At 41.6% G+C, this 121,896-nt stretch overlaps 4 protein-coding genes across 9 annotated transcripts in view; 2 read left to right on the top strand and 2 right to left on the bottom strand.

Annotated features, from left to right (window-relative positions):
- The first annotated feature begins 598 nt into the window (after positions 1 to 598).
- On the top strand, positions 599 to 81,144 carry itpr2 (inositol 1,4,5-trisphosphate receptor, type 2). Its single transcript, XM_044035660.1, has 57 exons — positions 599 to 1,024; positions 12,219 to 12,289; positions 13,298 to 13,413; positions 13,506 to 13,592; positions 14,956 to 15,114; positions 16,962 to 17,060; positions 18,381 to 18,464; positions 18,638 to 18,784; positions 20,472 to 20,567; positions 21,140 to 21,184; positions 22,742 to 22,893; positions 24,712 to 24,811; positions 24,980 to 25,140; positions 25,243 to 25,384; positions 25,496 to 25,654; positions 27,565 to 27,737; positions 28,751 to 28,870; positions 29,144 to 29,326; positions 30,322 to 30,573; positions 30,657 to 30,804; positions 31,024 to 31,171; positions 31,849 to 32,036; positions 32,117 to 32,240; positions 32,348 to 32,405; positions 34,036 to 34,201; positions 34,415 to 34,582; positions 36,434 to 36,520; positions 36,630 to 36,755; positions 36,894 to 37,016; positions 38,808 to 39,008; positions 39,902 to 40,153; positions 41,038 to 41,163; positions 41,281 to 41,409; positions 41,535 to 41,655; positions 41,757 to 41,938; positions 42,088 to 42,230; positions 43,230 to 43,338; positions 54,148 to 54,268; positions 54,532 to 54,719; positions 55,209 to 55,389; positions 56,114 to 56,367; positions 57,029 to 57,229; positions 57,325 to 57,435; positions 57,878 to 57,973; positions 58,059 to 58,178; positions 60,237 to 60,371; positions 60,464 to 60,656; positions 60,856 to 60,981; positions 62,283 to 62,458; positions 62,577 to 62,741; positions 62,827 to 63,010; positions 64,558 to 64,644; positions 66,529 to 66,650; positions 66,763 to 66,928; positions 67,396 to 67,556; positions 74,883 to 75,044; positions 79,810 to 81,144. Exons 1-57 carry the CDS (start codon positions 933 to 935, stop codon positions 79,888 to 79,890), a joined length of 8,067 nt encoding a protein of 2,688 aa, XP_043891595.1. The 5' UTR covers positions 599 to 932; the 3' UTR covers positions 79,891 to 81,144.
- A 3,939-nt stretch (positions 81,145 to 85,083) lies between these two features.
- On the bottom strand, positions 85,084 to 93,664 carry sspn (sarcospan (Kras oncogene-associated gene)). Of its 2 annotated transcripts, XR_006361099.1 has the most exons (4): positions 93,191 to 93,664; positions 90,902 to 90,988; positions 86,211 to 86,842; positions 85,084 to 86,157 (listed from the first exon to the last, which is right to left on the bottom strand). XR_006361099.1 is itself a non-coding variant. In XM_044035183.1 (3 exons), the coding sequence occupies exons 1-3, from the start codon at positions 93,410 to 93,412 to the stop codon at positions 86,483 to 86,485; spliced, it is 669 nt and encodes a 222-aa protein (XP_043891118.1). In that variant the 5' UTR covers positions 93,413 to 93,664; the 3' UTR covers positions 85,084 to 86,482. The 2 variants fall into 2 exon arrangements, 1 of the variants encoding a protein (XP_043891118.1); XM_044035183.1 differs by having other exon boundaries at positions 85,084 to 86,842.
- A 2,953-nt stretch (positions 93,665 to 96,617) lies between these two features.
- bhlhe41 (basic helix-loop-helix family, member e41) lies at positions 96,618 to 100,516 on the top strand. The gene is made up of 5 exons (XM_044037119.1): positions 96,618 to 97,045; positions 97,131 to 97,197; positions 97,288 to 97,395; positions 97,488 to 97,599; positions 97,981 to 100,516. The coding sequence occupies exons 1-5, from the start codon at positions 96,984 to 96,986 to the stop codon at positions 98,961 to 98,963; spliced, it is 1,332 nt and encodes a 443-aa protein (XP_043893054.1). The 5' UTR covers positions 96,618 to 96,983; the 3' UTR covers positions 98,964 to 100,516.
- A 3,751-nt stretch (positions 100,517 to 104,267) lies between these two features.
- The window catches only part of LOC122775981 (ras association domain-containing protein 8), an 18,798-nt gene continuing 1,169 nt past the window's right edge, over positions 104,268 to 121,896 (bottom strand). For 2 of the 5 annotated variants that reach the window (XM_044036265.1, XM_044036267.1), the window contains exons 2-6: positions 114,400 to 114,599; positions 112,293 to 113,089; positions 111,939 to 112,136; positions 109,908 to 110,046; positions 104,268 to 106,297 (exon numbers count right to left, since the gene is read on the bottom strand). In XM_044036265.1, coding sequence (XP_043892200.1) covers positions 106,182 to 106,297; positions 109,908 to 110,046; positions 111,939 to 112,136; positions 112,293 to 113,089; positions 114,400 to 114,502 — 1,353 coding nt within the window. In that variant the 5' untranslated portion in view covers positions 114,503 to 114,599 and the 3' untranslated portion in view covers positions 104,268 to 106,181. Of the gene's footprint in view, positions 106,298 to 107,741; positions 109,469 to 109,907; positions 110,047 to 111,938; positions 112,137 to 112,292; positions 113,090 to 114,399; positions 114,600 to 121,306; positions 121,537 to 121,896 lie in introns of those variants that run through there. The other 3 variants (XM_044036266.1, XM_044036269.1, XM_044036268.1) reach the window with 3 other exon arrangements.

The following is a 121,896-nucleotide window of genomic DNA, read 5'->3' as shown; positions in this document are numbered from 1 at the left end:
GTGTTATATGTTTGCATAAAACAAAACAAAAAACTCAAGACCAACAGGATTTGATGCAGCTCCATGTTTGTGCTCTTGTATGACAGAAACAGAATTTGCCGTGCATTAACCAATAGTTGAGCTATCTTCCATCTTTTGGTCTTCTCCTTTAGTAATTCTTGATTTAGCGCCGCATCAGGCGTCAGGTTTGGTTCAGAGTCCCCAATCCTACCAGTCTGGCGGACTATTAGGTGTGAAAATTACCTAAGACCAGCTGGATTTTGTTGGACTAACATGTTTACATGACATTAAGAAAACTAAATGATTGTCTTAGTCCGACTAAGACTAGCTCTATAAGACTTTTACCATGTATGTAAACACACTGATTGTTATGGTAATTATGGTGAGGTGGAGGTGCCCTTTTTTCATTTGAGCCCCTGCTTCCCCAAAACGCCTGTGCACGCCAATGACAATGATCACCTTTGAAGTTGCGAGTTTCGGTGCAGCTTTTAAATGAGTCCAGACCTGAGAGCAGTTTTGTGTTGATGAATAAAAACAAAAGCATGACAGTGAAGTGAATTAGCTCTCAGCTCTGACAGCGGCAGCAGTCTCCGCCCCCTGGCGTGGATGTTAAGAGGAGCACTCTCGCTTCTGTCTGACATACAGGAAGAAGTTGAATATTAAGTCTGAAAAAGCCCGAGCAGTTTCTCCAACAGCGCCAGCAGCTCTTTTTAATCTTATTTACTGCTTTGCACTGTCTTCCTCTCTGTCTGTGTCGACGTGTTGAAGCGCCGAAGTGGAAGAATGGAGGTGAACGTGAGGACTGAAGTGGAGCCGCTGTAACGTGTGGATTATTGACTGGAGCCGAAGAGAAGTGGCACTGGTTTATAAATGGAAGACCAGGACACATCTTTAAACGCATCTCGAGTTGATTAAGAAAAAGAAGGGAAAACATGTCAGAGCACAGATCCAGTTTCCTCCACATCGGAGACATTGTGTCTCTTTACGCGGAAGGCTCGGTGAATGGCTTCATCAGTACTTTGGGGTATGTATGTTCCTCCTCCTCCTCCTTCTATTTCTTCTTCTTCTACTCCTTCTACTTCTTCTCTTTTATTTACACCCTGCAGAGTCCAAAATGTCTTTATTGCACCGTGTTTCAAACACTTTGGGACTTAAAGGTTGACACTTTAAACGATGCAGGGAAAAGTTATTGCGGGACTGTTGAGGGCAGTAAATAAGTAAGTAAGGCCTGTCAGTGTGTGTCTGTCAGTGCTCACACACTCTGCTGCTGCTGCTCAGGAAATTCTTCACGTTTACGCAAATGTAACAGGAATGCAAAGCAGCAGCCGAGAGTTACTCAGCCACAATGAGCTAATGGTGACAAGCGGAACACTGAGGTCCAGTGATCTAACTTTTAATACAAACTCAGCAACAACAGCAATTTGTTTTTGCAAAATATAACATTTCTGTTACACCTGCTCTTATTTTGAAGAGACAAATCAGCCATTTTGAAATTATTTCTGTCTCACAAATCAATCACAACTTCTATTTAACCATCTATGCTATTTAATGAATACTAAATAAGAAATATGCTATTGTCTTTGGTGACTCAAAATATATATCAGTATTTGATTTCAGGGGGTGGAAATCACAGGGTGCCTCATGAGATGATGCGTGGTCAACCAATAATAGCTCAATGCAACGATTCTGTGATAATCAATATATTGCAAGGCAATGATATAGCGATACATCAAGACATCGGTCAAACTGAAGAAAACAAAACGCCTCAAGTGCTTTTTATTCACAATAAAAGAGAACAAAGTTCGTAAAGTCTATGTAGCTTTCTTCACCATTATCCCACTGTAAACTCCCTCTTCTTCATCCAGGTAATTTCCACCCAAATTTCCCTTATTTATGTTTGTATCGATTATCATATTGCACAAGGAAGGACGGACAACAAATCTAATGTCGATCTGTGATATTTTGATTAGGAATGAGCCGAAATGATACTCAGTATCTGTCCATTACTGACCAGACTCACACTGGATCAGATATTAGTAAAGGAATAAAGTCAAATCTGCTACGATAAACCCTAAATATGATGTCAATGCTTCACTAAACACTGGCAACATGCTATAAAGACAGATATTCACCACCGCCGTTATGTGACAAGGATGTGAGTGAGGGATGCTAATATCTGCCACTCAGCCGGAACATGGGATTTCTGAAATGGCTGATTATACAGTAGATGAGTGGTGAATATGTCAGCACATTCAGACTGATATTGGTATCAGTAAATAATCAGTGGTGTGATAAATGTATCCGATCAGAAACATCACACTTCTCTCTTTAGAACATCCTGCAGATGATGGGACATCACAAATAACATCTGAACTTTTGTTTTGAAGCCTCCAGAATTGCAAATTAGCAGGTGCTATGTTGAGGGTTTATACCAGTTCCACTGTAGTCCACTCATTGTTTTGTTTCACAACATGTTTTACTTTGTTGTCTATTTTTCACCAAAAGTGCGACCAAAATTCACAAAAGTGACATCAAAACTAGAACTACTACTAGAAATGACATTCTTAAACAAGTGAGAAGTAGGTCATTGGCTCAAAGACTTCCATTCAAACTGACTTCTTTTTGCAGCCAGTGTAGTTGCGTCAGGTGGCTCCTCAGTATACAGCTACTTCCAGGAAGGAAACTGGTACACTTAGACCATCTTTTTATATATATGGTCTATTATGTTTACACCTTGTTTTACACCTTGTTTTAGTGTCTGATACTCATGCTGATACCACAAACTTGATGTCAGTCCAATACTAAACTGTTAACAACACATTTGTGCTGGTGCGTTACCATATAGTAAGCCTGGGCGATACGGCCAAAAATGTTACCATGCTAATAACTTTCAAATATTAATACATAGATAAAATGTCAGGTAAATTAAGATGAACTTTTGCTCCTGAGGGAAAGGAGAAGAAACCGAGAACAAGAAACAGTTGTTAAACAGAGAAACCTTTCACAAATGTGGGGCATGTTGTGTCTGTGTGTTTGGACAGTGGAGGAAAATTATATTATAATATATATGATGTTATTGAAATATTTCCAAGTTGAGCCACTAGTTACTGCAAAGTAGTGTAGGGCAATATAATTATATTCATTGACCAAACACTTGGAGAAATAACACATTCTTCCTTTGAATGTTTTTACATGAAAACGTGTGAAACGTCTGTCAGTTTTTGTTGTTTTCTGTCCATAAAGAAGTTTAAAACCACCGTTAACTTCAACTTAACAGCAAAACAAACATGATTGTTAGGTATAATTATTGAAATTGACTATCTGAAAATATTTTATTGGGATAACCCTAACTTTTGGGGCTTCCATGTTATATAATAGCAAGATGTTGATGTTTCAGCAGCCATTATGGGTATTTGGGTGATGGGGAGACCCAGCTTTTTCCACAGGATAAATCTCACTGATGATGGGGGAAACATATTAAAGGTTGTACTAAATGTTACCATTGTGTATTTGTACTTTGACTTAGAGCTTGGTTGTGTATGCAAAAAGGTTTCCCAACTCAATATCTGCAGGAGAGCACTGTACTGAAAAACTATTGTAAAAGTCTGTGGCTGTGCATAAGAAAGCAGCTCACACAGGCAGGGGTGGACAAAAACACAAATGTTCAGCATGGCAGTTACACATACACCTCCTGACTGTTGTTGTAATGCAGTTCAGGCTCATATGTTTGAAACTTTTCAGCCAAAGTTTACCTGCACCAGGAGGCAACTCGGCGAATAGCTTACAACCGGTTGTGATTTTACCCATAAGAATGTGAAATGGTGACATAATTCATCATGCTCTGTTGATGAAGACTTGAAATTAGTGGTTGTTTTGCATCCTGAGGACTAAGTCCATTTCTTCTGTGTAAGAAGTTGTCACTAATAATAATCAAGTAAAATGATCTAGCAGCATAACTCAAAAAGGTAAAGGACGGATTTTGAGGAAATTGTCCTAAGATGTAGGTTATGGCTCAAAGAAGAAAGGATTATAGAAGTGCTTAAAATACTAGTTTGCTTTTGTCATACACATTGACATTGAAACTGAGCAGCCGTTGTGAAAGTTTGCACTATAAATGCTTTCTCTAGTTCCCTTTAAGGCTCACTGATAAGTAAAAATAGGTTTGGGCTCCGCTACTTGACAGCAGTTTCTTTGTTCTCATGACATGTACTATAGCTCATGATGTCGCCCATATCAGTCTGATTTCACATGTAAGGCTTTGAGTTGGTGTGATGGAGACAATAACTTTTCACTGTGTCATTCTCCACTCAGCAGTGCAAAAACAAAACACCAAAGTGCTTTGCTGTAGTACCTGCTGTGCAGAAAGCCTCAGTGGTTCCAGATAAACTCTGACCTCGAAACCTACAGAACAAGTGTGAAAGGATCATCTGGCCCTGAAGAACGAGTCTGCCCCACCCACCTCACTTGCAGCTTCCTACTTTGTCTCTCACGTTCTCGTTCACTCCTCAAATTCCTCCTGCATGAGGTAACTAATCAGAGGTTGTAGAATTTTCACGTAAACGCCTCTTCATGAATGAAAGAGTATTTAGATTGAATGACAACTTAACGGTCCAGTTTTATTTCGAGAGTATGCAATCACCTGAAAGTATGGATTTTTGTAATTGTCATTGCCACAGAATGAGCCCTTTATATTTATACCACCGTGTTTTTAATGGGCAAACTTAAGGCTACCGTAGGTTCTCCTCCACGCTTGAAAGGGAAGAGTGAGGTGAGAGGTTACGTATATCTGCACCTTGACTTGCGGCCTACTCGTGTATGCAGAAATGTTCCCCGACCCACTATCTGCCGGAGAGCTCAGAGACAACCCACTTTCTTTAGCTGAAAAACTCCCTTTACTGGAAAAGTAAGCGGCTCACACAGGGGCGGACAAAAGACAGAAGTTCATCGTGGCAATTGTTCATACCACCCGCCCCGTTGTTGTTGTTGTAAAGCAGCAAAGTAGTGAAATTCTTATCAGCCCTCAATAACTCATGTGGTTTGACAGGAGCACGTAGTGTTTTATCAGGGCTTGTGCTGTGCCAGGAATCACCAAGGTCCAGAGAAGGCACTAAAGCAAAGAGTTTGCTCCGTCTGCAGCAACCTTCCTGAGGCTGAGCACAATGTAACCTCAGCTCCACAAGGCTGTTCATGCCCATGTTTACTCAGGATTAAACAAGAATCTCAGAGTTCCTCGCACACCTTGGATTGTAAACACTCAAAAACCACATGACCATATAAGGAACGTAAAGGTCACGCAGGCAAAACACACATATCCACCGGCGACCTTGACCTTTGGGATGTTGTGCTTGCCCACATGGTAGGTCAAAGAGATTAGGTTTTTGGCTGCGTTTGTCTGCCTCTCTCTGAGCAGCATCATTTTTGGTGGTGATCTGGATGCGGTTCAAGATTTAAACAATTAGTTAGCCTCACAAGATAAGGGAGTTATTGCAGTTTTTCGTTAACTTAGCTCAAAATGCTAGTATTGCTTCTTTTCTTTTTTTTAAATCCTATGAATGTAACGTATCTAAGTCTATGTTACTGTGTCGTCTGGATCTGTTGTGTACTGACACTGTAGGAAACTGAGAGGCCTTAGCGAAGGTTTGTGCTCTCCAAGTGCTTTCCCTTGTTAATCAGTTCATTTTAGCGCCTAACAATGAAACACAGAAACAGGTCTGGCAGCCTGTCCAGGTTGTATCCCGCCTTTAGCCCTATGTCAGCATGGATTGGCACCAGCAGCTCTGCAACCCTCATGTGGAGGGTACAGGGGTATAGGCAATGGATGGATGGGTTATTGTTCATTTAAAGCTGCAGTGCACAACTTCCGCTGGTGTTGTATGCTGGGTAAAACGGACTCTGTGCAGCAATACTATCATACCTGTCATGAGGGAGTGTCTATGTGTACACAGCAGCAGGAAAGAGAGGCGGTTATCCCATCAAACTGCCGAATGACTGGCCGTTTTTAAGCAGCAGAATTGTGAAACTTTTCGTGGGTGCCTCTTTGTTTCTTTTCACACATACTCCAACTCCTGTTTGCAGTCATCTTGCCTTTTTAGTGCAAGTGTTGCTGTTGCCTCCTTGTGCCGTGACATGAAATGAATCACAGGATTTTCACAGGGGCAAAACGATATCTTAACCCCGCTATGCCGAGAAACTCAAGAGAGAAATAATATGTGTGAAGCAGGTCAGGCTTCATCAGCGCTGTGTGAACTCATTTAACAATGGTTTGAATGTAACAGACGTTTGTTTATATTTAACAGTCGCACACTGGGAAATGCATGGCTTCATACTCATTTAGTGTATACCTCACAGGATATGTTAATAAGGAAGTGTATGACTCAGACAAGTGGGCTGTTTGTCAGCTGTTTGAAACTTGTTGTATAAATGTTTTCACACATATATACATTTTAAAAACACCTATTCCTGATTCATTTTGTTTTTGGGGCTGCACTGAAACATCGCTGACCTGTTTCTCCTCACGCTGCCCCCGTTTCTGCTTTGTTGTTGTCTCAGTCCACTCCACACGAGCAACGGTGCTATAATTAGCCTGTCGGTGTCCAGCCTGGTAGATTTATCTTTGGTTCATGTTTAACTCAGTTCCACAGAAAACTCTTGCACTCGCTGTGTGATTGTCAGGCGCCGTCAAAGCTGTCCTGTTTGAACCAGTCTGTCTCCGGCATTGAGATGACTTATTTATGAGGGCCTTTTCCAGCGGGCCTTCCTGTTCAGCCATTTAACACTTGATAATGTTTCCTGCTCGATCCAATTGTTTCTCATTTAGATGTGACTCTGATACAGAGTAGGAAATAATACACATACCCCATGTACTGATCGAGTGAGGTTGAATAAATAGGAAATGGCTGCGCTGACTTAAGCATGGCTGCCAGCTTTGTATGAATTGGAGGAATTGTGCGTGACATTATCTTTCTCTTCTGAGGATGGAATGAATGGATGCACTTGTGTATCTCAACCTTTGGTGAAAATAGGACAGAGGGAGTGGGAGAGAGTCTTTTTTTTTTTCGTACAGCGATTCAAAGCGAGTGAGACAATAATACCATCATGCGATTAGATAAAAAGCAATCACCTTAAGTATTTTCATCATCGATTCATTGAGTCTGTAAAAGGCTGAAAAATGTTGAACTGTGTTTACTGTGACGATGTTCGTGAATGTTTCTTTTTGTCCACAAACAGAAATTATTCACTTTTAATGATTTATTTGTTATATTGAGCAAAGAAACCAGAACATCTTTACATTTACGATTAAAATTTGTTTTAATTGATTTCCATGATCTGAATAATTGTGGATGGTATTTTACATTAGCGACTTCAAAATGCTGTTTAACCCATCGACACTAGTGCAGTACTGTTCAGTATGTGCCTGTTCTGTGGACATGTTTGTGTTTTAAGGGTGATTAATAAAGTTGGCCACTGAAAACAGTTGAGCACATTCAACATGAAGGTATAGGCAGGCAAATAAAATCTAAAACATTTTAGCACTGACATCGGTTTAGAAAGGCTGGTACTGCAGAACATACTGTAGCAATTTTTTAATTTTTCTTATATGATGCAATGTAAATGTTAGTACTGATATCATAATCAGGCTATGTTTGAGTTATTTAAATAGGCTCAAATATTACTACCCTGCAGTGAACCTATATAATGCCATGATAAAACAATACAGGACACAATAATGAGTAAAAGTTATAAGTGTGAGGTCACATTAACAGCCAATATGGTTCAGTGACTAACTCTGAGAGTTGCCTATGCTTTAGTAAAGTACTGTAGGATACACAGGGATGAATAGGCTAGCACGTTTATTGATACAGTCATAATGAATAGAAGTGATTCATTTTGATGTACCACAAGGGCCAGTCTGCGTATTTACGGTCATTCTTGGGCCTCATTTTTTATTCTCTGCTAATTTAAGGATATAATATGTGATATGTATAATGTTTAACCAATGTAATGCCAGCTGACACAGGGCAGAAGGCGGGGTTCACCCTGCACAGGTCACCAGTCACAGAGACAAAACAGCCATTCACACTCACATTCACACCTACGTTCAATTTAGAGTGTCCACGTAACCTCTGCATGTCCTCCGTGTGAGGAAAACTGGACTATGCAAAGAAAACACACACACACACACACACAACACACACACACAGGGAGAACGTGCAAACTCCATGTCACAAACCCAGGTCCTTTTGCTGTAAGGCAACAGTGCTAGCTTACATTAGCCAACAGTCTTAAGTCGATAGAAATCTGTATTTATACTAAAGACCATAACAGACCATTTCATTAATTTCAGTCATCTTTTATTGGCGTTGTCTGCTTGGCTGTGCTGCTGCTGTTTAACAGAGTGTGGCTTCCATAATAGCTATGAATTAAAAGTAAAATATAAATAAAAAGCTCTAAATGCTCCTCCGTTCCCAGTAAAATGCCAAATGACTCCTCAGCTGGTCTTGTAAATATTTCACAATAAAAGCCTGATAAAAATTAATGGACTCTGCTGAAATGCTAGAGTGTTTTTACAATGAAATGGGAACAGGACGCGCCGTGTTTGTGACATATGCGGCAGATAAAGACATTTATCTACTGTTCAGTGGTGCTGAGATTCACCAGCTGTGGCGAGGCGACCGTTCATACTCGTCAGTAGCAACTGGAGGGAGAGTCAGGGGAGGGAGGGTGAGTCGGTGGGCTGGTGTCACACTTTTATAAACTGATTATTGTTTGGCATATGCAACTTAAAAACAAAGCTGGAATACTAAGTGACTTTGGGAACAAGACTTGAGTGGATCAGTGACATCATCAAACTAGGTGTAGGAGTTTTGTTAGTGTTTAGTGTGAGAGACAGAGAGACAGATGATGATTTTACATTTATACGATAATCTCTGTCAATAAAACCTCCTTAATGTTACAACCTAATCTTTAATATCCGTAAATCTCCCCATTGTGGGACTAAGAAAAGATAATCTTATTTTAAAGGATTATGTTGTCTTATCATTTAAAACATTATATGTTGTAATGTAAGTATGCATTCTTATTTATTTGAAATATTGATATTTTGCAACATTTCTTTGGCAACATAAGTAAAACTATTTAGAACAAGGCTCCACCTGTTTACCTACCATTATGTTGGCATAATCATGACAGGATTTTTTTTTGCTTGTTGTTCGATGCCGGTGACAAGCAGGTGACACGAAATAACTTTGAGCAGGTTGCAATTATCCGTGATTATAAAGCAATTACTCTCCTGACGGTAACAAACATGACCTTTGTCCATAACTGGTTTTCCATCTATGAACTGAACCAAGCAGTAGATTGAAATGTCCCTTTAGAGCAGATTATATTTTTATATAATTAATATTTTATATATTTATTACACAAACAGTGTCATAGTTCATCAATGGTCTAAAATGAAACTCAAAGTTTGTGATATCTGTATCCCTATTCTGATTTAACAAATTGATCTCTTGAAGGAGGATAAAATAAAGTTTTGAATAAGTCTTTAATGGCAGGTATAACTTGATGACAAGATAAATGGATTATTAGATATTTTTCAATGCCGAGCAATAAGCAGCTCCTAAATAAGCACCAAACTAAATGATCTTACGTTTTCTCTGTTAGTTGGGGATTCACAACATAATGAGTTGCACGATCACTTCAGTCGTCTTTCTTTTGTTGGATAGACATTCCACAGTTACTTCAGTTGTTATTTTCTATTCTCCGTTCCGTCTATCAGGGGGAAAACTGGGAAAACCTACTGATAGCTAGTGGGGAAAAAACACCGCTATCTTCTTTCTTCTTCCTGTTTTGGTTGCATAGTAGCAGACTTGTGCCCTAACTAAGCATGCAGACCGAATGACAGAGTGAAAGTCAACTCAGACCCAGATGATGTCATTACTCTGCAGTCACTACATTGCGCAATCAAGATTTTGCTCACAAGTTAGAGACACCTTTCTCTTTGCTATTAGACTCACTCACTCACTTAGCTGTGTTGCATGATTTATCATCACCTGTCAACTCCAATAAAATAAAGCAGTTACTCTAGTTGTTTGTAATCACCAGGTTTTTGACACTCAGCTGTGTAGATTTCGTACATGTGAGATTTATTGACCTGCTGTGCTTCCACGAAAAACTCTCTGCCAATGAAGCGCTGTGTAAGATACTGAGCAACAGGAAGAGAAAAAAACAAACTAGGATGTGGGTAATAAGACGGTTAATAACTCGAACGACTTGGAAGCGACACCCTTCCAATTCCCTCTAATCAAGCCTGTGCAGAAACCACATGGCTTCCTCTGGTTGCAGCAGCCCACTGCACTCAGTGCTCACTCCAGGAACATACAGTTGACTTTGTCCCAGTGACCAAAACAATATTGTTTCTAAAAGCCTCATCTTTTGTTTCACACACATGTAATGACCTCTGCTATGTTTGTGGCCATGACTGTGCGTTTGCTTGTCTTACTGTGAGCAGCATGTGGGGATGTAGGTTACCGCTCCAGGAAGAAATGATCACATTTTAGTGTAATACTACGGAGCCCCAGACATGACGTGGGGAAAAAACTGCTAATTTGTGGCCACAAAATACTAATTTGTTCCCAAGAAGTAGGGAAAACATGTGCACAAAATACTAATTAGTGTGACATGGGAAAAAAACTCTACAACATACTAATTAATTCCCACGAAATAGGTAAAACATGCGCATAAAATACTAATTTGTGGCCACAAAATACTAATTTGTTCCCACGAAATAGGTAAAACGTGCACAAAATAGTATTTCGTGGACACAAAATACTGATATGTTACCACAAAATACATACAAATTAATATTTCATGGCAATAAATTAGTATATATATATATGTTTTACCTATTTTTTTTCTGGCCGTGGCAGATTCGTTAACTATAATAGTTACTACAATGCTACAATAACTTATATTGTAGCATCATTTTTATTTATTTTTCTTTAAATGTTATGCATGTTGTATGTCTGTATTGGTTATATGGGTTATGAAAGAAATGTTAGAGTTTATAAATGTTGCATCTTTTTATGATTACCTCCACCAAGGAGGTTACGTTGTCAGCCTTGTTTGTCTGTATGTGTGCATTTCATACTTTGATATTTTTTCATTTCTACGAAAAAATTCAAATAATAATCTGTCAACAAAAAACTTTTTTTTTTCTCTTATCTGAAGAGCAAATTGTTTGGTGAATTCCCACGGCTGTGTAGAATTTCGTCGCAATGCTGATTTATAACTCAAATAATTGCAGTTTCACTTTCACTAGTGAGAGCAGCATAACTTGAAAAGTAAGGGACAGATTTTGATGGATTTTTTGGGAGGGCAGAGTCCAGAGAAAAATAATAGGATTTTTTTTTTAAAGAATTATCAACTTGCGAGATAGGGGAGTGAACTGACACAGTGAGAAACAGTAACCTTGCCGGAGCGTTGCACCCTCTGAGTGCTTTCTCTGGTATTTGATATATTTTCCAATTATTTTCTGTGGCAGCCATTTTGTGGCCATTTTCTAATGGGGGAAACCACAGAAAGTCAAATGCCATGTTAGCCTGTTTAATGTAGACAGTCATATGTAAAGATATTATAGATACATATGTATGTATATGTTCTACAAATCAATGGAGACGTGGGTTTAAAGCGACCTATGCTAGATTATACCCCAGGTGTATTGTGGCCTAGGCTGTAAATAGAGACTATGACTTCTATATCTTACATGTTGTTAGGTCGCCGATGAAAAAAAGCTAATTTCAGGAACAATTTCGGCTAAAATATAGATTTTTCCAGGGTAAATACATGTTCCTGTTTATAAATATTAGTGAGTGAATATATTGTGTAATTACAATGAAAATCTCTTTACACAAGAGAGGTACAGTATACTCTGGCCTCAGGTATAGTTTGGCCTAGGGCAGTTTATTCCTTGAGTATACTCTAAACTATACCTGGGTTTATTCTGGGCAGGGGTTCATTTGGCCTGTTACACCGTAATGTAATGCATATAATAATAATTCATTTCAAGATTCTGTGAGGTGAAAACATTTAGTACTAAATAATGGTTTACAAGTTAATAAAAAGTTGATGGAGAATTATTACACCCATATCTAAAATTCATATATGTAAGTGATTGTATTTTAATTCATATTTTCTGTATTTCTTTTTCTTTTCTACAGGCTTGTTGATGACAGGTGTGTGGTTCAGCCTGATACTGGAGACCTGACCAATCCACCTAAGAAATTCAGAGGTGTGTAAGAATATAATAATCAATAAATTAACATTCAGACATGCTGACGGCTGTGGATCAGTGGTAGAACAGGTTGTCTTCCAGCCAGAAGGTCATTGATCTGATGGCTGTGCTGGTAGCGTGTGATAGGGTATGATAAAATGAAAGAATAGAATACGACTGTAAAGACCATTTACTGAAGGCCTGACATTTGCATGTGTAGAGAGGGACTTTATGTCTGCAGGATATTCTCCTGAAAATCCCCCCGTCTAATCTCTGGATACTTTCTGAGTGAGGTTATGAGAGAACTCAGCTGGAGAAACAGTGTCAACCTCCACACCCTAATCTACAGATGTTATCTGGAGTTCATATCTGAAAGTGATATCACTTTCCCATTCAAACAGGTTTGCACTCAGAACATGTCATTAACTGCAAGGGATGCAGATTATATATATATGAAGAGCTGGGAAATGGTAACATCCAGTGTTTCCGTTTCGATATAAACAAACAAGGAAAAAAAATGCTCAGACTCCAATTTTCTGACTTTGGTTATTAGAATTTTCCCATCATCACTAAAACTGATGTCCACTGTTTTTAAACGATCATTTATAGACATTTTAATGTCATTATGATGGTCTCTGTAGTTCTTACTTCCCTCCGCTCTGCTTTACTGTTGCTGTAACAGAACTACACTTTTTGCACAGAAGATCTGTCGTTTGACACATTAGACATTAGAAAAGAAAACTGGAACACACGCAGGTAATGTGATTGGGATTCAAGCTCGAACAGCATGTATACCTTCCATTGGACTTCCATCAAGCCGCCCTGGAGTGTTATTTGACATTTGACTCAGTACGTTTCTGGGTTTAACTGGCTCCAAAGACTCCAGGTGGTTAAACAACTTTTAACCTCAAAAATGTGCAGTTTCACCACATTAAGACCCTTGATTGGCGCTTAACCTGACTCACTCTCGGAGAGTGACTCCTGCCATGTGTGAATGTCTCCCTCTTTCTACCTCTCCCACTGCAGATTGCCTCTTCAAGGTGTGTCCCATGAACAGATATTCAGCCCAGAAGCAGTTCTGGAAAGCCAAACAAGGAAAACAAGGAAATAACACACAGGGCGATCTGTTCAAGAAACTACAGGTCGGTCCTTTGTTTTCATCATCGCAGTCTGCATCTAGACCTGCATTTCTTTTTTGTTTGCATCTTGTACTAATCTCTCTTTAATTCCTCAGCATGCAGCGGAGCTGGAGCAGAAACAGAATGAGTCAGAGAACAAGAAGCTCCTGGGGGAGATTGTCAAGTACAGCAGTGTCATCCAGGTACAGGCCTCGTCTTCAGCAAACACCTGTGGCGTCGCTGCTTTGTTTGTGTTCTTCTGTGTAACCAAGGTTGTGTTACTGTGATTCAATCCCTCGTACCTCAGGCAGTTTGTGGAAACGTCTGCAATGAGCTCCAGTTTTTAGGGGATGAAGCAGATATTTCACTGCTGTCTCTATCATGTTGTTGCTGCCAGTAAATACACCCCTCAGTAAACAGTCTGTCAGGGTATAATTTACCCCTTGTTAAAGGAAATCAGGAAATGTGACACGTGCTGAGACACACTTCCTCTGAGTGAAATAGTAACCCAGTCATTTTGAATCCATTCCACTTGACAAGATAAACAACCTGTCCTTGTTTGGTTCCATACATTACTCTTGTGAAGTGGTGAGAGGAACTATAAATCTGAGCTACATTTACAAATATATACCACAAGTCAGAGAGAAGTCTTGTACATTTTTAGTGTAACAGCTTCAGACTCGAAATCCTGTCAAATATGAGGTGAACTACTCAAAATATACAAGTAGATTTGAAAACAATTGATTGATTAGTGGAGTATCAGAAGATTAACGTTATTATTTTTTGTAAAATTAACAAAAATGGGACGATACCACTTTTTGTGTGCGATACCGATACAGATCTCACAAAATCCAGTATCTACCGATAACGATATCAGTCCCATACAATAATTTTAGAACATTTATGAAAGTCTGAAGCTGTTAACGACACATAAACAGCCCAAACATGACTCAGCTAAAATGGTTTTGCAGATTTTTGTACATACATTTCTCTCTGTCCGGTATCTAATCCGGTCATTTCGACCAGTATTAGACCGATTCCTATCCCTAGTTCCAACTTCCAGCTTTTCTAATCTAAACCAGTTTAAATAAAAAATGAACTGGTTGCCCAGGTGACAACCAAAGTGCAAAAAGGATTATCTGTATAGTGCTCTTGGGGAAAAAAGTGCAAACAACGTGCTTCAAAGGGAGAAGGTGATTCAGAAACAAAACAGCCAAACATGAGCTAGGTACTTTATTCTCATGACTTAATCATCTTAAGAAGAAGCTACATTGAAATCACAAACATTTGTAACTTCCAGTTTGAATTCAGCCATTAGAATAAATGCTTTTTAAGTACTTATTCCTTGTTTTTTGGTATAACAATTGTTTCAGTAATTGAAAAAATAATTGGCACATAATTGATCCTGTGTAAACTATTAGTCTCATGTTTGTGCTGGCTCCCCTCAGGATGTAGGTTATGGCCCAAGGAACAAATTATTAGATATTTACACTTCACTGAACTACATCATATAATGTATGTATAATTACAACTGCCTGATTTTTTTATTTATTTTTAATCTCCCAGCTTCTGCACATTAAAAGTAATAAGTACCTGACAGTGAACAAGCGTCTTCCTGCTTTGCTGGAGAAGAACGCCATGCGGGTTTCTTTGGACCCGGCCGGCAATGAGGGCTCCTGGTTCTACATTCAGCCGTTCTGGAAGCTCCGCAGCGAAGGAGATAACGTAGGTTCCCCTCCTTCACCTGGAATCACGTTCAGACAGATTTTTATTTGTACTGAAGCGGACGTTTCTCTGTTTACACTGTCATTTGTTCATTGTTTGTCCACTTCCAGTAACATTTCTGATTTTGTCCTTCCCCTTTGGCTTCAGCATCCTATGGTTAAAGGTATTGCTCTTGATTGTGCATGGTGTTTGTGCATCAGTAGGTCAGACACAGAACACTGTGTGAACGCATGGATGCACCGGTTTTCCTGTTGCATGTAGATTTTCAGGTTGAGCCTAGAAACCGAGTTAGTTGTTTCTTCCTGTCGACTGTGTTGCATTGTTGTTGTTTTTTTTTATTTCATATTCAGGTAACACTTTACATCAGAGTCCAGTAACAGCATGGTGACAGTACAGTAATCATTTTGTTGTAGAAAGGTCATTTTATGGTAACGTCATCTTATTTATTATGCACTTAAGGAGACAATATTACTGTAATAGAGGGGTCACTAATAGGTGGGCCGCGGTCCGAGTCCCGACTGAGTCCCGACAGTCGTGTCACTGAGTTTCAATCACTTTTGGCAGAGATTACATTTTGACCGGCGACTCTTTTCTGACGGTGTTTCTACACGCTATTCAGTGAAAGGGACATCCTGCCTCTCTCTGATTGGCCAGTAAGTCAGCCAATCACAGGCAGAGTAGGGCGGGCCCTCATTGCGTAGAAACGAGGAAAACAGCGGCGCTCTTGACAGCGGCAGTAACTGTGACAGGGAGAAATATGAAGGATTGAGAAGCGGCGAACGTGAGTCAGTGTAGAAAACTGGGCTTTTAATCCAGAATGGGCCGAGGCGTTCATGTTTATCCTTTCTTTCCTCGAAAGCTCGAAACTGCTCTGTCTCATCTGCTCTGAGATGGTTGTTAAAAGCATAAAAATACATTTGATAAAAGGCTCCAGAAAACAAGTGATCTTAGAGCCGACTATGACCAGTCAAAGAGGATTTTAACATTCATTTACTGGCCAACAATTACTGAGTGTTCCCTCAGACGCCACCAAAGCCTGTAGTCTTGTATCGTTGATTTTTATATTTTACAATGACAATGGCAATTCAATATATAAATGAATTGTAATTTATAACTAAATGATAATGCATCTTAAACCTGATGATGCTGCGGACCTGTACATGAGGACATTTTCATTATCCGGACCTCCTAAAATCATAAATGACAACCCCTGCTGTGTCTTCCAAAGTAATATTCATGTACAGCTTGTAATACCTTCACATTCATCCTCTCTTCTGTCACCTAAGCATTTTTAATTGTTATTACCAAGCTATTACTTGATAACTACCACATGAATAAGATGGTACTACCATAATATTACTTACCTATTACAAAATGATTGCCCCACTGACCATATAGTGACTGTGCTCTAATGTAGAGTGTTACCCAAATATAGCATTTTTCCAGCACCAAACCTCACCCACATCAAAAACAGCGGCTCAGTGACTGTTTAAAGTCTTAATTATACATAGAATGAGCATGTATTATGACAGCATTGATGCAATATCGGGTTGTTTACTTTTCAGTCACCATGTCTAAATGTCCTGCATTCATTTCCGCTCACTATGGTATGAATAAACAGCTCAACGACTCTCTATCGTGAATCTCTGCTGCTGCTGCTGCTGCTGCTGCTGCTGCTACACATAAAACAGTGGATGTTTGCAGACATGAGAAAAGCCTCTTGCATGGAAACACTCTTCATGTTTGTGTTGGTTTTTTTTTTGGTTTAATCCATCTGGACATTAGTGGAAGATTTACAAAGGTGTGTCCCCTGCTGGGATTTAACTGTCACTGTAATTTGGTTTAAGGTTGTGGTCGGAGACAAGGTGGTGCTGATGCCGGTGAACGCAGGGCAGCCTCTTCACGCCAGTAACATCGAGCTGCTCGACAACCCGGGCTGTAAAGAGGTGGGAGGAGCGTTTTCACACATGACTTTGTTCAGAACATGTTTTTCCTCAGTGATCCGGCAGCTTTAAGTAAGACTGTTCACACGTGTGATGGGGTCTGGTGTCCACCGCCCTTCACTCAAACACACATTGGTGTCATCACTGTGTGTGTCAAAGGTCTCAAGGCTGCACATAAATTAACATTGGAGTGCTGATTAGTGCAAAAAACACTACTGTGGGTTAGAGGATGTCGGCTGAGGAGGCAGTGGTCTCTAATCCATCCTGAGGACGGATTGCTTTCATGCGGCCACACGCGTCTTCACACCGACATCCGGATGGGATTTCTGTAATCAGATCTGAGGATACATTCAGGAAAAAATGGGCCGTTTTCATAATAAACTACAGCTTGTGTCCAAGCTTGTAGTTTATTTAATAGTTTCAGAAGCTTGTAATAATGTAATAATATACATATATATATATATATATAATTATTTTCATGTGAACATGAAGACACCTGTTCAGAAAAAACTATTTCAACACCACATATTGATTTTGGTCATATATGGTCCTTTTAATGAACAAATTAAAAGTAAACTGTTGGTCTCCCTCACTGGAGTTTGTGAGTTTGTGATGTTGTGAATAAATGGAGAAATCTACTGGTATTGTAATATATTGATTTATCACAGAATTGTTGTATTGTGATATTATTGGTTTTGTGGCGTTTTCCACTTTCCTTGGTGAAGTCAGTCATGCGTGAAGTAAAAATATATTGAATAACCACCAGGGCGCGACTTCAGGGGTTGAACAAAGAAGTCCCCTTGGATGAAAAATGAGTCTGCATCTTGCATCTGGATCTACAATTTCAATATAATAGAAATATAATATTTTAAATACAACTGCTGTGTCTCTCCATCAAATAGTTAAATTATGAGTGTTATTGGGAGAAAATAAAGAAAAGAGTTTTTGACCAAACAAAACTAGCTAAAGGAACAATCTACATTTATTGCAGCTCAAGCAGTTTTTGTGATATCTGTTTAGATTAGATTAGATTCAACATTATTGTCATTGTGCTGAGTACAGGTACAACAAAGAGACAACAGAGTGCAGATAGCATCTAACCACAAGTGCAACACACTACTGTGGTTCATTAAAATGCAAATGTATAGAAGTAGCTAGTTTGTGATATTCTAAACAGTCCTATAATGTAGTGGTGTACTATATCTACTGTATATAATATAATATTAATGGTATAGCACATTTATCACAACATATGACTTACGCAGGATAGAAAACATGTTTTTATTTGTGTGTCTGTCAGTGACACTCTGCTCTATCCTGCAGGTTAATGCTGTCAACTGTAACACCAGCTGGAAGGTGACCTTGTTCATGAAGTTCAGCGACTACAAGGAAGATATTCTCAAGGGGGTATTTTTTGTTTTATTCCTTTTATCAGTTGTTTTGTTTTTTTTGGCAGTATTCTTGCAAAAGTTCCTCTCTTTTTTTTTCTTCTCCTTTTCACAGTCAAACAAACAACGTGCAGATATTGTGCAGCAGCAGCAGCAGCAGGCTCATGTTTGTGTATGTGTGTGCTCTGTCAGGGAGACGTGGTGAGGCTGTTTCATGCTGAGCAGGAGAAGTTTCTCACCTGTGATGAGTACAGGAAGCAGCAGCATGTTTTTCTCAGGACCACACTGAGGCAGTCTGCCACCTCCGCCACCAGCTCCAAGGCTCTGTGGGAGGTCGAGGTAAACAACAGGCAAATGATGATAATAATAATAATAATAATAATAATAACAACAATAATAACGTTGCTCAATTTGGAAACACCTTTGGTGTTAATTTTAGCTAGTTGCTTACAATCTGTATTTTTTTTGAAAGATGGAAAGAAATAACGTTGACGTCACGTTGTGATGACTCGCATGTATTTCCCTTCTGTAACACGTTCCAATTTCCTGAACATGGTAACACTGAGCGCATCGCAGACGTCACGTTTGTACAGGCGCACTTAAAACTGAGAAGGTCTCTGAAAACTGAGAAGTTGCACTTCGTCTGTACATAGTTTCCATTGTTTGGCCTGTTTTTGGACAATGAGAGAAAAACTCATACAAGTGTTATTTAAAATATGTTTTATATCAAATATAACATGCAAAATCTGGTGTTCATGTGCAGCTGCAGTGGTTCTTTTGTTTTTGTTGTTTTTTTAAACTTTTTGTTTTTCTTCATTTTAAATTTTACATTTTTTTGCTCTAAGTCCTTTTATTTATTTATATATTTATACATAGAGAGATAGTGTAAGAAGTACATACATTCAGAAGCGAACAGAAATAATACAAGTATTAACATCATACCCCCTCCCCACCCAGCCCTGCAACTATATTACTGTACAATTCCATTTGAAATTGTTAATACACTATATTTTAACATGCAGTAAACTGTGAATATCTGCCAGATATTGAAAGTTATTCTGGAAAAATGAGCAAAAGCACTGACTCGCAGGACATTTCCTGGTCCCTTTATGGTTAAAATAAGCAAAAAAAAAATGTTTTGAGGCTTAGGTGTTAAAGAGTTAAATTGACCTGATTAGAACTGGAATCTTTTTAATCACCAACTAGGTTTGAAACATACAAGGTGTTTTTCTGCATAACAAACCATGTAAGATAAGATTAAGGAAGTATCTGGTTCAATACACATTAGGGCAGATTAAGTAAAGAAAAACAAAAACGGTAAAACTTAAACTTAACTTTTGTCATATTAATATACAGTATATGTGTGTTAGTCCTGTATAGATGAACAGCGGTGTGAGCGTAACTGTGCTGTGCAGATGGTTGATGCATTGTTATGATGTTGTAATAATGTTATTTAATTAATTCAACACTTTTCATCATAATTGAGGGATAATTACACGCAAATTAAGGCCCTAGTTTGCCCTTTAATTTGACATATTTTCGAATGCCGGTCTGTTCGACTTCACAGCGCAAGTGATTTATCTGTGCAATCCACAGTCCATTGTAGCGTGTCTTCCTCTTTATCAGCTCGTACTAAATTGAATTTCCCCTTGTCCCTCTGCAGCGTGTGCCAGAATGTACTTCATTTATCAGCTGTTGACATGTTGCTCCTCCAGCATGACAAACGCGCACAGAGACGATGACTCTCGCTCTGACTCAGTCTGACACTGCAGTGATTGAGCCGACGTCAGTGCGTCTTTAAGTGCTGCCGAAAAGGCTTTGTTCAATGGTTTCATGAATTAATAGTGACACTGAAGGAGCATGGAACAACAGAGAAATCATATGTATTGTAATGCCAGAATAATAATAATAGTAATACATCAGAAAAATGAATAGACTCTTTTCATTCCATACTCTTGCCTTACAGCATGTGCAAAACCTGATGCTTTCTCTGTGCATCGTTTAACCTTTTGTGTTGTCGTGGCAGGTCGTGCACTATGACCCCTGTAGAGGCGGAGCCGGCCAGTGGAACAGCCTCTTCCGCTTTAAACACCTTGCGACTGGGAATTACCTCGCAGCTGAGGTGAGTGTCACTCTCCAGCTTCAGTCACTGCTTTCATTGAATTGAATTGTGTTGGTGCCTCTGCCTGATTCTCCTTTATAAACACCTGAGGAGAGTACATGTTTCCCAGTGTGTGAACAGGCATTGTTGAACGGGGGACTGTGGGAGATGTGCTGTAGGTGGCAGTGTTCCCATTGATATGACCACTGTCACACATCCTACCAAACCACTGATGAATAGTTTGGTTTTTAGTTGATGGGAATGATGATGAGAGGATGATCATCCTCATCAAGGCTCTTTATGATCACTCAGTTGAATCCAAAGCCAAAGGCAAAGATTAAAGTTCTACAAAGGGGCTTTTGTCTGAAATGCAGTAACTGTGATAAATCCACGACACTTGATTACATTTTAGAGTGGAGGCTGGACACTGTTGACTCTGTTGGTATGAATGCACTGATGATTCCTGAAAGACATTTTTCTTATTATTCTTATTGCTCTTAATCATCTTTATGTGTGTATTTTACGATGAGCCCACAGAAAAATGTCCTGCTCCGGCTGCACAATAAAGTTCTATTCTATTCTATTCTATTCAGGTGAATCCTGAATTCAAAGAGAACACCATGGAGACCAAAGGAGAGGTGAGTCACTCAAACAAGCACATTTTAACTGCAAAATCACACATACAGCTGACTTCAGACCGCGGGGTCTCGCTCACTTCTACTGACAGATCTATACATCATTATCTAAACCGCGTAAGACATGAACATTACATCATAAATGAATCAGATTGCACTTGATTAAAAGATAAAAAAGTTAAATTAAAATTGAGCGTTTTAGTGGAAAGGGCTATTATGGCAGTCGCTGTACGTTTTTTAATCAATTCCAGACACTCCTCCCCGTCTCGCCATCCTTAGGTTACGCAAGATCACTAGTTCTCTCACACACACACACACACGTGCACACACACACACACACACACAGGCACACAAACTCTGCCAAACTCTGAATCTATATCTAGATACTTCCCTCAGCTCTTAGCTGCCTCGCACATTTGTATTCTGGCAATGCTGGGAACACACACACACACACACACAAACTCTCTCCCTGCCTCACACTCTTCTCTATGCACACGCTGAAATGCAGACACACAGGGGGCTCCTTACATAACATCTGGGTGTGGGGGTGCCCTGCGAGAGAGGGCTGGAGGGGAGGCAGACGTGCTGTCTGCTCTGCTCTACTCGCCTCTGCTAAGCTGGTGGGGTGAGTCACCAGTGGAGCGGCGGGGAGGGAGTGGGAGGACAGAGAGGCTGAGGCGTGTAGAGGCGGAAGCAGCAGCAGCAGCAGCTCTGGGGACCTTCCCATTGACTTGCACATAACAGCGTGGGGATATTAGCCCGTCTACATTATCGGCAGCATCTGCACTGCACACACTGTACCTAGGTGCCTACGTACGGCAGCTTCGAACGCGCCACACAGAGAAGTTATGGCTCTCTGGCGCCATTTCTGTGTAATCTGGTGCCTCATTAGTGTAAGAATCTGTGACAGTAGAGTTTTGGCTCACACGTGTCTGCGCTCACTGATGGATTTTTATCAGCAGCTGAGCTCGTCTGTCAGTGTTAACGGAGAAATATGTCAACCTGGCACAAAACCTGACCATGCTGGTTTTTAGGGTCACAGAGACTCACTCACACAGATTTAATTAAAGCTGCAGTGTGTAACCTGTGGTGATGTTTGGTCGTTTCAGGTGTTTTTTTTAGTCGTCTTCAAACAGAACTGATGTAACATTATTTGTTATTTGCGACAATACAGGCTCTGCCAAGCATTACTATCAGACCTGACTGAGGGAGCTTTTGTGTGCATACAGCAGCAGCGTAGATCCGCTCAAACTGCTGAATAGATTTCATAGACATTCGCGTAGTGCAGTGTTGCTGTTGCCTCTGTCTGTCTTGACGAGTCGCAGGGCGGCGTGGAATCTGAACACAGCTCCACTGAGAAACACAGAGAGCGTAACGTGAAGCTGTGGAGGCTTAATTGTCATTGCGTGGATTCGTTTGAATGTGACAGACATTTGTTTATAATTAAAAGTTATGCATTTCAACTTTAACGTAGGATAAGTATCTGCACTATAGCATATCATCATCTACTGCTTCTGTGTGTGTGTGTGTGTGTGTGTGTGTGTGTGCGTGCTGCCGCAGAATGAGACAGACACCGTGTTCTCCAAGAGGAAGCATCAAGCAGCAGAGAAGATTGCTTTCACCCTGGTTTCTGTTCCCCACGGGAACGACATCGCCTCCCTGTTTGAGCTGGACGCCACCACTCTGCAGCGAGCCGACTGCCTCGTGCCCAGGTCAGTGACTCACACTGGGGCAGCACTGACAATAACACGTTGCATCTGCTGTGATTGTAACCACGGGGGGCACTTTGCGCTCGAGTTCACAACAACAAAATCTGCCTCTCGGGGGAGATAATGACACTTGATGTGCTTCTGCGTGAATATCTGCAATACGTGACAATCGAATCAAAATGATTTTTGAAGTTCCTTATCCAAATGGCAGGGTATGTCACGTGTTTTCTAACAACAGAGAGAGCTGGAATAACAGATATATGAAACAAACAGCACATCACATGTTTCATTCTAAACGAAGCCTTCCTTATTTGCAACATGCTTAGAGCGAGAATGAACCTGTGACTTTATACAAGAATCATCCTGAACAAAACAAACATGATGTACGGTCAGCAGTGGTGGACAGTCACTTTTTTTGACATTTTTACTTTTTTTTTGTTTTAGCCGTATTTGCTAATCTCTAAACTACACTGACAACTTCAAAAGTAAAGTTAAGCTTTGTTGAACCAGTTAAATGTGAAGACGCAGCGATGTGAACTGAAACTTTCAGTCTGCATTTGTTACTGCGCGTCATCTCATCCTTTGCCCAGTGTAACTGGTCAAGCAATTTTCTCACATGTGTCCAAAGCCCCTTTTAGGTTTAGGTTGGTTTTCCACTAGTACCTTCTCCATGTGAGTGGAGACATCGCTGCACAGCTGCATGAAACTGCCGTGATTTCGTTTTACATGCCAGCTAAATACACCAGAGACTCCTCTGTTAATTATTGAGATTTTAGACAACTTCTCACGGAATTGTTGGCGATTAACCCCAAATTTGAGGATCGTTTTTAACTGATCTATAGTTCGGCACTGTTCGGCTTGATTCTGGTGTCTGACGTCGGCGCTCATGACGTCACACATAGTGTCGCCTCAGCTCGATTGGAACCTCACCAGAGAAGGTACTAAAAAAAAAAAGTTCCAGGTACTTTTTATGAGCTGGTGGAAACACAACATAAGATACCTTGGCTTTGTTATACAATATTTTTTATTGATTTTTGTGTTGCCCATGTGTGGTCCACAGGTGGGATTAACACTTAGTTAATCCCACCCAAAATACTTGGATGGAAATATTCAGCAGGGATAATGTTTTAGTGTTTACTTTATCTGTAATCTTAACATTATTTTAAAATCTTATAGTGCAAAAATGTGTGAATTCATAATGAACACCAAGCAGAATTGAGACTGATGGGAATGTCACATGGTTTGCGGTCATGCGGTTATTAATTATAGGCATTACATTAAAAATCAGAGTTATAATTCCTCTGGAGGGCAACATGAATGTCCGTACCAGAGGAATGTGTCCCGTAGTTGATGAGAAATTCTACTTAAATCTAATTAAAAACCAATCAAAGAAAATATAAACCTCATGTCAGCGTGAGAGGAAGCAGCTATCAGATATTCTCAGAGCAACCACGACGAGGTTTGTGTCAATTTATCAAGTAGTTTCACCAACATATTGAACCAGTTCACTGGAGAAGTGGATGCTTTAATTTCATGATAGATTATATTTATCAGTCAGAGTCATCCTGCTAACGTTGATAAAACATTATATATTAATACAAGGATCATTTATTCAAATCAAATTAAATATACTCGCTCCCACAGGGAAATGTGTCACAGGCAGACGTGCTCCAACATCTGCATGATGAAACGGCTAGGACATACACATATTGTATTGTGTTTTATTATTATTAGTAGTAGTAGTAGTAGTAGTAGTAGCAGAGTCTTGTATAATCAACTATCATTTATCTGTTGTCAATGATTTGTTTTGTCCTTCTTCAGGAACTCGTACGTGAGGCTCAGGCATCTGTGCACCAACACCTGGGTAACCAGCACCAACGTCTCCATTGATGCAGAAGAGGAGCGACCTGTTATGCTAAAGGTCTGAACACACACAAACTTGTTTTATATCTTCGTGAGGACACATTATAGACATAATCGAGAAAACACTCGACAGATTAATCTCTTATGAATATAATCCTCAGCTGCAGTTCTTGTCTGTTATGATTTCAATACATTATTGTAAAATGGATTTTGACTGTCACATCAGATTGGTACCTGTCCCACGAAAGAGGACAAAGAGGCTTTTGCTATCGTGTCCGTTCCACTCTCGGAGGTCCGGGACTTGGACTTCGCCAATGACGCCAGCAAGGTTCTGGAGTCCACCGTGAGAAAGCTTCAGTACGGCAACATCACTCAGAATGAGAGGAGGTACAGAGACGTGAGCGTGACACAGGCCTTACAGGGTGGCGTGCATTCTCTAGGATTTCACGTGTTGTTGTTTTTTGCTTTTTATATATATATATATAATAGGTTTGTGACTAAGCTCCTGGAGGACCTGGCTTTCTTTGTGTGCGTGGTACCAAACAACGGGCAGGATGTTTTATCTGTCGTCACCGCTACACCCAACCGAGAGAGGCAGAAACTCATGAGGGAGCAGAACATCCTCGCTCAGGTCGGCACAACTGCAAATACTGTCCTTTTAAGATTGTTTTATGTTTGCATTTGTGATTCACATGTCTTACCGCAGACCTTCATTACTGTGTTTGGGTGTCTGCTCTCTTAGATCTTTGGCATCTTGAAAGCACCGTTCACGGATCAGGGTGACGGTGCGATGCTGAGACTGGAGGATTTGGGAGACCAGCGCTACGCTCACTTCAAGTACATGTTGAGACTCTGCTACAGGGTGCTGCGGCATTCCCAACAGGACTATCGCAAGAACCAGGCAAGTCTTAAAACAGAGCTTTGTCTAGCCGCTTTTATGCTACTTACTCTGTGGAGCTCCCCCTACAGTTTTGGAGTAAATATTTTTATTTTATTTTATTTTTACTTTAAAAACCTACTTTAAATAACAGTTTTCAATGCTTTTATCATCCTCTCTCATTGATCTGGACCAGGGGTCACCAACCTTCTTGAGACAGAGAGTTACCTGAATGGTAGAGATGGAGGGCTACCATATTAACATTTTATGACCACTTTAATGATGAATATGCACACACATTCATTCCAGTGCTTACTCCTAACGGTTATCACGATATCAATGATATTTGAGTGATCATATGGATGCATGCAAGTGAAGTGAAGTTGATGACCACGGATCTGGACACTAGTATTTGTATACAAGTCTAGTGTTTACTCGTGTGGGGCCCCTCGCTCGGTCAGAGAGCTGTTTCCTCTTCCTTGCTTCCGTTTTCTCGGCTCCTTTTTTCAAATATAACAATATCGCCGACCTTGATCCTGGCGAGAGGAGTGTATGTGCAGTGCCGCAATTTGTGTGTTTCCAGTGAGACTTCACAAGACCTTCTGATTCTGAGGACTCCGGGTTAGCGGCTCTTATCTTGCAAGGCTGATTTTCCACTAACAGACACTAGGGGGAGTGGAGACAGCCGCCAGTCTCCCCGCAACAAGCCATTTAACCATTGCAGTGACTCCAAAGTTGTTAAATGAGTGTAGAAATCCTGCGTAGTTCTGGTTTAACTCTTTTGCCACAGGTGCCATGAGGTTCATTTATATCGTCATTATCAGCAGGATGCTGATGCTTGTTTTCAAGGGATCAGGAGGTGGATTATAAATACAGATTCTGTCAAAGCGACTTGGAAAATCTATGCAGGGATCGCAGCTGTTGTAGTTTTGTAATGAAGAAACTTAAGCAGTGCTCAAACAGTCTTTTGATACATCAGTGGATGGACAGGAATAATTTACAACAAGATAAATAATGAGCACAGCAAAGTTTCTCTCGCACAAGGTCATTGGTATTAGTGCTATAGTTTTCCTTGGGCAAGGACAACCTGTGGGTAATGCTGTTTGCTGGCTCCATAATAAAGCAATTTTCTACTACTTGTGTTATATAAAACCTGATCAACAGTCAGTAAACTCGCATTCAAACAACTTCACTGCTCTTAAGCTGCCTTTTTGTTGCATCACAGATTCAAAATGTGTGGATTTATTAGAAGAAGTCAACGTAATGTAATTTACCAGAATAATACATTTTTAAAAGTCCAGTGTGTAGGAATTAGTGGCATCTAATGGTGAGACTGTGGATTGCAACAAACATAAGAGTCCTCTACTCATCCCTGTCAAGTAAACCTCTGCCAAAAGACTTTTTCATATGGTTACGAAAACCATAGCGTTATTATTTTTTAAAGGATTATACACTTAATACAAACACACTTATGGTTAGTATACATCTCTGCCAATACATCTGTCTAAATGCTTCACACTGTTGAAGTTCTTTCACAACAAATGTCACTATGAAAAATATGAGAAATGTAAATCTGATATGAAACTATAAAAACACTGGTATAAATAGCATAATCAATGATAACTGGCTGTCAAGCCAAAGGACCATGAAAAAGGCCATGAAAAGCCAACTAATTGTATGGCAACATTCTGTATTCTGTAATAACTTAATGTTAATGTCACCTTTTAAAATATGAAAATGTGTTCATGCTTTTGATACTAAATGACATATTTCTGTCAACTCACTTGGGCATTTCAGACATGTTAAGGGTGCTTGTCATTGTTTTTGTCATTTCATGATCAAAATAATTCTCCTTTATCTAACAGTGTGCTCTCAGATGAACCTGTGAGTTCATTAAATTCTAAATAAAACCATGTGTATCTTGTTCCACATAGGAATACATAGCCAAAAAGTTCTCAATCATGCAGTCCCAGATTGGGTATGAGATCCTGGCTGAGGACACCATCACCGCCCTGCTGCACAACAACCGCAAGCTCCTGGAGAAACACATCACAGCCAAAGAGATCGAGACGTTTGTGAATCTGCTGAGGCGCAACAGGGAACCCCGGTCAGTCACGCAAGGGAACACTTTAATGAGGGCAAAATACTGAATAATCCTGACATCATACACAATTACTGGCTGTGCATCAGATGCCTTTGAGACTGGTTTTAAATGCACTAATCAGCTGCTTTATTAGGTACACGTGTAATTACAGTAAGTGGCAGGAGTGGCACGGAGTGTCGCCTGTGTCTGCTTTAAAGAGATTCTTCTCCTCACACATTGTACATATTAGAGAGTGGTGAGTGAGAACATGGACAGTAGCCATAGCTAGCATAACTCTGCTGTAGTGATATAAAAACACAGTCAAAAAGTTCTGCCTCTTTATTTAAAACACCTAAAGAAGACGTAATGAAAAAGAGAAGAAAGGCAGCAGTACCATTGATAGAAGAGCGAGCAGGTTAGCACTAGCTAAACCAAGCCCCCTGTGTTTATGCACAATTTGTCGTTAAACTGCAAACAAAATGATGAAAATGTATGTAAAGGTATGTATGTTTGTAAAACAAATGGTTTGATGAGTGTTTATGTTAATATTCTGTATGAACGCTGACGGACAGCGGCGTTCAGGTGCTGCACACACTTCAATTATCGCTCATTACAAACAAAAGCACAAACACATCAAGTCACTTTTGAATTTCTATCATTGAGAACCAGCTCGGTTGTTCTCCTCTAACCTCAGGCATCAACGAGGCCTTTTCTCCCGGAGAACTGCTGCTCACTGGATATTCTCTCTTTTTCGACCGTTCTCTGTAAACCCCAGAGATGGTTGTCCAGGAAAATTCTAGTAGATCAGCGGTTTCTGAACCACTCTGACCAGCAATTAAGTGGCCAGTGAGAGTACAGTGACTGCGCGTTATCACGTAAAACGCGTGGATCTAATCTATCAAACTTTATTTCCATGCTGTCGTACAAGGTGTTCCTTTTAATGTGTATGTTACACACACAGAACACACACAATCGGTGTGCGTGCGTGTCTCTGTGCTGAAGCGTTTGTTAAGCGTGGCATTTCTCTGCTCCTCCAGATTCCTGGATTATCTCTCTGATCTCTGTGTGTCCAACAAGACCGCCATCCCCGTCACACAGGAGCTTATCTGCAAATTCATGCTCAACCCCACCAATGCAGACATCCTCATCCAGACCAAGTGAGTCACACTCCGGCTGCAATCTCTGCATTGAAAATCACTCTGGCCGCTCCTGTCACATTTCACACGCTTTTTTTTTTACAGCGTGTTTAAACATGCTCATATTCTCCACGGCATGTCAGATTGCTGCCGCCTCCTCCTCCTCCTCTAGCGTGGCTCTCGTGAAATAGATATTTCCAGCAGCGGCTCTACACCAGGACATACTGTGATGTGTGCAGTTTTGCCTTGTTACAGCTTTATGTCACACTCTTGGCCTCCTTCCTCATCCCCCAGACTCATCTCTAACACTGAGAACACCCTGGAGACCTCTCTGATGCAGGAGGAGGTGGAGGAGGAGGAGGTTTGGCTCTACTGGATCGACAGCAATAAGGAGCCCCATGGCAAATCCATCCGTCACCTGGCCCAGGACGCTAAGGGCAACCACAAGATGGATGTAGACATCATCACTTACTACAGGTGACAGTGGAACTCGTGCTTTCAGTTCCACCAGTGTGATAAACCTACTTTCCCAATGCGGGCACCCATGTGCACTTACTGTGGTTTTGTCCAGCTGTTAAAAGGTAATTCATGGCTTTTGAACCTGGGATCTATGTGTGTTAGTGTGTCAGAGAATCTTACTCACAAAAGCCCTTTAGAAGTGGTTCAATGGAACTGGAGGCGATGGCTATAATGTAATCTTATGAGGCAACTTTGACATCCTATGTTTTATTCACTAAAAGTGCTTTTTGTTTTTGCCAATTACCAATAAAGGACTCAAATTGTCAAAAGAGTCTGGCAACTGTACTGAAGCATTAGTGACACTCAGCTCTCACTCTGAATTCTCACAGACACCTGCGACTTGTTGAAGGAAGACTAAGTAGCAAACGTGAGTGAGAGTGAGAGTGAGAGTGAGGAGGGAGGGTGAAATCCTCCTAATGTCTGAAGTTTTATCCACGGACACATCACAACCAAAACCAGAACATGGCCATTTTTTAAACACTTCTTCCAGAATCACGTCACATGAGCTACACATGGCGTGGCATTGGTTCTCTTCTTCTTCTTCTTCTTCTTCTTTTACGGCGGTCGGCGTCCTGCTTCATGGGGCTTAGTGCCTCACATTAGTGGGTAGCAACTGTACGTGTAATAACGTAGACCCAACTATTCCTATTCTAAATTAGTTGCCAACTATTTTAATAATCGATTTGAATCGGTTTCATTGTTGCAGCCCTAATATAAATACGGACACTACAGATTACACTGTAGCCATTGCTGAACAGAACCACTGGACCACCTCTAAAAATATGATTCACTTACACACCCTTTAGAGCCCAGGTTGAAAGAATCTGCCTTCAAAGGCCTCTGGGGTACAGTTAAACAGCTTAGAAAAACAGTATTATTAACATACCTCACAACGTAAATGTGTTTTTTTTTTTTTTTTAACATTCTTCTCATGTCTTTCACCTCCTCTGCAGATACCAGCTGAACCTGTTTGCTAAAATGTGTCTGGACCGTCAGTACCTGGCCATCAATCAGATCTCCTGTCAGCTTCCTGTGGATCTTATCCTGCGCTGCATGTTCGACGACTGCTTGCCCTTCAACCTCAGAGCCTCCTTCTGCCGCCTCATGCTGCACATGCATGTGGACCGCGACCCGCAGGAGGCCGTGGTGCCCGTGCGCTACGCTCGCCTCTGGACCGAGATCCCCTCCAAAATCACTAAACATGAGTGAGTGTCTACATGTTGTGTCTGTGGCGTTTGTGGTACGTTTGGAGTGACCTAACGCAGGACGCCGCTGTCTGTGTGTGCAGTTTTGAGTACGAGTCCACCGACAGCTCAAGGGAGGAGATGAAGAGGAAGTTTGCTCCCACCATGGAGTTTGTGGAAGAATACCTCAAAGACGTCGTCAGCCAACATTTTCCATTTGGAGATAAGGACAAGAATGAACTGACACTCGAGGTAAAAAGTCAACATGGTTCGTCTGTACAGTTTATCTTTTTCAAATATGCAGAACACATACAGAGTTACGTAGGAAACGAGCCACAATAGAGGAGGACATGAATAAAAAACAAACTGACATTGACAGGACGGTAACAGCAGAAAGGTACTTCACTTGTCCGTGTTTATGTGCCACTCTAAAGTTCCTCATCGTGAGCTTGATTCACTTCTCTCTTCCAGGTGGTGAATCTGGCTCGTAACCTGGTTTACTTTGGTTTCTACAGCTTCAGTGAGCTGCTCCGTCTAACGCGCACCCTGCTGGCCATTCTGGATATTGTCCAGCACCCACTCACCTTCATGAACAAGCTCAACAAGAGTCCGGAGGCTGGTCAGTGCAGTGACGCTGTGAAAGTGAATCATTACCTTGCTGCGGTCGAACTTGGACTTACCTTTTAAATGCAGCTGTTAAAACAAAAAAACAAGTACAAATATGTTGTGCTAAAAGTACAAAATCAAGACTTTGCAGAAACACTGTGTTGGACTATATAAAACAGCTGTTATCACTTTAACATGATAATGTGTTTGTTTAAACTTGTGTTTTACATGTCGTAAAACTTTATGTATGACTTTATGATCACACTTTCATGCGCAAAGCAAAAATAATAACAATGCATTTTATGTTTACACCTCTTTTAAATATTCTCCTTAACACTTCACAATGTCTCATTTGTGTTTTCACATTATCTTCACTGCAGGTAAGTGTTAGAGAAGCATTTAACTATTTCCTGCGTTGAACATAATGTGAACAACACAAATGAGACATTGTAAAGTGTTAAGAAGAATATTTAAAAGAGAGGTAAACAAAATGAAGAGTGTGTGAGATGTGTGTGTGTGTGTGTGTGTGTGTAATATGTGACTTAGAAAGAAGGTCAGTGAAGTGGGAGTGGGGGTCTGGTGATGGACTTTGAAGTGTGGAGCTCCAGGTCCTGGGGGACACAGGTGATGCGGTCTCCGCAGTGGGCGTAGGTGAAGCAAAAATAATGCAATACAAATGTTTCCTTTCAGGCAACAATGTCCTGCGAACAATCCACGGCGTCGGAGAAATGATGACTCAGATGGTGATGAGTCGCGGTGTGCCACACAGCCTCCCCGACACCCCTCCCTCTCTGCGCTACAGTAAAGGCCACTTCCTGCTGGATAATGAGGATGTCATGGTGATGGACACCAAGTTAAAGATCATTGAGATCCTGCAGGTGGACGTCACTTTCTGCATGTATACAGTGCTGTTTAACATAAATCCTGGATTCATTTTTTTTTCCCCTTCCTGTTTTAGTTCATCCTGAGCGTGAGGTTAGATTACAGGATCACATACTTGTTGTCCATCTACAAGAAAGAGTTTGGGGATAAAAGCGTCACCGACAGCTCTGTGTCAGTGGCTGATCTGCCTCTAGTGACACGTAAGACACGGATCTTCCCTCACATTCTGAATCAGACGCTCGAGCTTCTGCTGAGTGCTTCTGTCAAACTAAACTGACGTGTTGTTGAATTTATTTTGTCTTTTTAGCGCCCGAGCCAGACATAGACGAGATTGCAGCCAAAGCAGAGAGCATGTTTGCTGGAAGGTAGGTGACGCTTCACTGAGTCTCAAACTCTCACCAAAGGAACTTTGGAAATGTGCCACATGCCGTCATCGCAACTCCTTTGGACGTCTGTAAAATGTTTCTCGATTCGTCTCAATTTTTCCTTGAAAAAAAGGTGCAATAATCCATAATGTATTGTGGACGTTAGCTCAGTGGTAGAGCGAGACGTCTTTCAACTCGAAGGTTGTGGGTTTGCCGATGTGTCCTTGGGCAAGACACTTAACCCCACCTTGCTCCTGACAGCTGTGCCTGCAGCATGTGAATGGGTATGAAAGATGGACTGATGAGAGTCGAGACTCGAGACTAGAACGGTGCTATATAAATACAGACATTTACCTACAGCTCTTTGAAATGCACCCAATAAATAAGCCGTATAATTATTATTATTATTTTTGTTATTATCCTGATTACATTAAGTAGGGATAAGAATAAAATCACTGTAGTGGATACAAATGAACACCAGAAAAACAGCGTGTCATTCGTGCAGCAGTAATCACGTACATCCCACTTGTGTGGAGAACAAAACAAAAAATTGGCCGAGACAGAGCCACGCTGTCTGAAACGGAGAGAGATGTGCTGCAGCAACCATCTGTCCGTGCCTCCAGCTGATTTATTTTTTATTTAAACAATGTTTACAGCTCGGGTTTATGCAGCTATAGGAAATGATCATGACAACATGGAGATGACTGGCTGAGACAGACAGCTGTGGCTATGGAGACCCTGTAGCACTGTCTCGCTTAAAGAAGCAGCGAGACAGACAGAGAGAGAGAGAGCGACAGATGCTGCAACAATCAGCTGATGCATGTCCACAAGTCCGCCCCTTGATTATAACAGAAAGGCGCTAATAAATGATTAAATAAAGCTGTATTTACCACCAGTTTATTTTCCTTTATTGAAGTGGTTTAATTATGGGATGTAATTCAGACCATTGTCGACGCAGGCGAACAGAGGCAGAGTGCAGACAGCTGAGATTTTTCTCTTTTTTTTTTGCCTCCACTGTAGAATTGTTCAAGAGAGGAAAACATTGCATCCCAACCTTGACTGCACTTTATTCTGGTGCTTCCACCAGAAACCTCTTGATGGTGTCGCTTTACCTGATCTATTTGACCTGCTTTAACACCTGTTGATGTAAACTTATAACTTATAACTTCTAGGGTATCTGGCTTTTGCAGTTTTGCAATGTTACTGCAGGGCACAAAATGAGTGTCTTTTAATATAAATAGTTAACCTTTGCAACGCTTGTGTTAAAAATGGCCAGCCAGGCACCTGTAGCACACATAAGTCGCACCCTGTACTGTATGATATGTTTTTTTTTGTCTTTTGTAGGCCCTTTTATTGCAAACACTTTTGCTTGTTACATGCCAGACAATCAAGCAGGATTACAGATTATATAAATGTTACATTTCTAAAAGTGATTCTTTAGTATGATTTTGAAGAAATAAAATATTGTAATGGTCAGGGAAGTTTTGTCTGTCATGCAGCATAACTTGGTTAATAATCATTATTGAGGGCATAGATTCAGTGTTGCTTTTTTTTTTAAAAAGAAAACTGGCTTATAAATACATTTTGATTGGAAGTGCAAATAAAAATGTGCATATTTGTATGATTCCAGCACAGAGTCGGGCGCAGTGGAGCTGGACGATGAGGGTGGCCGGACGTTCTTGAGGGTTCTGATCCATCTCATCATGCAAGACTATCCTCCGCTGGTGTCCGGCTCACTGCAACTCAACTTCAAACACTTCAGCCAGAGAGCTGATTTGCTGCAGGCCTTCAAACAGGTTAGAACGAAGCAGTTCCTCACAGACACTTGAGTGTTTACTGTTTGTAAACTGCTGCATTAGACACTTCCTGAGTCAAGGGATATTTTGGATGAGGAGGGCCAAACAGCTGAGAGGCTGTCTCTCCACTTGCTTTTCACACATATGTTTGTTCTTTCAATAGCTTCTGTGTGTGGTCTATTTCACGTTTGTGTGCGTCTGTGCTATTTCCAGGTCCAGCTGCTGGTGTCAGAGCAGGATGTGGAGAACTACAAGCAGATCAAGACGGACCTGGACCAGCTGCGTCTGACTGTGGAGAAGTCAGAGCTGTGGGTGGAGAAGAGTGGCGTCTACAGTAGTGAAGACCTGGTGGCCAGGCAGGGCAAAGAACAGAACATTGAGGTGCTGTCTGATCGTTTTCTAAAAGCAAAGTTTGACTGTGACATTTAAGATCCACAGGAAGTTACTTTACCGCCATCAGTCATTCAGCTGCTGCTTCGTTTGTTAGTGACAATCAAAGTTGTCGCGAAGCAAAGTGCATATGCTTCTGTTATGTAGCAGCAGTGTGTTTATGACCGCTGCCACGGAGGTTCTGTGAAGGGGCGTATGATGATAATGCCTGATACATTTGAGGATCCTGGGCTGCACTGTTGATGATCTGAAATGTAGATAATTTAGCCAATAAATGACTAAATTACTAATTATTAATAAAAAAATAATAATAATAATGATGATGATGAAATATTGTAACACTTTCTATGAAACTTGCATCTATAATGCATTATAAGCTGTGTAATTCTATACTATATACACAGTAATGATTATTTATATTTATCAAAACACCATGTCACTATGATGCCAGTGTCTAATGTGCATATATTTATAATCATTCATAAGCGATTCATTTATCGCAATAATAATCACAGCATGGGGCACTGACGCACTGTTGATCCCTCACTCTCTTTGCAAAGTAGAATTCTCAGTGTTTTACATCACAGTCACTAGTATAATGTGATTTTAAGTGTCCATTTGGTGCTTTATGTAAAGTGATGAATCCCCTGCTGTAATCGGACGTAATTCATTACAAGTCACTAGAAGCACTCGATGTTTTTTGGAGTAAAATGAAAAAGTCAAAGTCAGAAATGTATTGAAGAAGGAAAAATGCCTGAATTATAGTCACCGTCAGATCTAAAGAAATGGGCCCAGTGTTGTGGTTCCTCTGCCGGCACATGCTTCACATCCACTGATCAGGTTTTAACAGTTCCAACCTACATGTGATCTAGTGTGGAGAAGCTTCTAGGGACATTTAATATCTTGTCCATAAGGTGTTTATTTTTTTGTCTGCTTTTGTTTGTTTTTGAATCTGAATCAGAAACAGTTTATTGATCCCCGGGGTGAAGTTTTCCTTCGTTACAGTGACTCCAACTAAGATCAGACACTAACAGAGGTTCCCAGCCTATATTCAGATACATATACTAAAGTCCATGGTTCTCAAACTGTGGTACGTTTAGGACCAGTGGTACGTGAGCTTCCTCACAGAAAGAAGATACAGAAATACGTGTGAGGAAGAGGAGGATGATGAGAGAGCAAATGATACCAATACACAGTACAAAAAACAATATAAGATAAGTAATTCAACTAAAATAAGAGAACTGTGTTAAAGTTATGTAGAAAATGTAATTTAACCTAAATAAATACCCTAATAACCTCACATAAACGTTTTTCAAGTTTGAAATATGCCACTTAATTGGTACAGATATTAAATATGAACAGTGCATCTCAAAAAAAAAGTACATGGATTTTAATGGACATTTTCTTCTCAAGGAAGGATTTTTTTTTAGATATTGTTGTTGATCTGGACATGGATATGGATTAAGGATCTTATTTAAAAAAAGTTATTAACCTTGTGAGATGGGGGAGTGTATTGACGCTGCTGGAATATGAGTGGACTTGGCACAAGTTTACCGTCTCCGAGTGTGTTCTCTACTATAATGAATAGCGGTTTCAGAACAGGAAGCTACTTCTAAATCCATTTTAACAGTCAAGCCTGTGACTGGAATTGCCTCAAGAACATTAGTTTTACTTTTGTTGTGAGAGAAAAGTAATGGCTCAGATCAATGCAGAGATTTTCCACTTGACAGTGTGACAAATGTGCATTAATTAGAAACAGGATACAGATGCCGCTCCGTCTCAAAGATTAGGCGAATGTTCCGAAAGCTAAAGTGTTTTTCTTTGTTTGTGTGTTTTTTCCAGGAGGTCGTCCTGAGCCCAGTACAGGATGGTGATATTAAACCTCAGATTGACAGTAATAAGGCAAACAACTATAACATTGTCAAAGAGGTGAGGCCCATGTCCCTGGTTATTCTTGTGAGATGTATTTATTTATTTATTTATTTTTTTGTCCTGCTGTGGTCCCACTTTTTAAAATATCCCTCTGTTTCATATGCAGATCCTGCTGCGGCTCAGTAAGCTGTGTTTTCCCAGTAAGAAGAGCCGTGTGCAGCAGCAGAGGCTGCTGAAGAACATGGGCGCCCACACTGTGGTGCTGGACCTGCTGCAGATCCCCTATGAGCAGGTGAGCATCCACCAAAATAACAGCCAGCAAAGTTGGCTCCTCCCACATGATGTTGGTGGAAAAATCTGAATGTGACAGCTTGTATGTTTCTTGATGATATTTAATCACCTTTGTGGGTTTGGTTCTGCTTTTGAACAGAGCGATGAGAAGATGAATGAGATCATGACCCTGGCACATACGTTTCTGCAGAACTTCTGCAGAGGAAATCCTCAGAACCAAGTTCTGCTGCACAAACACCTTAACCTTTTCCTCACTCCAGGGGTATGTCACTCACTATCCTCTCACTGTCCTTTCTTTTGATATTATATATATATTTTTCTTCTTTTTCTTCTTCTTCCTCCAAATGAATCACATTTCTGAGGGCCTGAACATCCCCCCAAAACTCACGGATCTCTCCGGCCGCATCAATCCTGGTTTAATTTACGTGGGAAAGTCGCTCGGTGAAAAATTTGAAGTGGGAGGGGCTAAAAAACTAATAGCGTTACAGACGGACAAAATGAAAAATTACAGTCAGATTTACAGAACCATAAAATGCCAAAACCCACACAAGGGTTCTCCAAAACCTTGTGTGTATGAGTTGAGACATCTATCGTCAGTAGAGCTGAAACAATTAATCAATGAATCGATTACTAAATTAATCGACAACTATTTTGATAATTTGAAGCTTTTTTCATGATTAAAACAAGATTTCCGATGTTTTAAGCTTCTTAAATGTGAATATTTTTTTAATGTCTTTGCTCTGGTTTGTGTGCTGTTTTGAGAACATCGTCATATCCAGGTTTGACGAACACCGATCAACATTTTTTTAAGATGAATCAATTAATCGAGAAAATAATCGACAGATTAATCGATTATGAAAATAATCATTAGTTGCAGCTCTAAACGTCAGTGTTCATTTAAAAGCATCCAGTAAGATCATTCATTACAAATGATTCCAAGCCCATGGAACAGCAAAGTGGAACTCCGTTTTTCCTTATTTAGTCCAAAGTTGAGGAACATGTAAAAAAAAAAAAAATCCTGCCAGTGAAGGCATTAATGTCCACCATTCATAAGAAGAATGTAGGAGCCTAGTTAGGAGGTAATAAGCCCAAATGGCTACGCAGATACAAATATAGACAGATGAAAGTGGCTGTAACAAAAGGCAGTTGTGAATAAGGAGTTTGAAATTTGTGATGAACATTAGTTCACCATGATAGACAGATAGTGTGCAGCAGGTGTAAACACATAATATACGTACGTTTTTCTGAATATACACTTAGATTGAAGGTATTTGTTTGAATTTACTTGGCCAGGGATTGAAAGTGTACGTGTGTCTAGATTTAGAGCAGCAGCGGAGAATTATCACACAATGAGAGGAAATTACAACGTGGCAATAATGGCTTATAACAATATTGTATATGTTAAATGTCCACTGAAAATGTGAGTGTTAGCTAATCTTTTCTGAATCGCCCTGTTATAATTCTCTGTCTGTGAGAGACGGATCCACACTGGCATGTCTGTGGTCTACTTCCTGTCCACTTTCAGCCCTCTATAACCCCCATACTTTCACCTCAGACCCTCGTTTTTCGTCTCCTCTTGTTGATGTGCTATTGATATCAGTAAAGCCAGTTTTTCAGTGCAACATATTTCTTTAATCTCTAGTGATGCATCATGGTCAACATGTCTTAATTTAATAAATAGTTAATGAGGTATAATTTCACTCTCAGAGCTCTGGAAGGTTCAGTGGCCTTGATTTTCCATTCAGTGTCCAGAATCAGTTTTATGTCACACTAAGCACTAAAAGTTAGTTACAGCGGACTTGTCCTACTTTAAAAAAAAAAAAAAAGCCCTCTTCTCTTGTGCAGTGTACAGACGTATCTGCAGAATTATCAATAATGAAAAATACAGAGTCCAGAACAACAACAGCCTGTCAGTAGAGAAAGTAATATGACGTCTGAGACGGTTTTCTTTGTTGTCTTTTCTCGGTCACACAAAGGAATCAATATTCTGTGAAAATGAAACCAATCTTCTGTCTGTCTGAATTCTGGCCTCTGTTTTCTTCCCCCTCACCAGTTGCTGGAAGCTGAGACGATGCGTCACATCTTTATGAACAACTACCAGCTGTGCAATGAAATCAGCGACCGAGTGGTTCATCACTTTGTCCACTGCATAGAAACGCACGGGCGACACGTTCAGTACCTCAAGTTCTTGCAGACCATTGTGAAAGCTGACGGGAAGTATGTGAAGAAATGTCAGGACAAAGTAATGACTGAGGTGAGAATTTACTCAAGTTTAGGTTTATTTGTATATTAACCACATTTAATCCTACACTACGTGGATTTTGGTCACAGTTTATTTATGGTGAAACGGTGGAGACACACAGAGAATATCTTTTCATGGGAAGCCTTGATGGGATAGAATCTTTCCCGGTTATACTCAACCTGGCCAATCTGTGGATTTCCATCAGCATGCGTTTATGCTCGTTTTCCATTTGCGCATAAATAAACCTGAATGGAAACACAGAACATTTGGAAATAGTTTTTATGCACAAGTTGGCGTATCAATGAAACAAAAATACAAATAAGTGCACATTCTACTGCACAAAAAAGCAAATATTACCACAATAATGCTGCTCTTTATTTACATCATCCACCTTCTGCCTTGTTGCCCTTTTGTGATGACTTTACATTTTTCTCCACCTGCTGCGCGTCTCGGTGAAGTAACTTTCAATATTTGCTGAACAGTGGTGGATAGAAGCACACATACAGTACAGTACAGTACAGTACATGCATATTGTGCAATATTAAAAAAATGTGATAATGCACTTAAAATGTAAAATGTATCACGTGGGTAAAGTTGGAAAGATATTCACCGTCTGCAATCAATAATCTAATTTTGATTTTTTTTTAAATCCTTATCCTTATTTTAAGGAAAATTATTGTGTTAATTCAGAAAAGAACAGCTTATTTCCAGGTGATTGCAATATGATATAAATTTAATTAATCAGAATATACCCTTTTTTTCCAATGCTTTTTAAAACCTCTTTGTAGCACATGCTGGTATTTCCCATGGTTAAGAAATATTAGCCAATGAAAGCAAATAACTGAGTTCTTGATATTTTATATGTGATAGTGATAGTGATACCTCTAACATCTCTGTGTGTCCAGCTGGTGAACGGAGGCGAGGACGTGCTGGTGTTCTACAACGACCGCTCCTCGTTCCCGGTGTTGCTGCAGATGATGGGCTCCGAGCGGGAGCGGACCGACGAGGACGGAGCGCTGGCCTATCACAACACGCTGGTGGAGCTGCTGGCTGCCTGCACCGAGGGCAAGAACGTCTACACTGAGCTGAAATGCAACTCTCTGCTGCCACTGGACGACATAGTCAAAGTTGTCAATGATGTCAACTGTATACCAGAGGTAGTGGAAATACACAGCGATTGAATCCCCGCTTTTCCTGCACTTTTATAACTAGATTTGCCCATATAATGGTCCCATTACAGTACAGTAACAACATGGTACTAGTGTAGTAGAAGAAAAAGGTTATACCAACTTATTCCTATAGTAATTAGGAAGTTAAAGCTTGGTAATAACATTGCAAAAATATGAGGGCGGATGAAATTCAACTTTTTGGGTCATTCATTATCAATTTTAATTCAAATATTTAATGTGATGGTATTACATTGATTGTAGCCTATAGTAATTCTCATTACCAAGCTTTTACTTGAATAGTTTGGAGGTATCACTGTAATATTATCTATTAATTACCACAATACCACAATATTACAAAATGATCACCATACTATTGCCTAATCCTTGGCTTTTAATCCTTGTATTGAATTGAATTTGACTTGACATTGTTTCTTGTTCTGTATTGTGATTTTTTTCTTTTTAATTTTAATTTCTTTGTATTCATTTTTTTTGACACCAAGAGTTTTTATTCTGGAACAATTCAATTTGATTCCATGGAATACAATATTTTGTCAAAGGTAGACATTAATTTGTTAGTCACAATTTAGCATAGGCTAAATCCATCATATTTCATAAAAGACTGGAGAATCCTGTATTTTTTCGTTTTCTGACAAATATAAGGCACTACCTACCTGTTAAAGTGTTTACTTTGGCACAGTTAGGGGAAGAAAACTGAACGCCTAATATATGAACAAACATTACTTGCTCCAAAATTATAACATAGCTTCAAATATAATAGGATTTTGTTGAAAATGTTCTACATTTTTTGGCTACAGTTAAAACTCACATTGTTTATCTGAAAGTAATCGACCGTCACTTCCTTTTATTTGTAGGTGAAAACAGCTTATGTGAACTTTGTGAATCACTGCTACGTGGACACTGAGGTGGAAATGAAGGAGATCTACACCTCCAACCATATCTGGAAACTATTTGACAACTTCCTGGTGGACATGTCCAGTGTAAGGCTCTGTTTATAAGGTCACAAGTGTATGCCAGATATTTTTACTAATGACACGGTGTCTATGTTAACATACACACGTGATTTATTGATTTGTGAATTAATCTTTGCTTTTAAGGTATGCAACACAACAACAGACCGCAACCATGCCGATCTGGCCCTGGAGAAGTACGTGACAGAGGTGGTGATGGCCATTATCAAGAGTTTCTTCAGTTCACCTTTCTCTGTCAACCACTCCAACCTTCAGGTAATGTTTTCCTCCTGTGACCCTCAGGTGGAAAGGCTCATTCAAACCTTGCATAAATGCATAAATGATTCACTCTTTCCCTCCACCCTAAAAAAAAACAACTAAATCTGCCTCTTTGTTCACAGACAAACCAGTCTATTTTCATCAAGCTGCTCCAGTCGTCTTTCAGGATCTATAACTGCATCTGGATCAACTCAGCTCAGAAAGCTAATATTGAGAGCTCTATCAAAACACTGGCGGATGTGGGTGAGTGTTGCTCGTCCTCTGTGCAGCCTTCATGGACAAAAAAAGCATTTAAAGTTCCCTCTGAATAGAATAAAAAAAAAAACCTTTATGTTCTTCCACAGCTAAAGCACGGGCCATAGCCATCCCAGTGGACCTGGACAGTCAAGTCAACACTTTGTCTCTCAAGGTCCACAGCAACATGGTGCAGCGGGCAGCCAAGGATTGGAGGATCTCTGCTCGCTCACGACCACGCAAGGAGCCACTGGGTGTCCCCGATTACAAGAACATCATTGAGAAGCTGCAGGTGCGTGGACTAAGATGCTGCAGCCAATCACAGCATGGCTAACTTTTCTAAAATGTAGCATGGTTTTCTGAGTTGGTGGTAATGTTTTTTTCTGCAGAACATATATTGATCCTGTGTGTGTGTGTGTGTGTATGTGTGTGTGTGTACAGGGGGTCGTGTCCTGTCTGGAGGAGCAGTTCAGCCCAAAGGTTCAGGCAGAATTTTCAGTGCTGGTTGATGTTCTTTACAGCCCAGAGCTGCTGTTTCCAGAGGCTGCACGGTTACGCTGTGAGAGCGGAGCGTTCATGTCCAAGTGAGTCTCTGTCTAAAGGCAGAATTACAATTAAAAACACAAACACAGGCACATATGGTGCTAAAAGTCAGAGAGTCAGAAACCGAGAGCCTGAAAAGTAATCAATTAGATCTCTAATTCTAAAACAGACTGGGATCCAGTGTGTGAGAGAGCTAAAATGGTGGTGATATGATCATATTTCTTAGTTGCAGTTAGTGTCTGTAGTTGATCCACTGCTTTTTAAAATCAGGCAAGTAAAGACTATTAAAGTGGATCAGGTCATGGACAAATGACTCTGTGTCATTCAAATCTCAAATCTCTGCTATCAAACCAGACAGAATGATTCCAGAGAGTTGGCCTGACGTGTTGCCACAGGGAGCCAGTAGATGGCAGAATTTGTTATACCTCCGGTTTGGTTCAATTTTATGTCATAGACGCAGTTAAATAAAGAGTTGACTATTCTTGGGTCTGATGATGGGATGGCACATGTATAACGGTGTGTCATCAGTGTAAAAATGGACATCGGTATGGTAGAGATGGTGTCAGTTGACATGTGTTTTTATGAGAAGAGTTTATAGGGAGAGAAAGAATGGTCCCAACACGGAACCTTGTGGCACACCATAGAGTGGAATAGCAGCATTATTACTGTCAGAGACTTATTTAACAAGGCAAGAGGATTTGGAAAGAATATGGAAGTGAAGAAAATTATAATTATTATTATTTTATTATGTAAAATACTTAGCTTAAAAATTCTGTTCTACTTCATCTAATCTAATGCATTTATGGTGGACTACTGAAAGTAACACACATATTACAAATAGTTGTATGCAGTACTTGATCAAACCTCCAGGCGCACTGTAACTCTGTTGCTGCAGCAGCTTCTGCTGTCTGACCTCCCTGGAGAACACAAAAGGAGATTTCATCTGTAAATATTGCTTTGTTTGTCACTTGTGAGAGACGGTGACTGCATCGGCCGCACAACCATGGTAAACGAAAGAGCACTTGTTGTCACTCCGCCAGGCTCATCAAACACACCAAGAAGCTCATGGACAAAGAGGAAAAGCTGTGCATCAAGATCCTGCAGACACTCAGAGAGATGCTGGACAAGAAGGAATGTCTTCAGGAGTCTGTGAGTACCCCGACCCTGGTCAGGATCCTACAATTCACTGATCACATTGCTGTGGATGTATTTCCTGTCCTCATGTGCCAGCAGTGCTGTGCACCTATCAGCAGTGCAGTGCAGTGCTTGTTTTCTCCCTGGTCTGTCGGCCCAGAGCCCAGACTCCCCTTCATCAGTATGCTGTGGGCCTTCCTCTCTTACATAAGGCAGGGAGGCACTTGAGGACACACTCACACTGAGAGAGAGAGAGAATAGGAGGGAGGAAGGAAGGGAAGGAAGAGTGTGTGTGTGTGTGTGTGTGTGGAGGGGTATGCACTGAACAAACAAATCAATACTGCAGCGTGTGGGGGGGTGGGGGGTTGTGCCTTGTCCTTTGCACCCCACCCCCCAGCCAAAGAGTTGGAAAGTGAATGACAAGAGTTTGTAGAGGAGACTGAAGGTGGTGGTTGTTTGTGTGTGTTTGTGTGCAGTAGAGGAGGAGTGGGTGGTTAACGGACAAAGGATAAAACAAAAAAGTCAGCTTTGCATTGTAATCACTTTTGGAGATGCAGGTGATTTCACTGAACTCAAGAAGTCAGTCTGTGTTCATCAGAAAATCAGTGAGAAAAAACAAGGCCAAACAATTGGAGCTCCATTTATTCCACTTAAAGGTCCAGCCTGTAACTTCTGGGAGGGTTTATTGGCAGAAAGTAATCAAGTATTAGTGTTAACGACTATGAAATAAAAAACATTTAGTTTTCGTAGCCTTGGAATATGCCTTTTATCTGTAATTAAGGCAAGGGCCTTGCTTTATGGAGGCCATTTTGGGAAAAGGCGGGATAAGCGGAGAGGTCTGACGATGCCAGTACTACACATTCTCACTGGTAAAAAAACAAACAAACATGAAATCTGTAACCGTCATGATAATCAGGCTGTCTGGATTTATTTAGATTTTATGGCTGTAGTATTGTCAAAAAAAGCTCAACGAGTCAAGTGCTTCTGACCCTTTTACTCTTTCCATTAAGTGCCAGTTATACAAACGTGTGACGCGCTGGTGAAACTCGTCTGTGATTGGACGGTCGTTCCGCGGAAGTCCCGAGGGCTACCGTAATCTATCTGTATCTATCCATCCATCCTCTACCACTTTATCGGGTCACGGGGGGCTGACATAGGGCGAAAGGCAGGGTACACCCTGGACAGATCACCAGTCCATAGTTTTTGAATTTTCTAGGTATCACAAACGGTCTAGGAGTTACGGTAATGAGAAGTACGCATGCGAAGGATTGGTAACAGAAGGGTTAAACGGATTCTCTGCAGGGTCATTTTTTCTTCTTTTCCTCCGTGTTTCGTAGGGATTCGAATTCCGAGTAATTTTCAACACAACGCTAAGTTTTATCTTCAGCTGTGAGCTCAGCCATTCGCCATGAATGTTTTAGCAAACCTCACTTTTTACACCTTGGGATTGCGCTTACTTCATTTTATTAGCAACTTAAATTTCACTGTTGAGTATAAACAACGGACCTAAGTAAAGTGCACAGAACAGTCCATTCCAACTTTATTTGTAAAGCGCTTTAAAACAACCACAGTGGACCAAAGTGCTGTACAGAATAATAAATAAAAGGCAGAATAACTAAAAGGCATAGAAGCTCACACCAGGCAATAAAATACATCCAAAAAAACCAAACCTAAAATAAATTAAAAGACATAAAACATGTGTTAAAATAACAGCTACACAATGAACCACAATCTAATCTAATGAAAAGAGATGAGTTTGAAGAATACATTTAAAAACAGACAGGGAAGGAGGTGCGTCTAATGTGAGCAGGCAGATCAGTCCAGTGTTTAGGGGCCACAGCAGCGAGAGCACTGTCCTCTCACACACACTCAGGAGCAGCTGATCAGCTGACCTGAGCGAGCGGGGCAGGTGTGTGAGGGTGTAGCAGCTCGGAGAGGTCGCACGGGGCAAGGCCATTAAGGGATTTGAAATCAAATACACACATTTTAAAATTGATCCTGAAGAGTATGGGCAGCCAGTGGAGTGGAGCTAAGATGGGGGGGAAATGTGCTCACATACGAGCGCCAGTTAAAAGAAACGTGCGACGGAATAATAACAACTTTGGTTTTCTTCTAGTGTGTGAAAAAAACAACACAGGGCAACATTAGTGGGTTCACTCAGGTTTACCCGCTCATTTTAGTGAAATGGGGGCTTAATTCTCGGGATCGAGACAAGGTGTGTCGTGTGTGCCGCTGTCTCTATTTCAGTCAGTTCTTGTGATTCTGTGTACGTGCCTTTACCGCCCTTCTCCGCGAAACTGCGTCCGTGAATCTGCCAAGATATCTCTCTCAATATAGTAGTCAGCCGGTGTCCATTACAGCAACTTGTCAGAGTCAGAGTTTTCTTTTCTCTCCTTGTGTCAGTCAGTCAGCCAAGTTGTTGTTTGTTGTTTTTATTTATTTTATTTTTTGTGTGGAATAACAGTCACTTTTCTAAGAAAACAGCTCAGCACTTTCCCGAAAGCCAGACAACGATATGTGAGATGTCGTCTTGTGTAGGTGTGTGTGAGTGAGTGAGGGAGTGAGTGAGTGAGGGAGTGAGTGAGTGAGTGAGTGAGTGTGCTCACACATGCATCTGTAGCTTCTCTTTGTCATTTTCCCCGTCGCCCTGAGCGTGGTGCTGCAGCCTCAGGAGCGAAAACGGCTGATGGAAATAATGAGAGAGGGAGAGGCCGACAGACAAAAACAGAAGGAGAGAGAGAGAGAGAGAGAAAGAAAGAGAGACAGAGAGAGAGAGAGTGACAGCATAGGCGGCAGAGGTTGGTGGCTCCCCTGGGGTGCAATAGGTGGGTGGAGGAGAGTGAGAGAAAGCAATGGTGGTAGAGTGATATGGAGGGAGGGAGGGAGGGAGGGAGGGAGCCATGTGAGGAGCCATGTGAGTGGAAGGGAAAAAAAAGCGGGCAGCGGCTGCAGGGTGAGGGATTGGAGAGAAGCAGAGTCTGCTCAGTCCATGAGGAGACAGGGCAGGGGGTGCGCTTACGTAACAGCCTGCAGTGGCTGAGCCAGCGTCACGTGTACCATCACGTTCTCCCTCCTTCCCTCGCTCCCTGCCTCCCTCCCTCCCTCCCTCCTTACTCTCACTCTTCTGTCCACTGCCTCTCTTCCTTTTTTTGCCCCCTCCGTGCCTTGTCTCCGTCTATCACATTCTGTCTGCCTGCTTGAATTATTTTCTCTCTCCTCTCTGGTCTCACCGAGGCGCTGCTGTTTGTTTGTTTGGGTCATAGTCGGGTTGCTGGTCAGGAGACTCTTATTTTTCTGCCTAACTTGTTTTGACTGTCAGGTAACGGAACATTTAAAGGCACAGTGTGTGCAATTTAGCAACTTCTACGGGTAAAGTTTCAAAGCTGAATCTTTGTCTCTAGAACTCAAACTGTGTTTAGTTTGTAAAATAAAAACATGGACAGTCCAACATAGAGCAGACCCCCCCCCCCGATGTAAATATAAAGGGCTCATTCTGCGCTAATGAAAACAACAATTCATACATTCAAAACATTATACACACTTATAAACGTTAATAAAAACATTTCTGATCCACTTACCCTCAGGGTGATTTGAGTCTTTTGGGGAAAAAGTCTCTGAACTCATATTCAAATATTACATTTGCAGAAATTAGCACAAAGTGCCTCGATAGACTTGTATTTTGGATTTTTCATTTAATGGAATTCATATTTTAAGAATAAAGCTGTTGTTTTCCAAATTTCATGTGAAAATGCTTTCGACTCTCGATCACCAACATACAGTCTTAGCGATTTATTGTGCCACTTATCCAGGAACTCACAATCTTGTTTTCACTTTAATACATTCCCGAAAAAATATGTGTATACTTGTTTACGTGGTTTTCTAAAATTTACATTTAAATTTTTTTCTTTAATGTAACATGACGTCAGATTGTAATATTTTATGCCATTTAATTGTGCAAATTAATGTTTTTCATTTTAATTTGAGACGACCTCTTAACTTTTAATGTTTTTTGTAACATTACAAACATTAGTTCATCTGTTTCCTTATGAAAATGAACCAAATGGAGGTAGATTGTGGAACTATATTAAAGCATATTTTTACATTTATCCCAGTGATATTGTGAACCAGGACAAAAAGTCAAATACACGTTTAAGTCCTATAACACCATTTCCTCAGACGCCAGCTTGCCGTGTGTTATTTCTGTGATCACATGTTACACCTGTGTATGTACTGTCGAAAGCGTGTTGTCCTATTTCAGTCTGAAAAGCCACTTATGTAATATCAAACACTCTTTCACACTCTTTCTCCCTCCTCCCTCTCTTTCACACTCACCCCTGTCATTCACACAGTCCGTCTGTCTCTCTCCCTCTCTGTCCATCACCCTCTTCCCGCCCCTTCCTGCCTGTCATTCTTGCCATGTTTCACACCACCTGCCCAAAGCAAAGCAGATTTACAGATTACCGCCCTCTAAGTGCATCACATGCACACATGTAAATGCAGTACGTCAGACTCACACACACACACATGCACATGCGGTGTCCCTGTGTGAGCTCGTCATGCAGGCTTTTCCCTGACGACCTGTCTGCTGACGGGAACAGTGAGACATGGCTCAGGTGCAGGGTCACGCAGAGGTCACGCTGACTCTGGTTTGACCGTTGAAAATGCATTATTCATCTCCGTTTTTCACTCTTGCTTTCATTTCTCCAGATCTATCAGTCAGGTGTCTGTTGGCTGAGTGTTGTTTTGGTTTCCATAGCGATGGGGGAATAGCACATGTTGTTTATGTCTCTGCTCTTGCCCTGACTGGTCCTCTGTACCTGCTGTAAAAATGTCCTTAGACCAAAAAGCATCACCGCTCCGTGTCTAACTCTGTGGAGGAAAGAGAAAAAAAAAAAACCCACTTCACTCAAATTAAGGGCCACTATAAATGAGACTGATTGTCACTGACTGTGGAAAAGTGTTTGGACACAGCCCACACTATGTTATGTGAATGTGGCTGGCTGCATGTGAGTTTGGTCACCAGCGCCAAGGAGGCACATGACATGAGATGGGAGGAGTTACACAAAGTGCATCGTGTTTGCATGGATTGCTTCTAGCATTTAGTTTTGCTAATGATAAGCGCTAACGGGCAAAATAGTAGAAACTGAACTCCATACAACGCAATGAGAGGAAATCAACCATTTGTTGAATTTCATATAATTTGATACTTGACCTTTTGTCAGGATGTGGTTTGTAGTGTCGGTCTGTTTGTGTCATGGCATAACCTGGGTAAACCATTTTGGCCAACTACAGAATCTCCTGAAAAAGTTTTTATTCCTGGTGTGCTAGAGGCTGTCTTACTAGATTATGATACAGAAGCAGAGTCTAGCAGTAAATAAAACTTTACATACGGTTACGTTCGCTGTACTTCAGTCTTTCGTTTTTACCTTGTTACTCCCCACATCCCCTGGACTGTACGGGGCCGTAACAGTCAGTCATGACTAACTATGTAGCAGTGATTGCTAACGATGGTGGCGAGGACAAGGACAACGACCTTGTCTGAGTAGCTTTTGGGCATAAACGTGATTCGATGGCTACAGCCTACATTGTGTGATTTGCATATAATGTGATCCGACTGGCCCACGCTTGTTTTCTCAGCATTTTGATGCATGCAATGCCAGCAAAGCGAAGGAATGGTGGACCCACATTGCAGTGCGGCAATGCTTTCCATTCAACATGAAAGAGAAGCGTTTCAATTAGAGCCTCCGTCGCGTACGTGCGAGTCGGCTGTAATGCGCCTGCAAATTAGGCACTGAATTCAACACCTCACATTAACAGAACCGAGAGTCTACAGCCTCGTTTTCAGCCCTGTGACGCTGTTACATTGTGTTTTCAGCTGAATTATTGTGTCAGTTCACCTTTTAGTGGGAAACAAGGGTCCACATTTGCTGACAATCTATTCCGAAGGTGTGTTAGACAGTTCATGCAAAGGGATCCGTACACTATTAGGATTCATGATGTGGGAACCATGAATGTCTGTCAATGATGGATTATTTTAAAAGATCAGTGACGGCTGTGACCTGATGAAAAGTCAGGAGATTGATCAAGTTAAGTGGATTCATTCCTTGAGGGCAAGGAATGGCATCAGTCCATCAAGCAGTTATTGAGGCACTTGAGTAAGTTTTTTATTGAAAGGTCTTTCTCTTATTTCTCTTAGACACATGCAGTGGTACCAGTCGGACAGCTCTTTTTTAAACCTAGCTGCTCTTGTAATCAGTCTCTGCTAATTCCTTTCCTCACATGTGAGCATCATTTGTTTTGCTCGTTAAGTAAAAAGCGTGTTATTTGCTGTGGAACCGCGGCTTGAAAACAGCATAAATGGCGGCACATGATGTGGCGTGCGTCTGCACATGTGTCTCTTGCCGAGTTCCGTCAGATGCTTGTACCACGGTAATTTCTTGGCCCTGGGTACAAGGCTGCCATTCACCACTTTCTTCACAGTGGTGTGACAAGCACCATCACATACTCAACACAAACAAATCCAATGAGATGCTGTTTGACCCCGAGTCTTATGGTGATCATTCACCAGTGGCCATTCATAATTAGACCATAGGACATTGATTCCCGCTGGATGTCCACATGGATTATAATCTAGTGTGCAGGAAGGACCTATGTGGAAGTCAGCTGTACCATCTGTACCTCCTGTGGAGGCTCCGAGCCTTTTGATATTACCCAGGAGTTCCACCGCCGCCTCCTCTTCTACTCTGCTGTAGTGGGAAGCCCCCTGCGCTACAGGATCTATGCATAGTTTGGTAATCTGGCCCAGATTAACATACTGTACGATGGTCCGTCAGCACACCATTCTCCAAGATCATCTCATACCCAACCCATGCCCTTCACACAGAGGTTCAGCTCAGACAGATGGTACAGAGAAACTCCTTTGTGCCGCACTGCCTTGTTTTACCGCTGTATGCCTGGACGTGTGTGTAATGTTTTAATACTGTAGACTTCCCACTGGTACATTGAAATCGAGCCAGGGTCAGGAAATGTTTCTATATCCTACGGAAGGTCAGTGAGACAAATAAAACAGAGGAGATGCCACTGTTATAGTTCATAAATTACAGTAAATGATTAAACAGCATGACAGTTGTGGATGTCTGTAATATTGTCCGCTCCGGCTGTTCTCATACTCGTCAAGATGACACCAGGGTTATTGTAAGGGTCAGATGTGTTCTGTCTGTCAGGGTCTGTGATCTCCACGGATCTACAGTGACGACTTGAAACCGGCACTGGTGCTGTTCACTTTTTATAAGGTGTTTTTTCATCATTAGCACTAGATCATACACTTCCAGGCATTGAAGGAACTCAGCGAGGAAATTATAGATCTATAAAAGGAAGTATTTCCATTTTATTTTCAAATATGAAGGTCTAAATACTTTGACAGGGCTCTTTTTCTACTCTCAGTCGGAAACTTGTGGTGTAGAGTTTTTATAGTCCCTTTCTTATTCCCACATAGTTCTTAATAGCTCACAATCAGCAAGATATTCTGATTTATTTGCTGGTGAGAAAACATTGCATTCACGTATTACATTTCAGAGGTTTTTCCATTTTCCGTCCTTGTTCAAACTTAATATTTCCTGAGAGACCACACTGGCTTCAGCCGTAGCGTCACATGCTTTTACGCTGCATATAATGAGTGAGATGTTTAAAATGAATGATATGTAATGTGTGTTGACTGAAGTGTCTGCTGTGGTCTACTGCACATGGAGCCTCCTGGCAGCAATGATACCTGGCTCCTCTTGCATGGCGTGCGGAGAAACTGGACTTGTGTCACTGTCACATTACACTTTAATCGGTGTTTTCACATTTGTTTACCAAAGATGCACACACCCGGCGTCCTCTCATGTTTCTGACGTGGGAGAAAATAACACGGAACAAAATATTAGCCCTACAGATTTGAACTTTGTCTGGGTAGCGCAGCGCTCCATTCCTCTGTGGCTCCAGTCTCTGCTTTAACCGACCTTGTCTGACCTGAGCTGCTCGAGCTCTCCGTCCCCCCTCCTGCCTGTTTCTGGCTCTGTCTGTCTTGGTTCACAGCTGGTGCTGCCCTTCGCTGCCTGCGTGAGTTTTCAGACCACCTAAAGGAGCACAGGGCAGGCTGTGTCTTTGTCTTTTTCTCCGTGTAGCCCTCCAGAGTTGGCACGGTCTGCAGACAGCACAACTCCAAAGGGGGGGGAGGGGGGAGGAGTAGAGGGGGCAGGGAGTGTAGTGTGATGGTACTGAAGGTGAGGATTGGCAGCTCGTCTCCAGCTCGGACACTGGAGCCGCAGTGTGGCGTGCAGGGGCACATTTTAAAAATTGCCACGACTCTCTGCTACTTGCTATGTATTGTTTGTTTCTCGCGTCCTCCTCCTCCTCACTTCCCCTCGGCAGTCGCCTCCTTTCTCCACCCTCTCTTACTTATGTCAGTTACTCAACCTCTATTTCCATCGCTCTGTCTTTGTCGTGGCTCTTACATCACCTGATGGGAGTTTTTCCTGTCAATGCAGCAGCAAGTCTATGAGTCAGGCTCAGATGACTCTCCTCTCCTCTCCTCTCCTCTCCTCTCCTCTCTCTCTCCCTCTCCTCCCTCTCCTCTCCTCTCTCCTCTCCTCTCACCAGCCGACCTGGCGAGCACAAGTGAAAACCTGTCACCACCCTCTTTCAACCCCCCACCAGAATGTTTCTTTTGTTTGTGTGTGTGTGTGTGTGTGTGTGTGTGTGTGTGTTTGAACGTGCACAGCCCTTTGTCTCAAGCAGAGGAAACGATGAGTTTAAACACGATTCAATGATCACTAAGCGAATGCACTGCCTTATAGAGTTGAGGTGCTGAGTTTGTATTTGCACTGTGTGTGTGTGTGTGTGTGTGTGTGTGTGTGTGTGTGTGTGTGTGTGTGTGCGTGCGTGCGTGTGTGTGTGTGAAAATGAGATTGGCTCAGTAGATCCTCACCTTCAGTTCAAGAACTGAGTGCGTGTCTGTGTATGTGTTTGGGAGACAGCTCAGCCAGACAGTGCAGGCAGACGAGCGTCTCTGCTGACTGCAGATGAGATGGAGTGTTTACTGACACAGGAAGCGTCGGCTACACGTGCTCCTCCACAGCTTTGCTCGTCGCTGTGCTCAGTTCAAGGCTCCTCGGCCGGACACTGCCTCGATCGGCCCCAGCATTGTCAGACGCAGAGGTCACTAATTTATCAGATCTCTCGCTGTCAAATAATTGCTGGCGTGTTTTGAAGCGTGCCGTTTGGATCCATGTTATAAATAAACCATCACCAGTGAGCGGATAATCTTTGATAACTCAGTTGTGGCGTCTAGGACTTTTCTCCCGCTGCCACACAGTTTCATGACGTTCGCAATGCAGGAAGTACTTCAAGCAGCACCCACAAAAACAGACGCACAAATGAGTCATATTGAACTTAATACCCATTAGCACATCAGCTTTAATGGTAGCGTGACATTCACACTTCTCACTTATTCTTCTACAGTAGCGATATCACAACCTTGAGCATCGAGCAGTGTTCCTTTCAGCCTGATAATAACATTCATTCATCCATTTTCTACGGCGTTATCGTCCACATGAGGGTCGCAGGGAGCTGGAGCCAATCCCAGCTGACACAGGGTGAAAGGTTTGGGCGACAGATTTGGATCGTCCAGTTTATCTAATCCCCAGTCTGCATGTTTTTGGACTGCGGGAGGAAGCCGGAGAAAACCCACGTGCACACATGGGGAAAACATGCAGACTGCACACTGAAAGGCCCTTGGTTGAACCGGGATCCGAACCAGTGACCTTCTTGCTGTGAGGCAACAATGCTAGTCGCTGCACGACAATGTGACAGTTACTATATGACGATGTAACTGTAACAATGTGAATGTGATTTCAGTCCGATACGGGTCAGATCACTTTTAATCTGGGGGAATACTAATTGTCCTACTACTACGTTTCCATGGAAACCACAGGTTTATGTATTTGTATTTATTATTTATTCATAATAAATGATTCCCTTCATCTGTCAGATCAATAACAACAAGGCCATGTTGAGTTGTCAGGTTCCCATAGAAACTGATGTTGACCACCGTGTCTTCTTTATAATACGCCTCCCCTCCTGTCCTTCATCCGTTACTGCCGTGCCACTGATGAGCACAATGCACCCATCAATCACTCGCTCGTGGCTTCCCAACCGTCGTAGGGAGATTCTTTCCTCGCACATTGTCTCGTCTAATTTCCACTCCTCTGCATCAAACGTCACGAGCGATTCAAAATGCTTGTGAGATAGAAACTACGGTCCCGCAGTAGACGTGTAGTAAAAGAAAAGTTTTCCCTTCTTGATTGTGCTTTTATACAACTCCTGGTTACTCTGGTTTATGTCAGTTTAAGTTGATGTATACTTGTGTGTTTTCAAGACGCATTAAAGAAAACTCAATCTTAAAGATTTCAGAAAAACCCAAATATATCCCCCCCCTGTCTACACTGTCAACTGAAAGCATCTCATAAAAGCTCAGTGAGCGTCAGAGTGCTGTTATTTTCATGCTCCTTAATGAGAGACTCTGAAAGCTTTGTTGTCATTTTACAAGTCATCGCTCTGATTAAGGAAGAGAAAGCGTCGCAGGATGATAGTGATTCATCCCTTCAAGAAGGAGAGGAAATCTGCTCAGGCTGCTCAGGAATGATTGGATGGATCTTAGTTAATCAGTCTGTCCCTCTGGATATTATCTTTGTATCTCACAGAATACAACTTTGTCAGAAGTTTTTTTTTGAGGCTTTGCATCCTCTCAGACTCACTAATACGTTATGATTTCTGCCTCCACAGGAAAACGAGTTGAGAAAGATTCTGCTCACACGATACTTCGGAAATCAAAAGCTTCTCTCCAAGCCAGAGCTTGGGAGTGGAAACATATCATCTGGCGGCTTCGTCAAGGCGTCATCCGGAGGTAAAAAAATCCAGCCGTCCAGAAACCCAGCAGACACTGCAATACAAAAGCTACACGGAGCAGAAGGAAACCACAGCAGCAAACATGACACCATTCTGCAAACACTCTTTGACAGTCACTGGCAAACTTTAGGAATCACTTTAGCCAGATTCAAAGAGTCAAAATAAATATATATACAGCCATTTCTGTTTTGTGGGATATATAGTTATCAGAATCACAACATCTATGTTAGTGTGTATTGTTAAATTGCTAAATCTCTGCAGGAGGATCTCCCACGCTGGACAGTGACAAGCCGGGCAGCAGCATGGTGGAGATCCAGTGTCTCTTGGACAATGTCGGAGCATCGGAGCTGGTGATCGATCTCATCGTCAACACAAAGAACGATTGTGTGTTTGAGGAGAGCATCCTGCTGGGCATTGCACTTCTGCAGGGTGGAAACACACAGATACAGGTGGGCAACACTGGAAGTCTTTATCTCTGAACTCGAGGGTCAACTAATGTGCGTTTGTCCTGCGTTCAACTGCAGTTGTGTCTCCAGTCTGCATTCTTCTTCTTCTTCTTCTTCCTCCTCTGGCTTTTCCCTTTCAGGGGTCACCACAGCGGATCATCTGCCAGCATCTTGTCCTCTTCTCTTACACCAGCTGTCCTCATGTCCTCCTTAACAACATCCATGAACCTTCTCTGTGGTCTTCCTCTTCTCTTCCTGCCCGGCAGCTCCACCTTTAACATCCGCTGTCCAATATAATCTCTATCCCATCTCAACCTTGCTGCTCTTACTCATGCTCACTTCTCACCCTGCAGTGCACTTGTACATTTCCAATATGAATAATCTTTAAACTAAATATTGAATACAGAGAACAGGTCATGAAAATAACTATTTTAGTGAAGAGCATGGATACAGTTTTGATGGATTCATCGCCCGCTCTGCTTTTCCGCCCAGAACTCCTTCTACACTCAGCTATACAAGCAAAAGAAATCTGAGCGCTTCTTCAAGGTTTTCTTCGACCGCATGCATTTGGCGCAGCAAGAAATCCGAGCCACCGTGTCTGTCAACATGTTTGAGCTCAGCTGCAGGAAAAGGGACGACGACACTGACATGAGTAGCACCAGGTTCAAGAAAGGTACAGTCGACTTGTGATTCATCTGCGTGTTGTTTGTGCTGCAAGTGTGACCAGAAAGCACGGTGTTTTTCATCCTCCTCCCGTCTGGAGCGTGCAGCGAGCCACAGTGTGAGGCTGAAGGTGAAAGTAAGTAAAGGAGGGTTTATTTAAAGTGAAGCCGCTGGGTAATAATGTCAAAGGTGCCTAGAGATGAGCACTGAAACATGACAAACACTGAGTCATAGAGGTCATGCTCAGACCACAGATGATGGTTTCCATAGAAATGGATTTGGCCTGGAGTGAGTGAAAAAAAAGAAAAAAACCCACAACCCCAGCGCAAATATACACTTGCAAAGTTTTACAGTACGTGTGGTCTTGCTCGGCTCAACCTTGACTTTAAACAATAGTGGCGAATAAATCCGAAATGATCTTTGTGACTGTGCCGACCTCTGTGCAGACTGTTGTTCTCCACTCCTGTAGTCACATGTTCGAGGCCATGTGACGGCCCACACCACGAGCATATCAAAAGACCTTTGTATCGAGATTGAATGGCTTCATGCTACAGTACCCCACTCAGTAACACTCCACTCCCCCGGGGGTCTCTGGATTTTATTTTTCTAAATTTGAACGTCTTGGATGTTATAGTACAGGTGCATTTGCAACTGCAAAACCATTTGGAATGTTTTAGGTAAAATGAACCTCCATGCACTGAGACAATCCCATTAACTGACTCCTGCTCCTGTAGGGAAAGACTCGGGGCTTCTTATGAGGGAGGACATGCGAGGGCAGCTGAAGGAGGCCTCCTCACTCACCTCAAAGGCCTACTCTGCGTTCAGAAAAGAGCTGGATCCCGACCTCGAGAGCCTCGCCCAACACACCGAGATAATCGGACCTGAAGAGGCTTCAGAGGAAACACAGATGAGCCCAACCATCACCATTATGAAGCCTATCCTTCGTTACCTACAGCTGCTCTGTGAGAACCACAACTCAGACCTGCAGGTACTGGCAACCTCGTTGAGACCGAGAGGTCCAGTGTGTAAGAGTTAGTGACATCTAATGGTGAGACTGCAGATTGCAACAAACTGTGCTTGACACCTTTTCTGGTGGAAGACAAAATAAGAATTATCTCCTCGAGCCTCAGCTGTCCTTACTTTAAATGATTGATTTATTACAACATAAAAAAGTGTTTCCAAATCCAAAAGCTGTGACAGGGTGGCCCCATATTCTGCATTTAGAACATTTTACTGTACTTCATATGCAATATTAGACGTGAACTAAGTACTACGGTGGACTTCATATACCAGAAAGGATGTTGTTCTTCTTTGTTTGCATAGAAAGCATCCGCTCCAGAACAGGAAATGCATGATCTGGTTAGTTTGTCCATTTGGGCTGCAGCAGAAACAATGGCCTGTATAAAGTAGGGCCTGTGCCTAAAGTACATTTAAAAGGCTTATTCTAAGGCTACGAGAAACCAAATGATTTGAATTTTAAAGTGATTATAAACCAAGACAAACATGCTCAATGGGTACTATATTCCATTTTTGCCAATAAACCATTCTAAATGTTATGCACTGGACTTTAAATCCAATAATACTTCACTAACTCCACTTCCTATTCACTTTGACTTCTGATTGACTGCTGTTTTCTGCTCTGAATCCAGAACTTTCTGCGGAACCAGAACAACAAGACCAACTACAACCTGGTGTGCGAGACTCTCCAGTTCCTGGACTGTATTTGTGGGAGCACCACCGGAGGCCTCGGGCTGCTGGGCCTCTACATTAACGAGAACAATGTCGATCTGGTTCGCCAAACCCTTGAGACCATTACAGAGTACTGCCAGGGACCCTGCCATGAAAACCAGGTACTGAGAGGACTGGGCAAGTTTACGTTATATCTGACTGTCAAACACATGATTTGCTCATAGTTATTTGTGTCTCTTTTTTTTTTATTGTACAGACGTGTATAGCCAAGCACGAGTCAAATGGCATTGACATTATCATAGCACTGATTGTGAACCCAATCAATCCCCTGGGTAAGCATCGCCTGGACCTGGTGCTGGAGCTCAAGGTAAGCAGGATGTTCCTCTGGGGGCCCTGAAAGCCAAATGATGCGAAGCCATTAAAATCCACTGCTATACTATAACCGTGTGCAGGTGTTGCTTTGGATTAAAGAATAGTTATCATGGGCATTCAAGTTGAAGGTGTAGTCTCTTTTCCTGGGGTACTGATAAACATTTTCATTTTATTATTGTGCTAAAGACTGACAACAAGATGACTAAAGTAGATTTACAGAATGTTTGAAAGAGCAATATGGCAAAATATAATGAGTTAAAGGAGCCATATTGGTCTTTATTTGCTTCCCCTCTGATGCTATTACAACAGTTTGACTGCAGAGGATTTCAATATAACAACTCTGAAACGTAATTAGAACATCCAACAAATGTGTAATTAATGAAAGATTAATGTGTTTCTGAATCAGTGTGGTCATGTCCACAACCTTTTTGTCGTAGAACAATGCCTCTAAGCTCCTGTTGGCCATCATGGAGAGCCGCCATGACAGTGAGAATGCGGAGAAGATCCTTTTGAAGATGAGGCCCACTGAACTCGTAAGTGTGTGTGTGTGTGTGTGTGTGTGTGTGTGTGTGTGTGTCCTGTGTGTCATCTTTACAAATGTGACCTCTTGTGCTTCAGGTGGATGTGATGAAGGAGGCCTACACACAGAGTCTGGAGAGCGAGGAGGACGAGGACAGTGTTGGAGACCAGATCACGCCCAGAGACGTCGGACACAACATTTACATCCTGGCACACCAGGTAGTAAAACGTGGCTTCCCTTGTTTTTGTTTGTGGCTGAGCCGTTACAGCATTTCCCCTCGTTCTGACTGTTGGTGAGGATGTGGACTTGCCGCTGTCACTTTTCACCTGCATCTCAGAAAATCCTCGCGTCCACGACGGAGACACAGTTGATGCAGCTGTGCTCACTTACCTCCCATTTCCATGCACATGACTTTCTCTTCCATTCCAACCAAACCACAAACATTAAACCAGATATTTAACGTGAATCAGATCCCAGATGAGTGTGTTTCACTGGTTTTCTCTCCCAGTTTAAATGACTTGCAGGTTTTTATCAGCTTCGGCTCCTCTTGGCATTAGAGGGAACGTCAGACCTGCATGAACGCGCCAAATTTCTTCTTTGTCTGCTCCGTTTTTGGCAGCGAGGGAAATTCCAGCATCATTTCAAGCGCACTGCTAAGATGCCCACTCATCTTCCGGTCATTAGTCAAGCCACTGGCCATGAATGTTTTCAGCTAACCTTTCTTTTTACAACTTGGGACAGCGCTCACTATTTATGTTTCATCTTATTTAACTTGGAATAGGTTGAGTTCGCACCTTAACATCCTTCACTAAAATGTTGAGTTTGAACGAGGGAACTGAAGGAAAAGCAAAAAATAGTCACAATTGTAACATGATCACTGAGAACCACTGTGTTACTGTGCTCTTCTCCCTCCCACTCGATTTGTTTCTGGTGAGTTTGTGAAGTCACATTTTACACATGAGTGATGCGGGAGTGAAAAAACCACTGACTGTGGCAATGGTGTTTATCACCTCTTTTAGCCGGCTCAAAAATCTCTGGTGAACGTGCTAATTTTAGTGTGACGGAGGCTTAAGTGTGTGTTTTCTTCGTTAAATGATGGAAGACTGCTCTTCTGTGAATAAACCACTCCGCCGGTTTGCCTAAATTACCTTATAGGACGCTTCTGCAAGTGCTCACTGAGGCACTTAGTCACACCACTACTAAACAAATGTGGTTTAGCAGAGTACCGACGGTAAAGAGATGCGGTTTTCTGGCGCTACTGAGAAAGTAGTTTTGTTGTGAATAATAAGTGCATCATGTGTCAGGAGTTTTCGTTTCTGCTTTGCGTGTCAGACAGAGTATTTTTGTCCAAACAACCAGACTAGTTTCCTCATGGCAAGGAAAGTTATTTTTGACTCTGACACTGTTGATTCATTGTTGACCTGAGTATAACGCACACACACACACACATATAAGATGTTTTAATTAAGTTTGGAATGTTTGGGTTCACAACATAAATTATCAGGGGTTTAATAAAATATCCATACACTTCACATGAACTCCCCGCGACATTCACTTCACACATTCTCTCTCTTCTCGCAGACACGTTCTTCCCTTAATTGCAACACTAAAGCGTCCTCTGCGCAAAGAGGTTGAGACGGACCACGGAGTGAAAACTATGAAAAGTGCCCTCTTAAGAGTTTGTCAACGCGCTTTTACTGAGATCTACTCGGATCCCCTGCACTTCACCGCGACTTTACTCGATCCTCGTCATACAGATCATTATTTGGATGTGGGGATAAATCAGTGCCTGAAAAAAGTCTTGTCTGTCTGCACCGGATGAGCGGCATGCACCCTCGTTGTCTGATATGTTCGATGAGATCCTCCTAAATATTTTCATAGATTCTTAATTCATTTATTCTTTGAAGCATGAATAATAATATAATATAATATAATATTGGAGAGGGTGGAACAACCTTTCTTTTACCTTACTGAAGTAAAACTTCCTCATCAAAAAGGACTGCGTGGGAACGTATTTTCCATTTTCTCTGAGAATTCTGCTGACACAGTCCCAGCATAAAATTGGCATGATCATTTCTTTCGGTGTTTCGGTTTCGGCCAACGATTTTCATTTCGGTGCATTCCTAGTGATACTGTCAACTGTAAAGCGCTGGATCAATATGGGAATATTTTTGGGTTTTCTGACCGTGATTTTGAGTCGTATTTAAGCCTCTGACCACTAGTTGGCCGGCCATTAATGTGGAAATAAGTGAGTCGTTTTCCTCTCTGGATCTTAGCTTGCCAGGCACAACAGGATCTTGCAGCAGAGCCTTAGGCCAAGTTCTGTGTTGGGACAAGGGGCCGGTGTGGACCCCGACAGTGAAAAGGACGATGCCCTTCATTACTACGCCAACCACACGGCTCAGATAGAGGTAAACCTCACTCCCCATTTGTCCCGTCTATCTTTAAACCCAATCCAATTCACCCGTCATGTCAACATATCTATGATATATCTATTCCTCAGATCGTGCGTCATGACCGCAGCATGGAGCAGATCGTTTTCCCCGTTCCTAACATCTGCAAGTACCTCACAGAGGAGTCTAAGGTGCGCGTGTTCACCACCACCGAAAGAGACGACCAGGGCAGCAAGGTTAACGACTTCTTCCAGCAGTTTGACAACCTCTACAATGAGATGAGGTGGCAGAAGAAGATCCGCAGTAAGTCTGTCTTTACTTTCTGTATCCGTTCCACTTGGAAAATAATGATGCTGGCAGCAGAGGCAGGCTGCAGGATAGTGAGTCATGATTATCATCCGGTCAGAGTGTCTGGTTGTTGTTATTTCGAGAATAAATTGAAGGAGCTGCAGTATATTTTGTGTGTTTGTTGAGCTTGCGTTTCCCTCTTGTGTTTGTGCAGAAAATACGGCGCTGTTTTGGTTCTCGCGTCACATTTCTCTTTGGGGCAGCATCTCCTTCTACCTGGCCTGCTTGCTCAACATCGCCGTGGCTGTTTTCTACCCATTTGGCGATGATGGAGACGAAGGTAAGAGGGGACTTCTTTTTTCGGATTTGCAACTGCCAATGATCGGTGTAAAGGTTTAGTGTGTGAGAATTAGTGACATCTAATGGTGAGACAGCAGATTGCACCAAACTGGAGACTCCAGGAACTACTGTGACCTTTGCATCCTGGAAAGAATGTGACCACTCTTTGACAGTTCTCTCCACACTCCCACTCTCTCTCTACTGTTTCCTCTTTCTTCTTTGTTGGTTTATGTATCAGGTTAATGTGGGTGGAGCCATTCTTTGTCCTTTCAGGCTATTGTAGAATAGAATAGAATAGAATGCCCTTTTTTGTCATTATGCAGTGTACAACGAAATTGGAGAGCTTCTCATTTTCAGTGCAGAAACTTCACACAGTTTTAAAAAATAACAAACAGTTAAAAGAAAGTGTAAATATGCTCTACGTACAACACAGGGTAAATATTTAAATAGAAAACAAAACAATTGCACTGGTAGTAAACAAAAAACAAAAAAACAACACATTTTTTTTCTTTTGATGCAATTATACACTTATACAAACATAATTGTGGGTAGTATATTCAATTCATGCCAATAAACCCTCCTGAATGTTACACACTGGACCTTTAAATCAATAATAGTAATAGTAGTAATAGTGGCTTGTCAGTGAAATCTAATCCTCCAACAAGACTTCCATTATATTTTGTTTTTATATTTGGGAGCAGTTGGTAGCAGCTGCTTCCTGCTCAGTGGCAGACCATCTGATCGGTCGCTAAAGCATTTCAGCAGAGCACACACACACAGACACACACATGCTTTTTTTAAGCTGCAGAAAGCACTGTATGTTATTAATATACTCACATTTGGGGATTGCTGCTCTCTGTCCTGCGCTCGCTGTCATCAGAGTTCCCTGATGCACTTGGGAGAGGGAGGTGTGAGTGGAGGAGTGCTCCATTTGTTGCACTCCGCCGTCCCACTGTAAGATGTCACTAATTGTTCCACACTGGATCACTAGACTAATGGACAGCTGCAAAGGTTGTCTATTCCAGACAGACTCATTTGTCCAAAAATGTTTTGTTCTCTAAAAATCTAAACAAGAGGAGCTTTGGTTTTTACTGAGAAGGGCTTCGATGGTTTACAGTGTGAGCCGGAGAACAGACGTGATGAAGGTGGCTGTCCCTTCAGACCACAGTTTGACATTTTAATATGTTGCCTCTGACTGTGTGGTGCTGAGTTAAGGGCTTAACTCAGGTGAATAATTCATGAGAGAGTCTCTAAAGCGTTTCACAGCATTAATGAAGTTGATATTTTACTCTTCTTGTCCAGGCACCTTGCCTCCGTTTTGGAACATCTTACTGTGGGTGGCACTGGGGGTGTTCACTGCATTCCTTCCAGTCTTACCCAAGCCGTGGGCCATCCTGTTCTTCCTGGTCTCCCTTGTTTTACGTGCCATCTACACAATGGGCCTGGGACCTGCTCTGTTGTTGCTGGGCACTGTCAATGTAAGTCATGGTAAAGGTTTGACCCAGCGTTGTAGAACTACAGTATGTCCCGGTGTAAATGGAAAAGGAAGTGAGCAACTTCCTTTTCCATTCACACCGTATTTCTTTCTTTTTCCAGCTGTTCAACAAGCTAGTGTTTCTCGTGAGTTTTGTGGGGAACCAGGGAACGTTTACTCGAGGCTACAAAGCCGTTGTTATGGACATGCTTTTCATCTACCATTTGAGCTATGCCATCATCTGCGTCCTCGGCCTCTTTGTGCACGAGTTCTTCTACAGTTTTTTGGTAAGAAGAGATTCAGTATGTCACGCAGTTTTGCTTCCATTACAGTAAACCTCTGATTTTTGAACTGTGATGTTGATTACCACAGCTGTTTGACCTGGTTATACGGGAGGAGACGCTGCTCAATGTGATCAAAAGTGTGACGAGGAATGGCCGCTCCATTATTCTGACGGCTCTCCTGGCCATCTTTCTCGTCTACTTCTTCTCAATCATCGGCTTCCTGTTCCTGAAGGATGACTTCCGCATGGAGGTGGACCGCCTTCCTGCACCAGGTTTGGACTCACTGAGCTATTAGACGTTCTACCTTGTAATAGATTTTACTTGATAATAATTTCTTTTTCATGGGTCGTCCTGTTATCATAATGGTCTAAGACCTTTTAATCGGAATGGATTTGCTTGTGGCCTGTGTATAATTGTGTGTTCTTTATCAGTCATTCAGAGATTGTCCATCTTAGGGATGACTGGTAGAAATTGGCAGATTTTGAGGCCACAACTCGATGCATTTATGCCTGTAGACACTGTGAAGACAAGCTGCTTCAAACCGAGCATCAGCATGGGAAAGAGGTGGTTGAAGCAATTTTGAACAAGGCATGGTTGCTGGTGCCACACAGTCTGAGTATTTTAGAACCTGCTGATTTACTTGGATTGTCATGCACGACCTTCTCTCGGGTTTTGACAGAAAATGGTCAGATAAGAGAAATAAAAATATCCACTGAGCGGCAACGGCCAGAGGGGTTTGCGATGTTAGAGCGGCAACAGTGACTCAAATCATCGCTCTGTTACACCAATGTATGCAGAAGACATCAAACCTGGACGCAGATGGGCTTTGGCCGCAGAAGACCACTCTGCAGGTGTCGCTCGCACCACTTTTGTTGGTGTCATGTGTACCTAATATAGTGGCTGGTGAGTGCATATCAACATAAACAATAACATAAATAAATAACAATTATTTTATTTATTTATTTACTTACATAGTGCTTTTGCAAAAAAAATAAAGACGCCTGGGTTTGTTGACCTGATCTCCTGTGGTGGGCACTTCTCAACAGTAACTGACAATATATATATTATATTTATACATTATTTGCATATTTATATGTATATATATGTGTGTGTTGTGTGTGTGTGCATACCCGGACACACACACACACACACACACACACACACAGAAAACCCTGTGCAGTGTGGTGTTAATGAGCCCCGGCGGTCAGGAGGACAACCCGCCGGCACATGTGCACCTGTTGCATAAGCCGGTGGCCGCGTCATCCTGTGTTTTGCTGAACAGAGAACAGCAGACACAGCTGAGCAGTAGTGGCTTATGTAACCAGCTCGGCTCAAACCTGTTTGTCTGTTCGCTGAGACACAGCTGGAGCTCTTTGATGCCGAGGTGCACACAATGTCCACACGTTGCCACCTCAGGCCCGTGCCCCCCGACTCAGCCCAACGCTCTCCCTCCCGCCACTTCCTTCCCTACCCTCTGTGTTTCAGCCCGTCAGGGATAAAGCGCCTTTTGGTGACACTGTGAACAGTTCTCATTCTGCTGATCTGCCCGAGCTGATCACTCAAGTGCAGCTCCTCTGCTGTTTTGCTGGTGTGCAAATGATTTGTTCAGGGTTTTTCAGCAACACTCCGCCGCCCACTCAGCAGCTGCTGCCTCCGTTTACATAATGTCTGTCTTCATATATCCTTGTTACTGATTTCACTGTTGCTGATGAGCTTTAATCAGAAAGGTGTTTTAATGCCAGAGCACAATCTAATCAACTCTTGTTTCATCCGTACATTCTCAATCAATACTCATTTTTATCTTCTTTTTAATTTGCAGGAAAACAGGATTTACTGAGTAACAGTGGAGTTACTGACACATGTATGAAAGACGGCTGCCCCGATATAACACCCAAACCTGTTCCTGGTAGGTTTTTAAAAATAAATGAAATCAAATCATTTAAAAACATACACATTAATACAGCATGTATTGAGCGTGAGCACAGATCATTTGAAACAAAAACAAGTGTCAAACAGCTCAGGTCCTACACATTGATTAATGGATGTTAGTGTAGAATTGATTTTACAGGTAAAACAAAGAGTTGCTGACACGAGTATATCAGATAAAATAATAAATTCTACTATGATAATTAACAACCTCTCATTTTTATGATTTTGAAATGTCTGGGTGTTTATGTGACCAGTCAGTTCCTTAAACTTTACTCACACACTGAGACACATGCACATGCACCATCACGCACACAAAGAAACTTGATGAGGCAGTCTGGGTGACTCACTGCTGCTTGTCCTCTTGAGTCTCTGTGGATCACCTGCACTAAGGGCCCACACACGTGATCTCAACCACATCCTTCACTCCTTCTTCCTCCTGAGCAGTCACGCTGTGCCGGGCATTTCTTATTGATGCCGTCGTATAGGAACTTTTCACATGTCACATTTCACTCATAAATAAAGCATTTCATCAACCATTTTTAGCACTTAATTTTCACCGTTTTGTTCTTAAAACTGCAGGGACCGAGGTGATGAAGATTTCTATATATCCTCAGTCACACCTGCATCGGCTGATCCTGTTCAGATCTGTGAATAAGGAAGAGAGTTTATTTACTAGACATCTGTAAACATAATCACCATTAACGTAAACATGCAATTTAATTCAACCAAAAAGAACTTTCTTATGCACAGTCCAATATTACATATATAACAAGTGGTTATTACACTCCGTACAGCTGAGTTTAAATCTCGTGTCACCCAGTGACATTCCGCACTGCACAGGAAGTTCTTCGTTTTGTATCAAGAGAGAAGGAGGCAACATTAACACTGTTTCCGTTCATGAAGACGAAAATCAGGGGCATAATAATAACATCAACAAGAAAAACACCAAAGGTTACGCACCGTAGCTTTAATTGAATTCTATTTCTATCATTTTAATAAAATTCAGTGTGAAAATACAATCAGATGTTGTGATCATGAAAGTGATGTTGATCAATTTTCATCCCGCGTCATCAAAGAACGAGCTAAAAATCACGGAAAATTGATGCTGCGCTTCATTCGTTTGAGTTCAGTCTTGTGTAAATATCAGCTTTATTGCCTGTTCTGACGAGTTCTTGGCACCATGTCTCGTTTGTTGTCAGTAGAATTACATAAACTAAAGGAAGAACTCAGAAAGCACAAACCTCTGCCACCGTATCAATACACCGGAGTGGGGATATGAGCATGTGACATGTTTAGTAACAGTGCCACCTAAAAATAGGGCTCCCCCACAATGTCGCGCTGTAATTCAAACACTGCCTACATCCCCAGGAAATGTAATCAAAATCCGTCCTTTCATTTTTGAGTTATACTGCACAATAACAAAGGTGGCCCACAGCATCGCCTCTAATACTACTAATAATAACAATAATAATAATGATGATAATATAAAAAAATTATTGGTGGAGGGATGATGAAGCATGGATCCAGGAAGACCTCATTACATGATTTGCCTGCTGATTCAATTAAATTCTTCAGAATCGCTTCATATCAGACGTTTTTGGACCTTTGTGCCAGTTTCTTTACACAAATCCACAGAACGATAATGATAAGAATAATCTCGTCGGGTGGTAGAAAATATTTGGCCTTGGCAGCGGAATGCGCTCCACTGAGTGCTGTTCGAGTTGTACATTGATAGACTGAAGTGCGTCCTTCTACTGTAATACAATTTCACATAATGAGCTCGTTTTATTTGAATAACCTCTGTTTTTCTTTTTCCTTCACCTGCCTCTCACGTGTCCTTTGTGTTTGTGTTGTGTTGCAGACGAGGATGACGGGATCGAGCGAGTGTGCGACACTCTGCTCATGTGTATCATCACAGTGCTGAACCAGGGCCTGCGTAATGGAGGAGGTGTCGGAGACATTCTCAGGAGACCTTCTAAAGAGGTAAGAGAACCTCAAGATCAACAAATTAATTGGTTTTTGTTTTTTTTAGATATTTTTTCATATTCATACATGACATTTTTATCTGTATTTCACCTGTGACCGCGTCATCCAGGAGCCTCTGTTTGCCGCCCGGGTGGTCTACGACCTTTTGTTCTTCTTTGTCGTCATCATCATTGTTCTTAACCTCATCTTCGGTGTCATCATCGATACCTTTGCTGACTTGAGGAGTGAGAAACAGAGGAAGGAGGAGATCCTGAAAACCACATGTTTCATCTGTGGTGAGTCGTCTCATCTCAGTCCCGTGCTAAAGTATCGCGCGTCTTAAAACTGTCGCGTGTAACTTTTAAATGCAGGAACAATGAGTTCACACAATGCTGAGGAAGTCTATCAGCTCCACTTTGCACACAGGAAGTGATTTGTTTCATGTCAAGAGAGATGGAGGCAACAGCAACATGGAGCTAAAGTAAAGTCAGGTTGGACTTTGACTGAAAACACAGCAAAGTGCCCATGAAAAGTTTCAGACGTTAATTCTACTGCCTGTTTTCACATGAAGGACGCGTCATACAAATAATAAAATCAACAAAAATCAATCTTTATTTATATATCACTTTTCATGCGTATAAAATAGGTGTGTTTTTCTTTGTAAAGCACATTGAAATGTAAATAAATGTACCTTGTCTTGACTTTCAGTGCTATATTATGTCGAGTGTAATGGTAACAGTGTTATGTATAAATGTTTTTTCAGGCTTGGAAAGGGACAAATTTGACAACAAGACGGTGTCTTTCGAAGAGCACATCAAATCTGAGCACAACATGTGGCACTACCTTTACTTCCTGGTCCTGGTGAGAGTGAAGGATCCGACGGAGTACACCGGCCCCGAGAGCTACGTCGCTCAGATGATCGCGGTTAGTAGATCAAGCACACACACACATAAGCCCACACTGCAGTGCTAATGCTATTTCTGTGCATTTAAAGCTGGGGAAAAAAGAAGGAAATAAATAAGCAAGAAATAAATAAAGGAAATTACAGCAAAAGACACAAGGCACGGAAAAGTCACGCACCTCTTCCCTGACATATCACAGCAGAACAGGAAGAGGTAACGTGGGGGACACGCACTTCTTCACATCAGTCATCCATAAAAAAAAGTCTGTCTGTTACAACAATGGACGGCAAGAAAACATTATCTGGAATAATACACGTTAAGAAAATAATTATCATTCAAATAATATTAATAATAATAATAATAATAATAATAATAGTAGGAGTTAAAACTGCACAAGAACATGAACACAACACTGGAGCCTGATGAATTTGCATCCATATTCAACATATGGATGCAAATAAACACGTTCATTTCTTATCCTAATTCATATTTTGCTGGCGAGTCGTATCACTCAGGCATAGAGATGTCTCAGTGTTGGAGTGTTAAAGTTGTGCAGCTGTCCTCAGTGAACAGAATTCCACAGTGTGCTCGAGAGAGGCTTGTGCCTCCACAGCAGACGAGTGATCGACTGAGCCTCTGGGCCTGTGCCAGGCATCCCAATTTATTCTGCTTCCTCCTCACTGCGGGAGAGAGAAACACAGGGAGGGAGAGAGAGGGAGAGACAGAGAGAGAGATGGCTCTCTGTGACTAGGTTGTCTTCACTATGCTGAGTTTCATGATGCTCCTAACCTGCTGGGACACTCTGTGGCTAAATAGTAATTAAACCCCGTCCAGGTCCATTATCATCAATGTAGGAACTTGCTGCAGTGACACAAGGACAAGAAGTTGAAGGACATGAGGGCAACTTATGGCGTTGCCGTCAGGTTAATGGATTCCTATGGAGCCTCGGAGCCCGGTGGCACATTTTGTGATTAACATTCAGTTGTCATGGGCATAAGAATGGTCACAATAGAGTGAGGCGTTAGCATGACAAACTGTATTAATATGCATCAGCGGGTCTTCCTTCAGGTCACTCCTCTGAAGCCAGGTCAGCGTGCTGTTGAGTGGCGAGGTAGCGGTGATTCCGACGGACTCGACGCGCTGTAAATCAGTTTATCTTCATGAAACATCTATGTGTTGTATAAAAATGATTTCTTTGGACTCATAAAAGAAGCTCAGGAGTGATAAAAATGTTCTATAGCAAGTCGTAAAAAACGGTTGTAGAGCATCGGACTGAAAACGTAGACGCGTGACCACCGTGTGACAGGTACGCTGGGCCTGCACATGTTGGAAGCTGATTCCTCTGACGTTGCTCAGGTGTATATGTAATATGTGGTTGTTTTTGTTGTGTTACTATGGCAGCAGGTTACTTCTGATGCACAGCTGAAATGCTCATTTAGACATAGAATGCTTTTTTAAAAAATTATTATTAAAAAGCATGGATGTTGCTGAAAAACGTGCAACTAACGCACACAAAAACACACTCTTCCACTCACGTTTCAGTTGAGTACTTTTTAAAAGTCACAGAGTTCATGTTTTGTGTGTGTGTGTGTGTGTGTGTGTGTGTGTGTGTGTGTCTGTGCCTGCACACAAGAGAGACAGAGACAGGAGAGCACGTGCCAGGCAGCCAGGGCTGAGCTATTAGCAGGCCAATTGAGATGGGTTATGTAACAGCATTGTGGCTGCTGCAGTACCTGCTGGGCCTGTAGTCGCTGTCATCATTTTACACACAAACACCCCACACACTGATACACAAACACACACACACACACACACACCACAGCTCCAGAGGAACAGGCACTCAGTGTAACACAATCCTAGTTTTTTTTCCTGGCACCACATCACTGTCCTACCCAAACAGATGCACTCATTATTGAGTCGGTGTGTGTCTTGCAGGTATATGTGTGTACACATGTTTTTCTTGCCTTTTTAGGGCCTCTTCTGCTATAAACAGTATTCCCATGAGGGCTACTGGTTATCAAGCCTGGTCATAATGAGGCAAAACCTCATGTCTGAGCAGTGTTGTGTCAAAAGTTCTCACATTTGAGATTCTAAAATTCTGGGATAATGGGGATGGCAGGCGTATCTAGAGCAGAATGTATGCATTTTTAAACAAATGTGTAATAGTGTGGATGAAGCCCTAAATTGTGGCACATGTCAGTGCACTGGAAAATGATGGAGATCAGGCTCGGCACTGGTGGTGACAACGTGCACACACATAGGTTTGTGTAGCTATCCTTGTTTAGGGGCACCAAACCAAAACCTGATCCCTAACCCAGAGGTGTGTTTTAGTCAGGATGGGCTGCATTTATCTCCTGATTGTTCTTCTCTGCCACAGCTGCTTAACTAAGCAAACACCTGCAGAGGAGAGGATCAACCTCGTGTTTACACTGGAACATGCTTGCCCAGTTTATCTGAATGGTCACGTGGTATGTTTTCAGGAGTGTTCTTATTGACCCAGGTTACTTCACATATGGATCTCATTAGGATGGTTTTCTTGCTGCAAAGGCAAGAGTGCTAACCACTACACCAACCGTGTGGCCCTCCCCTTGTTTCCAATGAAGGACAATCAACGCTTCCGCATACCAGGACATTTTAGACAATGTTTTGCTTCCAAATTTGTGGCAACAGTTTGAGGAAAGTCCTTTTCTATTCTAACTTGACTGTGCCCCAGTGCACAAAGCAAGGACTATAAAGACCTGGTTTGAGTTTGGAAGAACTTGACTGGCCCACACAGAGCTCTGACACAGACGGAACAGACATTGGGAGCCAGGCGTTCTTGTCCAACATCGGTGCCTGACCTCATAAAAGCTCTACAGAATGAATGGGCACAAATTCAGACTGAAACAGTCTTCCAAGAAGAAGGGCATTACAGGCCCTGTTGGTAACATGGTCAGGTGTCCCAACATGTAGACTCCCAGGGCTCAGGAGAAGTGGTGGTTATGTTTTAACAGTTGACATCAGGTCAACTATCTCATCAGATCTGTGTCCAGTTAAAAGATAAGTTTGTTTAAATGTGACAGGAATAAAGCCAGACTCAGTCAGTCAGTGCAGAACGGCACACAATGAACGACTGTACTGGATGTTTCAATGAATAGCAACAGATATTAACAGGATATTCAGAGTCAGTACAGCCACTTAAACTCATTAATCCAGAGATGATGTAATGTATTTTCAAACAGGACATTGTGTTCATCTCTTTGGTCTCTTTAATTGATCATTTGCATTACGTAATCCATTAGATATGGATGACTTGGTAAAATATAGTGTAGTGTTTGGAAAAATTTAACCAAGATGGCCGCTCAGCACCAACCTTCAGGCAAGCTTTCACAGAATGACTCCATTCATATAGTGAAGCTCAGCAGTTCTAATCAGTGTGACTGCTTTCTCTTTGGTCAACAAGCGTTTTAGTCTCAGCTCATTAAAATGTTGAAAATAAGTTAAAGAAAACGCATACTTCTTCAGGGTTCCCACGGGTCCTTCAAAGCTTTTTGAAGATTGCCCTAAATCGAGATCGGTCATTGAAAGTGCTTTGAGTTGGTATTTAGGTGTTTTTTATGACACCACTTACGGTTTCATGTGCCCTGCATTGCTTGATGTACGTAGAATAGGCCTTTGCAGAACAAACATTGAGTCATAATTAGTAGCGGTGTTGTGGACACTGTCCATTGTCTCTCTATGCCGTTGAGGTGAGATTCTGTGCAGAACAATGAGCGAGTAACGTTAAGCAAGAGAGAGCAAAAATGACGTGATGTCTGGGAAATGCAAATTCCAAGATGTCTGTCTCACCAAAGAAAAAGCTGACTTTGACCAAGATCCCAAGGACAATCACTGAGTCCAGACGCAGAGCGTGCTGCAAATCAATAAAAGTGGACGCCATGGGCGAAGCGGCTCTTACAAGTTGCCCTCCCATTTTAAGCTGTCAGAATTTGAGAGAATTGGTCCTGGAAAGTCTTTGAAAAGTCATTGAGTTGCATGTGAACCACGATGTGGGAAGTCTCTTTTTGTTGAGTTTAGTGTGTATATACGTGACTGCATATGATGACAATGTAGCATTGTCACTACAACCTTAAAGGTTAAAAAGTTAAAAGACAAACTTGATTTGTATTTTAGAATTAATAAGTATAATGTAGCACCTACTAAAAACAATCGTAGAAGAATTATGTAATTTTATCATGTGCACTACTCAGGAATAACAATGTTTGCACCTGTAATCAGTTAAATGTCAGGCCTACAGTCCTCACATGCCTGCTGACCACTTTGCTTCAACAGTTCAAATGTTTAGCGTAGCTAAATGCTTTATTTAACACACTACTGTGTTTGATTTGTAACAGTATATGTATATGTTTATATAATAACATTAGCATGTTATCAAAACACAGACGAGGCTGCATTTGTTTTAGCTGTTTTTTAGCAGAGAACGGTTACATTTTTCAGCACAGGGCAGTGAGATACTAGAACACTGCTTTTTTACCAGAGAACAGTTTCATACCAGAGAACAGTTTCATACCAGAGAACAGTTTCATACCAGAGAACAGTCTTAACCCAGAAAACAGTTTCATGCCAGAGAACAGATTCATACCAGAGAACAGTCTTAACCCAGAAAACTGTTTTATACCAGAGAACAGTTTCATACCAGAGAAAAGCCTTAAACCAGAAAACAGTTTCATACCAGAGAACAGAACAGTCTTAAACCAGAAAACCGTTTCATACCAGAGAACAGTCTTAAACCAGAAAACAGTCTTAAACCAGAACAGTTTCATACCAGAGAACAGTCTTAAAGCAGTTTCATACCAGAGAACAGAACAGTCTTAAACCAGAACAGTCAAACCAGAGAACAGTCTTAAACCAGAGAACAGTCTTAAACCAGAGAACAGTCTTAACAGTCCAGACCAGAGAACCAGTCTTAAACCAGAGAACAGTCTTAAAACCAGAAAACAGTCTTAAAGCAGAAAACTGTTTCATACAGAGAACAGTCTTAAACCAGAAAACAGTAGAAAACAGGTTTTATACCAGAGAACAGTCTTAAACCAGAAAAACAGTCTTAAAAACAGTTTCTACCAGAGAACAGTCTTAAAGCAGAAAACTGTTTCATACCAGAGAACAGTTTCCTACCAGAGAACAGTCTTAAACCAGAAAACAGTTTCATACCAGAGAACAGAACAGTCTTAAACCAGAGAACAGTCTTAAACCAGAGAACAGTCTTAAACCAGAAAACAGTTTTAAAGCAGAAAACTGTTTCATACCAGAGAACAGTTTCCTAGCAGAGAACAGTTTCATACCAGAGAACAGTCTTAAACCAGAATACCATTTCATGCCAGAGAACAGTCTTAAACCAGAAAACAGTTTCATACCAGAGAGCAGTTTCATACCAGAGAACAGTCTTAAACCAGAATACCATTTCATGCCAGAGAACAGTCTTATACCAGAGAACAGTCTTAAAGCAGAGAACCATTTCATACCAGAGAACAGTTTCCGACCAGAGAACAGTCTTAAAGCAGAGAACAGTTTCATACCAGAGAACAGTTTCCTACCAGAGGACAGTCTTGAAGCAGAGAACAGTTTCCTACCAGAGAACAGTTTCATACCAGAGAACAGTCTTAAAGCAGAGAACAAGAACAGTTTCCTACCAGAACAGTCTTAAAGCAAAAACAGTTTCACACCAGAGAACAGTCTTAAAGCAGAGAACAGTTTCCTACCAGAGAACAGTTTCCTACTAGAGAACAGTCTTAAAGCAGTGAACAGTTTCATACCAGAGAACAGTTTCCTACCATAGAACAGTCTTAAAGCAGAAAACAGTTTCACAGCAGAGAACAGTCTTAAAGCAGAGAACAGTTTCCTACCAGAGAACAGTTTCCTACCAGAGAACAGTTTCCTACTAGAGAACAGTCTTAAAGCAGTGAACAGTTTCATACCAGAGAACAGCTTCCTACCAGAGAACAGTCAGTCTTAAAGCAGAGAACAGTTTCACGCTAGAGAACAGTCTTAAACCAAAGAAACGTTTTCTACTTTACCATACTGACCTGATACAGACATGAAGGAAGGTTTAATCCTAAAAGGGCTGATATTGTGACATTAACACTTGTCGGTATTTTACCTCAAATTAGTGGTGACAGCAACTTAACAATGTATTCCTTTATGTTTGGTATACATTATTGATAATGATCAGAGGTTTGTTGCCAACAGCAGTCAGTAATTTCCATTATCTAATGATAATTAGAGTTTTACTCTCCTAACGTTGCTTCTTGGCCCAGATGAGTAAGGGAATCCCCCAATAAGTTATTTCTATTTTTACAAATATAATGTTTCATTCAACAAAGTGCAGTGAACATATTCATAAAAAAAAAAAAAACAGAAACAAATGATGCAGGCGCTCCACATAACTCTGTATCCACAGACTCTTCACAACTCACGTCCTCTTCTCTGTCCTCAGAGTCTCACACATTTCTATCCCTCCAGTCTATTCTTGTATAGAGTAGGTGGGAGAACACCTCACACCTCTCACTGGACTCACTGTGATGCCACTCAAATCTTCAATTTCTATCAGATGAATTGGCAAAAGAATATTACTGAAGATAATATCAAAGTCCTTGACTGAACCCTGATATACACACTAGGAAGAGTGTGACACGAGACACAGGTGAAACTAATTAGGACAGGGCAGGTCATCAAAAAGGCGGGAAAGGAGACAAAGACCAGGGAGTGATAAAATGACATGACAAAACAATAGGTGAGTATCAAAACAAAACAGGATGTGTCAAAATAAAACAGGAAATGCACAAAAACAAACCAGTAACTACAATAACTCAAAACAATTAAAATAAAACAAAGGTCTGGGTTGGTGTCGTGTCGTCATTTCTACTAAAGATGAATGCACACACAAAGTCCCAGTTGTATTCTGGACAGACGGTAGAGAGTGACTCATCCCCGCATCAACAATGTTTATGGACTGAGTGAGAATTGAAATGCCACTTACTGTTCATTTAGTGTATAATTGTTACCCACAGTATCCCTGAGACAAACGGTGCCACTTTAAAACTTTGCGCTGTCAAGCGCTAAATGGAGAACGACTTCTACACTGATGGAATGATTAAGACGAAACCTTCACGCCTGCCTCCAGTCACCAAAACCTCTCTATTTACTCTCCTGCTGCAGTCCGGCTATAGCACTGTCATGCTGCTTGTATGTCTTTGCAAATTGTCCAGTTTGTGCTGCTGTCATCGCTGACCTTATGGACTCAGCATTACTTACCAGTCTGTTTTCCATACTCCTCTTCTCACATGATCAATCTCTCCCTTTCTCCTCTCAGGAGAAGAACTTGGAGTGGTTCCCTCGAATGAGAGCCATGTCTCTGGTGAGCAGTGAGGGAGACAATGAGCAGAATGAGATGCGCTCCCTGCAGGACAGACTGGAAGGCACCGTCTCTCTGGTGGCTCAGCTCTCGGCACAGCTGTCTGAGCTCAAGGAACAGGTACTGTGTCACTCACTCCAGGCCATTAAAATAAGATGGAGCGTTGCTACATGAGATTACATGCAGACATACATTTGTATTTGAACTGAAACTTTAAAACAGGATTGAAATCATATGATTAGTGGCTCCAAATGAACTCTTTCAATGAAATACACTCATTAGCCATAACTTTAAAACCAGTTTTCTTTTCTTTTTTAACGGTTTGGCTCTACATTGTGGACTATAATGAAAATATTGCTCTTTCAATTGGCAAAAAAAGGGAACAATAAAAAATAGAACTATTAAAATGCAGCCTTAAATATTGACTAATTGCATTTTTATTTTTTAAATTGAGATTTTAACGTTTATTCCGGCTGCATGTGGTACCAGTGAATGCAACATCTAGATTAGTGAAGCTGAAGCAGAATTTACAGTCCAAGTGCTACCTGATTCTAAACCTTCCCTTAGGGCAAAAGGTCACATGGGGGTGTCCATATCAGCAGTCTCATTTTGTATCCATCCCTGTACTGAGTTCATAAATTTACATCAGCTTTGATGTTCCTGAACACGGCATGACGGTTTATTATCACAACAATGATCAGTACAAGTTAGAGCCACCATTGAGCCTCTGGCTGTTTGGATGACTAGCTTTGCTGCTGCTGCTGCTGCTGCTGCTGCTGCTGCTGCTGCTGCTGCTGCAGTGTGACTGATCACTCTCATCACCTGCCTCCCCTGCATGTGACTCCAGTCACAGGCCTCTACTTGTTCCTCTTTTGCCAGATGTGTGAAAACAACTCCAGCCAGGAACATTCACACATCAGTAAACAAACAACCTCTGTCAACCTCTGTGTGCAGTCAAGTCTGTAACAGCTCACCCTCCGGCCTCAATCCCATGCGGAACTCCTGGTACACGAGGAAGACACACTCGCCGGCCACTATTTTAGGCTCATTTGTTCACCATATCCAATCATCTCATGATGAAGTTGAAAGCAAGCATCAGAATCAGGTAGATTTAAGGGACTTTAAAATGTGGCATGGTTGTTTTGAGGATTTCAGAAACTACTGATGGGATGGGACTCCTTAGAAACGTTGACATTCACATGTGTCATGATAAAGTGAGAGAGAATGAAAGCACAGTCACGCAGGGTTGGTGTCCAAATGGAAGTCTCCAGGCAGCTGCCGGCATATTATTAGAGTGGTAAGTCATTGGCAATGTGGAGGAATTCCCCTGCACAGGTCTCAGCAATTAGTTGCGCCTGTTTTTTTGACAGTCAAGGCAAAGGATCACAACTTCCAGTCATAGTTTTAGCTTCAGCTTCAGTCTCTTCTATCTGGAGGTCAGCGCACACCGGAAGTAAACAAACCTAAATTATTTTATCACGTTGATCTCGGCTGTACCGCGTTAACTTTGACAGCTCTAGTTTTCATACAAAAATAGTAGTGTGGATGTTGCTTAGAACCAGCTCATCACCATCTCTGCTGACCCTGACATTTGACACTGGTACAACAGACACTGTGCACAGTCCCATTTGTTAGGATGGTTTTTAAAAAATGTTGTGCTTCCATCGTCAAACATCAAGAAGGTAAATTAAAGGAATACTTCACCGATTTGCATTTAGCTTTGTATTACGAGAATAAGGGTAGTATTTTTGAAAAATTGTGCTTCCCAACCTCAGTTTTCCCTGAGTGGAGAAATATCTTCCGAGGCTTGAAACTGCAATGCTAATTCCACACTTTTTAGAGCCACAGGGGGACGGGACCTCATTCCTAGAATGTAAACAGTGTCCGCCATCTTTGCTAACAGTTATGCTAACACGACCAAGTGTCACTGGTGGGTACATAACACAAAAAAGAATGAATATAATACAAAGCTAAATGCAAGTCGGTGAAGTATTCCTTTAAGTTATTCTTAACGTCTCAGTTTTTGGCGCTCTTCTGACGGAGCACAGTGGTTCTGCTTTTAAGGAGTGGGGCTAAACACATGCAGCCCACACAGCCTACGGCGGAAACACAAGCCAAATCAGAGTGTAACATTCCAAACCACACCGTGGTGAGCTAAACTGCACTGTACTGCACGGTGAAAACCAGGCTATATACAGTATGAGTGTGTGTGGCACTGTCATGTCTCTGCACAGTGCAGTTATTGTCCTTTAATCTGTACGTACTCAGCATTTACAGCTTAAAAACCAGTGGCCGTCATTCCTGACATCCACATGGAAACCAGTGAAAGCGTTGACTGTTGTGAGCGATGTGAATCTCCCTTTCACGCCTGTACAACACCAAATTTGCAGGTCATAGTTGCGACTGTGAAACGTTTTAGCCTCAAGTCACGTCAGTGAAGCTTAATAAAGCAAGTAACACAACTGTGCGAGCAATATACATCATTTTCTTTCAAGACTTATTGAGCCTGCCTCACACTAGAGGATAATTGGCCAGATTTCAGTGCAGATCTGGCCCTTCTGACAATTGTGGGTGCCTTCAAATGTGAGGCTGATTTGAGCTGATGATGTGGCCAAATGATCCTGTTGTGTGAGAGGTTAACAGACACGAGTTTAACTTAACTTCCCAATTTCAAATCGTAAGTTTCAAACATGTTTGATATTTCAGTACATTTAATTAATAATAAGTCAATGCCGACTTCTCAGCCGTGACGTTTCTATTAACTGACACTGCCGACAGTCCGCCTCCATGTCTGTTTATAATCCCACCAGTTTCTGTGAGATCCCAAATCTAGTCTGTGCTTTTTCAGGATTAAAACATTGAAAATCAGTTCGAAAGTTTGTCAGATGTGACTATCCTGCAGTGTGGGACAGACTTTTATGGACAGAGATCCAGAGTCACAGGTCTGTTTGCTAATCACGAGCTATTGGCTTCACCTGTGTTCTTCTCCCACAGCTGAAGGCAATCAGCCTGGCTGTGAGGTTATATATATATGAGGCTGGAGTTTGGTCTGTGTCTCCAGAGAGTCAACACCTTCAGTTGACTTCCTGTCTTTTCTTCTTTGAGTGGGAATCTGAGACGAGTGTGTGTGTAGGAAGTGCTTTTGTTCTTTTGGCATTTCTTTTCATTCACTGACTCCTGTTTCACTTTTGGTTAGAGTCCAGTTCTGTCATTTTAATAGAATCAGTGGGCGGCTGCTGGGACTTTTATTCCCACTGTCACATTCTAGAAACCCCACATTCCATTTTTCCTTGGACTTTTCTTGTGGCGAGTCAATAGTTTTGTTCCTTTTCCAAAACATGACCACTGACGTTCAGATTTAGTTGAATGAATGAGAATCACACACCTCTCTGTGCACGGCTTCTTCAAATGTTGAAAACAAGAAATAAAACTGTAGTCATGCCTCCACACTGGCGTCCATCTGTCCCGACGTTCCAGTCTTATGAACACAATATCTCAACAATGCCTTGAAGGAATGTTTGCACATTTCGGTACAAAGATTTTTACTTTGACTTGTGAATGAACAGATTAAAACTTGGATCGCTGAAGGTCAAGGTCACTGTGCTCTCACAAAACACTTGCATGTATGCATGGAGACCAAGGTATTCCACAAACCACCGTGGAATGCCATCACGTTTGGGACAAACATTGAGTTGGACTCGCAGATGAACTCGGTAGAACTTCAGAGTTCAAGGTCACCGTGACATCACAAAAACACAAGTTTGATCTTGGGAACGCAACATTGAGAGGAAGTTTCTTATGATGTGGTACAAGTTATTAGATTTAGGAAGTCAAAGGTCATGGTGACCTCTCGATTGTGTCAATGTGTATTAAGAACTCTTACTTCTTATTTCAGCTGCTCCTGATTAGGTGTTGCCACAGCAGATTTTTCCTGTCCATATTGTCGATCTATTTCTTTTATCTCTGGACCAGGACTGACCCCAGTGGCTGGATAGAGGCAATGTGTGGTTAAGGCCTGGGTCATACTTTCCATGTCCACAGGAGTACGTGTGAACTCTTTGCAGACAAACATGAGCTGCTTTACATGCTTTACATTCATGAATGAAGGCTTCCTGTAGCACAACACCTAACAGTCAAAAGAACAGGAGTCAATGAAGAAGAGTGAGGAGGTGGGCAGTGGGAATCACGGGGTACCTCATGATACCATACACAATACAGGGTTCACGATACCAATAATATCACGATACAACAATTATCAGAACGATATCTGTCTAATCGAAGAAAACAAAATGTCCATGAAAAGTTAAAAGTGCCCGATTTCTTTGTTTATTTACGACAAAGTGCATAAAGTCTATGTATTTAACGTGGTTGGAGCATCTCTTAGCGTAGCTTTCTCCGCCATTATCACGCTGTAAACTCCCTCCTCTTCGCAGCGAAAAAACACTGTAGTTGTATAAAACATATTTAAAATAACATTTGTTTTGAGTCTTTGTCTCAAGTTCTTTTCCACCTCTCAGGTGACGCTGAATCGTCAGCTTCCTGCAACAGCGCGAGTGAAATTACCGTAATAACCACACGTCGGCTTTGACGTGCAACTTCTCCGCTTTCAGAAACCGCTGGGAACCTGTTTCCTGTATTTGATATCGAGTTTTAGTTTAAAAGATGCCGTATACGTGCTCTGCAGAAAGGTTAGACAGACCATTTATGTCGTTGAATTTAGTTAGATTTAAGCCTTTTAAAGTTAAGCACTTTTATGTATACTTCCTTGTCGCATATTCTCCGCTGGAGGGAAAACATATATCACAAACACAACATAGTCAAAACTCAAAATACATAAAGTTGATGTTTTTCTCTCTCTCTCTCTCTCTCTTTGTTTCCTCCACAGATGACAGAACAGAGGAAGAAAAAACAGAGGCTGGGATTCTTGGGTCCTCCTCAGCCAAACCATCACATCCCAGCTCACTGACACACTTTAAAGTTTATGCAGAACGCACACACACACACGCACACACTCACACACGCACACACGCGCGCGCCTCTTCGACTGTAGGCTTGTGATAGAAACCAGAAAACAATGCATTCACACTAACTCCAGCTCTGAGAACAATGCATGTGCTCCGATAGATTTCTGCAATTAGCGATGGCAGCCAGACACATTTGTTTTATTGACACAGTGCCTTTCTTTATGACCCTAACACTGCTGAATTGGATGCAGACCGTGCCCTCGGTGTTCCCTCGGCTAATCGGAGGACACTCTCCAGGCCGGCTGTGTACAGAGTCACTCGTCTCTGTGACGGATTAGCCTGGCACGGCACACATCTGCCAATGCTGTGCGAGCGTGCCAGACAGAGAGGGAGAGAGAGAAAGAAAGGGAAATGTTATGGTGAGTTTAGTGGTTCAGTGCTTGTCAAGTCTGTGGATGACCGTGTCTCCACCGTCATTCCTCAACTGTGTGGAAGCGCTGAGCAGCGGGCCGCAGAGAGGTCAGGGGTCGCTCGTGAAAATAGAAGCTGGGGAATTTCTTGAATCTCTAAAAGAGAGCGCGCACTAATGTCAGGTATTCTCTCTTCTTTGCCTTTTAGATTTCTGTTGATATTTAACAAACTGGAGTATTATTTTTGCATTTTGGAAAACGGATTCATGCTGCCTCACTCATTAACAGCAAATACTGGAAGTGCACTTTTGTAGAAAAGGAAAACAAAATGAGGGTTAAAAAAAAAAAAGTATCTGGAATCAGTTGTTAGTTTGGGTTATTGTTGGATTGTTGTGCGTTTGAAATGCAATCACTGCACCGTTTCAGTTGCCTTTTTACAGATTTATATGAAACTAAATGTGAATGAAAATAATGATTTCTTACTTGAAATTTCTTTTTAAATCTAAATCTTATATTGGTACCTAATGTATTACTGACTGAAGATGGTAGGAGGACAAAATAAACATGCTCATGTTTCGGTAGATGTCAGTAATACTGTAATATTTACTGTATCTGCTCACACCATCACATTCTACTGTTTCTTTTAGTGTAATTCATCTCCACTAGTCTCTTTGACTGCAATCAGTTGAGTCTGAGCGCGTGTCTTAAAAACTTGCACAAACAAAGACGGCAGATCGCTGCACTCGATGGTAACTGTCCTGTGTCACAATCTGTGGAAACAAAGTGTACAGAAAAACAAATGTATTTTATGTTTTCAGATGTTGTAATAAATTTGTAACGACAAGACTCGCGGCTTTGCTTCAGTATGTTAAGAATGGAAGTCCCCACCCACTTACACACACACACACACTGACCCACCCACAGTGTTTACTCACGACCTAGGAAAAGACCCTTCCTCATTCAGCCGAGATCACATTTCAGCTCATTGAGCTTCGGCTTTAATTTCACTCTTTTTGTTAGTTCACTGCGGCTAATTTAGCAGTTAGCACAGACTTGTGAATTGAATGTTTGCGCTCACATCGGTCCACAGTAATAGTTTAAAGTCCAGTGTGTAACATTTAGCATGTTTGTGTATAATCACTTTAAGGTAAATACTGTTTTGCTTTTTGCTGTTTTGCTTGGTACTGGCTGTACCAAGAATCCAAACTTTGATGCTTCAACATGAAGAAATTATTATTCTAGGGTCAACTTTTTCAAGTAGCTCTTCCTTGTTTTGCATTTAGATTCAATTACGTAATACTTTATTTTAAGAAAAGAAGAAAAGGGGGAAAAAAGTGTCATAAAGATCCAATATGTAACATTTATGAGGTTTTCTTATAATTGAATATACTACTACCCATAACTGTAATATAAAATATAAAAGTTTGTTTTTTTTGTTGCTTTAGAATCCACCTTTCATGGCCTTGCTTCATGGAGGCCACCGTCTTGTGCCACCTTTTTGCTACAGGAGGCCAAATGGACAGACTAGCATGTGTGTTGCGTATTGAAGAAGAAGCTTTCATTAATTGTGTTTATTATTATTTATACGTGGTGTCAACAGCAGAACAGCATTTCTGATTTTCCTCAAGTCCCACCAGAGGAAGCTCACGTAGCACTGGGGGTACACGTACCACAGTTTGAGAACCATGGATCTATAGGCTTTGCATTATTTTGATGTCATGTTATTAAATCCACACTCATTATTCTGGATTTTTATTCTTATTTTTATTTTTACTTGATCCTGCCCTGTCATTTACCCTTTAGAGAGGGGCCCATCCTTCTTGGCTGCAGTCGACTGTTTACGCTGGCAGGCCTGCGTTTTGCTCCTGCTGCCTGTGACAGCCATTAAAATTAGCTCACGCGGGGCCATAATGGTGAGCAGCTGTCACTGCATCGACAACAAGGGTAAAGTGCAGCATGACTGGAACGGTTTGGGAGAGAGAGACGAGCGAGAGACGAGCGAGAGACGAGCGAGAGGAGCAGATAAGTCTTCTCGCCGTGGTGGACTCCAAACAAACAGATGCGACATCATCATCTGAGTCTTGTTCTCTGACAAACTTCAGCGTCCGCCCGCTAAAAATATTCAGTCATCTGCATGTGAGCAGTGTGTTATTTACCTTTGAGCACAACCTTTGCCACATTTGGATCATATCAACCACAGTCTAAGAGAGTCACATGCTCAGCATGTGTGTCTGTGTGTGCGTGTGTGTGTGTGTGTATTTGTATTTCTCACCTCTCTAGGACATTTTCTGGCATAAACGCAGACCTTATCAGGACCAGTAGTCCTCATGGAGACCAAAACCTGGTCCTGATGAACAAGAACCTCAGGCTAAGATATGAGTTGTGGTTAGGTTAAGGTTAGCATGAAGCATTAACTGGTTGTGGTTAAAGTTAGAGGGTCAATGCTTTGTTTAGGTTGTTTACATGAATGGACGTCAACGCAGTGTGTTATGCCTGGTATTCTTTATGTTGTGGGGACCTGAATCTGTTCACACAGTCACATTTTGGGGATTTGTCTTCCTTTATAATCAAGTCCCCATAATGTAAATGACAACTGTTTTAAGTTCAGGCTGGGGTTAGGGTTTTGGTTAAGGTTAGAGTCAGTCTCCAGGAAACGACTGTAAATCAATGCAATGTCCTTTGAAGTCATGGAAACCAGAGTGCGTGTGTGTGTGTGTGTGTGTGTGAGAACAGTAGTGAGAGTCAACAAGTACAAGTCAACATCCATAAAAACGCTGTGCTCAGAAAGAAAGGACCACACTAAAATAACATTGTGCAGGAAGATAAGTTTAGGTTCAGACGGTCACTTTGAGATAAACGTCTATGTTTAACAGGACATGAATATTCTGAGTCTCAGGGCTTCACCGGCTTTGCTGTTTTTATGTCAAATTCTGTGAGTTGGTCTTTTATATGATCAGTGAGTTTTCACCGCAGATATTTGTCGACATGAAATAGAACAAACAGATTTCACGGTCGGCCAGTGTAAGGTCAAATAAAAGGAATAAAGGAAATAAATATACAGTGTGGCCATGATAGCGTTGCTCAAACAGCAAATCTAATGATGGCGTAAGACTTTTACACAGTACTCTCTGTCTTACACGCGCATATGAAATCAAAATGTGAGTTTGGCGTGAAACTTAAATACTCGCTTCCTTTTAAGTCACAGTGAAAGTCTCCAGTTCCTCTCTCCGCTTTTTCTTTTACTTTAAAAGTTAATCAGACCACACAGAGACTTGCTGCCGAGTAAGTGCTGTAGGAGGGTGGAAGGTCACTCCTCCTCACTGTCATGCTGAAAAATAAACATGACCCCGTGATGACTGCCATGTGACTTCCTGCATGTGTGAGGTCACGTTATGAATCATCATCGTCACAACAACACTGAAATGCACAGCAAACAGGGCTGCTCGCACAGTATGGAGTCACACTTACAGTTAAAGGGAGGTTTCAGGTTTTTTTTTAAGTGTGGTTGTGTGATGCATTGACACGTTATCAACACTGAGCTCACGGAGTGCACCTCCATCCTCGCTCTCATTGATGGAGGCCAACAGGGACAGAAGGACACGTCTGTTTACGTGTGTTTGCTGCACACAGTTAGGTGTTAATCCACAGTTGTCTCCATCATTAAGTTCACATAATGTTATCTTGTGATGTCTGTGTTTAAAATTCTTCATTCAGATTGAACTAAGCATTAAATCACACAGGTTTTCTTTATGGACTTTGGTGCGGGAGAGTGAGCGGGTTTGAAACTTCACTTCCTACAAAAAAAAAAAAGGCTTTGTGTCAAGTTATTTCAATGTTTTGGTGATTTTCTGCTGTGTGTTATCCACTGGATTTCCAGTGTCACTGATCAAGTGGTGATGATGTTCGTGAAGTTTGAATCAAATCAAATGACACGCAACGTTCATAAAATACATAAACACACACTCGAGGAAACATTTCCGCGAAAAGAGACGCAGTTAACAGACGCGACTTTGTCTCGTGCTGACGTCACAGATTAGTCGCAGCCTCCGTTATTAAGTCTCCTGCATGTTCTCATCAAACTCTGGCCTCATGTTTGACGGGACCCTTATGTTGTGCACACAGATAGATAGAGGTGGTCACTGGTTGCTCTGTTGCTCAATTATTAGTCTTGAGTGAGACAGAGATTTGTATCTGTGCTCCCTCAAAACGTTGACCAGCCTCTGAGGCTTTGTTTTCATATATCATCTCCTGTCAAAACCACACACTAGTTCTTAATCTGTAACGTACACAGCATAAGTAAGTGCAGACTCAGATGAGAGTAAGAAACAAATAAAAAGTACAAGGCAAGAACTCTGCTGCTTACACGGAGAGATGATTGTTTTTGTGCTCCAGTGCGGTCGCCTGTCTGAGTCCCCCCTTTCCTGCCCCCAGCACTCCCTCCTTCCTCCCCCGTGTGGCTGCAGTCTCTTTTGACTCCTACAGGCTGTTGGAGTCATTCTGGTCACTGACCTGGCATCTCCACCCTCTACAGCCACAGCCCAGTTCAGTGCAGATCCAGTGTCATCGTCTGCTGTTTCACTGCTGTCGGGATGAGTTTCTGACTCTGTAATAACTATAACTGTGAGCTGATAAAATACTGCACATGTTTTTACAACAGATAATGAAACAAAACTGTCCATAATGTGGAATGACTGTTTTCTGAATAGAAAACAACAAACTAATGAACATTTTGTGAATATTGTCTTCAGAGCTTGAGGACGTATCATGTAAAGAACACTCTTTAAATCCATAGAAATCATTTTAATGGCCTTCAGTGATGTAATGCACGTCACTATTATGTAAGAAAAGAGTGAGGAAGGAGATTTCATGTTTTAATTCTCCCCTTTAAGTGCAAACAAACAAAGAAACCACACAATACTACAATTCCCATGATACCACACTGCCTCCTGACATCATCAAACTATGACTTTTCTTACTGTTTTGTTTCAATTCCATTCAATTTCCAAACCATGGCATCACTGTCGCCAAACCTCAGTAACTCAAAGCAAAGGATTGAAAGATTCTACAATTTAAAGGTACAGCGCACTTTTTTGATGTAGTGAGTAACGTAGCACATTAAGTAATCCGTTACTTAGTTATTTTTTGAAAATAAGTAATCCATAAAAGAAAATCCGGACTGCAGAGACACTGCCACGGTGCTGCTCTCCGCCGAGTGCTGTGAACCGTCACTTGCACCTGTCATTGGACGAGACGTCCGGTCCGATGTCGGTGGAAAGCTCAGATCACTCTGTGGGTGTTATAACACGTGAAGTGTTATAACCTGGTTTGGAGCTCCTGTTTACCCACTTGTGTGTGCTATTAAAGTGCTATTAAGTGGACTATTGCTGTCCGTCATTCCTGTTATTTTTAGCCTCCTGAAAGTGTCGGGACTTCTCTGTACATTTAACCCTCTTATGACTGCCTGGATTTATCGGCAGGGTCACACCCCGGACACAGTGTTTGAATTTTCCTACTTATCACAAATGGTCTAGGAGTGACTGACGGCGATGAGAGGATGGTAACTGAAGGGTTAAAGGGGCGCAGTAACGTAACGGATTACCTTTATTTGACAGTAACGTTGTACTTTCCAAAGTAACTATACCCAAATCTGACAGTGTGTAAGAATTAGTGACATCTGAGGGTGAGACGTCAGATTGTAACACTCACACCTCACTCTCTCTCTCTTCAGTGGGAAAGTACGGTGGCTCTGACAAACCAGAAAGAATCTTCTTCTTCTTCTTCTGTGTCATTTGTGCTGCTGTAGAAACATGGCCGCCTCTGTAAAACAAGGCCCTTGCTTATAAAAGTACATATAAACGGCTGATTCTAAGCTTATGAAAACCAGAAGACGCTTATGTTACACTTATACACAAACATATTGTACTTCATGGGTAGTATTTTCAATCTCTTTTACACACTGGACCTTTAAGTGTGACTGTTTTGCTGAGTCATGTGAGCAGAGGTCAAGATAAATAGAAATGATTTTCCAAACATTAACCCGATATCAATATAACATTAAAGTCACTAAATATGGTATATAAAATATGTGCAAAAAGCCATTATATAATACAACTGACATTAAGGCTGACACACCAGAGAGTAAGATTCCCTGTCCTTCAGAGTGTACTGAACTGTACTGGTCACGTTAGACCTTCTGCCACTGCTGCGTGGAGGAGGAGCCTATCTGAAGACCAGCGAAGAAGACCTGGTAGCGGTCCTTCCACATGATGAAGGCCCCGACGGCACAGACGAGTGCCTGGACCAGGTTCAGTATGATCTGGATGAGGAAGTAGAGTGTGAGAGTCCCCGTGATCACCTCGCAGTCGCTGACTCCCTCGTAGGTGAAGGTGCGGGCGATGGGGTCGTCTTTGTCCAGCGTGCACACGCACGTGTCGCGGGCCTGCACACAGCTGAAGCTGCTGGTCTGACTGTAGTGATATCCAGAGAAAGCCACGGCCAGCACGGAGATCACCAGGCCGATGACACACAGGATGAAGTAAAGGAGCTGCGGGAGGGAGAAGAAGAAGAAGAAGAAGAAGAAGTTGATTTAGAGCTTTAAAAAACAAACATAAGACCTACCTTTTTAACCTGGCTTTTACCTGAGATTTATTCATTTATTAATAGTCCTTTATTTAACTTTAGAGTCTGACACAAATTATATTATTCTACCCTTTATTTTATCATGTTTAGTTTGCTCATTTATTTATTTATTTACTTTACTTATCTATGTCATTACATTTGACCTGTTTTACCTATTTATGTTGTTTATTTCTCTTCTACCTTTTTGTTATTTAACCTCCTGTTTCGATCACCCATCAGTATTTTAGTCTCCAGTGTGAGTTCCACGACTTCCTTACTTCCTTTCCTCTCTTCTTTTCCTCACTTCTTCACTTTCTCCATTGCTGTTTTTAACACATAATACCAGACATTTGTGGGCTGAAACAGTCGGGACGGTGATTATGTTCTTATCCTGTGACGCACTCTGAGTTGCATTGCCTTGTATAAAACGTGCTATATAAATAAAGTTTGATTGATTGGTAAGCTTTTAATTTGAAAAGTGTAGCCCTGGACGGATGGATGGAAGCAGCACTTAGCCACCAGAGGAAAAAGAGCTCACTTTATAAAGTCACTAAACATTTGTTTTTGTTCTCACTCATAATGTTGTAAACCGGTTATGTTTTTCTAATGGCTGGTTATGGTTATGGTTATGGTTATGGTTATGTATCAGCACACCTGTGTTGGTAACAGCAGTAGTAATAATAATAATAATAGTAGTAATTCAATTGATGTATGTCAACTATTTTGGTAATCTTGGTTTTAGAGTTTATTCTCTTATTTCCTGGTTTCATTTCTTCATTAGACAAAGTAATGATTCAAACTTAAAAATGTTGGCTTATGGACCAAACAAATACTAATTATACTAATAAAGAATCGTTAGTTGCAGCTCTAATTGATATCTGATATCTGTATGCCACACAAAAGGTCGACTGAGTCATCCCTTGCTTTTAGCACATGTTTATGTCATAGAAGATTTAATTATGACCATTGATAATCTGTTTTATGATTGCTCTTCATACAGTACCTGGGTAATGTTGTATTATGTTGTTTTTAGGACGACGCTGTTAAATAGACTTGAACTCTCACTAACCCAGAAATATTGTTCACTGTGTTAAATTGAACAGATAAATAAAATGAAAAAATAAAGTAGAGGAGAATGGATGGGAGTTGTGCACTTTTACCTGAAAAGCTTTGTCCTGCTCTGCATCTTCAAGCCTAGAAATCGGACTCCTGCTTTAATCTGCTGTCTCGTGATTAACCCGGAGAGCCAAAAGTGTATCTTAGGATTCCACACGTTGGCTCTCAGCTGATGGTAAATTCAATTTGTAAGAGATTAAGCACAACGCTACCGAGCAAGGTTTTGACCCTCAGAGTCTGGAGCCCAACTTTCAGCACACACCTGCAGCTGCAGCCACTGTGCGTCTAAAAATACAGCTGTAAAATGTGACACGAGGCTGCACCAAGTTTATGCAAACGCACGGTCTCAGTAACACTAAACCTCCAGCTTATAATCCAGCACTCTTTTCCTCCCCGTTTCATGCTGCTTATGGAATCATGCACGTGATGAGCGTCTTCCGTCTGGAGTGTCATTGTTTCCGCGTGTCCTCTGCTGAGTTTTATGTGCTTTTCAGTAAGCGTCGATATAGAGAGAATGTCTAAGTATGAGGGATTTATGTTGCTGTTTACTGTCCTTGTGACACCCTCACACTTAGGAGAGGACACAGTAAAGGAAGACTCTCAGTGAACATGCGCCTGGTTCTTGTTACCTCACCTCAGTACCTACGCTCACTCACTGATTCTTTCACTTTTCCTGTGAGTGTTCCAACTTTCTCTAGTCTTAGTTTTCTTGTCCATTTTTTATCCTTTTTATATTTCGTTTTTTTTTTTTTTTACCTTTGCCTTGACTGACGACCTGTACCTGTGAACCTTATTTTGTCTGTTTCCGGCATTTGATTCTTGTGACAAAGTTACTCTATCACATGTCAAGTCAGTAATATCACTTATTGTTTGCTAAGTGATGTACAACACATTTGTTTTTGTAACTGAATCCACTTGATTGATTTATAGCCTTTTACTGTTTTCTCTGCATATTCCTGTCATAACTCTGGTAACACATTACCATTGTAACATTGTAACTTGTAATCTCTTACACTATGTGTTACTGGGTAAAGTCATAATATCATAGTAGTTATATCCAGTTACAGCACATCTACTTACAGAGTCCTGTTGAAAGCTGAGCCAAATTAATAAAATAAATCCATCAAACCGACTGTAAAAACAGAAACTGTATCCATAAGCCAGGGACAAGTGGACGTGGATTCATCGAGTAATGTAATAAAAGTTGATGTAATGGACAGATCACAGTTGAAACATGTACTATGATAGAAAACTCATCTTATTCCTAATCAAATCCCCAGCCTGGTTATAAGAATTTTAATAGTGGAGTAATAGCACATTAATACCGTGTCATTTCTCCAGTGATAGTTTGGAAATGAGGCTCCAATCTGTGTAAAATGTTAGGTCATCAACTTGTAATTACAGTTTATAAATTGAAATTCACAATCATAGTTATTCATAGTTATTAGTAAGCTGTCACATGGCGATTACTAAAGAAATAACATGGTGCTACAACAATATTACTCCCCCATTACAAAATCATTACCACATTATTGTTATATTGTTACTGCAGCCTAATGAAAACCTCGTCACTGCACTTTCACACTCTGATGCTCCGACTTTCCACCACTGTGCAAATGATCCATCCATTAATCTCGTCTTCTTTTCTTTTTTAAATCCATGTCAGTAACTCTCCCCACATGCACGACGCGACGCGAGAGACGACGGCATCATCGCCACGTCTCCTGCACGTCTGTGTGTTACAGAAATAAAACCACGGTCAGATCTTCTTTTTCACAAATACACATAAAATCTGGAACGACCTCCCTTTACCATATGTGAGCAACTTCAATGTAGTCATTAATGTGCCATCATACTCATAACTCTTTAGGTTTTTATTCTGTATTATACTCCATGTGCTGCAGAAGAAGCACCTGCAGAACCCTAACTAACCCTAACCCTGCAGAACCCTAACTAACCCTAACCCTGCAGAACCCTAACTAATCCTAACCCTGCAGAACCTAACCCTGCAGAACCCTTAACTCCTAACCCTGCAGAACCCTAACTAACTCCCTCCCTGCAGAACCCTAACTAACCCTAACCCCTGCAGAACCCTAACTAATCCTAACCCTGCAGAACCCCCCCCTAACCCGCAGAACCCTAACCTATAACCCTAAAAACCCTAACTAACCCTAACCCTGCAGAACCCTAACTAAGCCTAACCCTGCAGAACAACTAATCCTAACCCTGCAGAACCCTAACTAACCCTAACCCTAACCCACTGTTTTCTTATATGATAATAAAATGAAATGAGTCCTCATTTTGGTCCAGTTTAAACGTCATGATTATCTTATCCTACAAGAAGAACCGTTATACATACATTAATATTTTATAAACGTTCTATACATTAAGATGGGCGGTGACCCAGAGAATGTGACGGCGTTGTAAGTGATTTAGCTCTTAACAAAATGTCACGGAAACATTTTAAAACTCACGACGCTGCTTTCAAACACCTCCTTCTCAGCGGCAAACAATGGTTTAACAGATTCTGATTCTGCATTGATGGTATAGCTAACGAAGCTGCACCGTCCAGGAGCATTAATGGATGCACCCATAAGGAAGTCCCTGCAGAACACTTTTACACAGGAGTGCGGCTCGATGCCTGCGACTAACAAAGGCAGCTTCCCTCTCATCTGCGGAATTAAAACATTATTGTTCCCTGCAAAGGTCGCCTCTGGTAAAATAGGCTGATCCTTGTGATCTTGTGCAGTTTTTAAGAGTCCTGTTGTGCGTCAGAAGCATTTTTGCTTCCCTTACTTTCCTTCTTTCTTTCTCTTTTTTTCCCCCAGTGTGTTTTGCAGAAGTCATTTCAGGACGTGTGCACACTCACCTTGACGATGAATTGCAGAGTCGTCCTCTCATCCGGGACGTAGGTGACACAGTACAGGATGAAGCCCAGGATAGAGACTAAACACAGCTGCAGCAGCGACAACAAAACAGTTTTGGTTAGATGATGAACTCATATTGGGGGGATTAATGCTCAGTTTTATGGATTTTCATGGTCACAGAGCAGGCGACGGAGCCATTCCTCGTTGTTGCCATGCACTGATGATATCGGGAGCACGGTCAGCCACAGCCTCATCCTGCCACAGGCCTCAAAGTGTTTTTGTGTCTTCAGTGTGAACAACAACAGCAACCACAGTCTGATGACTCAACACAAATCCAATAAATAAAGAAAGCAGCTATATATATGTTTTGTTTCAATTACCTTTTGAGGACATGGTGTCATATCATGTCTTTATCACATTGTGTGGCGTGGCACATCCACTGCACCTTGTTGCTGTAGGCTTTTCATTGCATGATTCAGCAGTTAAGCTGTTGCGAGATTACATTACTCTCTCTCTCTCTCTCTCTCGCACAGACACACTCACGCTCTGTCTCTTCAGTGCGATTGGAGTCTTGTGACTAACGTTCAGCATCTTATTTAACTGTTTTCCCCAGGTTGTTAAGCACTCAGGATCCTCTGGAAAGTTCCTGATGACCTCAGTGTTTTTCGACTCGTGAGCATCTGCCTCGGGATGCACCGACGTCCAGGGATGTTATTGAGACATGGACATGGCGTCCGTCTGTGATACTGTGTTTGTCCCCGTCACTAAACATGTGACATGTCGTTCAAGTATACACGTCATGAGAATCAAAATTTGAGCTCTTTTGTTTCGTTGTTTTCTAATACAAACTTCACAAAGACGCTTGTATTCATATTTTGAACAGTTCTACAAGACGACGCTGCAAAAACTGTCTCATTAACTTACCTTTCGACTGAAATTGAAACACTTCCAGTGACACTCTGGTTGCTTTAAGTGTGTTGCTTGTCCTTCTCTAACAGCCCTCAGCTTTCTGTGGAGTTCTCAAATTTAATTGCAAATCCTCTCAGCGTTTCGAGATATTCAATCGTTGAAATGAGACTTTAACTGCTCACAGTTCACTTCGGCTGCACATGAAGGTGAAATGATTTCAGCCAATTCCGGCACTAAAAATTCCCAGAACTCTTCGAACTCTGTGTTCGTCAAACACAGTTTGTTACTGAGCGTCGTGTAAGGTTTAAGATGTGTTACATGTTGCTTTGGTTACTGAGCCATAATATTGAGGTCAGGTTTTTGCTTTTCTTTTTAAAGTTACAGATATTAAAAAGTAATTCACATGTACAACTTCAAAAGCAAAGGAAACTTCCAGATGGAGGGAAACAGTCCTGAGGTGTAAAATTTGTTTTGTTCCAGCAGCTTTTGTACAATTCATTTTCACATTATCATTTATTCATGGCTATATTTGTTCTGAACTTCTATTCTTGCTGTAGTTATTTGTTCTAGTATTGGTACAGTGGTTCTCTTATTAATTATGTATTTTCAGTCTCGATTAGCAAAGCGTGTCTCACTCTCTTTTATTTGGGTTTATGTTTTTATTGTATGTTTTTATCGTTTTAAGACAGGAGACAATGTCAGAGACAATTATATACATATATTTAAAAAAAAGGTTAATATGGATGTGCACTAATATTTACTTTGGTGATATTTGTTGTTGCTGATCATTCTTATGCCTCTGTTTGATCTTCTAATATAACATTATTCATGTGCTGCATCCTTCAGGCTCTGTCAAGCAAAACTATCAGACCTGAAGGAGGGAGCGTTTGTGTGTAAACAGCAGCAGAACGAGGCGGGTGGGGGTTTTGAGCAGTAACATTCCACACTTGTTGTTAACCTCTGTCTGTCTTCACATGAAACAAATCACTTCCTGTGCGGTTTCGTTTATATTTTAAAGCTCCACACTACAGTGGTCATAGATTCACAGATTCTAGTGAAAACGTAACCTCCTCTGTGAATGTGACAATAAAAACATGCGTTGATTTGTGCTTCAAAGGTCAAACTGGAACCTTGTGGTCTGAGTGAGTGGCTGCTTTGTTTTTTTTTCACCTGCCCTGACATTGAGGATTTGCTGGTCATGCAACAAAAACAGCTTCTCATGTGAGTGAGACAGAGAGATGTATCAGAACACGACAGTCAGACAGTCAGGGCCAGTGTTGACATGCACAGTGAGGTGAGGACGGAGCGAGACAGAAAGTAAATCAGACACTGTCGTGTTCCATGCAGACATGTGCATGCAGAGACGTGAGGATGGAGCTTACAATGATCCCAGCCCAGTGTGGCGTCTCCCTGGCCAGGAGTGAGGGGCTGATGGCCAACATGAGGAAGGCCACGGCCGCGACCGCGACCCCCAGCAGCAGCTGGAGCAGGGCAACGAGCAGCGGGAAGCAACAGCCTCTGCACTTCTTACCATCTCCTGGCGCTGGACTCTCATCTCTGCTCCTCCTGTCCTTCTTCTTGTCTGAGGAACCTTTCTGCCCCATTTTACTCTCCTCCTGTCTTCACACCCTTCTGTCCTCTCAACTTTTACTCTCGCAGTGTTTAGGGTTGGGTGAGCCCGTCTGCCTGTCGTCTGCCTCTGTCCCTCCCCTCCCCTCTCTGTTGAGGCCTCCTCTCACCATAAGCCCGGCTTGGTTGCTATTTGGAAACAGAGGAGGCTCTGAACTAATATGGAAAACATTTGGAGCGGATTCCTAAAGCCGCCCTAGTGCCACATATAGAGCAGGCAGCACACTGTGGAGGAGAGGAAGAAGAAAGGAAGGAAGGGGGGGGAAGAGGAGGACGGAAAGGGGTATTCTAACATACGACACGCGAGGCTGCGAGAGTCCAGAGGTGAATCAGCAGGTATGAGTTAATGAGAAGCCAGTGCAGAGGAGGTCACGCTTCATTTGAGATCTGGAGTGATTGGATCATTCGTTGTCAGCACTGTTACACAAGAGAGCCATATGCTGCCAGAGGACAAGTCACATGACTAACAGGAAGAAGTAATGTGATCATAAGGCATGTGAGGGCATTACACAGCCTCAGCTCTGAGTGTTTTTCAACACTTTAATGCTCCAAAAAGGGAACAGGTGTCATTTCATATCAGATTAATTTTTATAAATGGGATTATCCAGACAAATATAGTCTGTATTTTAGGGTGTTTTATAGTCTTACAGTGTGTGTACTGTGGCTTTGATATGTATTCAGTTTCTTTTCTATTCTTCTGACTCAACAACAATATATACTCACACTGTAACCGTGTGTATGTGAGTCCTTAAAACATCTTCCCCCCCAACCCTCTTTTTGGGGTCCCTGTTTGAAAATGAAATGCTGAAACTAAATAGAGTATATCTCTGCAATTACAAGCTCGATGTGAATTATCTTGGTATCAAAATAAAGATAACACTTGTGAGATTCCACCAGAGTGTAAGTTTCACTGTAGATACCACTGTGCCAGAATAAATGCAGATGGGACCCACAATAAATGAAGGATTTTTTTCCCTCGCCCAAAGAAATATTGCATTTTAAAAGAAATATCACCTTTAAAAATGTGCATTAGGAGCTTGAAAACTCATGGAAGTCATGTAACAACATGTGGACATTAGCTGTGCAAAGTCTGATGATGCTGAAGTGAAGCAGAGTAAAATGACAGAGGTTTTAGTGAAGAGATGCCTTGGTGACTCTAGTTTAGCACTGTCTATGAAAATATATGAAGAAAAATTATTAAACCCATTTAATTTTATTTACATGTCACTATTGGTCTAATTAAAACTTGGTTTGAAAAAAATAAAATAAAAAAAAGATTAAAAAATCAATTCATTTGGGGCACTTTTCTCTGACTTTGACTCTGAGCCTCAGCCTGTTCAGAGCCATAGCTCCGGCTAGCATTAGCCAATCTGGGTGATTGACAGCTCGTTTTAATCCTCTAAGCCAATAGGATCAGGCTGCACGTAGCTCCCTCTCTTCACACGTCAGAAGGACGCAAATGCATATGACGTAGTTTGACGGACATTCGCCCTTCTCCAATCAAAACAAGCTAATGGCTGTCTGGAATGACCAATCAGACCAGGAACAGGCCCAAAAGCATGCTGGGAAGTCTAGTTCTCCGTTAGAAGCGCTTTTGTTGCGGTGAAAACTGCTTGTTTTGCTCAACGACATTTCTGGTTGTATTCCTTGTTTTGCTCTTATTTTGCGTCTGTATCTGTGCGTTTTAGAAATGGTAGCCTACGGTTGGAATCTGTGATGTCTCTACTATCCACCAGACACGTTTTTTGTTTTTTTTCAACACGAAGACTCTGATTCTCCGGTGCCGCTTTTAAATGTTTACACTGTTATGGTGTTTTCGGCTGTGTTGGTTCGATCACTTGTCGTTTAGTCTGTGTTTGGTGAACATAAGAATGTTTTTATGAGCTTTTAGTGGAGTTTATGAGCTTTCTGTGGGTATGCAGCATGTCGATATTGATCAAAGGTAAACGTGACTTTGATAAGTGTGTGTCGGAGGGAGTTTTACTGCCCCCGGTACAGGGGTCAGCCGGGTGAAAGTAAATCACATCCTGAAACTCAACTAAGTATGTATTTCTCCCATTTTCTGGGAAAGATCTCTCCTCTAAACCCAAGGTCACCCTTTTTGATTATGTCCATCCATTGTTTGGGGCTTAGAGACTCGGGTTTATGCTGAGGCTTTGTGATTCATTGATGTCATTACAGGCCATTAACAGCATTTGTTATTATAGTATTAAAGTCTCTTTTTAATCAAATCATCTGACACTATTAAGCATCCAATATGAGGCATATTTGTCACCAAAGGATCTTTGATTATCCTGAGTAAAAGGTATAGGAGTGTGTTATCCAAATAGTTCTCATATTAATCCTAAATGAATGTGACAAACCAAATCATGAGTTGAGTTTCTGTCACTTGTTCACGTTTTCCTCAACATTATCTTTATTCATATTATTGTTGACACTCTGAAAAATATTGAGCTCATGCTGAGATTAATACAGAGCTCAGATGCACGTGTCGGCCCATACAGCTGGGCCGCTGCCATGGTAACCGACAACGCAGCTCCGGAAGACTGGATCTGAGGATGACGAGGAGGTTAAAAAAAAAAAACAACCTTCCTCTGCACGAGTGCGCCCCCGGGCACGCGCGCGCACAGATAGATAGATAGATAGATAGATAGATAGATAGATAGATAGATAGATAGGTAGAAAACATAGTTTGATGGCATTCGGAGAGACATTACAAATGTAATATAATATATTTATTATGTATAAAATGTATAGGGGCATGATATTATTACATAAATAATATATCAATCAGATTTAACTCATATTAATAGAGTATATACAGTACAGTGGGTCATTGAGAGTACAAACACGATAGTGTAAACAAGTATTTATAGTAAATAGGTGTAGTACTAATTGTATTTATATTGTTATTATTATTTTTGTTTCTGTGCTGCTGCATTATTATCATTGTTATTAGTATTATTATTTTAAACCCAAAGACATGAATGTCTTCATAAACAACTGTGTTAACTTGTGTCAGAGATCAGCGGCACACGTTTTGGACACAAATCAAGTGAAAACCAGAATCAGCGGCTGCTTCTTAAAGTGAACTAATCCTCTCTTCACGCCTCTGCTGCTCTCGAGCCACTCCGCGCACGGCTCTCATCACGTTTCCGCAGCCACGCAGGTCAGAATGCTTTGGACTACATCGCAGTGGGCACCGCGGCTGTGTGGAACACAGAGGAGAAGCTCTAATTACTTGGACTTAGTGCTGGTGCAGGCTACACGTGAGTCGGAAGCTTGTTCCCCCACCGGAGGCGCGCGTGCGCTCTGACCACAGCGCCGACGACGACGACGGCTTTGCAAAGTGGCTGCTCACAGGAACTATAGACATCAGTCTGAGGCGCAGCTCCACTGGAGGACACGCACCGTGCATCATCTCCCTCCCCACACACACACGCACACACAGCAGCAGCAGCAGCAGCAGAGGCACAGCCGCCCGCGCGTGGATTCTAACATAACAAACAAGTCTCCAGAAGAAAGACGAATAAGAAGCAGCAAGTGATGGATGAAAGAATACCACATTTACAGGACAGACAGTTCATGGAACACGCTGATTTCTTAGGGTGAGTGTTTCTTTTAAAGCAAACTCTGTCAAACTATAACGTGTTGTGAGAGTCCGGTGAATAATCTGACCCTCTTTACTTTCAGGATGGATTATCCCTCAATCTACATGTGCAAATCCAAAAGAGGAATAAAACGAGAGGATGGTGGGAAGGTGAGCGCGCGGGGAATCAACACATTAACACGATATGTATGTCGCGTGCTGTAACTTTAATGGTGTTCTGTGTTGTGTTTGCGCCGACAGGACGCGTACAAGTTACCACACCGGTTGATAGAGAAGAAGAGGAGAGACAGGATCAACGAATGTATCGGGCAGTTGAAGGATCTGTTACCAGAACATCTGAAGCTGTCGGTGAGAAAACGACGACACAAAAAAAACTTTTGACCTTTACTGAAAAAAAAAAACCATCACACTGAGCCTTTATTTTAATGTTTGATCCACAGACTCTCGGGCATTTGGAGAAGGCAGTTGTTCTGGAGTTAACGCTGAAGCACTTGAACGCACTGACTGCTGTCACTGAGCAGCAGCACCAGAAGATCATCGCTCTGCAGAATGGTAAGAGCGACAATCCTGACGTGATTTATGATCAGGTTTTTTTTTTTTATAAGTGATGACATCAGTGCAGATGATTGAACTTCATGAAACTTTCATCACTTTGTGTTTGTTATTGCAACAAAGTAAAGGACGATAGTGTGCTTGTAAAAGGTTTGTGTACTTTGTGAGTGTTTGTTGTGCAGACAGAGCGCAGACGTGCACACGTGCTGTCACGCGTGTCTGTCTTATCTCTTCATCTCGGTCTTTATCTCTTTAATGGCTCGTACTGCACGTTGTGTTGTTTTAATCAATACACTTAGATTACAGTGTAATTGGATGAGATGAGCCACACTTTCCAGAACAATCCCCCGTTAATCTCTGAACTGCACGCGTGTCTCGCAGGTGACCGCTCCATGAAGACGTCCATTCACGCAGATCTGGACGCGTTCCACTCCGGATTCCAGGCTTGTGCCAAAGAGGTTCTGCAGTACCTGAGTCGGTTTGAGAACTGGACGACGCGAGAGCAGCGGTGCGCGCAGCTCACCAGCCACCTTCACGAGGTGCTGGCGCGGTTCCAGCCTGGCGCGCAGCCATCGCCGCCGCCGCCACCGCCGCCGCCGCTCCAGCTCCAGCACCAGTTACCCGCCGCCGGGGACGCACAGGACGCGCACAAAGCTGACGGGCAAACCAACTGCGTCCCGGTCATCCAGAGAACCCAAGGCGGGGAGCTTAACGAGAACGACACAGACACGGACAGTGGATACGGCGGCGAGGCTGAAAAGAGCGACGGCAAAGAGAAAGAGTGTGAGCGCAGTCAGGCGCAGCCTGGAGCAAAGGCAGTGAAGATCAAGCAAGAGTTTGGAGATGAACGCGCTGCCAAAAAAGCAAAGATGAACTGGTGTGGCAGCGGATCAGGGGCCGCAGAGTCCAGCAGGTCTGATGTGGCGTTAATGAACTCTTTGATGGGAATAAACAGTGCGGGACAGCAGACACCGATCTGCATGCCTTTCTACTTCATTAACCCCTCTGCTGCGGCGCCTTATATGCCTTTATTCGATAAAAGCAACATTGAGAAGTACATGTATCCAGCGGCGGCAGCTCTCGCGTCCCCTTTCCCGTGGCTTTACCCCGCACATGCGTCAGCAGCAGCGGCCGCAGCCGCGGCAGCCGCCGCCGCGTTCCCCGGTCTGTCTGCGCACTTCAGCGCCTCCTCACAAGCCAAGGACTCGCAGTGTCCAGACAGCGACGGGTCACACGACGCCGAGACAGGATCGTCACCCGACGAGCGCGAGGAGAGTCTCGCGAGTGACGACGGGGAGGGTGACGCAGCGGAGAACAGCCAGGAGAGTTGCCATGATGAGCTGTCTGCCTGTGAACACAGCTAATCTGTCTCATGTGTGTTACCATGTGCGCGCGCTCTGCTCAGGAACACCTGCGTTCCTGTCGTTAAATCTGAGGTTTTCACAGAGGAGTTGGTGGATCAGGTGGCTGTGTGCCTTTTGCACTTCTGCTCGATTAATCAATCCGAATGAATGTCGACAATGATTGACACTTATGTGCACGACTGTGTTGTGCTGAAGCTAGTTTTTTATCCTCTTTGATAAAAGATATTTTAGACATGGCAGCACAGGTGCCAAAACTTTCACAATATAGATGCAGTATCCCAATCAGCAAGCCTTTTTTTTTGGATGTATGAAGTTACAGCTGACCTCTACCAAGGTTGTTAAGAGCTTGGCTGAGACGTGACTGTAAATATTATCACCTGAAACACAGTCGGACTCATTACCATGTAAATGTGCACTATATATATATATAAAAAAGGAAGTGCTCCTGGAAGTTAATGCTCCAGGACCTCCTCCCGAAAGTTTGCACGGGGTACAGAAGAGGCACATTACTGTCCCTCCTGAGAAGAGATTCATTTAATGAGAACACACTAATTGCACATTTCTAATATTGAGATTAATGGAGAGGTATTTTATGTGCTGGGTTTTCCCCTCATCTCATAGAGCAGAGTTTGCTCAGTTTACTTTGTGACAAAAGACAGAACAACAATCATGAGGAAGAAATCTGTGAATCTGCCTGACCAACATATTGTAAAATCCTCCTGAATGAGGCATTTCTGCATGAGGATGCAGTGACCTCTACCTCCAGTCATTATTGTAGTATAGTACCTTAGAGGTGTTTGATACTGAATGTATAGAATGATCTTTACTCTTTGAAATGTAAAGTGCACTTTTTCCTGCTTTTGCCCAACCCCCAACAACCAGCGTATCATTTTTAAACTGTTGTTCTCTTTCAACCTCTCTTTTGTTTTATGGACTTTTCTTGAAATTATATATAAATATATATCAAATCAGAAGAGGGAGCAGAGTTACTAAAAGCAACGTTGTTCTCCACTTCTTTCAAGGCCAAAAAATATTCCAACCACAATCGGATTCTCAAATGCGGGACTATCACTGATTCTGTGTTATTTACTCTCATCATGTAAATCCTTACTTTTCAAAAAAAAAGAAAAAAGCGGGAAACACAGTGTGGTCACCGTGTACCATCTGTTTTCTGACTGTTGTTGCTTTGCTCTATTTTCTGGGAGAAACCTGCATCCATTTTTTTTTGTTCAACTTCTCACACGTGACTGAATAAACACACAACTTTCACTGTACTTTGCAAACATGACTTTGCTTTTGTTGTTTTTCCCTCGGCTGGTTTTCCCGCCTCAAATCGACTTGTTATATAAAGTGGCATGTGCGTCTGTAAATAGTGTTTTTCTTTTGTGAATATATCATAACGTATACATGTGTGTGTCACTGTTCTAGAAGTCTATGGAGTTGTTTTTTTTAAAAGATAAAACTGAGCAACTGTTGCACATTTCGTTAATGCTTTACACACATGCTGTTCTAAATTATTGCTGATGAGTTGTAAAATAAATATCAAAACTGAATGATGCAGGCCTCTTCTTATTTCTGCACAGATTTTGCACATGTTTACAATCTCAAACAATCAAACGCAGCACAATGTGTGCACTGATTGTATGTGACAAACAAATAACCCCCAACAAGACATCAGATTTACAGTAACAGGCTGAGAAGTATTGTTCCCAAGTCTTGATCAGCTGACAGGTCACAGTGGAGGAATGTACAGTACGGTAATGAAAGCAAGGCTTTAAACAAATGTCATGTGATAAAAGGATGATGAAGTGAGATTAGCCTCAGCCTGAACAGGCTGATGAAAAACAACAGAGCCTACGCCTCCTTCTCCTCCTCCTTCTCCTCCTCCCCCTCCTCCTCACAAGTCAAAAACCTCAGACCTGCTCAGATCTGGTTCTTTGTTGTTGTTGTTGTTGACATTAACTGCCTCACCACAATACTATACTGTAATATTATTTTAATCCTGATGAATTATTACAGCATCACTTGTTACTTTGTTCTTTCATAATGACGTACAAATCCAGCCAGTTCTGACTTATGTCTTTCTAGTTTTATTCAAAGTATACGTAAGTGTTAGCTGCGGAACGTCTATCACCCCTCAGTGGACCTCTGTCGCCATCAGTCGTGATGAAGAATGCAGACATGACTGTACTATACTATACTATACTATACTACACTGGGTGGAACTGATATACATAGGTCTAATCATCTTCGTCTAAACTCATTTGACAATGGTTTGAAAATGACTATAGTATCAAAGGTCAAAGGTGGCAGAAAGTGATGATAAGTATAATTTTTTTTGAAGCCTTAGAATCAGACTTTTATATTATTCTCAAGGCAAACACCGTGTTTTATGGAGACCGCCGTGTTTTTACAGCAGCCTGAACAGAAAAGACAGCCAGATTGTGCATTTTCATCATTTTAACCCTTACGACACAGAGCATTTCAGCTGCTTTTTTCCCATTACTATGTTAAAACTTACTATATATACAGAGGCTATAAGAATGTGCAATATAGAGTGTCTTATATCCTTTTTTCAGCACAACCTAGGCTTATCTGATGAAAAAAAAAACTTTTCACCAACTATATAAACAAACCTTAGCAAAAAGTAAAATGTTTAGAACAAAAAGAAAAGAAAATCACTGTATTTTTGTGACCTCTGCACAATTATTGCTACTTTATTTCACTATTAAACATGCAATATAAAATGAATCATAACTTTGACTCCTCAACACATAAGAAGACAAAAAAAAAGCATTTTTAAAGCCTGAATATGTGACCTATAAACACACACCCCCAGGATGTCCATATAAGGAGTTGTGTGTTGTTCCCATGGCAAATTTCCACCGTGCGCCTGCGGCACAGATCCCTGCCGCGTGAGCACTACGGGTTAAAGTACAAATTGTAGTATAGTAGTATATGAAGGCCATCGTAGTTCTCAGTCTACAGTCACACCTCATAGATACAGCTAATTCTTACAACCTGAACCTTTAAGGTGCAAATGTTGGTCAGTTTTGTAAACAGTCTTGTAAACATTTATTGTTTACTGTAGAGATTACAGTTCTGAAATCTCCAACAGGAGTGATTTGGTCTCTGGAATTAGTCATCAACTGTGCGAATGTGTATTTATACGTTGACACTTCTTCATGAATTCAGTCTGAAGGAAAGTGGTTTTCCCTTCCTTCTCCTCAAGCATGCCTCTGTCATTATTGAGTGCATGTCGCCACCTACTGGTGTGGTGTAGAGCTTGCAAAGCATTCAGAACCCCATATTACTTTACTGTTCTTTTTACAGTTTAATCATGAGCTCCAGGACACACATAACATTGCCAGTTTATTGAATCATGCAATCCAGGTCACATCGGCAGCAGCATCCAGACACAGCCATACATCTGCCAACACTTTGCAGTATATTAAAGAAGGGTAAAAAACAAACAAACGGGAACACAGGTCATGTAAAGTCAACGTCTAAAGAGTTCTCCACAGAACATATACAGCTGTAAACAGCAACTGTGGTTATGTCTCACCCCCCAGTGTGGAAAAGTGCACCTCAAAATAGACAATCAGACATGTTTAAAGCATGTCTCTGAATGAAGACGTGTGGCAATGACATCTTTGATCCAAACTACATGTGTACGTATGTTCTGTCACACTCACATGCAGGTCAACAAGGGAGGTGTTAGAACAAGTATAGAAGAAGTAGAAGAAGTCCTCAATGCAGGTTCTCTTGCTTATCGTAGGTTTGTAGTTGACTGAGAGTAAAACCAGGACTTGCAGTATTCAAAAACATTGAAAAAAAATGTATTCAAGTCTTTAGCTTCACTGGAAAAGGTCAAATTGTTTAGCCTGCCATAGATACTGCTGTTTTAGCTTATTCATTTGTAGTATGTGGACATTTTTAGGTTAAATATAAATTGACAAATGAATCTGCAGGTAAGTGCATGTGGATTATGAGACAAACGGTTAAAAGAGGAAAATAAAAACTACCTACGACTGTTACACAGGTCTCAGGTTGTAGGAGTTTAGAGACCGGTAACCATACGTGTTTTAAATTGCACACTTAAATAACTAGATGAAGACAAAGCTAAGGTAAAGAGACACAAAACAACCCAAATAGAAGGAAAACAACCACACCACCACACAATTAGTGATATTGAATGTGACCTCTGCATTTATCTCATCTGGGGAGAAATCTCTTGACCATGGGCTGACCACTAAGAGAACCAGAATACTTCATTAATACTTTCTGGTTCTCTTGGTGGACAGTCCGTGATACTTCCTTGTCATTGTGACGTTTCTTTGTGTCTCTGTACTATAGCTTTGTCCTTATCGAGTCATTTAACTGTGTAATTTGTTATAGGTCATTTAATTAAGAGGTTCTGGTCCAGGGATCCTCTGAACTCCTACACACTAACACTTGTTTTACAACCGTAAGTGCATCCAGGTCATGTTAAATACTTTGTTATGTTACTAGGAATTGTTGTTGCTGAGACTATTTTGCTTTTCTATTTAAATCTATTTGTCACACCTAGTGTAAATTAGCCACGTTCAAGAACAATGTTTGATAAATGTAATTTCAATAAAGAAAAATAAATGACGGGAAAAACATTTTGCTCATATTTGGCGAAAATAAATCCCCTATGACCCTCTGACCCTTTTGACCCAGTCTCTGGCAACGACTGTTCTATGCTGTGCACTTTTCTTACTTTTGAATTATATTTTATAATTACTGCAGAAATACTACCAACTACACACCGCCTCGAGAACTCGAGAGATCTGAAGAAGGGCATTAGAGGTGAACTGTGTGTACATTAAAGGCTTTTTGTAAACACAACCGCTGCAGAATACAGAGGTACTGAAACCATGACAGAACCCTCCCTGACACCATGAACCACTTCTTTGCACGTGTTGACCCACAGAGCAGCGGGGATAACTCCCGTCTGCCTCTGCCTGAGGAAGAGGAGGCAGAGCCTTCATTCATCGCACACAGCTCCACCTGGTGACACCCAGGATGAAGAAGGCTGTCAGTGCCTCACGCTGAAGAGCTTTACAGACATCTTTACCTCTCCTTCCTTCAGGCCGTACATCCCAAAATGACTAAAATGCTCCATCATTGTGCTCTAAAAGTCAGCTGCTTTAATGACGATCACCTAGTGGCCCTAACCCCAGTTACCATGTAATTATATAAATGAATGTCAGCTGGGGACGCACTATATTACAGCTCTGCTCCACCTGAAGCATCACAACACATTCATCAGGATGCTAATTACTCATTTCAGCCTATTGGCCTCGCACTTAGCTTTATTTATTGGTCTTAGTTTGCTCATGTATTGTACAATAACAAGTGTCGTGAAGTCTGTTGTGTCTATTGTTAACATAACTTTTAAATTTTATTCCTACAAAACGTTAACATACCATTCAAATCATTAAATCTTTTCTAGGTATTCACACACAGATATTATGCAGCAACATTGATTCTTATAAACATCACAAACAGCGTCACAGTTCGTAGTGGACACCAAGACAATGCTTTTCACATTCTTTTTCAGTTAGCGTTTATCTGTGCAGGAAATATTACTGGTTAATAAAGAGTATATCGTATAACGTTACTGTCTCGACCACTCTGCTCCTTCACTGCGGTCCATTATAGCCTTTTTCAAACTGCTGATACAAAACAAACGATACAGTCAAGTATTACATTCACAACAAAAGTACATAAAAAAACAAAAACGGCGTGTGTGTGTGTGTGTGTGTGTGTGATGTGAACATGGCACTTTGGGCTAAAAAACTCTCCGTGGGTTTCAATGCGCGTTATGTTTATACAAACATTTGACAGGTTCTTTTTATATTTTATATGAACATCAATGTTAAAAAATAATTATTTCTTTCAATAGCTTCCACGCCGTGACCCGCCGTATAACTACTCTTTAGCTAATTGTATTCACGTATAAGGCACTTTGATGTGATTAGTAGCTGAACTACGACCTAAGATGGGCTTCTAATCTTGGCTATTCTGACTGCACAGACACACCTATTTGATCACAGACTCCTATTCATGGACACACTGAGACTGTAGCTATTCCACTGTGCTACTACATGCCACCATTGCTGGATTTCACTCACTTTATATACTGTAATGTGTAATACGTGTGCTCTGCACATCCTCATATGGCTATAGTAACATCACAATCATGAATCATGCAACAAGACCTGCAAATCTTTGGCCTCCAATCCTTGGAGAAAAACAAGCACAATACATTTGGCAAAAATATTCTATCAACTCATTTACCGACAAACAAAAATAAACATTAACACTGCTTCATTATGCAGCTAATACTGCAGGAGTGTAGTGAGCACTGCATGTTTCCATCTGAATGCACCGGTTTGTAATAAAAACACAATAATTCACAGAATAGAGATAAAGAAATGAAGAAAACGTATACACTGAGCCGTCATTTTGGTACAGTAACATTCTTGGGTAACAAAACTATTAACCATTTGTGCATAGTTTGAACGTGGACACACCGTCAGAGCAACAGGAATGCAAAAATGCTGATATGCAAAACATTAAAACCAAGACAAAGTTTTCCAACAGACACAAGTGGATTTTCTTTTTTTTTATCTTAGATAACAACCAGCCAATAAGCCAGATAAACTCTATTTACTGCAGATAACATACGTGTTCAAAGATATAGAGTTCATAGATTCACATAACAGGTTTCTGTATAGAGTATTGTTCAAAAAGGCAAACGCTCTGAATCATGATGCTTGTGAGGAGAACATACAAATCATTCAGCAGGTACTAAAGTGAGAGTAAAAGTACATGACGTGGATATGTTATCACACGAAGTTCACAACAGGACAGCCCGATCATCACAAGGTCCTGACATGTTCCGAGTGCACTGACGGCGTCAGGAAAAGCCTTTTTCCTTCATGGCCCCGATGATTTTCCATTCCCACTAAGTGCTCACTGACTTCCATTTCAACATCATTCCTTCACTACAGTGAGTCTTCACACTCAAGGCTGTCGCCATGTGACCGAGACAACAGTGCATAGTAATGTGCTACTGAGGTATCCTGTACTATGGTTTCCACACATAAGAGGGTTGGGGAGTGATTTGAGTGCTGGGAAAGGAGACATGACGTGTTCCTTCCTTCCTTCCTTCCACTCTGGATGCTCTCACACATAGATGCCCTCTGGATTCAGTCCAGAAGTGAGAGGGCTGTGCAGGACCCGCAGGTGACCAGACATCGTGTGGGACGACACGGGCCGCTTCAGTGAGCCAGTGAGTGGAACTGAGGAGGACACAAAGAGAAGGAAATTAGAAAAAAAACTCCATTTACTCATTAAGACAGTAAGGTATTGATAGACCTCTGTGAACTGTGAAACATGGTGTCATGACCAAGAAAGCTGGTGGTGTATAGTTGTTGTCTTGTGGTTCCTGTTTTTTTTTGAAATTTCTCTCTTGTCCCTTCCCCTTGTGTTTTCCTGCCAGTCTGATTATCTGCTCCGCCCTGATTGTTTTCCACCTGTTCCCCATTACTGTGTGTATATTATGGTCTGTCTCCTTTTGTCTGGTGACCCAGAGAACAGCTTAACTCCTGTGCCTTTGTCTTGACAGGAATTATCAGTATTTGCCCCATTAGGTCCTCAGGTTTTTGTACTTTTTGTTTACTACTTTGTCAAGTCCTTGTTTTTTATTGTAGTTTTTCCCTCGAAGGAATGTGTTTTATTTCTTATTTTGTTTGTTAGCTTTAGCTGTTTTTTGTTAGTAGTTTTTCCCTCTTTTTTTGTTGCAGTTTGAAAATAAAAGTTTGTTTATTTTTCACTTAGTCTCCCGAGTCGTGCAATTGGGTCCAAGTCCTTGTCTCGGTGTGACAGTACAGACCGTTGAGAACTTTGTTGACGTACATTTGTTCTACTTCACAAAATAGCAAACGTAGCTACACGTATGTTTTAGTGTTTTCATTATGGCTGATATGATACGTGATACACGATACCAATAATTAGGGTTGTGCGATATATATCGTCTACATAATATCTTAATTGTTGTTTTAACGACGTGTGAAAATACAATACGGAGTATGTCGAAATCATTTTGCAAGAACCAATCAAACCACGCCTTTTTGAGAGGCCACACATTCACTGCGCGAGGACGGACCATTGCGGCGCATGCGCATTGAGAACACAAGCCGCGTCCACGTCCACGCTTCACCACCATGCTAACGTAGCTGCACGTATGGCTGAAGTGAAACATGAGTGAACAAACTGCGCCAGGAGACCAAACACAAACTCTACCACATTTGAACAGCTAAACGTGGATCATCCTCACTCGCATGGAGGTGGTTTGGCTTCGAAAACACTGATGTCACTCAAAAGACGCCAATCTGCAAACTATGTCGGAAGCGGTTGCCGTCAAAGACAGCGCGACAACGAATTGGTTTCACCATCAGCGAATTAACCACCAACCACCGCACAGAATATGAACAATATGAAGAATATGAAAAGCTTCGGCAGTCAGCGGTCGACCACGAACGGCCAGCGAAGGTACCGACCAGAAAACGCACTCCGCAAACTTAGGCAGCAGTTAAATGTGTATCCACATTCTCATGTTAATGCCTTGCAGTTCAAATAGGATGAGTATTGTTTACATTGGGCGCAAGTGTCAGTTTAAAATGCTCTCATGATAGTTTTTGTTGTTGTCGTTGTGCAATATTTAAGTCAGTAAGTTTAAGTTAATAAATAAGACCTGTTTTTCTTTAACAGGTTGTTTTTGTCAATATTATCATTAACATCTAATATACTTAACAAGAGAAAGCTGGTACAACAACTTGTCTTTTGCTTTCTCAACTTCGATACTTACAACACATTTTTGAGGGTTGCAGAATTTTACCAATTATCGTTATCGACAAAATCCCCCAAAATATCGGGATATTGATTTTCATCAATATCGCACACCACTACTGGTAATATCACGACACAACAATTCTGTGATCATTAATATGTTGCAAGACAATCATATAGCGATGCATCACAATATCTGTTTGAATGAAGAAAACAAAACGCTTGTGAGAAGTGAAGTGTAGGATTTCTCTATTTATTTATTTATTTATTTATTTATTGAACGTGGATGGGGCATCTGTTAACACAGATTTCTCTGCCATTATTCCACATCGAGGAAGGACGATGATATATCACCAAATTAATATTTTGACCCACCTCTACTTATCAGTACTATTTCATTCTACATATTGTTATTTTATAACTACAGGTGGAAACGAGTTAAAAGCTAAATCTGGTACAACACTTTTCTCTTACTGAGATTACTGTATTTTGCACACTGCCCTGATTCATATTTACCAAACTAAACTACTATTTTGTTTCTATTTATTTGTGTTTTACGTTGTGTTTTTATTTGTGAGGCAATACTGTGTAAATATGTTCATTGTTTTTAAATTATCTGGTGCAAATTTCATATAAACATCCATGAAAGTCTTTTTTTTTTTTTTATAAATCACAAATAATTCCTGTGTCTAGGAAACAGTTCACAATGAAGCCACCAGGGGTCACTATCGAGCCGTGCATCAAATCAGCAGCTGCAGTGGTTTTTTTCATGGCCCGGCACAAAAGCTCTTGCTGATTTGTACACACATGAATTGGAAGGTCATTAGAAGGACATGGGCATTCTATTTCATTATTTTTCCATAATTGAAAACCATTAGCATTCAAGTTTAATAATACACCAATCAAGCGTATTTCATACAGTCGGAGAAATCCAAGAGGTCAACTATAAAAGTTACTCAAACTAAATAGAGTTACTAAATAGACTAGACTGTAACTGTTGAGTGAAAAATGTGAACCAAAATGAAATTAAGTTTTCAATAATTGTTTCCACCATTCCATATGCTTATCTCCAACAGCTTGTGCACTCAATTTAGGAGTGGATTAAATTAGAACACCAAATCCAATAAACCACATTTACTCATTCCCAAGGCTTTTTAAGCAGCAGCAACTGGGATTACTAAATTATTCAAGGGTATGTTATAATAGAGCTTTAGCTTAATGTCCATACTTGTTCACTGAGATCCATACATTTATTTCTGTGACCAAAAGTTTATTTTTAAGTTTGTGCCTTTTTCCCCCCCAAGTTTGGATGTGAATGTACTTACAACACATACTTCTTGAAATTAATCTTAATTAGAGTTCATGAACGACGACAGTGTAGGTTCTACATTACTGTGTACGCAGCTCGCTGTGTTGCTGTGTGTGACTGTTCTCCCATGATTCAGTGCTCTCAGTCTAACGTGGCAGATATCAGCTGGTTTCCTGTAGGACGACAGAGCTTCGGTCCAATCAGTCCATCACACAAACTGCCGAGCATGTGACAGATTTAAAGTGTGATGGAAGGAGTGAAGAACAGAGAGTGCAGTGAATAAATGACGCCAGGTCTGTCTGTATCCAGGCAGCTGTTGGCATGGAGACAATAAAAAACTATTACTACACTTCCTTAATTGGTGCCTTGATGAAACAGAAAGCACTGACGACTTGCACTTTACACACTTTGTCTGAATAGTATGAATGGCAGCCCGAGACATTCAGACATCCCAGGTACCGGCAATTTAACTTTGAATCTATAGGAACAAGTGAATCAGCGATTCTCAGTTTCTCTCTGGAGAGATTAGGGGTGTTAAAGAGGCCAATCAAAGGAGAAGACTCAACAGTCTTTATCGTCAATTTGACAAGTAAGGGTTGAGCAGAGTGCGTGGGCTCGATGAACTAGAACTCCTCAGTGGGATTAGAAACACTCCTCATCAGAGCGGTTTACTGTTGGTACAGATAAAAAAGAAAAAAAGACAGAGATGTCTTGATAATCTAGAAGGAGGATTAAAAGGAGGACTTGTATACCATGACTGCTGTGGCTGCTTTCATCCTCAGAGGGCTCAGCTGGCAGAACTGTGACTTTGGTGCCCGTCTGCTTGATGAACTGCTGCAGGTTCACTTGCCTCAGCTCCTTGGTCAGCTGCTCCAGCTCATGTTGCATGTCCTTCAATCACAGCACACGAGATCAAAAACAGATTGACATCTTGTGCTGGCACGAACATGGTCCTTCTGTATTTATTATTGTGTTTAACAAAATCAGACCAACACAAAATGCAGGACCTGTAAACAGTAAACTGTGTCAACAGCCTTTTCCAAACTCAAAGATCCAAGTGTGTAGGAATCACTGAAACCTAATGATGAGACTGCAGGTCGTATTCTGATTTGACTGGTTTTGTCTGTTCGGGCTGCACATGGCGGCACAAGATGGCCTGAAGAATTCATTTTAAAGCAATTATACATATATACGAACATATGCATAGTATGTGTGATTTCTCCCAATAGACCCTCCTGAATGTTACACACGGGACCTTTAAGATTTCCATGGCCCGCTTGAAATTCTGCTATAGCCCATTTAACCTTTTATCATGACTCCGATCAACAAACAGACTTTCCCTTTTCCACCTGAGAACTATCACTCAAACCCAGCCCATAAATAAGTGTTCCCTCAAATATGATCCCCCACCAAAAACAAGAGATATGTTCCAGTGTGAATTTGAGGGACCTTTTATTTCAATTATTTACGTTCTCATACTACTTGATATTGATCGCATATAATGCAGGGTTATTTGATGCTCGACTACAAAAATAAGTTAAAAACCTTTTAATTTACATCTTAAAAACCTCTCACTCTTCACCTGCTGTACCTTCACAGCCCCACAAGGGGGCGCAGCTCACACTTTGGTGCGATCACTGCTGTAAAGTATGAAGTATCACCTGTTATGTGGGTTTTGATCTGTGCATCTCAGTGTTTTTGTTGTGTTAGCCAGTCTGGGAGTTTGTGCGTGTCGGTTCTTGTGAATTCATGTGAATGTATACAAGTCCCTCCCTGGGAAAAAACCCGTTGGCAGTGACGCAAATATGATTTCACTGTGGACTCGCTGTCATCCACTCCCTTCTCTTTGTCGTGTCTTTCCGGACACAGAAGCCACAATAAAGACACAAATCACTTGCCAAACACATAGTTGTTGACTAGAAACCGCAGTGGTTAGGTCTTGTTTTTAAAAACAGTCTAATGGCCAGTTGCAGCGCGGTGCAGCTATGTCAACAATGCTAACTAGCTGAAAGAGTGATCACACATGCCATCGTGAGAGCGTCGCTACATTTTATGACACTAAAAACATTTACCAACCGTGCTGGTGTGTTTACAGGTTACTAAACCACACATGTGCACATGCAGTCAATATTAAATGCAAGATATCTACACCACGTACATCAGTGTGTGATGACATTATTATAATGTAGTAATTAATGACAAGCAGACGTATGGTATTGTATATTAGTATATAGTATAATATTACTACAATGTACTAGATACTAGATTATATTGCAGTACAATACTATATGATTTATTTTAGTGTGACTTAGAGCTGCAACTAACGATTATTTTCGAGATAGAATGTCAAATCTCAATTGTCTTGTTTTATCCACAAACCAAAATAATTCAGTTTTTAAAGATTTCTTTGTTATATGAACCCAGACAATATTCACATTTAAGAGGCTGTCTGACAATCAGAAATCTTGTTTTAATCATGAAAAAAGATTCAAACGTTCAATCGATTATCAAAATAGTTGGCGATTAATTAAGTCATCGATGAATAACCGAGAAATCGAGTAATTGTTTCAGCTCTAGCTGTCTGCTATATAATGTCTAATTTCTGTTTTTAGCTGTTTTTATTCTGCACTTTCACTGTAACAATTTCCCTCATGGGGATCAATAAAGGACCGTCATCTCACTCTTAATAGCCTTTCTTCTAACTACATTAACCTGCAGCAATATTTCCTCAAAAACTAAAGAAAAGAAGAGCAATAAACGTTAAGCACCTGAACGCATCTTACCTGCAGTTTTTTGGTGCTTTGTCCGAGTGATCGGTCCACAGCTCTGCAGCTGGTCTCCAGCTGAACAGCCTGTCTCTCCTGGGATTTCAGCTCTGATTTAACCTTGAGGACCTGAGCCCGAGCCTCTGCCTCACTGACCCACTGGGTCTCCTGCCGCTCCCTCTGCAGCCTCTCCTCTTCCAGGCCTGCCTCCACACCCTGATGAGACAACAAGAGAAACGACTCAGGAAACAGGCCAAACATTACAACGTACAAATATCCCCAGAACAGATGGAATTAATTAAGCAACTATGAATAGCCTATATATTTAGCTTTCTTCTGAAAAGTGCATTTGTTATCCCACAGATAGCACACCTGTACCATTGCCAGCTTTTCTTCAATCTCCACTTCACAGCCCTGCAGGCGTCCCTGTAGCTCCTGTAGTCTCTCCTCCAACTGTCGCTCACTCTCTAGTTCGATCTGCAGCTCAGTGGCCCAAAACTCCTCCTCCTCCATCTCCACCTCATTCTTCCTCAGGTGCTTCTCCAGCCTCAGGATCTCCTCTATCAGCCCTCCAACACATGAATCCTCAGTGCACACTGCCCCCTGTCCCCCTCTGCCCTCGGCCCGGACCTGCAGCTCGCCCTCATACGCCCCGAGTTTCCTCTCCAGCATGTTGAGAGTCTCTCTCTGTAGACCCACTAGTCTGACCAGATCCTCCATGCGACAGGCCCACAGGCCAGGAGATGCACTCCCCATGGCTGGTCCTCCATGGTGGTGAGTCCCACCGTTTCCAAGAAAAAGTCTACGCTTGGCCTCAGCCTCTCCAATCCGGCCCCCACTCAGGATATCCCTCAGGCCCCTGGGTGCACCGGTGAACGTGAGAGACTTGCGGCGCGGCTCGCGGCGTCGGAGGGAGCGATCGTTGGGATGGCGGAGCTTTGCGAGGGGAGGCAGGCTCTGTCGATGCAGACCGCGTTCAGGACCCCTGAGCGTGGGTCCTTCGGATGGTGGTCTTTCAGTGAGGGAGGGGCCAGTGCGATGCAGGATCAGCTGGACATCACCAGCATATTGGCCCCAAGTGTTCAGAGAAGCCACCGGGCTCTCATGAGGGGCAAGGTGACGCTCGGTGTCCCGCCATTTTTCTACCAAAGTGTATCTCCCGGTGCGACCTGCAAAACAAAAACAAGCACACACAAGATTTAAAATCACCCGTTTACATCAGCAAGACCAACAATAAAGCTGCCTATGCACAGTTTTGTATTTAAATAATAGATTCATTCAAGCAGATTTCTTTTGAGCTTCCTGAAGGAAGTTGTGAAGGAGTTGTGAGAAAGAAACCAGATAAATGACTAATTTGGATTATTCAAGAAAAACACACAAAGATTAACTGATAATGTAAATAATTGTTAGTTGCAGCCCAAGAGGAAAGACTCCAAAGGAAAATACACACTCGACACACTATCTATCTATTTGTACCCAAATGTTTAAATGCAGTTATTGTAAGTCACTTTGGATAAAAGTGTCTGCTAAATGACATGTAATGTAAAGTATTTATTGAAATATAAATAAACGGCACAATATTATCATCTCATTGGTGTCGTGTTCCTAATTTTTCCACCAAAAATTGAAAGGGTTAAGAAAAGATGTGTGTGTATGTGGTTTTTAAATTAGGCTAATGAATTTTCTTTTAAGTCTATACAGTAAAAATTCAGGCTGTTAAAAGAGTATAAGAGCAGTAAGAGATCAGTTAAAAGAGTATAAGAGCCAGTACCAAATCAGTGTTGACTGTATTTGTAGAGGAGGGGGCTCAGAAGTGCTGCATTCTCAGTTTGGCAGGAGACACAGGGATGAGTCAGACTTTCCCTCCTACTACCTAGTGTTTTGTGGGAAGTGATGTCAATAAAGCCTGTTCAAGTGCCCCTGTTCCTGAAGGAGCCATATGGGAGAGGAGAGAGCTCAGCGTTCCAATATAGCCTCTGAATATGACCAACCGAACCTCAACAGGAGCTGAAGATGTAGGCAGGAGACTTGTCTGACTCATGAGGACTTTCAAAATAATTACTGTCATGGGTTGATGAACTGCACTGTATACATAGTGTTATTGTACTATTTCCTAACCCTTCATCAAATAGGTGCCTGGTTCAAGGTGGAGTTTGTTTTGCAACATACACTTTGTCAGTACGGAAAAGCTTAGCCTGTGTTTCCCTCTGCACTCCACTAACATGCCATTGTTTTGGAATGTAGTGACCACAGTAGGTAGAATTCTCCTAATCTCTATAATCTCTGTAAGAGTGAGCCGGAGGAAATAAACAACAGCAGAGTCAATCATCATTGACGTTCTCCTGCAAAAGGACAACAACATGTCTGTGATATGACATGGATCAGTGTATCTTTATGTTCATCATACCATTTCCCAAATCAAAGAAATACGGACACAGTATGAACAAAAAGCAGCGCTGAACTATTTCAAATGTCTTACCTATGGCCTGGGCCAGAGCAATCACCACTTCCTGGCACGTCGTTGCCTCAGTGACCCCACAGACGACCCTCTGGACTCCATCTACCCAGACCTTGAGCTCCATGTTGGGTCAGAAGCGAGGGGGCCGGTTGTGGTGCATTGGCCGCGGCATTATTATTAAAGGCTCCAGTGGTGCAGTTGAAACGCCTCTGGCTCCTTCACTGGAGAGGAAACAAAAAGGAAAACAGGAAGCAGTTAGTCAGGATGTGCTCATGGCCAGGGTTACAATGCTCAGTCACTCTTAAGGATAAAGTAAAGTCGAAAATTCTTCCATCTCCTATTATGCCGACTTACAAACAAGCCAAATAAGCATAAACGCGAGGTAGAGTCAGGCTATTTTTGCAGGAGCTGAGCTAAGGTAAAGAAATGCCCAGTTGAGAATAGACAGCCAGCTGTGCAGGGACCAGCTGGTCTTAACACTGTTGTTTTGTTCTCCTCTATGAATAGGTACATGTCTGGTGGTGGTGCATGAAGAGTCACCGAGCAGACGTTTCCAGACCTAGTTCCTGCTTTTGTACAAGGAATAACAGAAGCAGTGAAGACAGAGCAGGAAAACAGATTTATGACAGAGAAGACAGAAACCGCACCATGTGGTGAAAAAAAAAAAAATCATATTGTGATTATTTCTGACAGATATTCCGCTTTCAATTCTCATACAGCAGATCATTTTTGCATGTAGACTGCCATTTCTGTGGAAATACATTTCAAAATTCAAGTGATTTCTGGGCTGGTGGGTATCTGTGGCATTGCAGAGTTTCATCATAATACCGTTTGGTCACAAATTTCATCTATTCGTAGACTGCACTCTGTCATACTGCGATTTCAATTCCATTCAAACAGGAAACACCAGTTCCTCGTGGGTCATTAGAGCAGTTACAATAAGTCCTAGAAGCATTAACGATGGCGCCTCACCCCTTAATGCTTGATTCAGTTTACAAATTCATAGACTTGGTGATTTGACGTACGGCAGATGTGAAAGGGTGAAGTGGCTACTGCTCACTTTATCAGACTGAGAAAGCACATGTTCCAATGTGAAGGTTAACCACCGGCTGTGTATGAAAAATCCATTTAAAGCAGCAGAGGCCTCAGAACGCACTTCAAGGACAGTAGGGAATGAATGGCATCTCTTCAGATCCATATCACTCTCTGTGGATCTAACCTTCACTGAACCTTCAACCACTGAGTCAAAGGGTCCTTTTGTTCTCCAAACCCCCCTCTAATTATACCTTCACTGGCTCCTGGACTTCACTGGCCTGTCTTATAGGCACGTATGGCATTCTGCTGAAATGAATTATTTCAAATAATGTTTACTTTATGTAAGTTAAAAAATGACCACATGTATTCAATAACCTGATTTACAGTCAAAATTTAAGGCTGACCGATTTGGGGATTTTTCTGAGATGATTATCATTAGGGATTTTTTTATAATGACCTTTAGTTCAACATTCTTTCTCTATAATACACTGAGAATGTGATCACACCAGATACTATCAAAATATGATAATCTAATTCAAGCGTGGAACATTTTGAATGACTGAAACCACTGACAGTAAAGTATAAACCTGGTGTCAAATCACAGCCCATGTGATTTACTAATTGTTTGAAATTGTGGTTTTGTTTTGAAAAATCAAAAACCCACTGATTTTACAGGCAACAAATGCTCATATTTCAGAAGATTCAAGTGAACGGTTAATGCTCAAACATTCTCAGTGTTTGAATGGCTGTCACTTTAGCCAGAGGTTTGACTCTTGATCACTCCAATCTTGGCGTATTCACAGCTGGCGGGAAAGTGCCTTTGTCCTTCATTCAGACGGCCCTTAAATGGCATTAAGGGCTGACGGATTAGAGAGAAAGAGGAAAACAGTCACACATGCACAGCACAAGGACGCCACAAGATTTTCCTGTAGTGACCCAAAACACTGTCACCATTTTTCTTTAACTCTTTTATAACTTTTCTTCTGGGGTAGAAGGAGGAAAGAGTAATGGCGACTGAGTGGATGTTGATGTAAAGCAGGCAAAGAGGAATCAGCCAGAAAGAACATTTGGATACAATGGAGCAGGAAGGAGTATTTTCCCAAAATTATTCATTTTGCAAAAATGGAGGCCTTATTGCTTTCCCACATGCAGCCTGCTGTTACTGTGAAGATAAGATTAACGTCTTAGTGCGATGGAACGCCCCCTTTCAAAATGATCTATAAAATGTCCATTTGATTCCTTTTCCAGAAACGTTCAATATTACAAAGTTGAAACATGTAGAACACTGAACCGTTTCCCTTGTGCAGATTCTTTGAAGAAGAAGAAGAGGATCAGTGACATTAGCTTTTCCTGTGCTCTCGTCTTTCCAACTATTTTTATTGGACTTTGGATGGAAATGATTGTCACGATTGTCAATTTTTGTCAAAAAGTACAAATTTCATTTTTTTAACCGAAAACAGCGACTTAACTGAATTGAATTGCTTTAGAAGCACACTGCACAATCAATAACAGTCAACAAAAAAAAAGTGAGGAACAAGTGGTGAATGTCTTAAAGGACTGTGTGTGTGGTTTGTAAAGGTCTACTTCACTTGTTAGGCTTATCTGAACAATTCTTTGAGGTTTATGTCTTTTTCCTTCTCCTTGTTAGTAATAGTTCGAGTACGTGTTGTTGTGCTGTCACCTGTGTTTTATACATGTCGGCGGCTTTTTTTGTTTTGTTTTTTAAATGTTCCTGAGTAAATATTAATCAAGTATGACACTTTAAAACTAATGGCATCAAAGACCATCACATACACACACACACACATTTCCAAGTGCAGTAAAGACAAAACAAACAGGCTTTAAGGCCTCTTTCTTCCACACGCACGAGAAGACTCGGGGGATTATAAATGTCACTCGCTCTGGTCCAGGCTTCTAACATTTATCGTATATTCATTAACATTTACCCACAAAACCCAACTGATGATACCAGGCACAGCGGCGTGAGGCAGAATGCCACCGTAAGCTCTGCTAGCTCCATTCCTCTGGCCCATCAAAGCCACAGCGAGGGGAGATGCCCGCTCCCTGGTTTGTGCGGCTCATCTTGTGCCAGAGAAGCATTTCGCGACATTTTCACAGACAACGGGTCTGTGGATTCTATTTAAGGTCAGATTAGAGATTATCAAAGTGCAGCGACTTCAGCGTCTGCATGCATTTGTTTCAGTCTTGTGTTTGGTTGAGTGATGTTGACTCAGTGAGGTGTGTGAGCAGTCTGTCCACACGCCTGACTGCTGGTGACAATACTCCAGGCCTACAGGAGCAGCTCACAGAGCTGGCAGAGAAAAGGCTGGTGTAAACAACCTACCATATGCTGCTGTGGGGGCTCAAACACGACCAACACACTGCAGCAACATACATCACGACCAAGCGGAGAGCGCTTTGCTTCGGGAGCTTTAATCTATCGTGTATAAGTTTGAAATCGAAATAAATGTCTGTTACATTCAAGCCATTGCCAAGTGTGTTCACATGGTGCTGAGAAAGGCTACGTCTATATTAGAGAAGGTGTTTTCAGATAAAGAATAAGACGAACCCCCCTCCAGACTACCATTTCAGCCTAGTTTCAGAGGTTATCAGCACCCCTGCTGATATGGTTAAAAAGGTAAAGAGTATGGGCATGCGTGTGCTGGGTTCTTAAAAAAACAAAAGGTTAAATGTAAGAAAAAATGAGGGTAAATTGTCTCCATCTCTACTAAAATGCAGAGTTTTCAAACAAAAACAGAGACAGCAGCATTTTTAAACGTCGCTGTCTTGGGGAAGACGTTGGGTTAATGTGGACCACAGGGATATGTGGAACAGAGTTCATGCATTTTTAATATGTAAACAGAGTTGTATGGATGAAGTCTAAGCCTGTGACATTTACACAAGTGTCTCCGTGTTTCTCAGGCGAGCGGTGTTTTGTTCTCATGTCGCCCAGTGACAGCCATTTGCTTTATGTTAAGCAGAACCACTTAGTTCCACACTGGAGCTTTAAAATCAGCGCAACTTTTTATTTGGTCATTTATCGTGTGCCAAGCATCACAAACTGACCTGCGTATTGTGCACTTTTACAGTTGGCTGAACAAGGGGTTATTTGGGGAAAACAAAATGGCCACTCATTACGTAACAACAAAACCACGGGTGAATTTTACTCAAACGAGAAAAAGGATCTCACAGGATAACCTCCATGAATGGAAGCTATTACCCTCTGGTTCCCGTTCTAATTGTTGACCATTGTTCACAACACGTCCATTTCATGAAGCCCAGACGGTTTAAAGCCGTTTGCATCCAACTATCTAATGAAAACTAGTAACTGATTTATTATAGGCTTTCTAAGAAGCAAAATTCGCCCACACTGCTGTTAATTAAAGACGATGAGATACGTCTTAATGGCTAAAGCAACAGCAGATTGTTCTTGTATTTAAACCTCAGAGCCTATTGCTAACCAAACTTTAATTCAAATTGCACTCCCTGTAGCGAAACATGCAATTACTAGCAATTTATACTACACTGTAATTGGTAACAGAACTGTTGTGAAATAGATCTGTGAGCAGCCAGAGACAGACGCCGGTTTATTGTGGAGGCACTGGTGGTAACTTGGTTGGAACAAATTGGGTAAATCTCTCCCCCCCCCTTTCAGTTGTTCCAAGAACTATCAAGCGCTACAGCTCAGAACAATGCCTGAAGCATAGTTGGGTGTGCCATTATTTTAGGAAACACTGTAAGGATCAGCACTTAAATAAATGTTAAAGATCTTTCATGGGAACAAGATAAAGGAGTTCCTGGTCACAGACATGAGTGAGGTTGGTCTTTCTACAGTAGTCAGTGTGAATGTAAACATCACAGAACATGGCAAAGTCAGTTGCCAGTGATGCTTGATCCTTGATCCTTGAAGCATAAACTGATAGCATCCAGGGTTTGCATTCCTGGCCTGTGAATATGCAACAGCCCATGACTAAGAGATAAGAGGGTCTATCTGTGGTCGCCACGGTTATGACGCAGACCACAACGATGCGGTGACACTTCAATGAACGGAAGCCTGCCAAGCTAACGTGGGTTTAATCATGACATCATTAAAAAATGAAATGAGCAATCCTGAGGCTGGTGATTCAGAAATATTAAACACTGACCTTAAGTTTCCAAAGGTTTTTCTATTCATACTATTCAAACAAGACTGTTTAATGCAAGCACAGTGAATTATTAGATTATTACTTACTAATGTTCACATTTTCCTTTTGATAAACATTGCTATGTGTACTATAACCTTATTATGTCATCAAAAGGTGTATTTGAACATTTTGATTTTTTCGCTTACCCCTTTAACATAGGGGTAATATTATAGTTAATACATTACTTTAAAATATAAGAGCACTGCAGTGCAGATTGGAGAGACAGGTTTCAATGAAACTGCTATTGTGTGTCAGACGGAGGAAAAGTGAGAATAAGGAACTCTGCCCCACACACACACACACACACACAAAACAAACAAACAAACAAAACAAAAACAAACCCATTTGCCATCGACTGCCCTGACTTCTAAAGGTAAGAACCCATATCGGTCAGCCTCTAAACAAAAGCCTACAGACAAATGTTCCACATTTCTGAGAAGCAATAAAGACAGTGTCTTTTCAGTTTAAAGCTCAAAGATGGTATATAAAAACAATGATGCAGCCTCTGAGTCTGCAACGCGAAGCCTACACACTTGGGTGGAAGCAAGACGGAAAAAAATACACATTGTACCATAGACAATGAGCCTACTTCACATTTGACAGTAGAAATGAATAGTCACAATCATCTTCAGTAGATCATGATTTTGTAAATTATGTTCCCATTTAAATCAAAACAGATGGTGAAGTACGACACATGTGAGTGGACACTGTGTGACTGACAGCTGTTATAATAACAGTGAAGTCTGTCAACTTTGGGTTTAAACAAAAAAACTGACATGACGCAAATCTCGAGGCTTCAAGGCAGGAGTTCATTTACAACTGGAAGATTATGTCCATTTTTATTACACATGTAAATATATACATATATATATATATATATATGTATTTGACATACTGTACTTAGTGGGGTTGTCACAGAGACTCTACTCAGTGGCCTGCTGTCTGTTGATAAAAAATACCAGGCATCAGGTACTATCCTTCATGGAAAAGCAAAAAAAAACACAAAAAACGTGCCGAGTCGAGAAATATGGTAAAGTTTTAGAAAATGCTGCATTGTAGCCAAACTACATACAAAACTAAAGTAACCCCAAAATGTAGACAAAATAAATTCAGATACTTCCTTAGAAGTTTGGCTCCAGCTCCAAATTTCTTGTGTTTAGGATTAAACCCACATCCAGTCACGCTACACACACACACACACACACACACACACACACACACACACACACACACACACACACACACACACACACACACACACACACACACACACAACGCCCACAGCTCCAGCCAGCACTCCAGTGGCCCCGCCCTACAGCAAGCCTCTTTCTCAGTCTGTCTGGCTGATATTAAACTATTAGGCACTCAAGCTGCCTCCCCTATTTGGGAGGTCAGCACTGGCAGGATCTGGAACATCTGGACGGCACGTTCAGCCAGCAATAATACCGCCTTTGTTCCCTTGCCATATTCTCTGCTCACTAACCAGCTTTGAAGAGCCAGTCGGGCAGGCAGCAGACTCCTGCACTGGGGCAGAGGCACAGCGGGGCATAAAGAGGCATCTGGCCAAGGTTTACATGTTTAAGTGGTTAGTAAAACATCATCTGGTGCTGAATCACACTCCTGCATACAGTGTACACATGCCGAGAACTAAAATGGTTTTACAGCAGCAGCTGTAGTGGCAGACACGGAGGAAAAGGGGAAAATCTTACTGTTTCTTTTTCCAGTCTATATGTAGATCTTTGCAGTCTGGTCTGTGTGGTGCTACGACACAGTTAAACAAAGCGGAGACCATCGAATAACACGATCCTTTATTTTAAGTGAAGCAACGTTCCGACATCAGAGAGCATAGGATTGCGAGACACAGAACCTTGGCTTAATGCGGTAACTCCACAGGTTGGTTCTGCTTCACCTGGCTTCTGTGGAGAGAAGAGGACTGGGGCTGCAGATAGAATGAGTGTAATTTATTTTATATAGATTCTGATATTGATTACTGGCATACTACATGTTCACAGAAGATGCTCAAACTGATTAAAAGAAAAAAAAACACACACACCATCTTAAGAGAGCGACTTTACAGCTTTAGCGTACAATAGTATAGATTTTTCTAAGTAAATCCACATCTACCTTCATTTGATTCCATATTTCAGAAAAGCTGAATGTTGTAATGCTACAAAAAACATGCAACTCGGGACATTTTAAAGAGGGAACACAAGAATCTTACATAATGTGCATTATTATGCATTATTACAATATATCTGGAAAAATACAAGCTCCCACTTGTGTGGCACTTCAACTAAAT

The sequence above is a fragment of the Solea senegalensis genome, linkage group LG10, assembly GCF_019176455.1.
Source record: "Solea senegalensis isolate Sse05_10M linkage group LG10, IFAPA_SoseM_1, whole genome shotgun sequence".
Taxonomy (NCBI): domain Eukaryota; kingdom Metazoa; phylum Chordata; class Actinopteri; order Pleuronectiformes; family Soleidae; genus Solea; species Solea senegalensis.
This window is presented reverse-complemented; position numbering and strand designations above follow the sequence as displayed.

Excerpts from the sequence above, each read along its gene's own strand:
- itpr2 (XM_044035660.1), top strand. The coding sequence starts at position 933 with ATGTCAGAGCACAGATCCAGTTTCCTCCACATCGGAGACATTGTGTCT. Across the intron at positions 17,061-18,380 it reads ACAACCCGGGCTGTAAAGAG|GTTAATGCTGTCAACTGTAA; the intron begins GTGGGAGGAGCG and ends TCTATCCTGCAG. Across the intron at positions 30,805-31,023 it reads AGAATGAACTGACACTCGAG|GTGGTGAATCTGGCTCGTAA; the intron begins GTAAAAAGTCAA and ends TCTCTCTTCCAG.
- sspn (XM_044035183.1), bottom strand. The coding sequence starts at position 93,412 with ATGGGGCAGAAAGGTTCCTCAGACAAGAAGAAGGACAGGAGGAGCAGA. Across the intron at positions 90,989-93,190 it reads CACACTGGGCTGGGATCATT|CTGTGTTTAGTCTCTATCCT; the intron begins GTAAGCTCCATC and ends TCGCTGCTGCAG. Across the intron at positions 86,843-90,901 it reads CTCTGCAATTCATCGTCAAG|CTCCTTTACTTCATCCTGTG; the intron begins GTGAGTGTGCAC and ends TCCCTCCCGCAG.
- bhlhe41 (XM_044037119.1), top strand. The coding sequence starts at position 96,984 with ATGGATGAAAGAATACCACATTTACAGGACAGACAGTTCATGGAACAC. Across the intron at positions 97,198-97,287 it reads AACGAGAGGATGGTGGGAAG|GACGCGTACAAGTTACCACA; the intron begins GTGAGCGCGCGG and ends TTGCGCCGACAG. Across the intron at positions 97,600-97,980 it reads GATCATCGCTCTGCAGAATG|GTGACCGCTCCATGAAGACG; the intron begins GTAAGAGCGACA and ends CGTGTCTCGCAG.